This window comes from Tachypleus tridentatus, chromosome 13 (genome assembly GCF_004210375.1).
Source record: "Tachypleus tridentatus isolate NWPU-2018 chromosome 13, ASM421037v1, whole genome shotgun sequence".
NCBI lineage: Eukaryota > Metazoa > Arthropoda > Merostomata > Xiphosura > Limulidae > Tachypleus > Tachypleus tridentatus.
Window position 1 is genome coordinate 152,565,457 of NC_134837.1, and position 144,179 is coordinate 152,709,635.

At 33.9% G+C, this 144,179-nt stretch overlaps 1 protein-coding gene across 4 annotated transcripts; it reads right to left on the minus strand.

Annotated features, from left to right (window-relative positions):
* Positions 1–1,911: 1,911 nt before the first annotated feature.
* On the minus strand, positions 1,912–96,750 carry LOC143237901 (uncharacterized). Of its 4 annotated transcripts, XM_076477621.1 has the most exons (11): positions 76,835–77,032; positions 73,481–73,547; positions 38,606–38,721; positions 19,640–19,848; positions 19,044–19,180; positions 17,605–17,758; positions 13,492–13,716; positions 11,006–11,242; positions 6,573–6,701; positions 4,354–4,609; positions 1,912–3,701 (listed from the first exon to the last, which is right to left on the minus strand). In XM_076477621.1, exons 3-11 carry the CDS (start codon positions 38,656–38,658, stop codon positions 3,569–3,571), a joined length of 1,533 nt encoding a protein of 510 aa, XP_076333736.1. In that variant the 5' UTR covers positions 38,659–38,721; positions 73,481–73,547; positions 76,835–77,032; the 3' UTR covers positions 1,912–3,568. The 4 variants fall into 4 exon arrangements, with proteins under 4 accessions (XP_076333736.1, XP_076333735.1, XP_076333734.1 ...); XM_076477620.1 differs by lacking the exons at positions 73,481–73,547; positions 76,835–77,032 and adding an exon at positions 95,845–96,750 and having other exon boundaries at positions 1,912–3,696; XM_076477619.1 differs by lacking the exons at positions 73,481–73,547; positions 76,835–77,032 and adding an exon at positions 95,845–96,750.
* Between the last annotated feature and the right edge of the window lie 47,429 nt (positions 96,751–144,179).

Below are 144,179 nucleotides of genomic sequence, written 5' to 3' on the forward strand. Positions count from 1 at the left end.
TCGGAAACCTTCAAAAATTATCATTATTTTTTTGTATCTTATAATAATTGTTTATTTCAACTTCACCAACAGAGATCTCACTGAATCTCAGTTACATTCTAGCAGAAAATAATTATTTTATTTCCATTTGGTAGCAACCAGAGTTTTCCAGAACCACATACGTGTTAAGACCCAAACATGTTTTATTTTGTTATTTTGTACATTATTTTCAGTTTGTCGCATTGACTAATTATTGCCCTAATTTTTAATTTTGTTTATGAATACCTTCTCAGTTACTTTAACTTAGAATACGATAATTACGTAAAATATGTCGGAAATTATATATATATATAAACACATTGTAGAAGTTTATGTTTCGAATGTATTTTATGGAGTTGAGACAACTATTAGATTGTACAAAAATGGTTAAAGAATATTCAATATGTCTTGTAATTTAGATAACTGAATATGCAATACATGTGGTGTCTAGTTTCGTAGGTTTCCGGTTGTTAACACCGCGACCAAGAAATTTACAACGAAGTAAATAGCAAATCTTCTGTTTGCTACAGAATTTCGAGCAAAGCTACACAAATGGATGTCTGTGTACAGTTGTTCCTAATTTGAACTAATAGACTAGTTTGTTTATTTGTTATTAAGCGTAAAACCACAAAGTGACCCATCTGCCCTGTGCCCAGCACGGGTATCGAAACATGCCTTTTCAGTCTCACAGAGAGGTGAAGAAAGCTGACAGACTAGAAGAAAGACACGTATTAAACTACACCATCTCCCATCTAATTGAATAGTGAAATGTGACTGTCACTCTTAAAGTGCAGTGAAGAATGCATTTTTTGAAACAATGGATTACAAACTCTGGATCATTGGATTCACACTACCTCTAGACCCCATCTAACTCACATCTATCTTCTATTATTTCACACCTGTTCTATCCATTACCAAGAAGACCTTTCGCAAATACCAGGACTCTTCAAGCCAACTGGGATACGTTAGACATAACAGCAGTCGAGCCGGTGCTATTTTTTCATCAAGTTTCTGAATGATCATATTTAATTCTTATATCAAAGCCACTGTGGGCTATTTGTTGTGTCCACCGAGGGGAATCGAACCCCTGACTTTAGCGTTGTAAATCCGAAGACCTATCGCTGTCCTAGCGGAGGACCGCTGAATGACAAAAGAATGTGTAAGAAAAATTTAATATAATTTTATTGACATTAAGATTCCACCTGCTATGGCTGAGAGGAAAATTCGTTCTTTCTATTACAATATCTTGCACCTTCCCGTTAGTAACTCGTAAATGTAAGCCTTGAAATGTCAGTTCATTGTATAATTTGTTTTCGAAATGTGCACTGGGTAATTCATCGAAATTTAAATGTGTACTATTTATGTAACAATTTGAAACAGAGATATGGTTTGTTTTAAATTTCGTGCAAAGCTACACGAGGGCTATCTGCGCTAGCCGTCCCTAATTTAGCAGTGTAAGACTAGAGGAAAGTCAACTAGTCATCACCACCCACCGCCAACTCTTGGGTTACTCTTTTACCAACGAATAGTGCGATTGACCGTAACGTTATAACGCTCCCACTGATGAAAAGGCAAACATGTTTAGTGTAACGGTGATTAAAACCCGCGATTCTCAGAACACGAGTTGAAGGTCTTATTCACCTGATCATGCTGGGCAGTGTTTTGTGGTAATGAAATGAAGAAATAATTTGAAAGTGCAGGCAAGCTCTGGAGGTAATTTGCTATTCTAAAGGAAACAAAAAAAGCAAAAACAAATACCTAACATGTGAATTATCACTAGGCTATTACGTCATTTATTAAAATTAGGAAAAAAATAACTGTTTTATGTAACGGAGCTTTACAATTTTGTATCTTCTAGCATTTTTGTCAAGACAATAAAATGGACTCAAAGAAAACGAAACACAAGAACAACACTTTATTACAATGAACAAATAGTAAATTCTTCGGACGACATTAACAAAGCGCTAGAAGTTAATACCGCATACTACAGTCATTTTATGGTTCACATAGTAAAATGTTTTCAAACTAAATATTTAAAACCTTCAAAATTAGCGCCGAGAAACGGTAATATTAAAGGGCAAAGACAAAAACTGTTTCTGGAATAGGCCATATTTCAAGCCCACAATATCATACATACTCTACTTGCTACAACTATTAATTACCATTTATGAAACAATAAACACACGATTAAATAGATAGACAGACTCTGTTGCTACAGAGTACAATTGACTAGTCTAATAATAGTTGTTACTAACATCGTTCTACTAACTATCATGTTTTATGCTTTTAACTAAGTACCCACACAGTATTTAAATACAAGTAACTTATTTATTTCAAAATATCTTTCTTTTGAAAGAAACTTTTAATTTTTTCGACGGAGACAGAAAAAATACTTTTAAAATTCTATATGGACGCTTGAAAACAAATTTTATTATTATTTGTAATACAAAATTAATTTCAAGTTTAATTATCGTACTTTTCGAAGAAGGAGCAAAGCAAACCGAGATAAAATACTGCCATGGAGTTAAGCCTACCCTAATTCAGTTACAGATGATATCTATACTATAAGTAAATTATCATATATACATTAGTCTAAATGTACTACACGACTATAATAACCTGACATATATTTAATTCTACAACCCACACTGGAAAGATATAAATCAATCCCCATATTCCGTATAAGCACATTTCTGCTGACAACGCGTTGTCGTTTTCCAACTCAAAAACTGGTAACTAGCTCCAACCGGATGTATTAATAACTAAGAAACAGGCTTTTGAAAAAACGAAAAATTTGTCAAACGGAATTAAACGAGTCAGTATAAAAATGGATTATTTCAGTTTGAACAGCTAGGTTATAAATGTAAAAATAGAATTTTAATACCAGCAAAGTACTGTTCGTTATAATGCAGATTATATTTTATCATGTTTTCTTCTTTGGTAACATTTTATGATAAATTTTATTAATTTTCATCATTACAGCGAATTATGTGCATTTTCCGCTTGATTAAAGTAGTGTCTTTACCAAACACTTATTTGGTTGCTAATACTAACTAAAAAGAAAAGAACTAAGCCTGACGTTAAAAAGACTCGTTTCACTTATTTAAATAAGGCATTAAAACCCAGAACTTTCCACAAATTGTGATTTCAGTTCATGAGAGATAAGAAATTTAGATTTCAACTAATTTGATCCAGACATCAATGTAGGCTACAGGATAGTGAGTAATATTGGATGGAGGACAACTCAGTAACAAAAAAATAGCATCTTCTAAGAAAATAAAAATTTAAAATCATAGTACTTTTTCGTTATTTAAGAAAGTAATTAATGGTCATTTTGGTAAAAAAAATCAAGCAAATGGGTTGTAAAAGTAATTACTAACTAATAACAGTTTTGAAGAGATGATCGTTGACAGTTTCGTAAAAATTTATCTGGCAAGTCTCTAGTGGTTAACTGTACGGTAAAATACCCTCATTGGTAACATTGAATGTGACGTAATCACAGGAGCACGGACGAAAAAGGTGAGACGGAAAGCAAGATCCAACGGAATTTCTATGAGTCAATGAGTGGCCGATCAAGATTCTCTGATAAATCAATAGTTGTGGCCTCGTAGACTCCGTCGGGACAAGGGCGGAAATTAGAAACGTTCCCACGCAGGCTCAATAAAAATCTGTTTGGGTCTTCACTAGGGAGAATGAGTAAATTAGCCACTTTTCTCAGAAATCTGACAAAATAACAACTCATTGGCATTGTATAAATATAACCAAAACATCCTACTCAAAAACAGAAAATTAAAAATGTCAAGACGTCTTAAAAACTGAAAGTAAAATGGTTTATTTGCTTCTTCCTGCAAAATAAATGCATAAAATTGGAAGGAGAAACAAAGCGAATCTAAAGTGGTAATGAATTAAACACGTTCAGGTGTGAAAGTTTAGGAGTATTATAGCAGTTAAGTACCTTACAAACAAAATATTTGAGATAGAATAGAATACGTTAGAAAAAAATAATGTCTGAAAGTAGCTTGCTGAAAAATAATCTCGAAACTACTATTAATAAAGAATAATGTAACCAGAGCTATTTGTGTATAGTCTTTCTAATTTTAAACTAAGAAACCAAATGACCAAATGGAAGAAAGCTAATCAACAGTACCAACCGCCAATTTTGGGTTACTCTTGTCAAACCTTTATAGTGTATTCAAACCTCCACAATAGGCCAAAAGAACATGAACTGTGAGAAGAAAATTTAAAGGCTACATGTCATATTATAAGAATAACTATTCAGACAACAAGGATACATCAGAACAAACAGGACAAATAAAGGTTAAAAGCTAAACTCACCGCCTCAGATGCTTGCCATCAGAGTTCGAACCTCCATGAAAACTCCCAGTGAAAAGCCTTTGGTAAGTCTTATGGACTCGACAATGACAAAAGGTCACCACGATTGCCACAATCAGGCAGGCTCCGGCTAGGGTGGCTGCAGCGATGTACATGTTGTGAAGATGATCCATCGGCGCGTTCACGGAATCCATGAGGTTCTCTCCAGCAGAGTCTTCAAGGGTGCGAGCTAATGGCTTAGCTGGATACAACATTTCCACTGAAAAGGAAATCACAATAGTAGATAAGCAGCTATTGCTAGAACAGACTTCTGACTAAGCAATTTAATAATTAGTATAATAAATCAAATATATAATTAATATTTTATAATTTAAATCATAACAACTATTTTCTTAGCAGTGAGTAACCACAATATTCATAAAAGATTTTTAAATACACTTTTTCTTATAAATGGTACTAGTTAAACCACTTCATATAAATAACAGTACAAGTTATGGAGGATATCTTTAACACTAATTTTTATATATTAACTACTATATTACCACATGAGGATTTTTAACACTAATTTTTATATATTGATTACTATATTACCACTTGAGGATTTTCAACACTAATTTTTATATTTTAACTACTATATTACCACATGAGGATGTTTAACACTATTTTTTATATATTGACTACTATATTACCACTTGAGGATTTTCAACTCTAATTTTTCTATTTTAACCACTATATTACAAGTTGAGGATTTTTAACACTAATTTTTATATATTAACTACTATATTACCGCATAAAGATTTTTTAACATTAATTTTTATATATTAACTACTATATTACCACATACCGATTTTTAATTCTAATTTTTATATATTAACTACTATATTACCACATGAGGATTTTTGTGTTCACTTCAATACTACTACGTGGTGTGAATGTAAAGTCAAACAGTCATTTCATTTTTCAAATAACTATCGCAAATTTCCATAGTAGAAACTTCATAATTTTGTTGCATTTTATTGGAGGGGTATTGGTAGGTCTACATATTTACAATGCTATAATAAGAGGATACTGCAGATAACCAAATCTGGCTTTGCTATAAAAACACACACACGCTATGAGTTCCACGCATTTTCTCCATTTCCTAGAATTATGTCATGCTGTTGATTTGCCTTTTTACATGTGACGTTTCGTTACTTTTCAAACGTTGACCATTGTTATGTTTTATTAGTCAAAGCTATACCAGATGTACTTCCGAAGTGTTCCCAAAAGTGTCCTGTTGTAAGAGTGAATAAAACCAAATTAAAGAATAACAAATATTTTTATTTCTTATTTTTGAAGTTCATATGTCATGCCGTATTGCAGCCTATGAAATACATAATTATTTTCGTCTTTTATGATTCGATGTACGTTTTACTGATGTCACGACAGTACAAATTGCAACTTTAAGCGTCCCTTATGTGAAGTAGTTTTAGTGTCTACTGATTGACTGACAAACAGACAACACACTACTGAAAAATAACTTTGTGAGACACAGCCATCGTGATTTGCTCCTTGAGGTGCCCCCCAGTGGCACAGTGGTATGTTTGCGGACTCACTACGCACAAATAGCCCAAAGTGTAGCTTTGTGCTCAATTACAACTAAATAAACAAACCCTTGAGGTGACAATACTTTTGGGTTATTTAGAATAGCACCAATAAAATTCGATTTTAATTCATAGAGAAAAATCCAAAGACCAAGAACAAATTTCTTGTTACCTTCATATTTTAGTAGTTTTCAATAAAGTATAAAAGATCCGTGGTTATATTACCTCAAGAATTATCTTAAATCATCATTCTCGGTGTCTCAAAATGGTATGTATGAAGAAGTGTATTCGAATAACTGTTTCATTTTCTAAATTTCTTACACAGTAACGCATTGTACATGCGTGAGATACACAAACAATATATATATATATATGTAAAGACCATATCGTATAAAAAGTATGTGGCTGTTGAAATGACATTACCGAATGCTTTAAGGATTCTTTTCTTATACTTATGAAGCCTCGTCGATGTTGAAAATAAAATATGTATAGGTGTTAATATTCTTATTTACTATCACTGATAAATTCTCAGAATTTTAAATAACAAGTATGAACTCACACACACACACACTATATTTTGGCATTCGTGTTTTAAATAAACTTGCAACTACAACCTTGCATAAATAAAAATGTACTAACCTTCACAGAGGTCACCAGTGTAACCAGGTCGACAAGAGCAAAAAAACGAGTCAAGACTAGGCCAGCAACTACCACTGTTCTGACAAGGGTTAGGAAAGCAAGGATTGTAGTGCTGGGTACAGCCTGCCCCTTTAGGTAGATTGTCGAAAACGTATGTTACATTCTGCTCTAAAAATACTAATCATATAGATCACTCATTAATGTTCATTTTTATTCGCAAGCATTAGTTCATCTAAACCACATATACCAGAAACAATATGTATATATAACTCGATTGTGTGAACAAACTGTGTTACCTGTTGTTCCCATGTTCACACCCAAGCATAATCTGTTCTTGTACTATTCAAACTATTATATGTATGCCTACTAGGTGTCTCTCATTGATAATTTCGCTGAGGTGTCACTTCTGCACTTCTGTATGTTTAAATATTTGTCACAAGAAGCGCAACTTCTACTTTCTTAGATTGTATTTATAAAACAAGTTGTTTTTTAATGACATGCTATTTCAAACTCATACAAGAAATGTCCCTAAGCTACATCTTTTACTTCTGACAAACTAAACATATTTTGAAAAATTCGTTATCTTTTTTATATCCATATCTATAAAGAACTTTTGAAAGTTTTACAAGAATTATGGTAGTGTTCAGCATCTGGGCGAGTCAAGCTCTAGTCTTAAGCTACAGATTATTCGGAAATAGTTTCTTCTAACTGAAAAGTCAAGTATAAAAGTTTCGTCGATGGATTTTAAGTAAAGAAAAGTGACCATACGCTGAAATCTCGAGAACTGATTACAAGATGCATTATTGATGTGTGTTTCTGTGTTTGTTGATAAAAGTTTCGGAAATTAATTCTACTAAATGGTATTAAAACAACTGTGTATATCTTATTACAATAGTTTTTGAAAAAGGTTTTCAAAATGTTTACAAATCGGAATGAAATGTTAGGAGGAGTTAGTTCATATTGTTAGTGTAATGTAAAGCAAAACAACTTTATACTGCAATTATATATCAGTATTATATTTTTCATATGAGCGGATTTACAGTTGCTCATTTATTTTAATGTATACGTTTGTTTCTGTACAGTTTTATTTTTTGCATGTGAAGTATGTTCTTGACTGTATTGCGCAAGTTATGCCTGTTCTCGAAATTTGTAGAACGTTCTTGAATGTAAAAATCAACAATACTTGTTCGACAAAAGCGCGTTAGAATATTGTTGAAATTTCTACAAACTCGCTTGATTCTTATAAAAAGTTAGGTAGCTTAAGCGAGTAACAACAATGTCAACTCAGAATTAATTTGCTCATTGTAGACTTGGATCATTGATAAAATATTTAGTTCTAGACCGGATATAAAATTCGGTATTGTTTGTAACTTTGTAAAATTCTTGTATATAAACCATCATTTGTAACAACTATTAGTAATAACTGTTATTATAAATATATCGTATTTATGTTTCTATATTAAAATATATTTGTGTTAAAAAATAAAATTGTGTGTATCAATCTTATTGGCAAATAAAATAATACATATTAAGCAGTTTATTAACTTCTAAGTCCAAGTTCAATTTTCCGGTGATTTGAAACAGTGGTGCGTAACGTATTTGCTGATACCTACGTTGAGGAAATGTGACTACTTTATTTCTACTATATTTACTTGTGAAACGTGAGCATTACGATAACGTATTTGCTGAAACCTACGTTGGAAAAAATGTGACTGCTTTGCTGCTACCATTCTTATATAAAACGTGAGTATTGTGATAACGTATTAGTTGATACTTACATTGACGAAATGTGACTATTTTGTTACTACCATATTTATTTGTGAAACGTGAGTATTGTGACAACGTATTAACTGATACCTGTGTTGAAAAAATGTAACTATTATTACAATGTTTACATGAAACGTATTATGACAACGCTGATCTGCAAGACTCTTCTTGTTTCTTCGATATTGGTATCTTTTTGTTACAAATAAAAATGTAACATAATGACAATAAAGAAAATGTAGCTTTTGGTTCATAATACAAACAATTTTACGTGAATATTTAAAATATGCTTAAAAATCTTAAAATAGTAGTATTTGGGAAAGAATATATTTTTACTTGTGAAGTTTTAAACTCATTTTTTCTTCAGTGTTATGCAGCAAGTTTTGTGAATCTACTTATTTGCTAAACTAACTGAATTTAATTGAAAAGATTGACATATGTGACATGACTTTTATCTATCGTCCCTTAAGTTTAATGTTCAGAAAAATACACAACAAAACCAACATTATGTCAACAAATAATGTGTTTTAAGGAGATATTCTCCCAAACTACCGTCACTTTATGTCAATAAATAACGTTTTCAGAAGATATTATCCCAAGTTACCATCACTTTATGTCAACAGATACCTTTTGTTTCAATGGACATCCTCCCAATTTACCGTCACTTAACAGCTAACTTTTTTAGGGGATATCCGCCCATACTATTGTTACTTTATACTAACAGATAACGTTTTCTCGGGGGATATTCTTCCAATTACCGCTACATTATGTAAACAGATAATTTCTTTTTTCACAGTACTTCAATCCGAAATAGACAAACATGATGGCAACAGATAAAATTTCAGAAATAATTTTAAACCTGAAAAACACAAATGAATAACGTTTCTTTAGTTATTTCAAACCATAACGTGCCAACATATATTATTAGATGACGTTTCTTAAGGGATCTTAACCCACACCACGTCAACATCACGTTAACGGATAACTTTTCTGAGAAATCATTTGGGCCGCATTAACCGCTCATTAGTCACGTTGCATAACTGTTTTTCTGAACCGTGCTGAGTGCAATCTTATTACGATATATAAGAGAAGCATACAATATTCCAGCCAGTAGTTGAAAATCTAAGTTGTGGGTTTCCAAATGTTTGTTTGTTTGTTTTTGAATTTTGCACAAAGCTACTCGAGGGCTATCTGTGCTAGCCGTCCCTAATTTAGCAGTGTAAGATTAGAGGGAAGGCAGATAGTCATCACCACCCACCGCCAACTCTTGGGCTACTCTTTTACCAACGAATAGTGGGATTGACCGTCACATTATAATGCCCCCACACGGCTGAAAGGGCGAGGATGTTTGGCGCGACCATCAGATTACGAGTCGCATGCCTTAACACCCTTGGCCAGTTTCTAAATGTAATCGATTCATTCGCTCGTTTCTTGAGGAACGCATTCCTAGCCACTTTTAATAAAAATCTTAATGTGGACATAGACATTTTGCTAAAAGCGTGGAGTTGTAATTAAAGTTGTATAAGGAAACGTTTTTATGGGGCTTGTTGAATAATTATTAAGTCTTGTAATATGTCATCAAAAAATATAACTATAGTAAGCGATCATTAAGTATTTTCAAATTTCTCTAGCACAAAGTTAAATTCATATATTGCACTTGTTCCAAATGATCACGTGAGGGAACTGTCAATGCTGTATATAAAGCTTGAAGTATGATATATAAAACTGAGTTTTAAGAAGTTATAAAACTGTTAGGTTTTATACACAGTAAAAGTAGATAACTAAGATTATCTCACGTAATTCTGAGGCGTTTGTGGATATAAGAAAAACCTGGGCATGATTAAATGCATTGTATTTAAGAAAATAGTAAGTCATGTAAATTTGGTTGTTTAGGATAAATATTCACAGTTATTAAATACTGTTACATATTTAACGTCTTAGCGTGACAAGGAGGCACAGTACACAAGTGGATAATCATCAACAAGAAATACGTTAATTCTATTTATCAATAAGTTGAGTAGACCACAGGTATCTTGATTACGCATTTATTAATAATAATGAAACGATGCATATAATTAGGCTAAAAGCAAGCCATGTTAATCTAAATATCACAAACAGTTATAGTTCTTGCTTTTGTAAGTACCCTACGCTGGTGGATAAATTATTCCCTGATGGCCATTCAGATGGTATTACCCGACTGTATAAAGACTGTACAAAAATAAAGTGTGGGCATATACAGTCTACTCGCCTCCATTGTTACTTGGCCCGGCATGGCCAGGTAGTTAAGGCACTCGACTCGTAATCTGAGGGCCGAGGGTTCGAATCCCCGTTACACCGAACATGCTCACCTTTTCAGCCGTGGGGACGTTATAAAGTGACGGCCAATCCCACTCTTCGTTGGTAAAAGAGCAGCCCAAGAGTTGGTTGTGGGTGGTGATGACTAACTGCCTTCCCTCTAGTCTTACACTAACCCTCGTGTAGTTTTGCGTGAAATTCAGAACAAACTACTGTTACTCAAAGTTCAATTGATAACCAATCGTTTGATACAATATATAAGTTATTATTACAATGTAACCTAAAAAGAACTAAAATTTGTCTGTAAGTAGCAAAATATAAAATGTAACGGATAAGTAATAAAACGGTTCAATACAAACAGGATTAAATCATACCATTGTAGTCCGAATGACAGATACAGCTGTAATTATTGCCTCGGTCGACACACTGGGCAGGAGTAGGACATGGGTTTGGTTGGCAGAGGTTCACTTTTATCTGACATCTTCTACCTTTATATCCTGGACCACAGTGACATCTGTATCCAGCTACCAGATCCTCACACGCTCCTCCATTGACGCAAGGGTTTGAATCACATTCGTCGTACTCAAACTCACAGTGATCACCTCCAAAACCTGCACATTAATCATTCACAGTCATGCAACTAAAACCAGAATGATTAAAATGCTAAATTTCAGAGAATTTTCGATGGGTAGAGCTTAAAGATGTTTTGATCCTGTGTCTTTTAATCTACGTACATTAGTTATTTAAAATATAAGTTGGGGTCATTAAAACCCACCTGTAAATTTTACACAAATAAATCAACCTTTCACGAGTAAAACTTAACAGCCTTCTTAACGTTAAGAAATAAATCGTATACAAAACGACAAACGTAAGACTAAGTAAAATGTCCTATTATCTATAGCCTAACAAGTAAAATTATGCTTTTTCTTTCTCCTGAGACGTGAACACTAATGTTTTAAAATGTACTTTTAAGTGAAAACTTTCCTACGTACCAATTTATGTTTGTTGTTTACTATCTTCAGTACCAATTTGCTAATAAAATCACTTCGTCGCTAATCATCCAAAAACTTGTAAGAGTATAAGTTAGAAACCCTGATCCTCTTATTGCAATTCAACTTTAATATGGTGATTTGCAAGTGCACATAATACCTAAAGTTGATCCCTTTTTGAAGGGATATATTACAGGATTTTCACCGTCAATTCTTATATTCTGCGATTATAAAAGCATACAAAGCGCAAGGTATAAAGGTTTTAAAGACTGGGTATCTGTATTGTTAGACTGTATCAGCAATACGAAGAAAAGCGTGATACCGAGAGAGAATAACAGGCTACTCCACGAGTGACTACCACTGGCAAACCAGGAGTACTGAAGAAACATCTTGTCGTTAGGAGGAACCAGATAATGCATCAGTAACACTTAAAGTAAAACCATCTAATGGGACTAAAAGCACGATAATTTATATGGAACAAACGACTACAAAAGCGACAAAAGGACCATGTTCAAGTTCTTCTCCAAGCACATATTTAAATGGCTGTAATAGAATTCATGTCTTTAATTATGTCATGCTAGTGATACAATCATGTAATAGCGTTTACCAGAAGATTTGCCAAAATTCTACAATAACAATTGCAGTTAAAAAAATAGTGTTAATTATGAGTAGTAGGCAAATTTCAGAAAAACTTCTATGATCACTTTGTCCAAAGTTATCAGTTTTGTACCCTTAATATTGTTGGTGTCGGCCGTTAACCCAAAATCACTCGAGAAGGTTGGACCTGCTTTGCTAAATTACCAAGCACCAAAGCAGAAATGTCACGTGTAAAACTTCACGTACTAAGTCAATCACTTTGATCAATGCAGTTGTTCTATTTAAGGAATTCTATGTTTTATATAAATCTAGCTAATACTACAAATAATTAAAGTAAAACACTGAATTATTTGAACTTAAATCTCTTAATTATTATAAATTACGATAACACATAAAGATTTACATCTTATTTAGTACGTGGTAAGTTCCACTTAAATGTTCACAGAAAAATAGCACAGCCTGTGTGAATGTACGACCGCTAGTATCATTGTATAGTTTCTACATTTCAAAAATAATATATGTTCTTCTCTAAAAAAATTTCAAGGAAGTTGTGATAACTACAAGCTATAATGAAGAATCACACATTCGGAGAGTCGAGAAATACTCCAGTTTAATATGCTGGTATCACCACACCATGAAGAAATATGTACTTTTTCACAGAATGGATGGTAATAAGACATGGCTTAACCAGACTAAACTATACACTTCAACATGAAAAGTCAACAAAAATGCGTGCTATTTCATTCTTGATTCAATTACCAGATGGATATCCCACGGACTTCAGTTTCTTCGGGTTTTTCAAATGAGCCTTTTGCGGTTTCAGCCTATGGCTGATGGAGTGAGTATTTATAGAAATGGGGGGAACCTCACTGTTCTAAATAAAAGCCTCCTGCACTAGATATTGTACACACTTTTCCTAATACCACTATCGTCTATCGTTGGTTTATCAACATCTCTTTATAAGTCATGACTACCACTGTATTGCATCTTGTTGTGATTAGATAGAAGTTAAAAAACAACAACACTGTTACACTTATTTATTAATTACCCTCCAAAAATATGTATAAATTACTCGTTTGAAACATGTTACGAGGATAATTTTTGTGATGTTACAAAATTATTCTTTTTCTGTAAAACCAAACTTGATATCAAATTTTACAGTGCCCTAATAAATAATAGCATTAGACTTTACAACTATATAAGTGTTGAAAGGATATTACGTGAAATTAATGTATCAATATTTCAATAAAAAGAATTATCGTTGGAGAACTTACCAGGTAAACAATAACAGGTGAAAGTAGCCATTCCATCTTCACATACTCCATGGACACAAGGGTTTGAGAGACACTCATTAATATCTACTTCACAGTTGTGACCACTAAATCCTGCTGGACACTCACACCAGTAACTTGTTTCATTACTCTTACACGTGCCGTTGTTCAAGCATGATATCTTGTCACACATACTTTTCTTTTCATCACATGAATGACCACGATATCCTTCAATTATGAAAAAAATAACGAATTGATTATGAAGTACAAACCTTACTCTTAAACACGTTTTCTCTCATAGAAACCAAGTATCCCTAGCTTATTAACTAGTCTTACATTAGGTACTCCTGGTAGCTATTTTGTATGGGTTTTTGTAGTGTACTCTCTTTCCATTAACAATTTTCAGACAATACTCATCAACATTACACAGTTTCTTTCTCTTGTGATTTGAAAGCATATCCATAAAATAAAACGTTCATATAATGCTATTCATAAACATAAAGGGAATGGGTAAAATGTAAAATATTATTTTATGGAATTTTTTAGCACTTAAGTAGTTTAAAAATATAACACTTCCCAAATGTATTGGTTATAAAATTATAACATCCAATAATAAGATTTAAGAAATTATTTCAGATCACTGTATGCATAGAACACTGAGAAGCCTTCGAAAGAAAATGATTTATCAGAAGATAATTGAACACACTCTTTATTTAGATATATATCGTGTTCACAAGTTGGTCTTGTGAACCTAATTTCTTTGTAATGCTTGAGCCCAAAGAATAATATTGCCGACTATACGTACACCACAAACCACTTCTCTTACATCTGCACAACAGGTGACTTTTGCATCAATGAGATCCAGCAAGGATGGCAATATCATACATACCAAAACACATCTGTTGGTATTTTAAGTGGGCATCATTATTGCTTATTAACTTTATGCTTAATTTTAGGTGCTATAGAGTTTGTGTTATCTAACTTCCTCGAGGACGTACCAAGAGCAAAATACAAAGGAGAAGTGTAGTTTCGATTACTTCTTTTCAGTCTCAATGTCAATTTTAGAGAGTAATAATGTTTCTGATAATGTTTAGTACAAATGACACCGTTTTAGGAAGGAAGTTTTTTCTCTCTTTAACCCTATCGCTTTAGTTTAGGTCCACACATTTCAGTCGCACATGACACATTTAAATTCTTCCGACATTACTCAGTAATGTCTCAGTAACCTTCTTCAAATGAGTCTTGTAAATCATTCAGTAAGCAACGTGACAAAACATTATTGATCAAGTAACAATAGAAATATATACATTTCGTTTGATAATCTAGCTTCTACTATGTAACCATAAGATTGACTCTACTGAACAAGCTACAACCTAATTAGTTAATACCTGTGTTGTACATCAGATTGATGTAGATTTATTATTGATCAAGTAACAATAGAAATATATACATTTCGTTTGATAATCTAGCTTCTACTATGTAACCATAAGATTGACTCCACTGAACAAGCTACAACCTAATTAGTTAATACCTGTGTTGTACATCAGATTGATGTAGATTTATCCAGATTATTTTATGCATGTTGTACATGTTCATCACAAGATGTAAACACTTTGAAATTCAATAAAAGACGTATCTTGCACTTTACCTTATACAACAAATTTTAAGACAAAGTAGCCACAATTTAATCTTTAATATTAAAAACATAAAGATCATATTAAAATTTAATCTTGCTTAAAGATGATGCGTTCTTTAAGAAATGGTTGCAAAGCAGGTAAGTTACCTTAAACTGATCTAATCTGCACAAGTAGGCCTATGAATAGTTTGATACATACGGAAAAGAAGAGCGATGTGGCAATAACCCAGCTAATTTCTGCATATATAACCTATGGTAGTTGTATTACATGCCAAAGAATTTCCGCAGTAAGTACTTATTTTTTGCAATTACTTGTGGGCAAAATTCCCGTTTTGTAGAGGCGTTTTTTAAACAAGTAAAGAGTTTTCTACGATAGATAAATTGCTTTAGAATTCTATAACAGAACGTTAAATAAATGGAAGCATTCATTAGCTCAGGTACATGTAACCTTATTTGTAACATCAATCAAATAAGAGCGTCTATCAAACCTTTTATTTTTATCGTTGGTTTGTTTTTTTGTTTATTTAGCTTTTTTCCTTTGCTACGCGTCTGTTTGTCACCTTACTGGGCATTCGCTTACTTTAAAACATCCGAAACGTCTCAAGTGTGTACTTTATCGATTTTGAAGCAGTTAGTTTCTTTGTCTACTTATAAGGTTTTGTCAACAAATTCCACTTGCTCCTCTTAAATCTGGCGTTTAGCCTGTGTTTTCAACTGGAAACTCGTTGGCATAGAGACAACAGTGAAACCAGAATTAAGAAATTATGAACTTGCAACAAATCACTGATAGATATAAGTATCGAAAAGTTTTTGAACTTTATTTTTTCAACTAGTCTCAAAGTATTGTTTAGCGAGATTTGAACAGAATCGCAAGTTAAGACCGTTTTAAATGATAATGTGAAGTGAACTAAGTATTACACATTAATTTAATCTATATGAAAAATGAAACAACGACCAGAAATGCAACTGTTTGTCTTCGCAACAATAATTGTATTTGTTTTTATAAACTCGACTGGTCTTTATTAAACAAAACCCGAAGAGCCACAGAGTATATTCTCATTCTGGGTCACCGATAGAAGATAGAGCGCAGATAAGCTATTTTTTGTATAACTTTGCACCAAAAAAACCCAACAAATAACAGTGTATAAAATTGCAGTCTTTTTACAAATACTATTGTCTAAAGCTGTAAAAACAAGTAGAATTACGCAGGCGTAATGACATAAAAAAAACCACATACTTTCCATATTCTTATAGATGCATTTTCGAAAAATCAAAAGTAAAAAAAAATGTTTTGGTATAATTACTCATGTATGTATTTAGCTAAGTGTAGAATTATTTTCTATTTAATATATCGATATGACCCTTATTCACTACCACAATGGGTACGTTTACAAGTTTACCCCTCTAGAATCCGTGGTTCAAATTCTAGGATAAATAGAACGCCGATAGTTTGTGTGTGTGTGTGTGTAGATTTGTGCTAAAACCAAACGAATAAATCCTTATTGAACCGATAAATGTTATTATTCGATTTAGCGAATTAATAGTTCTTTATTGATTTAACCAGCTATGACTCGGTTTTATTTTCTTAAAGTATTTATGCTTCGTAAAAGTTAAACTTAATTATTTATTATATCATTTTAAGTTTCGAGAAGTTTCATGACACGATTAAAGTCAGTATAAACCTTCTTTAAAATACGTATATTTTTTTCATTTTACTTGTTGAATAATAGACTCTCAAACAATACCGAGTTTAGCGTGATACATGGTAACTTATTCCATGTTTAAACTCCATATAGAATAAAGCAGCTGTTATCAAATTATTTTGAAACAAATCTAAGTAATACAAAATTGAATAAAAAATGAGAAAATAAGAATATTAAACCGCCACCGTTCTTTCCTTTTCATTACTTAATGCTCCCCCACCTTAGTGGTATAGCGGAAAGTCTGTGAACTTATAACAGTAGAAACCGGATTTCGATACCCGTGGTGGGCTGACACAGATAGCCAGTTGTGTAGTTTTTCACTTAGCTACAAAAAACCCTTATTAATACCTGAGATTAGAATACAATACAGAAGTATTTCATCTTAATTTCTTATGTTTAAACAGAATATCATCCACATGTGTGCTTTACTTTAACATCCGGAAATAACGAAGTGTATTGCATAAACATGATTCTGGTAAAGGTAAAGAACAATTCTATGAAAAGCAAAATTTTTGTTTCTATTAAAATAATTAAAATTAATACTCGATTTTTAATATCAATTAGTAAAATATACAAATTTGTCAAACAAGATGTATGATATAACATCAACATAAAATAATATAAACACGTTTTGTGTTGCTCATAATAATATAAATCAACTGGTACAATTTCAATTGAACAAAATTCCTGAGCTTGTTGTAAAGTACCTCTTTCAGATACTGGTTTAGAAAACATTACTAATTTAAACGTATCGATAAGAATAAACACAACACAGACCGTAAGGACACAAACAGTGGTAAGCACTGCCGCTTATTCCTTCCGTTATATCCACGCAATATCCGTCGTTTTTACAGGGGTTACCATGACAGCCATCTCGTTCTTCGCAGTATCTCCCGGTGAAACTAGAACAACACAGGCACGTGAAGGACAACTGGAAGAGATTATTAATATAATTTATACATATCACGGATGTCTAACATCAGTTTACAACATGTATTTAATATATTTGGACGAAATAGTATATTCGTTAATTATGTCTTTGGAAAAATAAAGTACGACGATTTATTCTCCAAACTTCACTCCAACGTACATGAGTTGGGTGCACTAAGGAAAGCGCCGAGATATTTTTGGCTTGACGAAAACTATAAGGTATGCATCATATGTCGCACAGGAAAAGCAAAACAAGCTATATCATATAAGATCTAAAATAACATAAACAAATATGTCTGCGTGCATTGTAAATATATACTAAACGTATTTTTTTTTTGTCGGCCTAACGTTCAACGTAAATTCATTATTACGTTAAACTATAAAAGTTAGGTAATTTATCACACTCAATATTTATGATTATCTACATGTAATAAAACTAGATGTCGTTTTCTTGAATTATTTTTTTCCCATCAAGTAACACCATCTACAAAGTTAAACTTCAATTGACTGTTTCGCCTAAATATAACCGTTTTTAACTTGCTCGTAATAATTTGAGAATTATGAGCGAACATTTTTTTATACAAAAACGGAGGTACCTTTACTCTAAAATCAGGCATGTTTTCAGGAATACGTTGAAAAAGTTATACGCGAACTTAAAAAATAATGTACTTCGTATAAAGATATCTGAGTATCCATTGTTTTGATTACTAGTGGCCTTTTTTTACTCAAAGGTTTATCGCCAAGATGCATTCCAATAATAGTTTTTTGTAAGACTTTAGCTCTGAGAGAAGTCTGGGAGCAACAGCCAAGTTAATGCTACTTCTAAATTTCAAGTGAAACAGGTTTGGTTTAGTTGTATTAAACTAAGTCATATTAGGTTGGCTACCTGCTGTGGGCGCTGCGGAGAACTGGATCCCAGATTTGTGAGTCTGTAAATCTACCGCTGTCCTACAAGGAGGTATGAAGCAGTTATACACATATATTCAAAACGACTTATTCATATGATACGTTAGCTCCAGGAGTGCATAAACTTCTTTACTATAAAATAATCCTTTTTCTCGTTGTTGTTTCAACTACATTACCCCTTGGAACATGAGTAAGAGGTCGTTGTATATTATTCATTTCGTGATTGAATTAAAAACATAGCTATACACTGTTAAAAAAAAACGAATTAATAATAAGATGGGACGCGCAATGTGCTAGTCTGTTATTAATGTTCACACTTCCTAAAACGATTTTAGTTGTACTTAGCAGGAAGTAAGCTGTTTTAGCACTAAATAGCTTACCTTTTCTTCATCGCTAACACACGTGCCTTTTCCTGAGCACAATAAATCATCTGGTGTCTGCATACACTCCTGCGACTGAACTGTGATGTTTAATCTCCAAACCAGAGTACAGTTGAAATTAGATGTTTTAAGGGTCACTGAAACGATAAAAATAGCCTCATAAATGTTTCATACGATATAATTTCATGTTACATAGTTTGTACGGCATTCATCATATATAATATTTTAAGTAACATGCAAACTATACATTAAAAAGTTATTTTAATATTAAGCTCCACGTACATTGGTCATGGAGCACCTGATGCATTATATACACGTTATTTATGTATGTTTGCCCATACCTAATAAAATATTACTTTTGTTTACATTAAGAAGAGAATATATAAACATATATGTAATTCACTATTAATTTATCTTGACTTTAAAGCATAATATTCTGTTTTATTAACGTTGTAAATATTAATTTCTTTACTCACCTAAAAACCAAACAGTTTTATTTGTTATGCTTATTGAAGGTAATTTTTACGCTGTTTAATGTACTGTCAGGAAGACAGTTATATCGTCAGTATCATAAAATAAAAAAACAATTAACTTACCATCAAACAATCTAACTCCTGGAGTCAGGAGTTCAGATTTAACATTAAATTCTTCTGAAAGTTTCGTTTTCCACTCAGAAACATAGTGTGGCGCTTTATAGCTTTCTCTGCAGTCAGAGGTTGTTTTTTCTGGTGTGCTTCTTAAAACAACATCAAATGTTCTGCCCTCATCCACGTAGTCCTTCGATCCTGGTGGTATAATCCTGAAACTACATTTTACTTGTATGTAATTAAATACATAATTATAAATATTCTTGTAAATAAAGCCCAGTCGACAGGAGTTTCTGGTTTTTACATTGCTTTGGACATGTATGCTGTTTATGAAATTTGGCTGTCACTCTTACAGTATATTCACGGCACGGAAGTGTGATGTGCGTTTATGTGACAAGTGAACGTGATACAAGAACGTTTATTGGATGAACTACTTTCTTTGAACATTTTCCTATGAAGCTATTCCCGCAAGATCTAGTATATGTTATTTATCCTAACTTATCTTCATTTTTTAAAAATATTTACTTATCAATACATCTGTAGGATCATAACGTTAAAAATTTGGTTTTAATTCCCATGGTGGGTACAGCACAGATATCGTATTGTTTAGTTTGTGTTAAAAAGATAAATAATTATTTGAATTTTTTGAATTTTGTGCAATGCTACTCGAGAGATATCTGGTTGTCCCTAATTTAGAAAAGATAGACAAAACAGAAGGTAGGTAATCAATGTTACTCATCGTCAATTCCTGTGCTGTTTTAGTCGAATAGTGGGATTGACAGTCATATTGTTACATCTTCATAGCTGAAAGGGCGAACATGTTCGGCGATGGGATTCGGTGCTTCATCCTTCAGATTGTGAGTCGATCTTCCTAACTATCAGGTCATACCAAGTCCTTTTTTTGTAGTTATGACAACGCAAAAAAATCAATTAAAGAGATAATCAACTGAATTCGAATTTCTGGATGCCAAAGATACGTGCCTTCGTTAACCCTATTCTACAAAGTTAGTTTTGAAACTATTACCCCCTTTAATAATATGAAGCTTTTATAAACATACGGTACGATATAATATTAATTAAATATTAACACTAAGGCAGAAAATCCTGTTTTGTTCCAAGCTCCTAAAATGTTTCGTATAAAATTTAAGAAACACACTTTACAAAAACTGCCAAAAGCAGAACTAAGACCTTACGACTCAATACAGTTTCAAGAAAAATGAGTGCAATATTTAATCCTTATCACAGATGATTTTATTTCGTTAAAAAACTAAGAAGGTTATTATCTTGAATTATGCTCTTAACGGTCAACATAACAATTAATTGAAAGTTAAAGTTTATGTTTACAAAATTCAAATTAATTTCAGTCCTAAACTGTATCAATATTAACACGAAAAATAACGTCTCGTGAAAAATTCTCTTCAATTATTATATCTTTTACTTTCTTTTGAATTTCGCCTGAACCTACGCGAGGGCAATCTGCGCTAGCCGTCCCTAATTTAGTAGTATAAGACTAGAGGGAAGACAGCTAATCATCACCACCCACCGCCAACTCTTGGGCTACGCTTTTACCAACGAATAGTGTAATTGACCGTAATATTATAACGCTTCCACGATTGAAAGGGCGAGAATTTTTGGTGCGACGGGGATTCGAAGCCTCAACCCTCAGATCGCGAGTCGAGTGCCTTAACCACCTAGTCACGCCGGGGCTAAATCGTTTAGATTTCAACAAAGAGAATAAGAACGAGATTCAGTACATATAGTATTGTTTCTTTACGTCTTCTTATAAAGTTATTCAAATAACTCGTTTAGCTACTATTGCTTTACTCCTGGTTTCTTAAAACAAAGAAAGCGACCCTGGTTTTACTCACCTTTGATTTTAATATAAATTGGAAAACTAAGACAGTTACTTTCGAATGTGTTAGTTTGATATTCACCTAAGATAAAAATCGATATTACAGCCGGTAGAATCTATCATATGTACACGGAACAGAAATATTTTAAAAGTGAAACTAACAACCTATCTTCTATCTACAGTATTTGAGAAATAACGAACGTTTGTAATGGTACGTAGGGCACAATTAAGACGGCGTTGGTACAAGTTGTGTTATTCAGTACGTGTGTATAACGAATGTCTGGGAATGGCGCGAGGACCTATCTAGCATTTAAACAAGTTCATGTGAAAAAAAACAACTTCTAAGCGAAAGTAAGAAATAATCTATAAAAATACGTCAATCACACATCATCTGCCATATCCATTGCCAATAAGGAATTTTCACCAATAATATTACAGTGCGAACCACATTATATAGGGCACATTGTAATTATTAAACTACTATTTTATGAAACTTCTGAGCAGAATGCACCTGAACGAATAAAGATGCTCCAGTCTTAAGAATAACTTATTTTGCACTGATGCATAAATCTAATGTGTTCTCAAATCTCCTATTTTCAGTATATTTCTATATAATTTCGTAAAATATAAGACAAGCAATGCAATCAACTTTAATTACTATTAATTTTTTTTTTTGCTTGTTGAACTGAAGAACTTTACAGCCTAGAATATTTTTAACAACGAGGATACTCAAACGAAGAATTGTTTCTTTTTGAATTTCACGCAAAGCTTTACGGGGGGTTTCTGCGCTAGTCGTACCTAAATTAGCAGTCTAAGACTAGAGGAAAGACAGCTAGTCATCACCACCAACCGCCAACTCTTAGGATACTCTTTTACCAACCACTGCTAAACTGAGGACGGCTACGCAGATAGCCTTCATGTAGCTTTGCTTGAAGTTCAAAAACCAAACAAATAAGTTGAAACAGAATTATGTATCTACTGATTAAGTAAATATGCTCCCACTAGCACAGCAGAATATCTACGGACTTACACCACTACAAACTTGGTTTCGATATCCGTGGCGGGCAGAGCACAGATAGCCCATTGTGTTGCTTTGTGTTTAATTCTAAGCACATGCATTATGCAAGCAGAGTGCTAAACTTATGACTTACTTCTATTACGGCCCGACATGGCCAGATGGGTTAAGGCGTTCGACTCATAATCCGAGGGTCGCGGGTTCGAATCCCAGTCACAACAAACATGCTACCTTTCAGCCTTAGGGGCGTTATAATGTGACGATCAATCCCACTATTCATTGGTAAAAGAGTATCCCAAGAGTTGGCGGTGGGTGATGATGACTAGCTGCCTTCCGTGTAGTCTTACACTGGTAAATTAGGGACGGCTAGTGAAGATAGCCCTCGTGTAACTTTGCGCGAAATTCAAAACAAACCAAACCAATATTTATATTACTTCCTTAAATTCAACTCACTAATTTTGTTATTTTACGTTGCTTCACTTGTTAACGTGTCAGTGGGGAGAGACTCTTCTGTAAGTTTTAACTGATACTTTTTTAATTTATAGTATCCATGGAAATATGTTGTTCTTTAAATACTCAGCGTTTTATTCAGTTTGTTGTTTTAGAAATAAATTCTTAGGTTATAATCCGCCAAAATATTTCCTCATACTTCTTTCTAAAGAATTGATTTTTATTTGATATTTTTAAGCTAGTGCTCTTATTCAAAATTCTATAAAACGTTTTTTTGTAAATTTATAATCTATTCATTTATTTCTTTGTTTATGTCGCCTATGTAAGTAGTTATATTTCCACCTTGCTGTGTATTGTAGTAATAAGGCTACATTAAATTATTTTAATGTTACTTTATAATTCATGAAATATCATGATTTGTCCCTCGTTATCCATTCTCTAGTTGAACTGCGAAGGTTCAGTATGTTTTACTAGTTTTGAAGTTTTGCTACATCGCCGTGTTCAGTCTTGCTTTCCTGGTGAAGTTGCATTGCAACGATATCTCCGCACGCCCTTTCTATACAAAAGGAAACGTCGTAAAGTTGTCTGAAACATAGAACTATGCCCTGACGGCGTTTCAATAATCACCAGTCTGAGAGTACAGGCGCTACGTCTGGTGACTTCACTAATATATCTTCACGTGGAATAGAAAGCATGCCCGTTTCGTTCTCCACCTGCTTAAGATGCGTGAAGGTGGAATGGAATAAACAACTGGAAACCTTATCTTAGCAAATCAGCATTTCTAGACAAAATCCTTCTTGATTATGAACTATACTGTTGCCTGGGACATATAAGCAGCTTTTACTCTGATGTTTTTGTTCGTAAATTCTCTGTTGTTACAACACACCACACTGCTCACTACGATTTAGGTGAGACTTCTTGTATGGCTTGGCATGGCCAGATAGGTTAAGGCGTACGCCTTGTAATCCGAGGTCGCGGGTCCGCATCCCAGTCGCGCCAAACATGCTCGCCCCTTTCAGCCGTGTGGGCGTTATAATGAGACGGTAAATCCCACTATTCGTAGGTAAAACAGTAGCCCAAGAGTTGGCGGTGGGTGGTGATGACTAGCTACCTTCCCTCTAGTCTTAAACTGCTAAATTAGGGATATTTGTAGCTTTACGAGTAGCTTTGCGCGAAATTCAAAAACAAACAAACTTCTTGCAAGCCTCTCTCTGTTAGTCCACTTTGGTTCATTCATATTCCATATTCAATTTTTATGATATGAATGTATAATTGTTTTGGATCAGAAAGAGATGTTTCAAAAGTAAGCATTTTTAGTATACAACTCCAAACGATGTCAAAATGTAGTTCTGATAAAGAAGGTTCCATCGCGACTTTATATTGGCTGTAGTTGTGATGTGACTTCTTAGTTTTCATATAAGTTATTGGTTTGAGTTACTCAACCCTCTGTATACTGGGTTTGACATGGCCAGGTGGACTCACAATCTTAGTATCGTGGGTTCGAGTCGCCGTCACAAAAAAACATTCTCGCTATTTCACCCGTAAGAGCATTGTAATGTGACGGTAAATCTCACTATTCGTAGGTAAAAGAGTAGCCCAAGAGTTGGCGGTAGACGATGATGATTAGCTGCCTTTTCTCTAGTTTTTCACTGCTATAATTAGGAACAGCTAATGCAGATAGCCTTTGTGCAGCTTTGCACGAAGTTCAAAACAAACAAACTCTATCTCAGAACGACTGGTATGTGTTTTATATTTAAAAACGGCTGGTATGGATAAAGAAAGCACCAGTAGAAGATCGAACAACGTTTCGACCTTCGTCGGTCATCGTCAGGTTCACAAAGAAAGAAAGGGTTACTGACTGGTAGCTGACCACATGTTTGAAAGCGGTTGTGTAATTGAGTGTAGGAATGTAGAGGGCGTGCTTAGATGTTGGATATATTTATTAATATAGGTATAAAGGTGTTCTTTGTATTAGTATATTTTGGGCTTGAGATGCTGTATAAGTAAGGCTTCTTTAATTTTGATTTGTATATGTTTGTTTCTTTATTTATTATTTGGGTGTTTTTTATGGTTATGTTGTGTTTATTTGATTTGCAGTGTTTGAAAAACAGTGTTGAAAGAACACAAAAAATCACCTGTTTTTTGAATTTCGCGCAAAGCTACTCGAGGGCTATCTGTACTAGCCGTCCCTAATTTAGCAGTGTAAGACTATAGGGAAAGCAGCTAGTCATCACCACCCACCTCCAACTCTTGGGATACTCGTCTACCAACGCATAGGGGGATTTACCGTCACATTATAACGCCCCCACGGCTAAAAGGGCGATCATGTTTGTTGGGACCGGGATTCGAACCCGCGACCCTCGGATTACGAGGCGAATGCCTTAACACGATTAGCCATACCGGGTCCAGTTGGATACTACGTTATTAATTAGTATAGGTATAAATATGTTCCTTTACGTTGGTTTAATTTCGGTTTTAGTTGCTGTATATTTTGTTTGTTTGTTTTGTTTTGGAATTTCGCACAAAGCTACTCGAGGGCTATCTGTGCTAGCCGTCCCTAATTTAGCAGTGTAAGACTAGAGGGAAGGCAGCTAGTCATCACAACCCACCGCCAGCTCTTGGGCTACTCTTTTACCAACGAAAAGTGGGATTGACCGTCACAGTTTTACGCCCCCACGGCTGGGAGGGCGAGCATGTTTGTCGCGATTCGGGCGCGAACCCGCGACCCTCAGATTACGAAGCGCACGCCTTAACGCGCTGTTGCTGTATAAAAAGAGTTTCTTTAATTTTACGTTTGTTTATATTTGTTTCCCTACTTAGTATCTGGGAGTTTTCTGTGGTAACGTTGTGTTTATTTGACTTGCAATGTTCAAAAACATGTCAACCAGTTTTTTTTTTTCTGTTCTTTGAATCTAGTTTCCATTTTTCTACTTGTTTCTCTAATATAGAAGTCGTGGCAGTTGTTGCATTGTATTTTATAAATTATGTTTGTGTTGTGTTTATCAGTGTAGTTTTTAAATAGTATGGACTTTAGTTTTGTATCTGGTTTTTGAATAAATTTGGTATTAACTGGAATGTTGTGTTTTGTTATATGTTTTTCCAAATGTTGGTTATTTTGGTCGCTGATGTCGGGAACGTGTGGTATACAGCGGCATAGAGTTTTGTAGTTTGTTGTATCTTGGGATTTATTGTAGTTTGTTTGTTGTTGAGAAGGTTGAAACGTTGTTCTTTCCTTATCAATAAAAGTGTTAATACCCATATCAAGTGTTGTTCTGAGATACATTTTTATTTCAAGTGAGTTTCTCGAAATCAAGAAGAACAAACAATGTTGTGGATTTGTGTCAGAACCTGTTGTTGCATTTTTACTTGTTTATTTTACCAGATTTTCAAGTTTTATATTCTTTTAATTTTGACCTCGTTCTTCAAGCATAAGATTATTACGAAGTGTCACTTTTGCTACCTAACACTTATTATTTGTCACTTCTCTAACAAAATGTGTTTTCTTTACTTTGGATAACTATATTGCTCAGACCCTGCTATTGGATCTTTGATAGCTTTCTTCAAAGGTTACATGCGTACTTCTGTAATGGGATGTGTGTTAATGAAATTTAGTTCTTTGGTTGTGATCATCTTGTAATGATATTGCCCCTCGCTAGTACAACGCTAAAATCAGGGGTTTGATTCCCTCGGTGGGCTCAGCAAATAGCTCGATGTGGCTTTGCTATAAGAAAAACACACACATGCAATGATATTAAAAATTGCAAACAAAAAAAAAATGGATTTTTCTCATTCATGTAGGGCCTGGCATGGCCTAACGCGTTAAGGCGTGCGCTTCGTAATCTGAGGGTCGCGGGTTCGCGCGCGAGTCGCGCCAAACATGCTCGCCCTTTCAGCCGTGGGGGCGTTACAATGTGACAGTCAATCCCATTAATCGTTGGTAAAAGAGTAGCCCAAGAGTTGGCGGTGGGTGGTGATGACTAGCTGCCTTCCCTCTAGTCTTACACTGCTAAATTAGGGACGGCTAGCACAGATAGCCCTCAAGTAGCTTTGTGCGAATTTCAAAAACAAACTCATTCATGTAATCAATGATGTTCAGTACTCATTGATTTTTTTAATGATATAATTTGTTTTCCTAACATTCAGATTGGTGAATGGTTAAGAAAAAAAAGCACCAAACATCTCAAAAACATCTTTCACGCATAAATAAATTATAATTTGAAATTTAATACTTTAATTGTTACGTTTAATTTAAAATTTTCACAATGCCCAGCAAATTAAAATTAGATTTTGAAATTTAATTACTAAGCGCCGCTATTCCTTTAGACATATTTAAACTTATTACTAGAAGTTGTCCATGTTTGTTATCTCTTGTTTTAAGAGAGGAACATGCAATCTGAGATGTGAATTAGAGTGCATAGCGTCAATAATATTCCCATGTGTCTGAGATTCTGTTAAACGTTTGCAATAGTTGTAAGAAAAGCTATTTCAACACTTGTAATTTAATTACTTACAATGGCTGTAAACTTCTCTGTCTTTACATATGACAGATATTCTGTAAAACCTTCTAAGATTTACTCGACAAATTATCCAGTAATCAAGTCAGATGTGTAGGATCTATGAACCCTGGCTCTAAGCCTCAAACACATGGACATTTCATAATTTCATAAGAGAAAGATTACGAAGTTGAAGTTTGGGCTCAAACTAATAATCTAGAACTAGTAACTGACCTCAGGTACTTGAACTAAGTTTTGAAAACTTATACGAATTTATATTTATTTATATACAATGTTTTAGAAAAGGTTTAATTTGTTATATCTACATAGGATAACTCATTCACATGGTGTATTTTTGGCTTTATCTTTAATTTTAAGACTACTTCAGTTGTAACAAACGTAATGAGACTGATACTTGGAGAACACACAAGCATTCGCAAAAAGAATAGTTAACACAGACTTTGATGCACAGCATAAGTTTACTGATTATGAGATTTACTGTATAGAACAAATCTCAGTTTAAGGATCCACCTTCTAGGATTCCATTTATGAGAAACACCAATGTAAGAGCTTTGAGAAGCTGTTTAGGGCTCCTCTGTGCTATCCAATGGTGTTATGCTGACAATTACTGATTTGGAAAATACTTTTGATGTAAAGAAATCAATATATTTTTTGTCATTTTGCTTTGGTGGTCTATTTAATTTTTCTGTATCTTGGATTTAGAAACAAGTTTCCAAGAACTAAAATCTAACCACATCCATCCTATTTGTACAGGACCTTTTGGCAGAAGGGAGGAAGAGTGTTGTCACTTTTATTTAAATGGCAAGTGCATGTATATTAAACAAAATTGTCAAGTATACATTCCACAGACGAAATTATAATATACACAAAGAGCAGCAACTAGTCAAACCAGTAACTGTTGTAACATTAATGATTACATTGTATCAGTTCTTGGCAAATATCATAAGGGCCAAAAACACCGTTGGTATCGAGAGTATACCACTGAAAAAGTAGGGCAGAGTGACCGTAGAGACTCTTTGTAGTCTTCCTGTTACTGGTAGTTAAGAATCATAAAACAATAAAATTCTTGCTTATATATATGATATTGATAAAACCTTTTTACTTCGCGATGTGCAACCCCAAACTTCGCGAAATTTTTATCCTGTGTGCATATAGATTGCAATAGAGGTCACGATTTTCCAATTTCGCCACGGTTTCCGTCACGGATAACTTTATTTTTGCTCCATTCGCAAGATGCAGGTGTGATGTAATAAATACGTCATTCGCAGATCTAAAGCACTGGCGCCATAGGTAATCGGCTAATATCTAGTAATAATTATATTTGTTATTGCAGAATTTTAGCAATCATTCCGGTAGAAGTTATTACATAACTGGCTAGCTAGGTAGTTGTGACGCTAGATTATCAACCTCTGAGTCGAGGGTCCGAATTCCCGAATCACCAAGCATGTTCGCCCTTTCAGCTATGGGAGCGTTATAATATGCAGTCAATCTCACTATTCGTTAATAAAAGAGTAGCCTTTGTAGGTGGTGATGAGTAGCCTCTCTCTAGTGTTTCACTGCCAAATGAGAGAAGCTAACGCAATTAACCCTTGTAAAGCTTTGCGCAAAATTTCAAGCAAAACACGCTAATTATAGAGTTGCTGATAGGCGAAATAATAAAGTAGCAGTTTTTTCAGTGCATATTTTGAAATGATGTTGAAAACATTTAAATCAGGATACGTTCATATGATGGGTTTATTGAAAATATGAGATTTAGTGATTCGTTGAATATTCTTCACATAGTGATGTGAAACCTCGAAAGCAATTCAAAATTTCGCACAAAAGTGTTTTTGGTAGTAAAGAATAGTAACTTTAACTACTATGCAAAAAATTACACGAGAATTGGAAATGCTCTTTGAAGCTGCTATTGACCTTCTTTAATAATTTACTATTTTTTTCCAGTTAAGCATAAAGCTGTAAAATGAGCTGTTCGTGCTCTGCCAACCATGCGTATCGAAACCGGGTTTCTAGCTATGCCTCTGTTTTAATAAAGCACATTCAATGTTACTCTGCTACTACGCAATGCCTGCTTGAAATATTAAAGTATTCCAAGAAGTTCAGAGAAATACTGGAAAAGAGACTGATATGGAAAAAGACCAGTTGGTGACACAGCTCTAAAAGTCCAACAGTCGTCTGACAAATGTCTGCATCCTTTAACATTAGTTTCATTGAAACAGATAGTTATATATGCTTTTAGTTATATATATACTGTATGAAATGCGAACTGCACTGAGTTAATAACCATTATTGAAATTATATAAAACATATACTGAATACGTTTTCCGTCTTCTCTGGATCACTAAATAGCTCGTTTAATGAGAGGATACTTTTCCCAGCATATGATAAAATTTTCACAGTAACTGTTGTACATCTCAATACATGTTTGTTTCTCTGTTTCATTTCAGGATATGGTAGTTTCTAGTCATCACTAAATTCCACTCATCTATTCACCAAATAAATAATAACATAATTGTTGACACTAAAGGCTCAGTTCGACGGAGTTTTAGCTGCTTCACAAGTAAGAAGCTCTCTCTTTCCAAAGGTGGATGTCAGAATCTTCACAAGCTCAGCATGAGCCAGCCCCTCAGATGGTTAACACTGACTTCGACCCTACCATAAGATAATAGTTCAGGTGGAAACCATGATGGTCAAAGTGATCAAGAACTTGGCCACACACCACAAGTCATAACTCAAAGCACTTTGTAGACTTTCCTTCAAGTAGATCATAAGTCAGCCCTCGATGATTCAGAAGTATCTTTACGACCTTACAACACTAAGATCCGGGACTCGATTCACCGCGGTTTACTAAGTGCAGATAACCCATTCAGAAACCAACGAAAATTTCAGTCAACAATAAGAATTTTGTTCACCTGAACAGTCACAGCTCAATTTTTACAGGAAAAGGTCTAAGAACAGGATGTAAGCCAATAAAGTAGAGTAAGCGTTGTTTCTTAGAACGTGGTGTATGTGAACACGTGTCCTATACTGAAGAAAACGTGTTTTATCAGTACCTATTCTCCCCAGAGAAAACACAGCAGTACCGGGAAATAAGCCGATAACGTATTATTACGGTAAAAATTACAGATCTGTCAGAAAGATGGCTGCGGTGGTAGCACCCAAAAATCGTCCCTCGCTGGGACAGCGGTAAGTCTACAGATTTACACTAAAATCTGGGATTCGATTTCCCTCGATAGACACAACAGCCAGTCCGATGTGGCTATGCTATGAAAAAACGCACACACAGACACACAAATCAAATATTAATTCCAACTGAAAAAGTAGTGATGAAAAAAAAATATGAGAGTGAGTCTAGGCACTTAAACCTACAATGTCCTCAGCTTCCAATACCGATTATGGGTATGGTGGTAACCTTTCATTGTAGAATTGCAAAGATCAAACCTACCACTACATTACCTTCTTGTTTAGAATAAAATGCATACAATCACCAACCACTGTATTGGTGAGAATTGCCAATTTTCGCCCCCCGCTAGTACAGAGGTAAGTCTGTGGACTTACAACGCTAAAATCAGGGGTTCGATTCCCCTCGGTGGACTTAGCAGACAGCTAGATGTGGCTTTGTTATAAGAAAAACACACACTTATTTCTTTAAATTTTATTTTCTCTCAATGTTTTAAAATTCATTCCTTTCACAGAAGGTGAGCTAATTTTAAAATGTTATTACTTGTTGTCAAATAGTAATATCTGTTAAATCAAGAAATTAGGCCAGAAAGTACAAACATTAAGTAAATAGGTTAGTCGTAGTTTACTGGAAGTTTAACGTTCTTTACCTTAATACTTGAATAAGATAAATAAGTTTTAAGTGGAGAAATTGGGTGTTTATATTTTATTTATACTACGAATTTGAAGATTAATATAGTACCATTTCTTTCATAATTTTTGTGTTATAATTATATAAGTTTAAGATTATAAAATCGTTTTGTGTCGGTAATGGTTGGGTTGATTTATTATATGTAATCGTGCTCTATATGTGAGGACTATATATTTTGCAACTGTAAAATGAAAATTGGCCAAAAACAGTTATTAGTAGTCCAAACCTAGATCAATGTGACTTAAGCTTTAAGACTTTACCCTTTTTCCAGCTGTTTGTTTTCAAAACTAGTTTATCGTCTTTGTTTAACAAATAATTTGAGAGCCAGGGTATCTTCACTGTTTTTTGGATGCTACTACTGAAGTTATCTTCCTGTGATTATATTCTTGGAAGTGTCTATAATTGGTATAAATTTTCTTTGTCTGTATATGCTTTACTGTGCAGTTTCAGTTCAGGCTTATACATAATAAGTCTGTATTTCGACAGGCACGTCTCAATATACCGATAATTTTTTTTTTTTTACTGTCTGAAAATTGTGGCCTCTGTAGTTTTGTTCCTGTATGCTACATGTCTGTATACAACAAACCGTATGTTAAGTAAAGGCGTATATTAATTGCATGTGACAAAACTGTCTAATAAGTTATAGTAACCATGGCAACCAGCATCAAATGAGGAATACCTATTTAGCCGTCTTCACATTAATAAGACATGATGTTTAAATACACTGGTGTTACTATATTATAATTCACCAGCCTATTTCACCTCCGATTCGTCATCCGGTTAATGCACACGAGTTTCTTCAGTGACATACGGCTTTAGCTTGTGAACGTGTTCAATAGGCATTCATGCACCACGTGACTATTGCAATTCACATTTTGATTAATTGATTGTTACAAACCGTTCTTACAAGAACCAAGTTCTCTCATTGCTTCAAGCTTATATTAAAAACAAATCCTTTATTGTTCTGCATATTAAGATTTGATATAAGAATTTACACTCACTTGTTGATGTACATATACATAAAATACTCAAACCTTATTCAGTCCACATTCTACTATGGACACTGCAAAACAACAGTAATGAAATAAGGACTATTAGGTCCACCTGAAGCTGTATCCCACGACCAAACATTAAAAAGTTCAATGAATAATCAGACAGTTGTTGATTTGTTTTCTATATGTCATAATAACGACAAATAGTTCATCCCAGGCACTTTACTAAAGATTCAAAACTGTACAATCATAAACACACTTGACATTTGTATAACCCATTAAATAAAACTACGAGACTAAAAATGGTATGTTGAAGTATGAAACTGTACCATACCTAAAACTTGTCAAATATCTGTAGACAAATGGTTGTTACAGTTTTCTCCTGCTCTCTGTAGACCCTCCCACGTGTATTGAACTGAGCTAAAGATTGTTCACATAATTGTCAGTAATGTATTGCAATGGAGCGCCAACCAGTGAATAAGCTTTGACTCACATAGTAATGTCATTGCTAATGACCAGAATTACTACTCTGGAAAAAGAATTACAATATTCAAAATTAATATCAGAAAATAAGAGCCTTCATTTACCTTGCTGAGTTTATTCTAGAATGACTGTCTATTTGTCTATGTATAACACGTAGCACAATGTGTACAAAACCTTTTTATGTCTTGATATAAATTTGTAAAAAAGACACTTTTGAATATTGACTGTAGTGTGAGAAACGCTTTTACTCCCTCTAATTCTTGCATCATGCAATTGCAAGGCGTCTTCTAAATCATTAGCTGCATCAGAGATCAGGAAAAGCATTTACATGGCTCACTGTAGACATAAGTAGAAACTGCTTGCATAAGCACCAGAGGGCTTAGGTAGCCATACTCTCTCTACTGATGTGTGAAGGTCATGCCTTACCTTGTTGCATGGCAAACAGTCCCATGTCAAGATATAGATCCTTCATTTGCTTCGCCTGAAACTCCTTATTTACCATACTTTGAGTCCATTCCATTATGAAATCATTCTACTTTTATGGATTACCGTTATTGCTTTTGCAATTTTTTTTATAGTTCCGTAATGTTAAAGATTGCTTAGTTTCGTTTGGTTTGTTTTGAATTTCGCGCAAAGCTACACAAGGGCTATCTACGCTAACCGTCCCTAATTTAGCAGTGTAAGACTAGAGGGTATGCAGCTAGTCATCACCGTCCACCACCAACTCTTGGACTACTCTTTTATCAACGAATAGCGGGATTGACCGAACATTATAATGTCCACACGGCTGAAAGGGCGAGCATGTTTGGTGCGACGAGGATTGAATGTTAAGGTTGTGAACAATCATCAACCAGTGATGACCTAATCTATCTGCATTATGATGCTACTGTTGAGACAATGCTTATGAACAAAAGTACTCACACATATAGTGTTGTTTTGAAACGTGCAGTCACAACTTATGAATTTTTGGAATTAATCAGTTATTTCAGTGAAGTTTAGTCTACTCGAAGCGGTAGTGAAAATAGATCAGCATGAATTTCTAACTTTGTCAAACACTTTTTGCACTTAAGAGCTGTCAATGTACGACTTATAAGTGCGGTTGTATACTATATTTTTGTACCTCTGACAAAATCACTCCAAGCTTACCTGATGTAAGCTGAATTGAATTACGTCGAATTCCTGCAAATAATCTTTGATGCCAAAAATAGTCTTAGTTTTACTTGTCAACTCTAATGTGTATTGAGTGGTAAAGGAAATGCTTGACCCCAATAAAACCAACATAGGAGCATAGAAAAGTTCCACCAATAAACTATCAAGTATTTTTCTGTTTTGGATTTCAGTTAATAGATGATCATTTGCTTCCTTATAATTGCAAACAAACAAGAATGATACTGGAAAAAAAAGACTATCTTAATGAGCACAGCTAGGTCTTGGGGTAAATAAAAGAATAACTGGACAAATTACCTGTATCAAGTTAATGGTATACTATCAAATAATGCTTGTGGATTTGGAGAAACTATACATTCCTCCATTATAAGAAATTATTCACACTATTGTTTCTGAGTTCTGACTAGTCAGCAGTGAATGATTTTTTCTCAATAGCCGCAACTTACATGTGCCATAAGCCATGTTGACTGGTAACTTCTACAGTTCATCTATTCCTAAGATATCAAGGTTCGAACTAAAGTCAGATATAACAAAATTTGTTCCTTGAGAAACAGCACCAGAGTTATGCAGTTTTGCTTATCTTAAACGTATCTCTATTAGCCTAATTACATTAATTAATACTGACTGACCAAAATGGTAGATGCTTTGAGATACTAAATGCAGGTTCATCAAAGTTATATCAGCACCACGCATTTTTACATGCATATATTAAGCTATGCCCAGTCTTTGTTAAACTTATCTGGTCTCAACATCTTTGGATATTTTGGGATATAATATTTTATGCTAATTTTCAAACTTATCTAACTTTGCGTCGATACAGTTAACGTTTGCACACGTATTAGTGTACAGAAATCGATGCCTTGGAATTATATATGTGTTGATTTTTTGTTGTCTTACTGTTAACTTTCCTAACTGTGGAGAAAACTCGTTTAAAGGATAAAGGTGGTATTTCTCTTCTTGTTATTTAAAACTAACGCATATTCCACTGTACCTCTTTTCCAGTATCTTTATTTCCAGCTTTAAGTATTTTAAATTAATAAGAATTAGCTAGCTAATTTAGCAAAGTAATAAATAAGTTTAGGTATAAGCCTATGCTTTGCTGTTAAACTGTTAGAAACACTCTTAATCTAAAAAAAGAGTCACGAAGGAATAAAAAAAGTAGCCATGTTAGGCCTAGCAACTCCAATACAAATACACTTTGAATCTCACACTTCCTTGTTCAAGAAGGATTTAATGAAAGAAATATACATGATATCATGCTAAATAGCAAGTAAAATACAAAAGAATGTTAGTTTGCATTGAAATTGCAAATAAACTGTTATTACCTAAGTGATAGTAATAGTTATTACCTTAGTGATAGTAATGGTTATTACCTCAGTGATAGTAATAGTTATTACCTTAGTGACAGTAATAGTTATTACCTTAGTGATAGTAATAGTTATTACCTTAGTGATAGTAATATTCATTACCTTAGTGACAATAATAGTTATTACCTTAGTGACAGTAATAGTTATTACCTTAGCGATAGTAATAGTTATTACCTTAGTGATAGTAATAGTTATTACCTTAGTGATAGTAATATTCATTACCTTAGTGACAATATAGTGACAGTAATAGTATTACCTTAGTTATTACCTTAGTAATAGTTATTACCTTAGTGATAGTAATAGTTATTACCTTGTTATAATAGTCGTTTTTATCAGTTTACTTTTATTATACTAGTTTGTGTTTATTAACGACCAGCCACCGTAGCTCAGCGGTACATCTAATGTCTTACAGTGCTAAAAAAAATCAAATTTCGAAACCCGCAGCGGGTAGAGCACAGAATAGGGAGCTTTTTGTTTTAAACAGCAAAATAATTAATATTTAAAATACGATCTTTGAAAAAATTTCAAAACTTTTATAAATATTAAATCAAACAAAATGTTCAGCCATGGCTATCCGGACTTTGAATTTCAGGGTCCTTGGTTTGCGAGGTTTTTTTCCTGCAAAAATGTGTTCCACTCTTTTGGAACTTAAGTGCATTATATGTTTGTTTGTTTTTATTTTGCGCAAAGCTATAAGAGGGCGATCTGCGTTAGCCGTCCCTAATTTAGTAGTGTAAGACTAGAGGAAGTCATCACCACCAACCGCCAACTCTTAAGTTATTCTTTACCAGCGAATAGTGGGATTGACCGTCACATTATAACGCCACCAGGACTGAAAGAGCGAGCATGTGTGGTGTGACAGGGATTCGATTCCACGATCCTCGGATTACGAGTCGAGCGCCTTAACTACATGGCCATGACGGGCCCGCATTGAATGAGTGGCTGTTAAATCTTACTATTGGATTAGAGCACTCCAAGAATTGGCAGCGAATGGTGCCATTGACTAGTTGTCTTACTTCTCAATTATAGAAGGTTAGCACAGGTAGCCCTTGTGTAACTTTACTTGAATTTCTAAAACGAATAAACAAACATAAAAATGCCACAGGAAAAATAAAGTTAAATAATACGTTAGTTGATATTAAGGAGTTATTTGGTTAACAAACATCGGGCTCGGCATGGCCAGGTGGTTAAGGCGTTCGACTCGTAATCTAAGGGTTGCGGGTTCGAATCCCCGTCGCACTAAACATGCTCGCTCTTTCAGCCGTGGGGGGCGTTATAATATGACGGTCAATCCCACTATTCGTTGGTAAAAGAGTAGCCCAAGAATTGGCGGTAGGTGGTGATGACTAACCACCTTTCCTTCTAGTTTTACACTGCTGAATTAGGTACGGTTAGCGGATAGCCCTCGTGTAGCTTTGCGCGAAATTCAAAAAACAAACAAAACAAACTCCTTGGCATCAAAACTTCAGCTAATAACCATGATGTCGGTTGCTCTTCGCTTGTTTGTTAAATATGTAAGAAGAGAATTAAGTATTCAGTTCTGCAAAAATTAATTGACTTGAAACCTAGAGAGATTTTATCAGTGTTTCAAATTGTATCTCAGAATTACAGGATTGTATCTCCATGATTACAGATAATTCGTCACAGCGTCATCTATCATTTTCCTGTTTCGATTATTTCGAAACGTGGTTCTGTTATTCTAACCTAGGTATGCCGACAGTTATTTGTAGTCGTACAAGAACATAATATCTTATTACGGTTTTGGCACGAATACTTTTATTTTGTGTTTACATTAGGGGAACGGATGAATAACCTACATTGAAAACAACACAATAATTATGTTCTTTCTCGGGTTAGAAGTTAAATATTGTTAATGTCATTACTTCAAGAATTGTCTGCAGTTCCACAGAATGCTTTCCTAGGAGTTTATGAAAGTTCTTATAATGATGTTATCAATCATATTAAATAAAAAATGTAAACCACTTGGTTTGATAAAATTATTTTATATTTAAATGTTATTAAGGAAACAGTTTATATGAGTGTTTCTATAAAATAATCAAAATAAATAATTGTAAGTAATATAGTATGTTGTAGCAAATTTATATGTGACTTTTTTAGATAAGGAACATATTCAGGCATTATTCCTAATTTTTCAGCATCAGAATATGTTAAATGTCTTGGAATAATAACATATTGTAGATTTAATTGAAAATCACAAATTAAAGTAATAGGAAAATTCTAAAACGTTCGAGTTAGATTTTATTATTAAAAGTTATATCTTTTAATGAAGTGAAAAATATTTACTCTACCAGATTTGGTTATATGCTAAAGTATAATATGCCTTGTTAGGTATTTAATGAATTATAATATAATTGTAAAAAAAATTATGAATTGTTTGTTATTAATAGATTTTAATAATACAAAATTAAATCTTAAAAACTGAAACATACTATCATTACGTGAACATATATATTTATAGCGTTACACAGTCTTAGCAAAATTATATGGAATTGGGAAATAATATATCAGTAAATTAAAAAGAGCAGAAAAACTTGGAAACAAAATTACTTGCGTTAAAAAGAAAATGTTTAAAAGAAATATTTGTATCAAGCACCAAAAACTTATACTAATAGTCCAACGAAAATAAGGTCACTGTTTAATGGTAATATATATATATATTAGATCGGCGTTCAATAAATTGATAACTAATAGGGATGAACTTCAAAATATTATTTGGCCCGGCATGGCCAAGCGTGTTAAGGCGTGCGACTCGTAATCTGAGGGTCGCGGGCTCGCATCCACGTCGCGCCAAACATGCTCGCCCTTTCAGCCGTGGGGGTGTTATAATATGACGGTCAATCCCACTATTCGTTGGTAAAAGAGTAGCTCAAGAGTTGGCGGTGAGTGGTGATGACTAGCTGCCTTCCCAAAAACAAACAAACAATCAAAATATATTTACAGCATATTCATGAATTTAAAATATAACACTATGCATATTTAAAATATACACTGTAATAAAATAAATATTATCAACTTGTACCTAAAATCCTTTACACTCGATTTTTATTTATGTATTATTATTACTAACGTTTTATTTATTTATTATAAATAGCATTTATCATAGTGAGTTTGACATTATAAACCAAAACGATCCGCACTCGGCTCCAGTGAATCATGATGAATACTGTAAAAGTGTTTTGATTTTTCAATTACATTTTTTAAATTAAAAAAGCTATAAGTAAGTAGACAGAGGTAAAGCTTACATACTTCAGCCAATCACCTTCCTGCAGATTAATTTGGATGACATCACCAGTGTTCATGCTGCTTGCAGTTGCCCAGGTTTTCTTATCACTGAAGCAGTCATTTCCTAGAGCACAATATACCTGAAAAAAAATAATAAATATAGTCTTTATTACACAAAATAATTCAACATGCTTAAGGTAAATATTAATGTATGTTTTTAATTATTTGAATCCCTTTTAGCAAGAAAGCTCACATGTCACAATTCCTTGAGCATTTGAACATTTTTAGAATGAAATAAAATCTATTACTGCACTCGATTGGCACGCTTTAGTTTTCTTACGGTTACTCAGGAAACACGCTGAGGCTTACAGCTTATAATTCAAAGTTCGATCCCAGCGGCGGACACAACGCAGATAGTCTATTCGTGTCTTTGCAATGAAACACACACACTCACACCATCATAAAATTATCGGTGTACTTGACGAAAATCTTAATTCTGAATTGTATGAGTAATAACAATGGGCACATTGTTAAAACATGATAGTGTTTCAATGCTGTTCTGTATGAGCTTAAATTAAAACATTGTTAATTTAATTTGTGTAGTTCTCTTATCCAGCAGATGATGAGCTAATATCCTGGTTTTGTAAACATACATTTCGTAAGTTACACAAAAAACTAAAGGAATACAGTTCCTAATAAATGCTGTAAACTACAGAAATTAAAATGAAATATTCTGATGTATATACTAAACATTACGTAATTTTAACTGGTTTTTATGGATTATTTGCTATTAATCACGGCGCTCCTTGTTGGCAGAGTTTACTGAGTTATTCTCGTTCTGGTAGAGTTTACGTTTTCGGAAATAGAACATTTGTTGATTAAATATGTTTAAAGAATCAAATGTATTTTAATTAGATATATATGCATATGTTTCATGTTTTCTATGTGTTTATGTTGTTGGTGGATTCTTTACATTATCTATTAATTATGTACACTCTATACATACTGTTACACAAACTATGCAAGCATTATTACTTATTTACAGTTACGCTTGAACACAAGGCCTAACATTTCTTGAACCATTTGTGTGTGCTTGTTGTTAACTGCCATGGTAATTACTTCAATCGAAGACTTACAAGTTCTACACTATCTTCAATTAAGCCGTATGCGTGTTAGATATTGTTTCTCCGTGAAAGAGTAACAAAAGGAGCAAGCCACGCCATGTTTTATAAAAAAAACACGTATAATAACACAGAAAGAGAATTTATGTACAAGATTATAACACTCTTTAACATATTTTTATGCGCAGACATTCTATCTCAGAAATTCCAAGCACTTGATGCTTCCCGTAACAGTAGCATTAACTTTTTTTTCTTTGTAACAATACCTGAATTCAATGGCATTCGTGCCACAAAAGCCTATTTAGTAGCCATCACTATTGCTTTTATTCCTTTTTTTCTGAAACCTGTTTTTAAACTCAAGTTATTTTCGGCTTTGAATAATATTTACCATGAAATATGTACTATTTTATACGGGAAATCTGGAAAAGATATATGACATCCTAAACAGATAAATTAACTGTTAAAATAAATAATGTCGCGTTATTAATTATTACCTAGAAATATTTATAAACTATTTGAAATGAAATAGATACTAAATATAGTTCACATTTTTAATCTGATTCATAGCCTAACAGTTGTTGCTCATGAAAACTGATGATATGCAGAGTCTAGACCACTATTATATGTCATATCATAACCGTCTTCAGGAGCCCTGATAATGATCGACAATAAGCAACGTTTTCACATGCAGATATAAAAACAAATAATAATAAAAACTGTGATTATTATGCAGAAGGATTACATATGAAAGTAATAAAACATATATACAAATATAAAAAAAACCTGAATATCAGATTCAAATATTTAATGAAAAGTTTTGTTATGTTCATGGCAAATATAATTAGTGGTCAAGTATGGCCAGGTGGTTAAGACACTCGACTCGTAATCCGAGGGTCGCGGGTTCGAATCTCCGTCACACCAAACATGCTTGCCCTTTCAGCCGTGAGGGCGTTATAATGCTACGATCAATCCCACTATTTGTTGGTAAAAGAGTAGCCCAAGAGTTGGCGGTGGGTGGTGATGTCTAGCTGCCTTCCCTCTAGTGTTCCACTGCTTAATTAGGGACGGCTAGCGCAGGTAGCCCTCGTGTAGCTTTGCGTGAAATTTAAAACCAAACTAAATATAATTAGTCTGTGAACGTGGGTACCAGTTATCCAGAACTAAAATATTTGTAGATCACAACAGACAAACTGTCTACCATTTTATGAATGATCATTTCATAATATATGAGGAGATGATCTATAGATATTAGTTTAATGCAAATAATGTTAACTAAAGTCAAATGTTTTTTTGTTTGTTTTTGTTGTGTTAAATGTAAAGTTACAAAATAAGATACCTGTACTCTGCCCACTAGAAATGTTGGAACCAGAACTTAAACCTACAAACTAACCTCTGAATCATTGGGGGGGGATACTTCTTGTGGTATTACGATGAAAATTTTTATTTTAATATTCAATGAAAATATTCTGTATGATATTGAGCTAAACCAATTAGCTGTTAATAGCCTAAACAATTTCATTATGATAGGTGATTAACTTTTCATAAGATGACATATTCGTGTGGATCTTTTCTTAAAGTGACAAAATATTTCAGTAATTTGTTCCAGAAGATTACACATACATCAGTTAAATTTCAAAGGTTTTTAACGTTATAACCTTTCTAACAGTTTTCTGCAAGCCTATTATTGGGAAAACAAACTGGTCTTTTTTTCATATATGTAACGAGATTTCGACGGTATATTTACCTGAAAAGAAATCGAGATTACAGTAGATACACTTTCGTGAAAACATGTTATTTGTCAACCACTACACGCAATGCTGTAATAGAAAGAGGAAGGATTGGTTAAACGGTAAGGTGAGATTTTCAGGAAAGAAAAACTGAAGAGCGTGAGAAAACATTTATCTGTAGGATTACATAGTTTACCAGGTGCTGAATTAGATGAACATACAACCATTTCTGTCTAAGGCTATTGGTACATATGTAAACATACCAGTATTGTCTCAGAAAAATGTTTTAAATCTTTCAACTAGTTATAGGTTTAACGATAATAGGGACAGTTTTAGCAGAACCATTTCCTGCAAGATGAGTAATTTTCATCTAACCATTTCTCTTCGTTGCAAATTAAGTACTTCGCTACTAGAATATTCTAATTTTATAAAATAAAATAGATGTTTTATTTTTGGTAAGTACTCGCACAGAGCTGAAAGGAGCTATGAAAGTAATTGTAAGTGATATTGTGCATTGGGAAAACTGACATTAAACTCGGTGTCATAGTTACCGACGCTAAATATAATAACAGATGTGACGAAACTATGCACTCTCGCGTGTAAGAAATCAATATTCATGTATTTATCCACTTTGAGGTACAAAATACATAATATAACTGGACCAAAAGTTCGATTAATCTCAACACTCTTTTGCTGTGAAAGGGCAGCAATGAATTGTGTAACTGAAATATTAATTTCCTAGATTGCCTTCAACAAGTAACTGCGTATAAAGATAATTTGTACAATATTCTCTACTACCTAGCTACCTGGACTGATGAGATTTAGCTCACAGTTGTTTGTAGTATGATATTTATTATCCAAAATGAATCAGTGTGTTTCATATTCCATTTTACCAGAGTAAGGGAAAGAACGACTAAACCTGTCTGACAATCTAGATGTGGTCTCCAAGACAATATTTCATCATTAAAACATACAAGTGGGCGTACACAGCTAATTTCAGTTGCTAATGTGTTTTAATTTGTATATATTCGTTATTACATAACCTCAAGAAGAACGTTCATGGCTGCATTTCAGTTTATTACGTCAAAGTATACTTCAGTTGTTAACTTAAGACCGGTCTAAAGTTCTTAACTGATTTGTTTTTTAGTTGTAATTTAAGCTTTATTATTCCTGCAAGAATAAGTATTTCGAGTCTATTTAAGCACTGTAAGTTTTTATGTTACCTAAAGCTTGTAAAATAACTTGTGTTTAAAAGGCACATTGAACCATGTATACACGTGATATCCATCTACTCAAAATTACACTAGTTTGAAATTCACTCACACACAAAACCTTAGAAACCAAAAAATTAAATCGCGAATTTGTTTACAAAACAATTTTTCTTAGACCACTCACTCCTTGTTGTTCTTGTTATAAATAAAATTAAAACATGTATGAACTATAAATTATGTTCATATAATTCTGCGATACATATCCATCTTCGAAATTTAAAACACTACTACAAAACACACACTAAAGTGTGTCTATAAACCTTTTCTTTTATCACCGTTTATACATATTTCTGTTACGGGCATATCGTTAATATACATACAAGCATTTTATTGTATATATATATATATAGATATATACGTTTTCTAGTTTTATTATTTATTTGTTTTGGCGTTATTTTAAACTTTAACGTTGAAGTTAGTAGTTTCTGATTGACATTTAAATTATCTTTATCGTATTTGATGAATTACCACATGTAATATGCATGTAAAGTTTCAACATTTAGGTTTATGAACAGCATTTATCTATCTGTTTAACATAAAAATTAACAAGTTTTGCGAAGTGCCATTCAGCCTGATCTTACTTTGATAGGTAATAGGGTTTTATTCATTATAACATGCTTGGACTATGATTCCAAGGACTAAGAGTTCGCAATCCGTTGACGCAAAATTACGACACGCACTTCGAGTGTGCCGTAAGAGTAACGTCAAATCTCCCTATTAGGTCAGATAAGTTCCAGGATTGGAGGTAAATTAGCTGCCTTCCTTCTTTGTAAAAACCAAAGATGCAGCACTGAACAATACACTACAAGATGACTTCTGTAGGTATTCGAACCCAACATGGTCAGGTGGTTACGACGCTCGACTCGTAATATGAGAGTCTCAGGTTCGGTCAATCTCACTATTCGTTGGTAAAAGAGTAGCCCAAGAGTTTGGCGGTGGGTGGTGTGATGACTAGCTCTCTTCCATCTAGTCTTTGACTGCTGAATTAGGAACAATTACCGTAGATAGCCCTTGAACGTCTTTTCGCAAAATTCAAACCATTAAAACCTATCGATTCTCAAAGTAAAAATGCCATTTGTATTACGTAGAATAAATGTAAGAAGTATGGTATAATGCCCAGTCTGAAACCATCATAGTATAATCCATACGGATTTCTTCATCCTGTATTTTCATTAACATTTGGTTGGTTTTTCGTTTCACAAGTTGTTTCGAGCTTCATTCATGGAGATCTATTGAATTAGCCCTAAATCACCAGTTTCTGGAATTACCTTCTCCCCTGAGTCATTTAGACTCAGTACTGAAAGAGGTTGGTTTGGTTCATGTGGCAAATGTGATTATTTTCTTAATTTAAGCTCAGTCAAATGTCACAATACATAAGAACTATGTGAAACTTTCGCCGCTAGTCTTAAACGTCGAGCTTTTGATTCAGTTTGGACTTTTAATAAGGTTTTGTCAATTTACTTTTGAGGTTTCTTATTTGTTATTATTGGTTTTAAGACAGTTATTTACTTTTTCTGTGAGTAGGCAATTAGAAGACTAACCTCAGTAAATTATGATTTAATCGTCTTATTTCTGTAAGCTTAAAATTTACTCGCTTTCCTGCTTTAATATTATTTAAAGTACTAATGTTTAATAGGTCGATATTTCCTCACAGATTCATGATTTCAGGTTTTAAAATTTATATTACCCATGAGTATTCATTGTTTTTATTTTTTTAATTCTTCGACGATTACGTTTCTTTATTTTACAGCTTGACCAGGCAAGGCTTAGTAGTCAGAAAATTTCGTGGTGTGCTACCTGTTACTGCAAAATCACGCCTTGCACCGTAAGGCCGTGGATGTGTCATTAGCGTGACAGTCAAATCCCACTATTCGATTACAGTAGCCGAAGAGTTGACGGTGAGTACTGTTGATAGCTACCTTTCTTCTACTCCATGAATTCAAAAACAGGTACATATAGCGCAAATTGTTATATAGCTATGTGTGAATACCCATAATAAATATAAAAACAGTACTTTGCATCTTGACACAGATATTGGTAGTGAACATTTTCTTCTAATGAGATTAGATCTTTGTCCTAAAGAGTTAAAAGCTCTAGTTTTAGTCACCCATTGGTCTCCTCCATTTATTACTGTGACAAAACAACAACAATTCCCAACTAGTTGTTTAGAAATAGTTTTGTTATTTTATAACACTACTCGATTAACTGTGAGCAATCAACTGTTATAAAATCATATTTTCTCGATAGATTATTAGATTTTTTTAGATATTTTTCTAATTTATTAGCATCAAGTTTTAATCTTTGTCGAGCTGATTCTTTAAATGTATCCATTAAGCCTTTCATTGTTTACTCTAATTGTAAAAATTATTTATAAACCAAAATATAGTGGAACTTACTGTGAGAGTGATCAAATGTCTATTTTATAGGTAGTTTTAACTTTCTAAACATTAGTTCTCACTCAACTGTATGTGAAGAAAATGTTTTTCTCTATATTTTCTTATTCGTTTTTATAATCATGTAATGAGCGGCTCGTGTCAGAATTAGGTGATATTGTAGGAAAACAAAAAAGTTTTGTTAAATTTTATTTCATTTTAATTATATACACTTCCTGCTTCTACACACATATTCTCAAAACTTATTTCAAATAATAACTACTAATTCCGTTAAAGCTACTATCCAATTGTAATTACAGTTTGTCTCACTTGTTTGCCGTTTAGTGGTAACTTCAGAAAACTGCAACGTCTCTTATACTGACCTAATGGCAAGTTAAGGCCATTTTAAAAGTTAATCCAGAATACTTACAAAACTAATTGTCAATGTTCTAATTTCTTTTTATCTATATATAGCATAACAAGTAATGCTATAGTCTACTGACGCCATATAACAATATCATGTCCTTCCACCTTGTTCTTATCCTACCAGTTAAACAACCAGAATGACGACATCTGACGTTCATTGAAAGTGCAGCTTTCAGATTATCATGTTAAAAGTTCTGCAGTTGTATGTGAGCCTAAAATGTCGTCTCTGTCAATACCACACGACAAGTATTGATAGACAAGAGCAGTGCTTCTCAACTTGGTGAATGGTTCACTCAGGGTTTTGCTTATTTTATGTTATATTTATTCTAGTTATATTTTGATGTATAGTTAAGCCATAATAAATAGTTTCCATCACTTTAACCTTTTGTTTTTTGTTTTTTTTCGAATTAGGGTGATTGAGCTATTGTGCAAAACTCATATGACTGAATGATATTGGGAAAGGTTCAAAATCATTGGTTTAGATGAATAGCAACACTGTTCCAAACTGTTGAAACAATAAAAGTGTAAAAAAAACGTTGTTATATATATGTTTATACAGAAAATTAATACACAACAGTAAAGTAAAAAATATAAAAAGGAAGGACTGGTATTTGAACTCATAAAGCTATTAGAAAATGTCGACCTATTAGGCATCAGAACTTTAAGTAATATTAAATTAAGAAAAATCTTTCTTTGAGCAAAGCTACACGAGAGCTATTTGCGTTAGCCGTCCCTAATTTAGCAGTGTAAGACTAGAGGGAAGGCAGCTAGTCATCACCACCCACCGCCAACTCCTGGGCTACTCTTTTACCAACGAATAGTGGGATTGACCGTCACATTATAACGCCCCCACGGCTGAAAGGGTGAGCATGTTTGGCGCGAAGGAGATGTGAACCCGCGACCCTCAGATTACGAGACGCACGCCTTAACACGCTTGGCCATGCCGGGCCCCTCAAAAGAATAGTGGGTATAAGAACACACACACACACATATATATATATATGTATATGTGAATTTTATTTTCTGAATATGGCTTATAATTGTACAAGTACCCTTCGGCACACCATTTTATATCCCATTTTGTGTTATGTCATATGCAATACACGCTACAGTATCTGTTTAATCTAAGTCACGCAATGTTCATCAGTTTAATCAACAAAACTACAAAGTATAATTGGTTGAGTCGTTAGCGAGTTAGTTCTAAAGAAATTCGATAAAAAAATGTTAGTTTCAGGCAATAGTATTCTCTGGTTAAATTAACAAGACAGTTTTACCATGTCACTTCCAGAAGACATATCAAGATCAAAAGATGCGAAGGAAGGAACGACACATTCTTATACAATTTTTTTTTACTTTTTTTTTCCGTCAACAAAATTAATTTTCCTCAAGATAATTTGTTATAATATCGGTTTCTCAATTTGCAAGAAAGCAAAAGTTGACATGTTTCGTTTGTTTTTGAATTTCACGCAAAGCTACTCGAGCTAGCCGTCCCTAATTTAGCAGGGAAGGCAGCTAGTCATCACCACCCACCGCCAACTCTTGGACTACTCTTTTACCAACGAATAGTAGGATTGACCGTCACATTATAACGCCCCCACGACTGAGACGGCGAGCATGTTTGGTGCGACCGAGATTCGAACCCGCGACCCTCGGATTATAAGTCGAACCCCTCAACTCGCTTGGCCATGGCGGGCCCTGATATGTTTCAAAAATTCATTACAAAAATAAAATTCCCCAAATACTTTTCACTGGAATCAAGCATGTTTTGGGTATATAAATATTATTTATCATACTAACACATGGACAGATCAAACATTATTTAAAAATGAAAATATTTAAATCTCATTTTATACTGTCGTTCATGTCTCACAGTATTTTATACATTCGCTTCATACCTACTAAACGTCTTTTTGGAAATTTAGAAAAGTGAATAAACAGCTTTTCATCCAGTGATATTGTTTAGAAATTATTTTATTTCTAAAAATTGTCGAACCCTTTATTCACCGAGAAACAGTTATACCTATTCTTTTACTTAAGACTCCAACAATTTACTACCGAAATACAATGTGGTTAACCGACAATTTATAGTCACTAAGATAACACTAAAAACAAAGCAGTCCTCTCATCACTTGTTAGGTTTAACGGTAACGAAGTCTTGTGTTATAATAAACCAAATACCTCAACATTTTAATATGATTCTATAAAATGAAATAAGATAAATGACAAACCATTCAATATTTCTTATGGTGCATCAACATTGTAATAACTCTAAGAAAAGTAGCATCACTGTATCTGTTGCCGATTCAACGAACTCCTCGGGAATTTAGATATGAATATAACAAATGAAAAATACTATAAAGACCATTATTTTCTCTGTCATAACACCAGAGATCACTTTATTCATGTGTTACATTTTAAAATCCTGTATTTCTTCATTATCCTATTAAACGTTTCTAAACCTTTACTTTTATAAATTATAAAACAACGTAATAAGCAACAAGCATGAGAAATTTTATCAATTATATATTATTCAAAGTTCCTGCCTAGTTCGCTGTAATGTTCAGCACTTATCACAAAATAAACGACTTCTCAACATAAATGTCTCCATAATATCTATTTTCTACAACGTTTCTGTGTGGCCTTAGTGAATTTACCTTAAATGTTGTATGTGTTCATGTAAGATTGTTTTTCTACTATTTTCAGTAGCGTTTAGAAATATTCTTTGTCATTTATCGTTTGAGATTGAAATTCCACACTAATCTTGCTTAGAAATCTAAGCCTTCCACTAAGATTTTCATGTGCTATTCATTTTCAAAGTACAATACGCCCGGAACGTATACTATTCAACAGTATACGCTGCTGAGTTAAGCTGTAAACAACCACTATCTTTTCCGAAGGCGTGGCTCTGAACTGACAGACAACAGATGAACCTTAATTCTAGGAGTTACACCCTAATAAATAAAAGACCAACAGACAGAACCACGCCCACAGCGGCACTCGTTCATGAACAGAATTTACTATCCTTTTATTTTAATAATATTACTTTGTTAGATCCAATATTAGGCAGGAACCTAATAGAATACTAGTTTCACTCGTCACACAATTTTTTTATTAATTAACTTACAGTTATTAAAATGACTCATCCTGTTTTGTACTAGTTTAAATACGCAGGTATTGTATGGTGCAGCAAGTTATTGATACAATCTTTCTATCGTAGCTAATTACAGTCGTTGAACAATATTAAGAAACATTATTTTGGTGGGTTTCACATACAATTGCTTACGATACATAAAATCGATTGGGGATAGCTTACTCATCTGGTAGCGCACATGAACTTGAACTTTAGACAGCAAAAGTTTAATAAACTAATCAGACGATGTCCATGTAAGCAAATACTGAAACAATATTTTAGTAAACTCTCTTAGCAACATCCAAATATAAGCAAAATCTAGGTAGAAATCAGAATCAGTTTTTAGAGCTTAATTAGTTTCTAACTGAACACGTACGTATGCTCTACTGGTTCTTTCTTTGGTCATTCACCTAGTAAAGTTTAATACTATCTATAATACGAAGAAAAATGATCGAAATTTTAAATAACTGATTCTATGTTACATAAAAAACACGATTTTAGTTGTCTCTTACTCACCATAATAATTATTCATTTATATAGAATTTGGAGAATATGTGGCGTTGACGCTACTTACATATTTTTTTAATTGTTCAGCGAATAAGATGTTTTAAATATTAGAAATAAATATGACGTACAATCTATCAATCGATTTGCCATTTGTCAGAGTTATACTGATTTCAGGAAATTCTACTGCATCAGGGGTCCTGAACAACTTTGAATAAAACCATGAAGACTAGGTTTGTTAGGATGGTGAATTTCTCGTATAGCTTTTAACATCATTTTTCATAAATGTGCCACTTATCCTCAAATTAGGAATATTTGTCCTCTCGCCAAAGTATGGTAAAAGGAATGACGTTATCTTTAGACATCATTCTTGGCTAACGTAGTCACCGGATCTCAATCCAGTTGAGCATCCTAAAGATAAATTTTAATATTCAATGCGAATAGGCTACGATGAAAATAAATAACCTTCTGATAGCTTGTGGTATCTAGTCTGTTTTAATATTAAGATGTTATCGAGGTGAAAGGTGACTCGACTTAGTATGAGGTGTTTTTTTTTTTTAATAAAGTGGCCACCTATGATATCAGACTAAAAGTTAATTTTCTTTACAAACTACAAAACATATTTACTTATTGTATTGGTAAGGTACCTCAAATATTAAATAATTAATGTGAATATATAAAATTGTTAACGTTATCTAATATTTTCCCCATTAAACCGCCTTCTATTTGTCCCTACCCGTTTTTAAATAAAGTAGTTCGAAAACAAAGCGAAAGACGTCACTTAAGATTTGAGTATGGTTGTATTTAGATTCTACGTCACAAGTGATAACTAGTCGTCTTTATGAATAAGCCTTATTCAAATGTCGATTCACCTAGTGACAAGAGAGTCGAAACGTGCGAATTCGAGTACAGTAAGTTAGCTGTGATGCTTATTGTTCATTAATCGTAGAATGTGTGTTATAGATATATGTTGACGTGTCACGATCCTTTGTCCTGGTATGGTTAATTATAAACTATTTAAAATGAAACGCGTACTCTTTCTGTTAAAAATCGATTTCTTGGTAATTGGCCCCCCGTTAGTATAGCGGTATGTCTACGGATTTACACCGCTACAATGAGGGGTTCGATTCCCCTTGGTGGGCTCCGCAGACAGCCCAGTGTGGCTTTGCTGTAAGAAAATACACACATACACACTCTGTTGGTACGGAGAAGATAATAAAATATTAAATGGATTATATATGAAATATTTTAAATAACGTTTTACAGTAGATAAAACTTTTTATCCTTTTAGTAATACAGAGTTTGTATTGGGCATCTTTTGGATGACTCATTTTGTTTCAACTTATCTAAGTTATATCGTCTCTCTACACTAAGAACAAAGCAATGTTTTAATTATTTTTTTACATTATAATTAACTTCAGAAAACAGAGTGCACTTAAATTATACACTTAATTCTTACTGGTAGGCCAATAGTAATCTTAAGCTAATAACGTTAAAATCTGAGACTTTATCCTTGCTGTGAGGACCGTGCATATAGGTATTATATAGGTTTACTCTTAAGTAAACAAAATAAATAAAAATATATTGAAATTTAACAAATTATATTTTTTGCTCAAAACTTAACCCAAACATTTATACTATAGGTTGATGACAGCCAGCATTTTTATATCCTAAATCTTCAGACAAAACCAGTTTGGTTTTGAACCAGTAGCACTCCCAAACTCCTTTTATTTCTGTTGTAGTTAATGTTAGATTGTTCTTAACAGACAATAAAACTTTCGTTTTCATATACTGCACACCATAACTTAGGAGCAACAGAGCTTCTGGCCTACCTTTTATCATGAATGATAAGCAGTTCATAAATAACAAAGTTGCCTGACTTAACATGAATGTTACAACATCATTTATCTGCGAGACATTTGTTGGTCTTTTCTGTTTAATAACCATACATCGTGGCAAAAAAAGAACCCTTTCTTCCTGTCTCTGACGCCTGCGGAAAGGTTTTTTTTTTTTTTTGGAAAAGTCATATACCACAGGCCTGAGAAAAGGAGTGGAGAGACATCTATTTGGGAAATATTTAATTTATTCCTAAGAAAATATAATATGTGTACCATAATTTATAGTAAGTACCAGGTGTACCGTTTTCTCGGGTAAATAACATATGTTCTAATATCTAGTAAGTTAGAAGGAGAACAACTGTCTAAAATATTGTCTGATAAACTTGAAAATATACTTCAACTGTTCGTGATTGTTTTCAGGGTGGGTTTTCCTAGCTTTTTTTATGATAGTTCATATGGTAAATTATATATCTACACACTTTTTGCGCTTATATTACAGTTTAACCTTTTACCTCAAAAACACTGAGGTAAGTTGTCGAGTAAGTGGCTAGAGGGCATTTGATTATGATTTTTTTTTTATTTATAACGTCCACCCGTTTCTGTTAATTAATTCACATCAATGGTAATACACGAACATCCATAAATCTGTATTCAGGATCTTCATAAGGTGATAACTTATGTTTTCTAAGTAACTATTCGTATTCAGATTTTATTAATAGTTAGTTTCATTTCCTTTGTTGATTGTAGTTTTAGTTCCAATATCTGTGATTGAAGTTCTCACTTTTTAACGATAAAGGTACCTAACCGTATGTTAATATACGGCATGAAGCACTTCTAGTCAGTTTCTTAAAGAAGATTGACTCTTTTAATTTACAATTTATTACTTTTAGCGCTGGTTTATTTATTAACTTGCCTAAGGTAAGTTTTAATAATTTATCACTACTGTATATATTTTTTATACACACACACATAAATAATGATCCAACTAGACATATCCCAGTGATTTTGTGTGAACTGAATATAATACACTAAAGAAACAAACGTAAATCGTTGAAATAGAACACCTGGATTGTAACAATGTTAGTTAGGACAGCTGGATTTGAACGAAGTCAATTTTAAGCTTCTACACGTCTTCCAGTTATTATTAAATATTTAAAGTATTTAGTGTATTATATTTTTCCCCATAAAACTCATGGCAGTATCTCTGGTTGGATCATCCTGTGTATATTAATATAATATAACCATAGTAGAGTGAACTAATACTGTGTATATTAATATAATATAACCATAGTAGAGTGAACTAATACTGTGTATATTAATATAATATAACCATAGTAGAGTGAACTAATACTGTGTATATTAATATAATATAACCATAGTAGAGTGAACTAATACTTTCACTTAGGATCTTTTTAGAAAAAAAGAGATCCATTGGATATGTTGTATAGAATCCCATTGATCTCTATAGTTTGAGATCTTTTGTCTATACACCTTTTTGAAAACATAAACATAATCCAGCATGCATAGTATAGTTCCCTTCCTCTGTTTGGTTAGTGGTTGTTCATCTTTTCAGTGAGCTTCACCTATGGATTACACCCATATATAACATTTACAGAACTGTTTGCTGGACATTTAGTAATCCTGTACTTCGGAAATCGAATATAAGTAATGAGTAACTTAAATATCAAAATTAAATTGTCTTACGAACGATCATAACTATTACAGAAACAGAACAGTCTTGCGTTTCTAGCATCTTCAAAAAGTAGAGAAATAAGTAAATTTATTTAGGCTTAACTCTACGTAATTACATTGTACGAGGTTATATAATACTATGTTATGGGTTCTATAACAAAGGGTAACGAAACTCGCATTCAATATGTCCTTTAACCCTACGTGAACTTTACTTGGGTATTTTTACGTCAATTTCATGTGTTTTCATAGAAAATTGTCTTCATCAGTATATACGTCTGCATTATCTCATACCTGTCTTATACCTTCTTCAGAATACCTAATTGATTACTGCTTCGTTTTTCTACTTTGTATGTTATAATAGGTTATGCTGCTTCCATTAAGGGAAATTGAAGTAATTAACTAGACTAGTGGGACGATAAGTCCTTTTGTCGTGGGACAAGATTGATAACGTTAGAACTAACTGTTTAATGACTGCGTAGCCTAGAGGAAAGAGTAGCATGGTAGCTTGCTTGTATTAGGTATTACCATAATAGGAACACACCCGTTAGCACTAATCACGAGGGAAATAGTAATGTTAATTTCGACGGTCGATCCAAGCCGCGTTTCATCTGATACGGAAATTTCAGTTGTTTGTGTATTTTAACTCATGAATGTTGTGCATGTGATGGATGTAACCAGGTTTTCATCCATAATGTCTCTTTACTGAATAATTAGACAGGGTAGTTCTAATCTATACACATTCCTTATATCCAGCAGACAGTTTCCGCACTGAATCTACAGTTATTGGTTATTTATAATATGGGAAAATTTGTTGAATTGACTGTGATCCACACATTTTCCATAAATCCGGCAAGTTAGTTTTGCACTAATTCTAAAAACTTTTATTTAGTATATTAATTATATTTGATTATTATTTTAGCACTGAAGCCTTGATTTTAAGGGGAATTTTTTTTTGTGATTGCATTTTGTCAATAACATAAGTTTCGTTTGCAACAAAACCATATCAAAACTTAAGAACTTTAATAGGAAGTTCAAACAGATATTTTAAAAAGATAGCATTGTCAACTATTAAAATTCAAATATAAAGTGAGACATACTGCTTTGAATACGTTTTTAACGTCAAATACTTAGTTTTGTTTTCATAAGAAGAAAGTTCTGTGTGAGAGTGTTACTTGTTCAATACGATTGTCACGCGTGTGTACAACATTACTTTTTAACGATTTGTGAGACTGATGGCTGTTTTCACCTATGAACCAAAGAAAATCTAAAACAGTCACACACGTATCCCAGAGAAAAACCAGAAAATAACACCGTTCAACAGTGTAACAAAAGTCCGAAAACAGAACAACACTGTTTCATCTATGCCAAGAAAATCTCAAAACAACGCTATCACGTTACATGAATGTAAAATCTAAAAACAACAATAACAAAACTGTCACACATACAAGAAATAACTAATAATAAGACTGTCACTCATTCAATACGGAATGTCCAAAAACAAAAATAACACTGTTACATAACCAGGAAATATCTAAAAACAACACTATCAAACATACGCCAGGAAATATACAAAAATAACACTGTTATATAACCAGGAAATATCTAAAAACAACACTATCAAACATACGCCAGGAAATATACAAAAATAACACTGTTATATAACCAGGAAATATCTAAAAACAACACTATCAAACATACGCCAGGAAATATACAAAAATAACACTGTTATATAACCAGGAAATATCTAAAACAACACTATCAAACATACGCCAGGAAATATACAAAAATAACATTGTTATATAACCAGGAAATATCTAAAAACAACACAATCAAACATACGCCAGGAAATATACAAAAATAATACTCATACACAAACATATGAAAAAAATGTAAAATGGTGAATATCCCTATGGTTACGTTAAGTTCAGAAAATTTGGAAATCTTTCTTTTGAATTCTAAGTCATAATTGACTTATACTGTGTATAAAGTTCACGAATTATAAGTAATTTTTTGTTCTGGTATATAAAGAACGATATTGGCAGCAGCGTGAGTCACGCAAAGTGTGCGGTTGAAATGTTATATTCTTCTCAGTGAAAACTTGTACAAACATAGTATTTGTTACAAGTTATTGTCAGTCTTATTTTTATGCAATATCATGCAAACTACCGAACATACAAACGCAGTTTACCTTTTTAAATACATACTTAAAAAAAACTTCTGTGACTTCTGTTGAAAAAAATATTATTCTTCCACTGAGCACGAAATTGTTTGATCACTTGACAACTTATTTTTGAATATTGTTTCCAGGGGAACGAATGAAGTTCATGTTATTAAATAGAAATGGTATTTGCAAAGATTAGAGCTCCATATCTGTCCTTAAGGGTGTTTTACGTCTCGTGATAGCAGAAAAAGACATTCTGAATTAACTAACACGATACAAAATAAATTCGACTGTGTCTGTATTTTCGTGGGACTAATATAATAGTGTAAAATTGGCTAGTAAGTATATTGTTCTGGTATAAAAGGCCTGCTGTAAATATCAAACACAAGATAAATATGATTTTAAAGAGAATCGTGTGTATAACTAATTGTTGTGTGTTCCTGAGTTCCTTACTCCCCTTCCACGTGTATATACGAATTTCTTCCTTACTCTCATTTCAGCTTAGTGATTTTTGGCCAGGTCTTAGACACGATGTGTCTGAATTTTGTAAAACTTGACACACATATCAGATGGCTGGTAAACCTAGTGTTCCTGTTCCTGTTAATCTCCTTCAGCTAGTTCCTGCATTTAATGAACCATTCAGCAAAGTTATTAATGATTGTGTTGGTCCATTAAGAAAAACTAAATCTGAAAATAAATAGCCATTGACAATTAAGTATTCATCCACCAGATTTCTCAAAGCCATTCCAATTTATAAGTATTACAGCACACAGTCCTTTAAAAACTTTAATCCAATTATGTACCTTAACTGGTCTTCCAAATGAAGTGCGACATGATCATGAAATTTTATGTGTGGTCTTTTTCACCAAGTTTTACACTAAATGGGAGCCAAATAGATCAAGTCTAATGCATATGACCCAGTCTCATGGGGGTCTGGAATAACTTCTCTCTACTTCGAAGACTAAGATTAAAATCCACTGTCATAAGAATGAATGGTATGAGAGCATTTCTTCATTGTTGTTTGCTGTTTATGAGTTGGTACAGCAATCACTTGGTTTCAGCTCATTTGAGTTAATATTTGGTCGAACTATGAGGGGTCCTATGCAGTTGATTAAGGAAACCAAGTTAAGCGAAGAGTCAGAGGAGTTGAAATTGCTATATTATGTTTCCATGTTTAAAGTAAGACTTTAAACTCAGCACAGGGTGAAATGAAAACATGGTATGATAAAAATTTTAATGAACAGTCTTTTAACCAAGGTGATAGTATTTTGTGTTACAACCAATCATAGGACATCCTTTGCAAGCCAAATTTCATTGTCCATATCAGGTGGTAAAAAAATGAATGATTTTGATTTTGTTATAGAAATACCTGATCATCGCAAATCTATTCAGTGGTGTCACATCAATATGCTAAAGCCATACTACAATCATAATGAGCCATCTGTCGTAGCAACTGTCAAAGATGTGGATGAAACCAGTATGATGAATAAAAGTATGGTTACCGAAAATGATATTAAAAACATAAATGTTGTGAAAACTAAAAGTAACTTTGAAATCTTAGAAAATTTGAATACGAAACTGGGACGTTTAAATTCAACTGATAAAGAACAGTTGTCAAATATAAATAGCTGTTCACTGATGATCAGAGTTAGTTAGTTAGTTAGTTAGTTATCACCATTAGATTCCATCTAGGAGCATAGGGCCTCAATCGCTTGCGGATTCTTCACCGTCCCTAATTTAGCAGTGTAAGACTAGAGGGAAGGCAGCTAGTCATCACCACTCACCGCCAACTCTTGGGCTACTCGTTTACCAACGAATAGTGGGATTGACCGTCACATTATAACGCCCCCACGGCTGGGAGGGCGAGCATGTTTGGCGCGAGCCGGGCGCAAACCCACGACCCTCAGATTACGAATCGCACGCCTTACGCGCTAGGCCAATGATGATCAGCGTAAGACATCTAAGTTGTTTCGTGATGTTGGTGTTAGAGATTCCAAGCCTACTCCAAGTAAAACTACTAACTATGTTGTTTCATTATGTTGGTGTTAGAGATTCCAAGCCTACTCCAAGTAAAACTACTAACTATGTTATTTCATGATGTTGGTGTTAGTGATTCTAAGCCTATAAAGTAACATCCGTAGAGAGTGATAACCAATAAAAAATAAAATTGAATACATGATGGAATTTGACATTATACAAACGAGTCAAAGTAGCTAGAGTTCACCTCGTGTTCTTGCGCCCAAACTAGATGGTAGTGTTATATTTTGCACTGACTTCATAAACGTCAATTCTGTGACCACAAATGACCACTTCTCACTTATTTATGTTACTTGTATATACTATTTGTGCTGTTATCGGCCCGGCATGGCCTAGCGCGTAAGGCGTGCGACTCGTAATCCGAGGGTCGCGGGTTCGTGCCCGCGTCGCGCTAAACATGCTCGCCCTCCCAGCCGTGGGGTGTATAATGTGACGGTCAGTCCCACTATTCATTGGTAAAAGAGTAGCCCAAGAGTTGGCGGTGGGTGGTGATGACTAGCTGCCTTCCCTCTAGTCTTACACTGCTAAATTAGGGACGGCTAGCACAGATAGCCCTCGAGTAGCTTTGTGCGAAATTCCCAAACAAACAAACAAACAAAATTGTGCTGTTATCACAATTCAGCATAGTGGTGGGTATTTGTTTGCTGTCTTTCGCTATGATTAGCCAATCACCACTTAGCAATAGCGAAGAGAGGAGAATACTGTCCCTATACATACATGGGCTAGAAATTCAAAGTGTATTAGGTGTGGCAAGAATATCGTATAATATTGTGCTTCCTTATTTGTCATATATGTAAATTTTGATTATTATATTTTAATCAAAAGTCATCCAATACCCGTGTTATTAGTAAGCGAATATCATCACAAACGTCAGCAAATTTCGTAAGTAACATAATGAATGTGTTTAATACCTAAAATTTCGAGTCAGCTTAAACGTAAAATAGCGTGAAGTTAATTTATCGATACTTACACTCGTGTTAACTGGGTTTTATTTTGATATGCGCTACTATTTGCGCGATACTTTGCAGATAAAATATAGAAATTTCGCAAAACCTGATGTAAACTTTGTCCTTAACTTATTTCAGAATAAAAAACATTTTGAGATCAAGGTTAATACAGTTGTTATTATCGCTTCGACAAAAAGTTTCAAATTTTTTTCTCCGACACCACGTAAACGCAAAAGTTTATTTGTTTTGAATTTCGCTCAAAGCTACACGAGGGCTATCGGCGCTAGCCTTTCCTAATTTAGTAGTGTAAGACTAAAGGGAAGGCAGCTAATCATCAACACCCACCGCCAACTCTTGGCCTACTCTTTTATCAAAGAATAGGGAGATTGACCGTCACATTATAACACCACACGGTTGAAAGGGCGAGCATGTTTAGTGTGACAGGGATTCGAACCCCCGACCCTCAGATTACGAGTCGAGCGCCTTAACCATTTGGCCATGCCGGGCCTTAAATGGAAAGCAAAAGTCAAAAATAGGGACTTGGTAAGAATTATCTACTGGTAAGAGAAAAAGGAGTCGGTGGGTTAGCATACCAAATTAGTCATGTGACAACAACATGATACGCAAAGTACCAAGAATAACATATAACAGGTGTGTAGATGTGTGTATGTTAAAGTTCAGGCACTTTCTAATTATTAATATGCCAAGATTAACTACAATAGTTTGCATATCAAGAAGTGTTTTGTTGGCAGTGCAGTCATAGAAACTTTCCTCGACAGAAGGGTAAATGTGTAATAATCACTATAATAACCAAGATGGACTTGGAAGAACAAAGAGTTGCAAAATTTAAAAGTTAAAAAAAGTTAAATTAAAAAGTTAAAAATTAATTCTTAAAACGTGCTGGGTCAGCAGATAGAAAAATGATTTATTTAGAAATGAAATTGAGGGTGAAAACGTTGATGACGTTAAAGTTGTCTAGAAAAACATAAAAGATGTTACACAGAAACACATTTAGAAGAGAAGTGTGCGTGTGTGTATTTTCTTATAGCAAAACCACATCGGGCTATTTGCTGAGTTCACCGGGGAAATCGAATCCCTGATTTTAGGGTTGTAAATCCGTAGACTTACCCCTGTACCAGCGGGGGACTTAGGAGAGAAAATAGTTAGTTATTACAACGTAACTCAGGAAGGAAGGAAAGTACATAGTTATTACAAAGTGACTTACTCAAAAAGTAAAGTAAGGGTTTATCACAATGTAACTCACTCCAGAAGGAAAGTAGGTGGGCACCACAAATTAATTCGGTCAAGAAGAAATGTAGGTGGTAACTACATAGTAACGCATTCAGGATGGAACGTAAGTGCTTATCAACTACCAACTTACGAAATCCGAAATAGCAAGTAATCTTAAAATTCAAGAGAGAAATAGTAGTTTCAGTTTGTAACAAAGGGAAAAAGGAAGAAAAATAGAAAGTGGTTACCATAGTAATAAAATTAAAGGCTAGAAAATGAATTTGTTACATACAAACATAAACAAAAGAAAACGGAAAGGTTTGTTTGTTTGTTTTGGAATTTCGCACAAAGCTACTTGAGGGCTATCTGTGCTAGCCGTCCCTAATTTAGCAGTGTAAGACTAGAGGGAAGGCAGCTAGTCATCACCACCCACCGCCAACTCTTGGGCTACTCTTTTACCAACGAATAGTGGGATTGACCGTCACATTATACGCCCCCACGGCTGGGAGGGCGAGCATGTTTGGCGCGACTCGGGCGCGAACCCGCGACCCTCAGATTACGAAGCGCACGCCTTAACGCGCTAGGCCATGCCAGAAACGGAAAGGACACAGATATTAATATGAGAGAGTGAAAAGTTATTTGGTTATACATCAGACAAGAACAGAAGATAAAGCATGAACTAAGAGAGAAACAAGGTTATGATTTAAAACCGGTTTTGGTAGTACTCGATCCAGAATTTTGTTCAGAAGTGTTTGATAGGGTTCAGTTTAGCAACACACGAATTCCTAGAAGGCGATATGACGCAAAAAGTTTTGCTTAATTTAGGATCCTAAAATGCTTATTTATGAAGTATCGAAAAATCACTTGAATAACGAAATAAAGCATAAACTTCTATCTCTTCTTGACACACAAAGAGTTGATTATAGATACTTACCGCTCCACCAGTTGCATTTTGTCAGACGCACCTAATGAAATACACTATATAAGGATTAGCCAAGGTTTTACACATTGAGTAAATTACAATTCTTTTTACTGTAATTCGAAATACCAGAAAAATATATGGACTGAAATGACAGTCCTAAAATTTACAAAGACATTTCAAAGTGCACAAATAAATTATTAATAATTGATGATAATTATTTCTTTTTACTAACCTCAATCATTGCTTTTATAAAATCATACTGCGCAATGAATTTTCCAAATGAAGAATTCAATAAACTTTTAGAACCCAATTTATATCTGTAATTGTTTGATAAAACTCATGACTGGAAATACCCACTACAGAAGATTAGGAATCACCTTTGACCAATGTGATGATAATTATCTATAGTGATCATTATCTATCAAGTTATGTTTTGTGTCATATGTTATTATATAAAACTGCTTAGAAGATTATTGATAAAAGTTAAAAGTTCCCATAATCATACGTTGTTCATATTTTTGATCATATTTATTATGATTTTGTTACCAAGATGTCTTCGCCACAACCACTTATGCGACAGTGCCATATTCACAGATTTTTTTCTTATTCCGTATTTAAACATGTTTTTGCTACTTTATAGTTTTGTGAAATAAATATAGTTTTGAATTCGTGGAAACATAAAACACGATTTTGGAGCACCCTAATCTCTTTTGTAAAAGTGATTGTATTTTTGACTAAAACCATCAGAAGCTATTATCCACCTCTGTAATTTTCCATCGACCAAACATGGTCATTAACGAACTATCTATGTCAAGAAAACTGCATAAGCTTATTGAAGGCAGGCACCTTATGGTGAAACAATAATTTATTAACTTTATGATCTAAAGGTGAGGTTGATAATTAAAATCCTTCGTGCTTTTTATTATAATGGGCAGTCTCGTGTTTAATGACTCAATGAAATTAGCCAGTACCAGTAACGTTGCACATTACTGTAAAACAATGTGTCAGCTGTGCCTTTTGGGGTTAGGTACTGCTTCAGATAGAATTTCCGTTTCTGTGTCCCTAATCTAAATACTTAAAACAGTCACTTGTTATAATTAGTTTTGTTTCAGTTGTAATATTGTATGAGAGCGTAATAAAGTATAAATTAATTGCTAATAAAGCTTCAGTCATGACTGTTTCTGCATAAGGAAACAGTAAACACGTACAAACAAACGAATACTGGATGTGCCAGAATGGCCCGTTGCCATGCCAACAACAGAGCTTCGTTAGGCAAGCATTACCTAACGAGGGAACGAGAAATGGCTCTGCATAGAAAAAGAGTTTGCAGGAAGTGACGTATGTTGATCTCAGTAGGTTAAAGTGTAACCATGTACAGTGTGTGATTTGCCAATGTTACAGCAGTAACAACTTCTCGTTTTGTTGGTTGGTGATTTTTTCTCATCTTCATCCCATCTACATATGCATTTTATTGTTTTTGTGCTAGGAAGCTACTCAGTATGTACGGCTTTGGTTCCTACACTGTTAGGTGAAAAACTTTAACTTAAAAGCTCGAAACGAAGAGTGAATCAATCATGTTATGCGTGACAGCTTTGATCTACTCGTCTAGGGGTCAACCTCTGTCCACGCTAAACACGAGCCCCTTGCACAAACGCTTTAGAAAATAACTAAAATTGCCGTTACACAACACAGTAAAACAAAATGTAATACTTTTCTAGGTTTTAATTTTATATAACGTCTGTCGAGTTGTCAGTAAACTAAGGCCCCCAGTGGCTCAGCGGTATGTCTGCGGACTTACAACGCTAAAAATCGGGTTTCGATACCCGTGGTGGGCAGAGCACAGATACCCCATTGTATAGCTTTGTGCTTAATTCAAAACAACAACAGTAAACTAAACCATATAAAAGTACGGTGTCACAAGAAAGAAGCAGAGATACAGGCAGTGTTTCCTGTACGAATGTCATTTCTCATGCTTCACACAATCCAGGCCTGTTTTCATTTACGTTACATTACCGATTCTTAGTTTTAACACAATCTTATCGAAACGTGTTTAACATTTAAAGCTGTCACTAAGACTTCTTCAAACAACAAAAATATAAAAAAAAGATATATAAGAACTCGGTTTATCGAAGCCACTTTGAAGCAGCTTAATACTGTTTCCAGTCACGTGCTGTTGAAATGTATATCTTGAAATGGGCAGGAGGCTTCCTTAATAGCATTGATTAGGAACATATCAAACAACTATGGCTCTTCGTACTAACAGGATGTTGTTTGAAAGCATCATGGAATGTTTCACAGTCATTTGACGTTTGCGTATTAATCTGATGGATGCACACCAATAGATCAAGTTCCACTTGTATACACCAGACAGCATCAGACAAACTTTAATTTTTTTATTAGTGGTCTGTCATGGCCAAATGATCAAAATGTTTGACTTCCAATTTGTGGCTCGTTGGCTTAGATAAATTTCTCACCAAACGTATTCGTCCTTTCAGCCGTAGAAGTGTTATAACGTGATGGTCAAACCCACTACTCGTTGGTAGAAGAGTAGTCCAAGAACTGGCGGTAGGTAGTATGACTAGCTGCCTTCCCTTTACTCTTTCACTGCTAAATTAGGAACGGCTAGAGCAGATAGCTTTGCTCGAAATTCCAAACAAGCCATCCTTTCTTGGTGCAGTCTCAGAATCGTTTGGTCTCAGTTTTCTCTTCAGTGTGTACTTTATGATAAGCAAAACATGTGTTACCTGCCAAGTAAGTGGCACAAACTTGCTGATGCTTGCACTCTTTCAGTAGTAAATGACAGGCACTTTCATCATACACAATCTGAGACAAATTAGATCAAACATGTCACCTGAAGTAATATTCACATCATCTGGGTTTATGAGCGACATGTTTTTTGTTCTTATACTTACAACAAAAATAAAGTTACTTTTATATAGAACTGCAAGGTTTTTTACCAACACCAATAATAGTTGTTATGTGTACTCCATGTAGCCTTTGATACATTTTATAAATATAGGGTGTCCGAAAAAGTTTGGAAACAAGCCTGAAAAATCACACCGGGAAAACCATTTAACACAGATATATCCGGTTTCTTGCACGCGCAAGAATAATGTTTAAAGTTTTTGTTTTTTACAAGATGTTACTAACTTGTTATTCCAAGAGGAGAGTGTTCTTCCACATCACCTCTTCAGCGTCCGTAACAAACATGATGAAACATTTCCAATTCACCTAAGGATGTTTTTATGAGGTTTCGTAAAGGACACTGTTTAAGCTAAGTGTGAATTACATCAACGAATTTAAAATGTCTTCATAAAGGTCACTCCTACAATGTTAAAAAAAGTTGGGTAATAGAATAGCAACAGAGTGTACATTTTCCGTATAACTCATTGTACTCATGTTGGACCATAATGACCGTATGCTGTAAAAGAAACTAAACATTATTCTTGCATGTCTTTATGTCAAACTATTTTTTGGTTACCATTTAAAATAACACAAGTTTGATAGATATCAGATGTGCTTTTTCCGTAACAATGCGTATATGTTCAAACACTGTTAAAAATGTGAATTCCTTGAATGGTAACACTGACGTATTGGAATAAGTTTGTTGGTTTTTGAATTTCGCGCAAAGCTACACGAGGGCTATCTGCGCTAGCCATCCATAATTTAGTAGTAAAAGACTAGTAGAAGGAAGGTAGCTAGTCATCACCACCCACCGTCAACTCTGGGGCTACACGTTTACCAACGAATTGTGGGAGTCACCATCACACTAGTGCTCCCACGGCTGAAAGGGCAAGCATATTTGTTGGGACGGGGATTCAAACCCGCGAGCCGCAGATTGCAAATTGTGCGCCCTAACCATTTGGCCATACAGGGCCTCCTGGAATAAACCAAAGTTAATAAACATGATTAAATAAAAAGAGGTTTGAGAAAGAACTTGTTTGAAAAAATTACAAACACTAATTTATAAACAAAAAATATCGGCTTCAAACTGACAAAGAAATGTGAGGCGTGTATAAAAAATTGAAATTTTATTTCAACTTGCCAGTTTGATTTTAAACTTAAATGTTATTTACCTAATTAGTTAGAAACATTATGCAATGTTCAAATAATAGATTAACTGAACAAATGAAACTTCTGTAATACCGTTTAACAGGTTTATTCTCCATCAAAGGTACCAAAACTAAGGTAATGAAAACTGATAAGTCTGATATTTACTAAGTGTCGAAAACTACGCTATAACTAACTGAACTAATCAAAAATAAAGACGAAGTCTTGATTGTTCGGCTTCCTGAACACATAAACAGAGGCTAATTCGTTTCACATGCAACTTAGCCAATAAATGTGGAACAGAAAAAATCGTATATAATATTATAACCATAAATTCTAAGCCATAAACAAAACGTATTAAAATTAAACAAAATATGCTACATATTTAAAAAAAATCCTAGGGTACGACTTACAACGTGAGATTATAAAATGTATCCTAGGTTTTGGAGGTGACTGAGAAGTGGGACCCACATTGCGATGGAGATATACCGTGCATCAGTCTTAACCTGCAATTTAACAGTCTCACATAGGAAGATTAGAAAATTAGAAATTAGGGGAGCGAAATGTGGGTGCTCAAGCCCACAACGTCCCACATCTATATCACCCTTCACTGCCTGCAGCAGTTCTGGGAAGGTGACTGCTCTCCCAAGTTAAAATAAGAATAAGAAAAACAAAAAAGATGAAAGTTGAAAACAAATGGTAGCACCTCATTTTCCTCATTTTTTATTTTTTTCGGGGCGAGCATGTTTAATGTGACGGGGATTTGAACCCGTGACCGGCAGCTGATGAGTCGAAACCTTAACCACCTGGCTATACTGGGCTTTGAATTGTGCAACCATCATTTCTAAGTGTAGCACCAGTTTAGTAGGTTGTTTTGTCTCTCTCTAGTTTTAGTTAACTTTGTTATTTAGTTCGGGAAATGTTATATATCTACTTAAGAACTACTGTTCAATAGCAAATGTAAAGTACATATCTACTTAAGTACTGCTGTTTAATAGTAAATGTAAAGTTACAAATCTATTTACGGACAGATGCTACAGTAAATGTAAAGTTACAGATCTACTTATAGACTGCTATTTAACGGTAAATGTAAAGCTACAAATTTATAATGTACTGCTGATTAACACAAGTTTGTTATTTCAAATGTCACTCTGGAAAACCATCTTGCAAGGTTCCTAAAGATATGTTACGAAACGCTTGAGTTAGGATTATATGCAAAATGAAGAGGAGCTATCCATCGGAACTTCCCGTTTTCAAACGTTACACGACTGGCATCACGGTGTTCATGCAGAACATTTTACATTCCGATACCAGAAGGTATTAATGGTGACATTGGACATCAGCTAATCAATAAATACAACAGTCAGACATCCTTCCTACAGCACTTTGTTTAAAACCAGAGCTATTCGCAGTTACTGTTTTATAATTGTGTCTCTACCTCTAATCACTGAAACAAATAACATTAATTTTCTTATTGTCTTATTAACAGCACGAACTTTGTCGGCCACAGCTTATTCATGTATAATTTATTAGAATGAAGTTCCGAATTCCCATGTCTTTCAGAACAACTTTTCGAAATAAAACTGTCACTTTATCTCATGTGATGGAACATTTCTTGTAACTCTCTACTTTAAAAGTGATCCTGTTTCCACAATGACATTTTTATACATTGTTTTTGAAGCCTTAAACAGAACCTCAAATAATGGTTTGAATATTGAGAACCAACAACAATAACTTTAACATTAAATTAAAATTCTTGTCTGTGTGTAACTGAACTATTATTAATGGACTTTTCTTACTGGAAACCAACATTTATTTCTGTAAGAATTAAAGCCCCAAATCTCACGATATTTACGACGTTTGACGTTTCGTTTGTTCTCTACAAGTTATTTACTTTAGTAAATATAAAACACACGAGTTCAATTTATCCTGTTCTATACAGTTCCAGTAAAGTTGTATCCTCACTTTCTTTTCATTTTTATAGGAAATAAATTAAGCGTGAGACTGACATGGAGAAACAAATAGCCAGCTAAAGGAGACTGATATGGAATCATAAGTTAAGGAACGGATCAATACACCTGGTGTTGTTTTCACTTTAATGATAAACTAAGATCGCAAGGCTGTTTATGAAGTGTCTAGAAAAAAAAAAAGATGGGTTCAATCATTAATACAAGGCACACAGATAGAAAGTAAGCCACGTTAAATTTAATAGAAACGATGGAAATCACACTTTAAGATGAACACCTTTTACTATGTTGCATTCAATCTGTATTCATAATAATATGATGTTATTTTCATATCTAACAATAAAATGATCTGCGTTTAACCATAAATCAATTTCGATTTTAGAGGAACTCGAATTTTTAGCATTAAACCCTGGTAAGCATATACAGCTAAACTGATTAAGTTAATACAAAATACTCGAGCCTTGTTCATATTTTTTTTTATTTTTAACAATAATTTCCTTAAACATCTATGTCAAACACTCTAAAACTTGACATGATGTCTTCTCACCTTGCAAACACGGTTACAAGATACCCTAATCGCTAAAAATCAAAGTAGAAAATTAAGATAGAACTCGGTTTCACATTTTCTTAACTGATTTGAAAGATAAAGTTTTTTTCAAATAGTTCTACTCTTAAAAATATTCTCACTCATAATTAAAAATTCGTAACGTCGTAAACTTGTTTTAAGTGCAATCGCTACAACATTTGGCAAACGAGCCACCAGTGTCAACATAATTGTAAATATATCTTACTTCATCTCTTATAAAACATTGACAATGTCTTATGGCTGTTTCATGTTGGTATTAGCAAATATCATTGATGTATTACGATGTTGAAACTTAATATATGAGAAAATTAATATTTTTAGTCAATAAAACTATATTAACATCAATTAATACGAAATTTCTTATATGCTTAATGCAAATATTTTTACATACAACATATCTTCAATATTATAAACATGATTATTTGTAACACTTGTGCCACAAAAACAAATGCTTAATAAACATACTTATTATTGCTAAAAATGTAAAGACAGAAAAGGGACAGTAACATTACTCCAAGAAATCTTGTTAAATTCAACAAAGCTAATCTATAGGGGGCACTGACACACAAACATGTCAAATAAGGTAACTTTGAGCAGCTTCAACAAAATATTATAAACCTTTAATATAGCTCTGTATCTTACTTTTGACAAATAAGATATTTTTCAACTTAGTTAGAGCTATAAAACAAGGGGAAACATAAAAGAAACTATTGTATATAAAAGTTGTCTGCCTTTATTTCAAAGGTTTTTGTTATGTATAAAACACAATATATATTCATCTAACTTTTATTGAAGCTCATACTGAAAGTTGAATAAAATTTCTACACTGTGGTAAAATGGACGTGGACCGGTTGATTTCGGGTCTGACAAAGCCTTGTAGGTAGGGCACTCAGCTCGTAATCTGCGGATTGCGGGATCGAATCCCTTCGCCGAAAATGTTCACCCTTTCAAGATTTAAGGGCATTATTAAGCGACTGTCAGTTCTACTATTCCTTAGTGAAAGAGTAGCCCAAGACTTGCCGTAGGTGATGTTGACTAGTTACCTTCCTTTTAGCTCCCCAGTTGCTCAGCGGTATGTCTGCGGACTTACAAAGCTATAAAACCAGGTTTCGATACCCGTGGTGGGCAGAGCACAGATAGAGCCCACTGTGTAGCTTTGTGATTAATTCAAACAAGCAACAACAACCTTCCTTTTAGCCAATCATTTAAACATTAAAAAGATTAGCGCAGATTACCGTCTAATAGCGTTGTTCAAAATTCAACAAACAAACTATCCAGTTCTGCAGTATAATCAGAAGGATATTTAATTAGACACACTTATTACTTACTACAAGGAACACATTTGATTTAAACCCGTCTAAAACACGTTTTTTATTCAATTGATCAAAGAGTAACCCAAGAGTTGGCGGTGGATGGTGATGACTAGTTACCTTCTCTATAGTCTTACACTGCTTAATTAGGGACGGCTAGCGCAGATAGCCCTCGTGTAGCTTTGTGCGAAATTCAAAATAAACCAAACCAACATTTAACGACCAAAAGAAGGAATTAAAAAACTGGTTTGTTGTGAAGCGTAAGCTTCTTAAATTATTCTCAACACAGAACACACTGTCTGTTCTCAAAGTTTCATCTTCTAATACCATGCTAAGAAAAACCTCTGTTTATTATTGCTTGGTTGCGTAGATATCATTTGTGGATGTTAAATATCATTAACGAGAAATAGGAGATTAATACGGTTAATTATAATTTATTAATTTCAACTGATAGCTTGTTTAAGATAAAGCAGGGACTAAGCCTGTAATGGAAATTATTTAAATTCAATTACAAACTTATATTTAGTCTACTCTCATACTGAAGTGGATGAAACTTTGTAAATGTTTGTAGTGCCAGAATAACGACATGCATGAATTAAAAATATCAGTTGTTTTCAAAATATTTATATTATTTATAAGATAAAAGACCCAGCGCACAGTCGCCTTTTAGATTAGTTTTTCCAACGAAACAAGTGACTCGACAAGCACATACCAAATATTAAACAAACTAGCCTCAGGATAGTACACCGTTTTTCTTGACTTGAATCATTTTAAAATCGAATATCCGTCAAGGGATTTAGCAATAATAAAAAATGCTATGTATTTAAAACAAAGATGTTATCAATATTCGTTGAAGCAGTTTTGAAAATGGACAATGACGTGACTTCGAACAAAGAAAGTTTTAAACATCTACCTACAACATGGCGGTCACTACGAAAATATACTTAAAGCATTACGTTGTTAACCTTCTATATTACTCATTTCAGGAAACTGAAAATTATTTACTTTAATTTCTTTGTATGTTACCCGTATAACCCTATAAGCTTTACTAAAGCTCCATGTACTGAAACAGCTGACAAAATCACGCCGATCCACATATTTGAACAGTTAGGTATAGTGTGTGATCGGAATTTAGATTCGAGTATTTATGGTTCGCGACTGTTTGCTCCAGAAACGCGCTTTGCACTTTTGATCCGTGAGGCACTCTAAGAGTGATTATTAAATTTCATCATTTGATAATACAAGCATCTAATAAGAACTGACAGTAGGCGCTGTTGATTACTTGCCTCCTCTCTTATATTTTAGCTCTAAATTAGAGAAGGCTATGAGCATATAGCACTTTCTGTAGCTTTGCCCAAAATTCTCAACACAAGCACAATAATTTTTTCCATTTGGCCGCAATGTTGACAATCGTAAAACACATGAAAATATATTTGTTTGTTTTGTATTTCGTTTAAAGCTACACGAGGGCTATCTGCGCTATCCGTCCCTAATTTAGCAGTCTAAGACTAGAGGGAAGGCAGCTAGTCATCACCACCCACCGCTAACTCTTGGGCTACTCTTTACCAACGAATAGTGGGATTGACCGTCACACTATAACATCCCCACGGCTGGGAGGGCGAGAATGTTTGGCGCGACTCGGGCGCGAACCCGCTAGCCTCAGATTACGAAGCGCACGCCTTAACGCGCTAGGCCATGCCTGGCCGCTACCAAAGGAAGCTTCTCTTGTGCTTTTCAACCAAAACCTACGTACGTTACCAGGTTTATGACTGTATACTGAATTGATTCTGTAATATGTTGAAAACTAAATTTCAATAAATCTAAACACAATTATAATACAGTTTGAAGCCATAGTATAATAATTTGCAATACATAACACTAAGTAATTCGTAAAGGAAGCTTCATGCTAAACACAACGATATCGATAGAAATAAGTACAGAGTATAGAGAATCATAGTACTGTTTAAAAAATAACATTTTAAAACAATATTTATTTCTTCCTACATCCTTTATCAAATCACGTGACTTCATCTTAAGAAGAAGTCCAATGATGTTAATGCAATCAGAAAAGTCTAAAGTGCAATTTTCTTGCCTATAGTTCACCATATATTATGATGATTTATTAACCAGTGGATTAGTTAAACATTTGAATTGTTTGTACCCGAATAGTGTAAGAGATAGAGAACAAAATATTTATTCTACACGAAGTAGATATATACGTTTGTATGCATACGTGGAAGATAGCAGAATGATAATGTGTGTGTACGATCCACTACGCTACGCTATATGAGATTATTTTACGTGGATAAATTCAACAATTGAAGGTGGAATCGACACTCTTATTTCACGTGTCTGAGTAATTGATGTCATCATTAAATTAATATTTTTTTACAAAAGTGTTTATTTTTATATATATTATATTATTACGTATAACATAATAAGTCCAAGAAGATCCGTCCATAATTGATGGACGATTTTAGTTTAAAACCACTAATCTAACATTCAATCACGTAATCTATTCAATAAACATTTTATTTTTTTTCAAATCAACTTGGATATCTATCAGTTTGTTATATTCGTTTCTATTAATTTTTGTTCCACTGTTAAGATGCATTTGTCAATGGGTTTGTGTTTGGTTTCTTTTGAATTTCTCGCAAAGTTACACGAAAACTATCTGCGCTATCCGTTCTTAATTTTGCAGTGTAAGACAAGAGGGAAGGCAGCTTGTCGTCACCACCCACCGCCAACTCTTGGGCTACTTTTTTACCAACGAATAGTGGGATTAATCGTGACATTATAACACCCCATACGGCTGAAAGGGCGGGCATGTTTGGTGTGACGGGGATTCGAACCTGCGACTACGATTACGAGTCGAGTGCCTTAACCACCTGGCCATACCGGGCCTTGTCAAATGGACTATAGCACTGCTGTTAGAGTATTAATACGTTTTAGATAACCCCCTAATAGCACAGCGGTATGTCTGCGGACTTACAACACTAGAATCCAAGTTTCGATGTCCGTGGTGGGCAGAGCACAAACAGCCCATTGTTTTTCTTTACGCTTAATTTCAAACAAACGACCAGATATTTTAAATACTCCTCTCGATATGCTTTAAAACTTAATAAGAATTTGTCGTAAATTATTTAAGCCTTTTTTAAAGCATACATTTAAATACTAGAATGTTTGATTATTTCAGGAATCTCTTAGTGTTATCACCTGGGACTTTTAGAAATATATATATGTATATCATACCATTTAGTATCTCACATAAGATAATACTTATTTTCAGGAACTACTTTTGCTGTAGATACTTTTCTTCTAGGGTTACCACCGTCACTGGGACTAATTTTTCTTTTGGTCTGTTAAAAATGAGCATTTTCATAATTAGAATCATGTTCATTTTCAAAACAGCTATCAGTAGAAGCATCATTCTAACCAAAAATATATTTTTCATACAATTATTATCCTTAATATATTTCCTCTTTTGCATTTCATGCATAATTTATTCGTATCTTTTGGAAGCAAATCCTACAGTTTTTCATGATGACGAAGTTTTCCAATGAAAAACATAAAATGAATAAAGATAAAAAAATTGGCGGGATTAGGGAAAGGTAAATAAACCTGACGTAATTATTGTCAGTGTCGTGTACACACTAATCCCACGATTCTAAGTTTCGAAAAAGCGAGATAAATGTTACCTCTTGCCTATATACCCATAATCTTGTCTACGGACAGAGTTAAGAGTTTTGTGTGTGTGTTTGTTGATTGTTGTTGTTGTCTTTTGTTACTATACTTAGTGTTAAAGAGAGTGCGGAGTACTTAGAAACTCACAGACAACTCACAGTACATAATTGTGATTCATAAGTGAATCTGACTTAGCACTCAATAATAGTTGTTAGTTATTCATAAGTAACTCAAAAGCATTATCATTTATTTAAGAAATATTCACGTACAAAAACTTACTACTTGCCTTTTAGTTTCTTAGTTGAAACGAGTACATTTTAATTAAGTTATTTCCCATATATGACGTTTATTTTTAATTATTTCTTATTTTATTAATTAGTCATATCATATACATAAATGAGAGACACGTATAAAAAATTCAAAAATGACAAACTCGCAAAAAAATGAGTAATAATAGAAGGTATAGCTGTTTTGTATTCATTTATAGTAACACAATCAAAGAAATGTTACTGCAAACAAGTAACTGAAGCTTTAAGTTAAAACAGATACAACTTTGAACGAAAATAAACTGTTTTGGCATCCAATTAAAGTGTAATTTGTGGATGGTCCACCTTAGATTCTGCGTTGTTACACTTTAGTTTGTCCACTTAATTATCGTTGCTTCTCTCTTTTCACAGCGGTTACAATCATCAGTAATACGAGATCTTCAGAATACTTAATCAGTATTTTGATGACTTTGTCCAGAATGACGTACTGTGTTTAAGTCGTACTTTGAAGTTTCTGGAGCCATCTTGCTATTCGACTTCTAGATTGAAGGAATTCATCAGCCATTTCAAAGCTTACTACACCTATAGCAGGTGATCTTTGTCCATATAGATAATGACAGAATGACTCAGCGCTCTAAAAGTATTTCCCGAGTTGTTCAACATTTCCCTTCTGTGATATTTATTGCCTTGTTATTGTATATGTTTTCCATATTATATTTGTGACAACACTGATTTCACTATACAATTTAATACAAGTGAACCTTCAAGGGTTAAAACAAAAGTAATGGTTCGGTTTTTTTCAGTTTGTTGAAAGCTTGTTCACAATTAGCTGTATGGCAAAATTTGTTTGATTTGTTTAGTTGTTTGTATAGAGGAAGAGCTATTGCAGGGAATGATCTTACAAGATAAAAATAGTAAAAGTACACTCAAAGAATTCCTCAAAATCATCTTACCTTTGGCTAATTGTGAACAGATTCAATCTTGATTATGGCTGTGTACTTCCTACTTACTGACTCTTTGTCACAAAAAACTCATCAGTCGATCAAACAATTTACACTTGTTCTTTTTTTTTGGATCTCAGCTTAATCCATTCCAGACTAGGATGTGTCATTGAGATTTCTTGATTTTTTTTCTATAGTAGAAACTCTTTAATAGCTATTAGTAAAAACTTACTAACCATACTATCCAGTTTGAGTTTTAAAAATCATATTTCATTTAGTTTTCCGCCAATTTTTACGCTGTTAATTTTGAAAAAGTTTGTTAAGGTTTGTTTGTTTTGGAATTTCGCGAAAAACTACACGAGGGCTATCTGCGCTAGTCGTCCTTAATTTAGTAGTGTAAGACTAAAAGGAAGGCAGCTAGTCATCACCACCCACCTTCACCTCTTGGGCTACTTATTTAGTTGATTGCCCGACACATTATAACGCCCCCACCGCTGAAAGGGCGAGCATGTTTGGTGCGAGGGGGATTCGAACCCGCGACCTTCAGATTACGAGTGGAACGCCTTAACCCACCTGGCCAGTTTGTTAAGAGACAATAGTTTGAGAAAAAAACGACAATGCTACTTTCTTTTATCGCAGAATTTTAGTTTTTTATTGTTGATTAGAAAGTTTCATAATACACACACACACATATATATATATATTATTATTTCCAACCTGACTGACACTTTTTACATTTCTTTTGATACCATATCTTGCCGACTGCAGTAGTCACCAATTCCGCCTATAAATCGTAAAAAAACAAAGAAGAAACTGACATATTTATTGTTAACGCTCAACCTGACAAATAAAAATGACACCAATTCAGACTAGATAATATTATGTTGTTGATATTAATTTTGGTCAAGATAAAGTCATACCTAATAAATAGTCGGGTTTTTTTCAATAAAAACAAGCTCTTTTATTTAATTACGTTGTCTAAATACAATAAACGTAATAATAATATTCAGTATATAATAATTCGAGTCATCAAACATTTTGCAATTGCTTAAAATATAACTAGGCTTTTCTGACGTCTCGTTATAGATGAAGCGTCCATAGCTTTACACAAATATACAAAAAAACATTTTCAAAAACGAAAACAACTAATCAAGAAATTACAGAAATATTTCCAGAGATGTGGTTTATTCTCAAGTCTTCTAAGTTTTCTACTAACTTTCTCTACAGGAACTACATTTAATAAAATACTTCTTTAACAGTCTTCTCGCGACACTGAACACAAGAATGAACACTCGAGTTTCAAAAGTGTAGGTAACCTACACACCTGTTTCTGGAATATTTCGAAGAAAAGGATCGATTTTTGACTATTTCCAAATAATAAATGTAACATATTACACTACAGACACTCAAAATACGGACTTATAATTTCATTGGATCTTTCAAAAATTATTATCATTTCGAATTGCATGCATATTTACCTTAAAAGCAAAGTTCTGTAACACAACAATAAAGTCCAGTGGTTGCTTTATAATGTAAATGAATGTGAAAAGTTTGTGACTCCTGTTGAATCATGTTATTTTGTCAGTCTTGTGTTGGTTATAGTATCTCCCGCTAGGACAGCGGTAAGTCTTCAGATTTACAACGCTAAACTCTGGACTCGGTTCCACTCGTTGGACACAGCAGATAGTTTATGTGGCTTTACTATGACAAACATCTTGTGTGGTTATTTTATTTAAGTAAACACAAAGCTAGCCTAATATTTTGGTAAATTTAACATAATCTCAATATATGTGTAACATATTTAATAAAGCAATGTGTGTAAAGGTAAGCCTAACTTATTTTTGTTGAAGTCTAATGTAAACGTATAACGACGTGTCCTGATTAATTTGCATACTTGAATAATAACAAATATAATTCAGACTGGAAAGATTTGTTATTAATGTTTAAAATGTAATTATATTAAACCGCAAATTAAAAGGTTGTAATTTCTCAAGCTTTACTTTTCAGTAGAAAAAAAAAGTTGTCATGCTCAGTTGATGTTTTAGACGTATTGATTATACGTATATAACCAGGGAGGTTCAAGCTCAATCTTATCCTAGTTTTCTTTTATATTTTGCATTTATAATTTAATTTGCTGTCTCAGAACAAATCATTACCATTCAAAATTCCAGATAATTTTATCCCAAGATTCACTAACGTGCTTGTATAACAGTAATATCAGTGCGATTGCAATATAGCAATGCAAATTAAATGATTAAAATAAAAGTGTGACTCTTGTTACATCTAATACGCTGAATCACTTGAGTTTTTTGGTTGTTACATGCTCAGTAACTACGTATCACTTGTTGGTGTACAATACAAAGTTTATGAATAAAAAGGTAAACCTAATATTTTTGGTTCGAATGTATATCTCTTGTTTTATTTTATAATACGTAAGTGAAAAAATAAAATAAACAAACAACATCCTAGTTTTCAGTTATAAAGCTAAAACTCATTAATCAGTTAATTAGTAGTTTTTGATGGTAAAAAAACAGAAGAGATTATTAAATAAGATGACTGAAACATACACAATGAACGTTATAGCTGTATTAGTGATAGAAAAAAAACCGAATAAGTTAAAAATGTAAGTATATCTAAATATAATTAATATTACAATTTTGAATTTTAATATGGATACATCTAAACAATTATTTTTATACAAATCATAACTATTTTAAATTCACATTTCGGTAACGAGTTTGCAGTAACACTTCTTTGAATTGTTCCATAAGTAAATAAATGTAAAATAAAAACATGTATATGTTATTTATTACAATATGTTTATTTCTTTTTAATTTCTGATTTGTTTAATCAAATGTAATAAAGGTGAGTGTTTGAAATAGTGTTATATAAGTAACACTGTATAAATAAAAACATGGAATTCGTAAGAAATGGGCTAATAGAAATAAGTTAGTATTTTGCTTCGTGATTATTTCTCAAATAAATAATAATGTTTAGCGCAGTTTATTTAATAAGTAACAATAGTAAAAACTGCCCAATCAAGCTGATGTGTAAGATTTTTACGAAACATTTTTTCAAATTTATAATTGTCAATTACACGTCTCCCGATGAAATAGTGTCAGTCAACGAATTTACAACTCTAACATTTGTGGCTCGATTCCCGTGGTGGACACAAAAGATAGCTACGTGAGGCTTTGCTCTAAAATAAACAACTAAAATACACAAAAATGTCGTGTAAAACGTGAAAAGATGAGCAAAATGTACTTGACTGAGGAGATAACCAAACTGAAAACGTTCCAATAAAAACATGCTTGCTTAGAACGATGACGGTCTGCTTAGTATTAAGATATTCATAAAACAGGGACATTCTAATGAACATGATAGCTCTGTGTGTAAAAAAGTATATATAAACGTAATTAATAAAGTAAATATTCTCTTCGCTAATAAAGTGTATTTTTTACATATATTTACCAGCCAGAATTGATTATTTTAAGCGATCCGTAAAATTAACAAAGTAGCGTACTGATGAATATATCCTGAAAATGACTCAACAACTAACATATAAATATACCTATCAAATTAATTATGGATGGAAATTTGAGAATTTACTACAAAAAGTAACGTTATTTTAACAGCTTAAGTGTCATCCAATTCATAAATACAGCTTGTTTTAACATCCATACTAAAATTGATGGTTGAAGATGGTGTTTTGCAAGCTACAGCTAGTGTGGAAAGATATATACTGAATTGCTAACTTGAGCCTATATTGGTTTAGTGCTAACTTATAAAAAAAGAAGTGTTTGCCTGCATAACTGATCCTGGCGTGAGCGAAAAGCTCGTCAACTTTGGACTCAAAGGTTTATAATGTGAGACAAAGTAAACTAAGCCTCACTGTGTAGTCAGTTTGTTTTTACTTTGTGTTTTGGTAGCCATTATCTACTATAATTACCTCCAAATACCGAGAAATACGAAGTCAGATACTTTCAGCTAGAGTAATGTATAAACTTACCATTCTTAAATATATGCTCTTATATAGATAAATAGATCGTGATTAATCTGTTTTCTTCTTACCTTTGCATACAAATTGAACGATCTGAGTTATAGAGATTTAGCTGAGTAAGGCTTACATCAAATATGTTTCACGACGTAATTGAAAACCTTTGGCGAGTATGGCGCTCATTAGACGCACTTTAAAAGTTTACATTTTGAAATAATTGAAAATTGTAAATTCTAACTTCTCTTACAGTTATCCCTAATTACTAAGTCGACCTTTTCTATAAAATAAGCAGCGTAAATTACCAGTTTATTTTGGTTTCGTTACTGTTGGATTTCGTCGCCATAATAACTTGAGAAAGCCATAAAATACAGCTAGCCAATGGGATGTGAGTAAATTATCCTCGTTCTCATGAAGTTCAGTAAACACCAGCAGTGGTACCTACTAGCATTCTGATGAGAGACTCCAGACATTTCACTGGTTAAATGAAACACTGAAGTAATAAAACTGTATCCATCCATTATATATATTAAAGAAGCCATACATAAATCATTTTTATATCAATGATAACGTTACCTAGACAAGTCTGACTCAATAATAGTTACTAAAAAGCAAGAATTAAAAAAGTGAATAATGGAAATTTTCTTTGGTGAAAAGAGTTTCTTTACAACTGCTTGTGTTTAATTGCGTTCTCTATAGCGATAGACAAAAAACATAATAACGATGAATGTTTTTCGTGTTTTTTAAATCTATATTTGTATTCCAACCCAATGAATAGTGTTAGTAATAGGTTGTTTTATCTCACATGTCTGTGATTATCTGTGGATCTGAGGTTATCTTTACTAAAAATAAATGTAATAACATTTTTGGAGTCCATTGAAAAGTGATAAAAATGTTACTGTGTTGTTTATGGATTGATAGATTATTTTTTCGTAAAATAACAGAACGTTTACCTTCAGTTATCATTTTAAAACTGTTGCAAATTATTTGTATTTTTAAAACAAATTATATGAGAAGAGAACATTTTGGCTTAGCAAGGCCAGATGGGTTAAGGCGTTCGACTCGTAATCTGAGGGTCGCTGGTTCGAATCCCGTTCACACCAAACATGCTCGCCCTTTCAGCCATGGGAGTGTTATAATATTGTGGTCAATCCCACTATTAGTTGGTAAAAGAGTATACCAAGAGTTGGCGGTGGGTGGTGATGACTAGCTGCCTTGCCTCTAGTCTTACACTGCTAAATTAGGGAAGGCTAGCGTAGATAGCCCTCAAGTAGCTTTGCGCGAAATTCAAAAAACAAAACAAACAAACAACCAAAGAGAGAACACAAGAATCCACTTTTAATGTAATCATCAGGTGTCCTAAACTATTAATGGTACAAAGCGATGTCTTTTATTATACTGGAAACCCTGTTGGTTGTTACGTACATCAATCAAGTTGACGTTATTAAGCATGACTGTTTTTATGTAAAACCATAGAAACATATCTAACATCCTTCTCTCCTTTTTTTACAAAGTATATGCATTTGAAAACATAAATATATTTAACATGTATAAATATACGATGTTAGTTTTGTTTAATAAGTATATGAAACTATATCCTACTAGGTCTTTTTGAAGCGATAAACTGGACTTCAATTTACTTGAGCTTCAACTGGCTGCTAATGTGAATTTAATACATCATATTTTCGGATTTATTTGGTAATTTAATGAATTAAAGAGATTAAACACTCTTCATTGGTATCATACAGTGAGTAAAGATAAAGGACCCCCCCTCCAATACTCAAAGATGAGCTTGAGAATTTATATGCTAAAATCTGAATGGCACAGCGCAGATAGCTCATCGTCTATCTTTATGCTTATAACACAAACTATCAATAAAGCTGAAAATAATGTGTATGCTGATTGTTATGGATGAAACATAATCCTTAATAACTTTAAAGATTAAGCCAGGTTTTGAAAAAAGACTAAATCACATAGAGCGCATAACAAACAAAGGTAAGATACGGTTTTACTAATTTATTTCTTTTGTCAGAATTCATCACGCTGAAGATGATATCTATTATTTATCGTGTTACTCTTTCATTTGCTAGAGTTAAATAGACGTTGGACATATAATAGGTATGGCTAGCGTAATATTACATTGTCATAGATGTTTTGATGTTACATATTAATCTATTTTACTTCTTATCAAACAAACTTTTATTTCATTTTCGTACTACTTTAAACAGCCGTCCAAAACCGGGTTTCCATACTCGTGGTGGGTAGAGCACATACAGCCCATTGCGTAGATTTGTGCTTAATTCCAAACAAACAAACAAAATACTTCAAACATCCTTGTAAAACACATGAATATTTCATTTTTTCTCTTAGAGCAAAAACGTCATTTAACATTCTATAATTCAGATAGTTCAGTAATTTTATAACGTAATTTCACCAATAAAATTTTCGATTTTGTCAGTACTTTTCTTATCATTTCCTCTTTTAAGCCTAAATGCTAATTTCTTTATCACATAACATTAATTATCTCCTTTAAGTTCTTCTCTCTTTCTTTGTCAAAAATGTTGAAAAATTCTAAGATATAACACAATTCAATACAGTTTCTCTCTTTGGTTTGACCTTTCGTTATTACGTAAATGATAAAAATGTATTTAGTCATTAGAAAGTTATTATAAAACATCCAGTTTTATTTATAATACATATTACACTATGTAACAAAATTTTTACTTTTTCTTGTTCCTGAGCAGAAAGTGTTATTTCTCAATTTATTACCATTAGATTCCATCTAGGAACAAAGGGCCGCAATTGCTTGCGGATTCTTCAACAGGTATTTAAGTGAGTAGATTGTTAGCCCACTGCACCGAGCCGTCCCTAATTTAGCAGTGGAAGACTAGAGGGTAGGCAGCTAGTCATCACCACCCACCGCCAACTCTTGGGCTACTCTTTTACCAACGAATAGTGGGATTGACCGTCACAATATAACGCCCCCATGGCTGGAAAGGCGAGCATGTTTGGCGCGACGCGGGCGCGAACCCGCGACCCTCGGATTACGAGTCGCACGCCTTACGCGTTAGGCCATGCCAGGCCCAATTTCTCAATTGCTTATGCCTAAAGTAAATGTGACCTGGGTAATGAAATTTTCAAATTTACCCATTTTCCAGAACATTCCAGGTAGATTCAGTGCTGAGTACCTGATAGAGAATTTTCTCGAATTTATAAAAATTTCAAGAACTTTCTAGAATGTTGTCACTGACATTTTTCAAGCTTCTTCACTCGTAAAGATGGTCTCTACTTCAGCCACAATGTATCCGGTCTGTGCGAGGCAATTGGAATTGCCTGTAACCCGAGCGAGTGGCGCCTCTTCATTGATAGCTCATCCAGAAGCCTCAAAGCCGTGTTGCTCTATAACGGGAATAAGTATCCGTCTCTTCCACTGGCTCATTCGGTGCATCTCAAAGAGGAATACAACAGCGTCAAGACATTGCTAGAACCCTTGAAGTATGATGAGTATGGCTGGTGGGTTATTGAAGACTTCAAAATGGTGGCATTCCTGATGGGTCTCCAAGGAGGCTTTGCCAACTTTCCCTGTTACGTTCGCCTTTGGAACAACAGGGACACCGCAGCGCACTACAAGAGGAAACACTGGTCACAACAAACCGAGTTCTCTGTGGGGAGACACAATGTCAAGTGTGAGGCACTAGTAGACCTTCAGAAGATGTTGTTCCCACTACTGCACATAAAACAATTAGTCACAGCTCTTGATAAGGAGTTTGCAGCCTTCAAGTACCTTCGAGACTTCTTCCCTAAGCTGTCTGAGGCAAAGGTCAAAGCTGGTGTCTTCGTTGGAACACAAATAAAGAAGATCCTGGAGTGCACAGAATTCCCCAAGAAACTCAGTAGGAAGGGAAAAAACTTGGGGCAGTTTTGTCGCAGTGGTTAGGGGCTTCTTGGGCAATCACAAGGCCGAAAATTACGCGGAACAGGTTGAGGCTCTAGTGAAGAACTATGGCGAAATATGCTGCAGGTTGTTCCTGAAGGTCCATATCCTTGACACTCATCTTGATAAATTCAAGAAGAACATGGGAGCATACTCAGAGGAGCAAGATATACTGGACTTTGAACGCCGCTACCAAGGAGCGTATAACAAAAAACATGATGAGAGACTATATTTGGGGGGGGGTCTCATACGTGAAAAGTGATTTACATTATAGTCACAAATCTCGAAGAACAACTCACTCCTAAACATTTTTGTTCATTTTCGTATAACATTAGTATAAATACATCTAAATCTTGATTCATATGTTGTTTTATTCAGACATTATGTAAATGAAAATGTGCAAATTTGCCCGTTGTTACATAGAAAATAGGTTAACTTCTAAATTTCATTATTCAGGTCACAAAAGCAAAGTTTTAAAGGAATAATGGCCATTTTTTGTACTTTTACAACATAAGCAATTAAGAAATAACGCATACTATCCAGGATCACAATTTGTGTTACATAGTGTTATATATGAATAACACAGTCTTAATATAAGATAGAAATATAGCTAACTTCAAGTTGTATAAAATTATTCAGGAATCACTTTCACAACCTTACAATGTATCAGATATTGCAACCTTTGGATTAACGCAGCTGTCTATAAGTCATTCTTTGTTATTAATACATTGCACAGTATTCTAACAGTGACTATATTTACATATATATGTGTACACAAACATATATAGACGCATGTCACTGGATCTGAATAAGACGTTATGTTAGCTTACTCTTTGGGACTAAACTGAAAATTACGAAACGTCATTAATGTATCAAGAATATATGAAACGTCATTAATGTATCAAGAATATATGAAACGTCATTAATGTATCAATATATGCTGCGATTTTCATTAATTTGTATCATTCGGTGTCAAACCTTATTTGTTTTCCAATATTTCTTTATCTCAAGATCCAAACATTTTTTTTCAGATCTTATTTTATGTTAAAATCAATATTAACAATTATCCTAGTTCGATTTTGTTTTGAATTTTGAGAAGGTTATCTGCGCTAGCCGCCCGTAATTTAGCAGTGTAAGACTAGAAGCAAGGCAGATAGTCGTCACCACCCACCGCCAACTCTTGGGGTACTCTTTACCAACAAATAATGCTACTAATAGTCACATTATAACGTTCCTATGGCTGAAAGGGCGAGCATGTTTGGTGTAACGGGGATTCGAACCCTCCACCCTCAGATTACGAGACGAGCTCTCTAACAAGCTGGCCATATCAAGCCTTAATTATCATAGTGCATCAGGCTTTGCTATTTCTTCACTCTCTCTTCTGCTCGTTTTACCCTTCTAAAACAAATTGTGTGTACAGAGTTCTGCCTTAAAAAAACGTGTTAGAAATGTCACTTCATGTATATTTACTAGAACCTTTGTCACTTTCTCCATTTGTTATAAAGGATTATTGCTGCTGAATTTTTACCAAAACAGCTTATTTTTTTATCCACTAGTGTTTCATGTGAGAATTATACACACGTCGCGAGGTGTTGACTCAGGTCTTTTTTATTTTTACCATTTTATGTGTTTTAAGAGTCAGAATTTTTGAAAATATTCTTACTTTTATAGCGAATATCAACATTTTCCTTAACTATCTGTTGTCTTCACGACAGGTTACAAAGGATTTGTGCTAAGACTAGTACACGGTTGTTTTTGTTGGGAGGGTTTGGTTGATAATATTTTACCTGTCCGCGTTTGTATGCCAATGTACGAAAATATGTTTTCTGGTAAGTATGTATGAATGTAACTGTTGTTTTTTGTGTGTAAATCATTGTTTTTGTTTATGAACGTATTGAAATGTGAGTTTGGTTGCTAGCTTAAAGGTTATTTGAAATCTTTATTTATTGTTGAGCGCAAAGCTTTACAATGGGTTGTCTGTGTTATACCAACAACGAGTGTCAAAACCCAAATTTTAGTGGTGAAGGCCTTCAGCCATATTTTCTTTGGTATTAAAAGCGTATTTGATAAACTTAATTTTTGATGAAGGTTCATACATAATTACATGCAATTGTATTTTAGAGTTGTATTTGCATAAATGTATGTGCCACTTTATTAAGCCATAAATTAAGTTTTCTAGCTTTTTCTTCAAACCGGAGCTTTGATCACCTTTGAACTTTATAATTCGTATTTTATCTGTCTGAACGCTTGCAATCAAACCGTTTAAATATTGATTACTGAAAGTTTGTCCATATATTCATCAATATTAAGACTAAAGGTCCCCGTTCAAACTAGCATCCCTCGACCCCAAGTGGCACAGCGGAATATATGCGGACTCGCACCGCAAGAAACCGGGTTTCGAAACCGTGGTTTTAATCTCTACGTGTGTAATTCTGTATTTGTATTCATTGTAACTATACATTTTTCTAGGTTTTAGGTTTTAATCTCTACGTGTGTAATTCTGTATTTGTATTCATTATAACTATATGTTTTTTTACGTTTTAATCTGTACAGGTGTAATTCTGTGTTTGATTTCCTGTGTAATCAAAGGTTGTCATGTTTCTTTTTTATTTGCACACGTGAATTAGTGTGTCTGTACTCATGTGTCGTTGTAAATTCGAAGTTTTTGAATAAAGGTTGTAATTGTTTGGATTCATGCACTGTTATAGTTTTGTAAGTTTTTATATTTATAGACTACGAAAGTACCCAGCTTTGTTGGGGTTGTTAGGCTGATTTATTCTAGATGGCTAGGTCAGTGTGAGTGTGTCTATTCTAAACCCATAAAAAACATAACTTATATACTTTTGTTGCTCCTTTATGGGATGTGGTCTGTTTATAAAGCTAACTTGCATTCTGGCTTGTCCTCCAATTTTAAACTTAAATAATGAAAACAAACGGCTTTAATTAGTGGAGCTTCTCAATAAGAAAACAATAAACATTTTTCAATTTTGTAATTTACAAATTTCACTTTATATTTTCAGAACAGAGCCTCTTAATGACAATATTAGATTACACTTTTATTGCTAAGAAATGTGATATAAAAACAATTGTTGAAACGCGCTGTTACCAAAACGCACTATCTTTGGTATGTATTAAAAGCTGTTATATAAGGAACCATTTCTTTTCTACATAGCCCAAAAGTTGGCGGTGGATGGTGACGACTAGTTACCTTTTCTCTATTCTTACACTGCTGAATTAGGGACGGCTAATGCAGATATCCATCGTGTAGCTTTGCACAAAATTTAAACCAAAACCAATCGTTTCCAAATGGTTTTTCGCTAGCTTGCCTCATTAAACAAATACACACGCACGTGCGTGTCTATTTTTCGGTCTGTGATTTATATATCTAATTTGTAATATAAGGAATCACTTCTCTTCTATGTGATTTTTTTCTAGCTTGCTTCATAAAAAAGATGCGCACTAGCATGCGCACACGTACCTGGATAAGATAAGCAATAATACTCAGGTGCAAACCCTAAGGGTCCACTTAGTATCGGTGTAAAATTTCATTTTTCCAGGTTCTTTGATCTCGAAGAAATAGCAGTCACATATTCTTTTATATGTGGTTTTCGCTTGCATAGCTCACAAAAAAGTGCACGCGCGCACGCACGTGGATAAATAATAATACCCATATGTACACTCTTAAGGTCTAATTAGTATACGTGTAAAATTTCAGGTTTCTAGGTGTTTTTTCCTCTTAAAGTTATAGCGGTCACACACACATACAGATCCACAAACACGCTTTTTTATTATTATAGATTCATCTTATGCATGAACTGTGGCATACAAAAAGATTTTCTAGTATGCTATATGTACACATGTATCTTTTAGCCTAGCCGTATTTATAGGTAGATTTTCCTGTTTTTGTTGTTTTTTTTTTGTTTGCGTGTATCTCGGTTCATCCTTAAATAAAGATTGTTAATTATATTTTTGAATTAGTTTCGTAATTAAATATAGCTCTTTGGGTATAGAATTGATGCACAGGTGCGAAGTTTTTCCATGTTTGGAAAAATATTTTTGTGTCGCTGGATGCAGTTATATATATATAATATATATTGAGGTTTTTAATTTTATAAATGTAGTTTTGATTCATGAACATGATCTTATATATTCAAGGTGTTCAATGACAGAAATATATTTGTATTTGGTATCATACGTAAATATAGATTTGTAGTTTCCATATAAATGTACAGATATGTTCAGTTTTACACACACTGGCCTCTTAGTGGCACAGCGTCATGTCTGTGGACTTATAACGTTTAAAATCAGGTTTCGATACCCGTGGTGTGCAAAATACACATAACTCACTGTGTAGCTTTGCTCGTAACTATAAACGCATATATGCACGAGGATTTTGTTACTTTTTAATTTCTACAAATTTGGTTGTGCGTTTCGTTTCCAGTCTAAACGTGTGCTGTCTAATATTTCGTACGTATAAGTATTTGAGGATTTTCTAGTAATTTTTTATAAAGTAACTTGTGTTCAATTTGTAAAGGGGTGTAATTTTTCTACCTTTTTATAGAAGTATATATGTTTCTGTGTCCATGTAAACATAGTTTTCCATTTTCATAAATACTTTTATGAGCCGAAGCTTGTATGTATACTTAATGTTTTCAAATTTTGTGTGTATAAATGTATTTAAGTTTGCATTGATGCATAAATGCATATTTTCCAGGTTTTTATTTATTCAAATATATTTGTATGTTTCTGTTTGTGTATATGCGTTTATTTTCTTGTTTTTATTTACAAGATTTTATCTGTATGTCTGTGTTTATTCTTAGGTGTAAGTTTTTCAATTTCTTTTACATACATGTATTTGAGTAGATTTTTGTAATTTTAAACTGTTATATTTCTGTATCGAAGTTTATATATAATTGTGAAGTTTCCAGTGTTCTGTAAGTAGAAAGACTTTGTGTGTTCATTTGCATAAGTGTAGAATTTTACGTTTTTGTATAAATATATTTGTATGACTGACTTCAAGAGTAAGTGTAGATGTTTTTTATATTTATAAAATGTGCATCTGTATGTTTAGTTTCAGAATTAAAGGCACATTTTCTATATTTTTGAAAATGTATTTTTATGTTTAGGTTCGTAAGTATAGATTTTTGTTTTTCGTATCAAATTATTTGCATAACTATACATAGGTATGGATTTTCTAGGTCTAATTTCTATACGTTTCTATGTGTTTGGTTTCAATGCGTAGATACAGATTTGACAGATTTTGACACAGATGTTTCTCCATAGTCGTGTTTATTTATGGATGTAAATTTATTAATTTCTACAGAAAATCATATAAACATCTGATTTTTTTTTTGCACACGTGGATTTCTCTAACGTTTTGTTTGTAAACTAGTTGTGAGTTCAGGATCACATGTAAATCCAGATTTCCTAGTTTGTGCATAGATGTAAATTTTCATTTTATTGTCACAGGTGTCTTTGCGTGTCCAATTTCAATCGTATAAGAAGATTTTCTGTTTTTGTCTTAAAGAAATATTTGTTGCTGGGCTCATATGTGAATATAGATTTAATTATTTTTTTATAAATGTGCACGAGCGTGTGTCTGTGTTTGCTGATAACTATTGAGGATGTTAAGTTTTTGTATGGCTACAAGCATATTTTTGTATTAAGAATCAAGTGATTGCATTGATTTTTATACCTATGCTTTTGTGCGTTTTGGTTAAAAGTAAGTAAAGATTTACCAAGGTTTTATTTGTAAAAGTATTGCGCGAGTTTCTCAAACCATGCGTTTAGGGTTTATTATAAATTTAGCTGTTTATCTTACTTTGTACGTAGATCTAGGACTTACGTCTGTATATCCATGGAATTTTGCTTAACCATGTTCAATAATCAATAAAGTATTAAATAATCCAGAAAAGAAATAAACTGGTATATTTCAAGCCATGTTGAATACAACTTAAGCCTGAAATTTATTATCATTTTACTCGATTTGTTTTATTGGATTAAAATAAAATTTTTCAAAATAAGTTTAAGTGACTTATTACATTTATTTACTACTAAAATTATATCAGGCGTACTTGAATTTCAAGTTAGACAGAAGCTGTGTTTTCTTTTCTTTTTTATAAGAGTAGTTGAAACTTCCACTGTTTTGCTACACGTGAAAATTTTACTTCAAAAACTCGTTCCATTTTCAGCATCTATATCATTGCCAAATTAATTATGACATCAAATATTTTTGTAGAAATATGTTTCCCTGTAAAAATAAGTTATAAAATACTAATACGATCCTCCCAACTTAATGACATATTTTTTCCAGGGACGAAATGAGTTTATCTTTCTTGATAAAATTCAGCGCTCACCAGACAAACCACGCCTTCTGAAAGAACTCGTTTTGGCAAGTCTGGTTGAAGAACAATAAGTCATTAGCTTTAGCCAGACTTTAAATATTGACGTCAGCTTTTCCTGGCTCCACTGCTAGATTATTCTCTTCTGACAATGATACTTAGAAAAGACCTATGGAGAACAGTACGTGTAACAAACGAAAGGTTTATGCTCCTATATTCTCCTATCGTATCATCAAAGAGTCATTCTTTGCACTTATTTCGTAAAAACTGCATTGTATGCAGTTTGTTTCAAACTCACATGTAGGCAAACATGTTGTTTTAAACAAACAATATACGTACATATATGCATATATAATAGCGCTACACAAAGAAGCGTACGTACAGTGTTATAAACAATTCCGTTCAAGCTAGGATTCTAAAGAAAGTAAACAACCAAATGCATGCTTTAAGTGTAAACATAACACAGTCACTTATTCTCTACGATACCCTAAATATACAGTCACAATACACATTTTCATGATAAACTAAAGAGAGGCAAAGTGACTTTCTACGATTACACCGGTTTTAAAAACATTCAAAATACGTGTGCTGAAACAGGTTAAAAAGATGGGTCGTAAAAGAACATAACGAAATGTGGGATTTCGTTTAATCGCACATAAACATGACTCAAAAGTGTCTTTATGTTTTTCTTTAACTGTACTTAATTCTACTAATGTATACTCTAGAATCCCCATCTATCTGTAAACTGAATGTTTCGACAGTTTCATTTTATTCCCCATAACATTCTTTTTCTTTTCAGTCGAACAAATATCTGACGAGCTTCGTATATCTTGTATTGATTTGTATACTACCAATATTTGACTTTGCACTAAATTAGTATTACCTTCAGTTTATAGTATTCTTTGCAACCTTGAAACAACAACAACATTTTTGTTTCAAGATATCGAAACCCTATATTTAGCGTTATAAGCCCTCAGACTACCACTGTGCCACTGACGGAGAGAGCATAAAAGAGGAAGGAAAAATTATTATATTGGTTTTCTAAATTTATAATATCTAAGTAAGTTTTTTGTATAAAAAACAAGCAAAGCGTTGAATAAAATGTTTTCAAATATTTTTGACAAATGTCAGTGTATTTTAGATACAAAATGATGTTTAGACTTAAATGAATATCAAAATGTTGCAAAACTGATCGAGATAAAACAAAATCCATCACAAATCTTGACATAAAGGAACACAAGCTGATATGTGTGTTTGCATGATACAAATCTTTCTCACACGAGAGTTAGTTTCTGATTGTTAGAATAGAACCCATGAATGATATTTACTGTTTCTAAGACACCTTAAAACATTTCATAAATACTAAATGAGCTTCCTTTTCTTTTCTAAAGTAAATTGATTCTCTTTAGAAAATAAAATTACGACACATAACACTTCTGTTGGTTACGTTACTGATACTTCAACCTCTCTGTAGAAAATAAAATTACGACACATAACACTTCTCTTGGTTACGTTACTGATACTTCAACCTCTCTGTAGAAAATAAAATTACGACACATAACACTTCCGTTGGTTACGTTACTGATACTTCAACCTCTCTGTAGAAAATAAAATTACGACACATAACACTTCTCTTGGTTACGTTACTGATACTTCAACCTCTCTGTAGAAAATAAAATTACGACACATAACACTTCCGTTGGTTACGTTACTGATACTTCAACCTCTCTGTAGAAAATAAAAAGTTGTTTGTTAGCAATTCTGGGGAAATTTATTTACTCTTCTAATGATTCTTCTCATCTGAAACTGAATCGTAAAATGTTACATCTCAGTTAATCTAATATTGTTTTATGGTGCTTGCTTCTGTTCATGAGAAACAATTCTACATTTTAGCTGCACCTTAGCTTTGAAATCAACATTTCGTATCTTTTCTTGCTAAAAGATTATAACGTAAGAAAGTTAGTTTAGTGATATGTTACCTTTCAATATTCGTTGAGAACTTGATTATGACTGTAACATAAATCCAATTTAATATTATCTAAGCCACGCATTCAGGTAAATAATATCGTTTTATTAGTAACCTATTTCAACACTCATGTAATCGCATTCTGCTAAACAGATCGAAGTAAGAAACTCCAACCTATCAAATAACTTCTAAATAGCCGTTCTTGCAGGTTAAGAAAACATTTTAGCACCCATTTTTACGTCACGAAACGTCTAATTGATTTTGTCGAGAACAGAAAGTATACAACGTCCACACGCTTAAAGCGCGTGCGGATAGGAATAGCTGTAAGAAAATTCGAACACGTGTCTTTATGAACACATCAAAAGACTTACTACATCAAACTTTATGAAAATTGTGCTAATCCTTTTTACATGCACACTTATTCAACTTAATGTTGTGCCCAATGGCACTTTTATTAATTATATTACTGTAATATGAAATAATTCGAGTTGATAAATATTTCATTACCGTCCAAGGCAAATCTTGCATCTCGTATATTAAATATCTTTGTGAAATTAACATTGCATCTTGGTTGACTAGCATATAGGTATTCACACAACATTTATACATGTGCTGAATTCACGTACGTTAACCACCATATGGCTGTATAGTCTTTAAAACTTCAATGATAACATGTACCTAGTTATTAACGAAAATTTAAAACTGAGAGAATAGGCAAGCACTATGAACAAAATAAGCTCATGCACCTATATATAAGTTTTCCTCTCTATATAATTTCACATTGGATTAGATATTTTATAGCCAAGAAAATTAACGTCCACAAACTTATAGCTATTCAACGTTTTATCTTCTGAATGTTCATACTTGCGTAAATTTTCCAATAACAGCTGTTGTGATGTTTTTATGTATGTATATTTTTTCACAAAATTGTTTTGAAACCAAAAGCAAACCACAACCTTATTTTGTAATTCGTGATAAAAAAAAGCATGACCTATAGCATTCATAGTGATTGTTATTAACCTCTGATAAGTTGAACAATGGTAATCCTGTCGTGACAATGGCTTATTTCTGATCTTTTATCGGATATTAATGTAGTCTTTTTCTGTAGCTATCAGATGAAAAACAAAACAAGAATGCGTTGAGAACATATGCGTCACTTGATTTAAACGCTGTTGTATTGAATAACTAGCATGTAGTCTTCCATATCTTCTTTGCCAAAAGTACATTTTAATTTCTATCGTAAAGATCTTCGTAATTCAATTTCTCTTTCGCGTTTTTATCACAAAGAGAAACATCCTCCTTGCAGTTAACGTACCTCAGTTTAACTCTGTTTGTTTTTAATTTCGAGAAAAGCTACTCGAAGTCTATCTGCGCTAGCCGTCCCTAATTTAGCAGTGTAAGACTAGAGGGAAGGCAGCTAGTCATCACCACCCACCGCCAACTCTCACTATTCGTTGGTAAAAGAGTAGCCTAATAGTTGGAGGTGGGTGGTGATGACTAGCTGCCTTCCCTCTAGTCTTACATTGCTAAATTAGGGACGGCTAGCACATATAGTCCTCGTGTAGCTTTGCGCGAAATTCAAAACAATCCAAACAGTATACAAAACGGAAATAGCTTAATGTGTGACTTTGCGGTTAACAACCAGTAAACAAAGTGTTTAGAAAACAGAACAAAGTAAAGCACATCTGTAAAATATTCCTTTTTTCAGTTTATTATTATAAATATAACGCACACAAAAAAAAACCGGAACGGATTCAATTAAAAGTTGAATTTAAAGAATTCGTTTGTTCCACTTTATAATATTTACACATGTTCTTTCTCAAAAGAAAAATATAATTTAATGCAGAAAAAACGATTGCTATGGTTGTTGTCAAATGTAAGAAATATAACTAACACAATGCGACAATCACCTAGAAATAAAATACACACGTCTGTGTATGTTGGTAGTCTCTTAACAATCGCTTCTTTATTATCCTAAAGGTGCTCAGTTAATAATGCATGTAAAATTAGCTTCACCCACTATATAGACTTGCAAACATGTAATTAGAAGGCAAGAAGAAGAATTCCCCAAAAAACTTTAAAACCAGGTTAAGACTCAACTAACATATAAGCTCATTATTAGCTGTCTCAAGGCCCATAAAAATTGTTAAAAAATAACATTAATAGGAATTTTGCTCGGTCTAATCCATGAAAAGGTAAAATGCACAAATAAATTAATAAAACTATTAGTTATTAACAATATCAAATGATAAGACCGCTCGTGTAATTAATTAACGGCAGTTTGAAAATTTGGTTTGTTTTGAATTTCGCGTAAAGCCACTGAATGGCTATCTGCACTAGCCGCCCCTAATTTAGCAATGTAAGACTAGAGGAAATCCTTCACCACCCACCGCCAACTCTTGGGCTACTCTTTTACCAACGAATAATGGGATTGACCATCTCATTATAATGCCCCCATGGCTGAAAGGGCGAGTATTTTTGATGCGACGGAGATTCGAAATCGCAACCCTCAGATTACGAGTCGAGTACCTTAACTACCTAGCGATGCCGGGACAGTTTTAAAGTAAAAGTGGCTGAATGATAGGTTATCGTGAAACATTGTAACGATATTTAAAAATGAAATTTATGTACAAAGTATTTCCTGCTGAAGCCCGTAAATACGATTAAATGAGAAGAACTTAATCGATTGCATAACCCTAAATGGCTTTGATATATTTATTACATGATACAATCATCTAGATTTAGACGTTCCCAGCAAGTGGAATAAAACTGTTCGAATGTCATTGATTCCATAACCAGAGCTCAGTTGTTCAAAAGAACAATTTATTTCCTTGAAATTAATACTCGTATTGCATAAAATAATTACGACATAATCCTCAGCCTGTTAAGAAACATTTAGCGTTACAGGAAAAACAACTTACACTATATAAAAGTAATTTTGTCTGTCTAAGATACTATTCAAACTCATAACGCTAAAATTTGGGGATCGATTCCCATGGTAAGCAGAAAACAGATAGTTCATTTGACAACTTTGTGTTTTAAAAAATAGCAAATTTATTTTATTCTAACTGAAAGTAATTCATACTGCTTAAGTATATCGGACAAAAAATATCAGGTTTATTAAAACCAAATTATACGTTGTGCATTATCTGAAAAATAGCCTTTCAACATTTTACCGACACGAACCAAGTTTACTAATAAATAGATGTATATTGTACTTATGACAAAACTGGCTACAACTGTCTCAAGGTTTGCACTATTTGCCAAAGGGAAGCAACACACTATTACCCAGTATATACGATGAGGGATTGTCTATCACTTTCATGTTGCATCCACAACTTAAAATCGGGAGAATATTTTGTAATACCGCAAATGTTCAAGCCCAGCTCACCAGCTACGAAATTCATAGCTCTACCAAAGATCCACCCCTCTCCTCCACTGAGAAATATACTCCAACACTTCAAAAAATTTACTTTCTTTACAAACTACATCACTTTGAATACCAGAAAGGAGAAGACATATTTTAGCAAACGTCTACGCAATGGGCAATCCATTTCCCACAGGAAAATTAAACACTTTAAAAGGAAAAAAAATGTCCATAAAAGAAATAGCTGCACTTAAAAAAACACTCTTGAAAAGTGAATGTAATTCCTACGTAATTTCAAAACGAATGTTCTTATATGTTAACTCGACTAGGTATTTTCTGTTATGTGTCAGAAAACGTTTTTGAAGTGAGGAAACTCTTTGTTCTTGTTGTGGTAAAATATAATTAAACTAGTTTAACTGAAAATTGTATGAATGACATTCTGTTTCGAGAAGGTCTATATTTGATAGTAGTGTTGAAATTAAATCTCCGTCTTTGTTTGTTTTGAATTTCGCGCAAAACTACACGAGGGCTATCTGCGTTAGCCGTCCTTAATTTCGTAGTGTAAGACTAGAGGAAAGGCAGCTTAGTCAATATCACCTACTGCCATCTCTTGAGATACTCTTCTATCAAAGAATAGTGGGATTGCCCGTAATGTTATAACACCACCACAGCTGAAAGGGTAGGCATATTTAGTGTGACGAGGATTCGAACTCGCGACCCTCCACTTACGAGTCGAGCGCCCTAACCACCTGGCCATGCAGGGTCCGATCTCAGTCTCTTCTTCGAAAATCTGAAGTGCTGTTTGTTCACTATCGTTTCCCCTGAGTAGATAGCAAAAACCATTTTCAGCGGCGGCACAACGGCTCATGAACGGCTCTAAATTTGTTTTTGTTTACAAGTGCAAACGTTTACCTTATAGTTTCGTCATCTCTTGACCGATTTGAGAACTAATAACAGTTTTGGACTCAAGAGGTCAAGCCCTTTCGACTGATGTATTTGACCACGCCCAAGATCTCATAAATTAATTCATTCCAATTGTGCCTAAAATAATTTCGTTTTGAGGACTGGTAGAAATCCTGATGAGTAATAAAATGGAATCGGGTACATGAGCACTCTATGCTTGTTATTGCTAGCGCACAAAAGTATAGTTCATAAAAATGAAAATAAAGATCTCATAAACTAAGTTCAGTGCGACAGCTATTGAGGATTCTCTCTCTTGTTTCTAAAAAAGAAATCACCCATGGTGAAATCCCAGCATTACAACCAGAAATGGTCCTTTTCAGAACTTCAATCCCCGGTGCATTTATTGACTTTAGTCCTATTATCCGGGGTCCGATTTCCCGCGGTGAACATAGTGCATTGTGTAACTTTCCTTTATAACAACAACAAAAAGAGAGCTCAGAATTCATCTCGAGTCGGCAGCAGATTAGCAGGCGAAACTGGTGATACACATTAAATAATAATTAGTAACATAATAAAAATAACTGACAACTGGACTAAGAAGCTATTATGTCCTACTAGTCATGACAATCGATGCTATCTTAAGTATCTGACTTACTACTGTTGTGTTAGTATGTTTTAGGGCAAAGCCACATTGAACTATCTGCTATATTAATCAAAGGAAATCGAACCCTGTATTTTAACGCTGTAAGTCTGTTAATTTAACCCTTTCCCCTCGATGGACCTGATTTACAAAAACCGAATGTTTTCCAGTTGGTGAGAAGCAACACAAAGATTTACCTATAATAAATATTTTTCATATTATTCAACAATATTAGACAGAAAGCATACTGGAAATAATAATTATTACATTTTAGGAATGAGGGATCGCTTCTGGAAATATAATCCAAAACGACAATTTCTAATGTCTCAACTTAATTTATTTGATTAAACATTATATTAAATTCATTTGTTCTTCAAATAGTTGGAGTACATCTTCTTTTAATTCGCCTTCGTATCATTGGTCTTTTTTTAATATCTCCATTTACAACGCTAAACTCTAGAGTTCAATTCCTCACTGTTGAAATAGCAGATAGCCCAATGTGGCTTTTTTCTAAATGTAATAAATAAGAAACATTTCATGACGATAATAGATGGTTGCTTAGTTCGACAGAATTATAAAGAATAAATAATGGCGGTGGGTGGTAATGACTAGCTGCCTTCCCTCTAGTCTTACACTACTAAATTAGGGACGGCTAGCACAGATAGCCCTCGAGTAGCTTTGTGCGAAATTCCAAGAAAGAAAAAAGAATAAATAACTTCATTATCACTTCGATGAATCACGGAAATTATTATTTTGCCATGGCAAAATATTTCTTTATAGTTTCATTGTTATACAGTGTATTAATTTTAATAGTATACTATTGCTAAAACTTTGCTAAAACAAAAATATTATCACCAATACTTCTAAAATATTAGTTCTTTTATTTTTTTATTTATTGTTTTAGGTTTCTTAAAGAAAATAAATGGCAGCTAAAATATTTCATTACAATATGTTAAGACTAGCAACATATCCCAGAAACTCTTCTGAAGAAAGTTGAGATAAGTCAAATTAATTTTTGCAGCAACGTTGTGGGGTTAAAATAACGAATCTGTATGTCCCTCAAAGAATATTTTTTGTTTCGCAGAAGTTACTTTTATCTAGTCTAGTTTACTGTCATTTGTTTAAGTGATAAAATTCATAACACTTATTAATAGTTTTGTACACTCTTTCTTGAATGTTCGATACCTCCGTTACAGATTTCAAGAGTTTTATATCAAAACTCATTTTATATCCTCTCTCTGTCACATAAGCCATTTAGGTAATTAATTTTGTGATCTTAATTTGAGCTTAATTATCGTTGATTTTGCATTATACGGTTAGTGTTAAATAAGGATTATAAATGCCAACCCCATTATGTTTCTTTCCTTATGTTAAAGAGAAACATCGTTTCTACGTCTACTGTAGTACTTTCTTATAAATTAGTTTTTCATCAAACTTATTACTTTTTGTGCTCTTGTTTCTGAATGTGAGTTCATTGGATTTTACCTTAAAAATAACAATGTGAGGAAAAGTATTTACTAAAACTCTGGTTTTAAAATAATTTGACTGTAACAGTGCTGTGTTCCCAGCATGGCCAGGTGGTTAGGGCGGATGACTCGTCATCTGAGAGTAGCGGGTTCGAATCCCTATCCACCAAACATGCTCGCCATTTCAGCAGAAAGTGTATTATAATACTGTGGTCAATCTCACTGTTCGTTGGTAAAATAGTAGCCTCAATAGTTAGCGTTAGATGGTAATGACTAGTTGTATTCCCTCTAGTTTTTCACTACTAAATTAGAGACGGTTAATGCAAATAGCTCTCTTGTAGTTTTGCGCGAAATTAAAAAAAAACAAAAACAAATAATAGTGTTGGAACTTTGGCTTAGGAACGGTTTTAAAAATCAAAGCGGGAAATATGAATTATAGTGAAGTTCTAAAATAACATATGATCACTTACATGGTCAGAGGTCATCAAGAGCATCACACCTTGAGGAGTGTCCCTCCACACCTGATGTCCCGTGTCTTCTATTAAACATTGGTCATCGGGGAGCTGATAAGAAGCCCTTCTTTGAACATATGGAGATTTAGTTAGACTGTAAATGACATAGGGAACGGTTATATTCTTTTCCGAGGTCTCAGTTGTTTGGATCCAAGTATCAATTTTTGACATGTTTTCTCCGTCCGTTGTGTTGACTGCTTCAATCATTGTATCAACACCCATGCCATTATAGTCTTCTGATGCATCACTAGAATATGATGCAGTTTGTACATCTAACATATTTGTGGTTTGAGCCGTGGAATCTTCTCCGGATACGCTTGTAGTGTCAGAGATTGAAGTTTTTGTGGTATTGTAGACGCTTTCCTCTTCCAGTGATCCAATGGAGAATGTTTGGTTGTCAGTGTTAATTTCTGCCAGAGTTTCAACTTTATAAGCAATAACATCTCGTTCATTAATCAATAAACTGATTACATAGAGGACAAAAATGCCGCAAGCGTTTCCTACCAAACGTGTACAAATTTTCATCTTTGTAAACTCGGGCTTTTCTAATGAGGTTAGTTGTACGATGAGAAGAAACGTCACATGAGTATACAAGAGTCGTCTTTCTTCGTGACAAGGTTAAGTAAGCTAGTCCTTCAAAAGCCTAATTAAGTTTTTTATCTATCTCAGATTAATGATGGTATTAGTTAAGGATGTTTAGCCTGTTAAGCCTAACCAGCCATGTCACGAGAACAGTAAACCTGTGTCTTTCGTCAGACAAGCACTCCTCGCCTCTGGAATTGTAAGTTCCGTACACGACAGGAAATGATGTATCCAGAGTCTCTGTTCTCGAGATCCCAAGGACCGAGCAGTGCTGCGCGCTTTAGCTCTATGTTTAGTAAAGGCAATGCGAGTTTCAGTTGGATGGTGTGTGGCGACACACTTATAGAGAAAAATCAATAAATTGGATACAGTCGCACATTGCACGTGTTATGAACTTGCAACTGTTAAAATGTAATATTTTCTAGAAACTGACAACTGATACTTTCAAATAAAGACGAAAACGGCAATTTCTAATACGACTATCACGTTAAGCTCAATAAAACAGGATTTTTTTTTCAACTAACCCGCTACAGTAACTTAGTTCTAGTCGTACTAAAGTCACTATTTCAAGACATTGATCGATTTTTCATTTCATATGGTTTTTCCATTATCAAGCTTACACTCAATTGATTTTATATGTAACTTGTAAGGATAATATTGATCTTTTTATCGCGTTACTTATTATGCTGAAGGAGACGTGCTTTACCCAGTTGGTTCTTTATTGGTCGAAACTCTAAACCTTTTTCAAGAAACAGTAAGTAGTTCCACATCTTAGTTACGTTATTGGTATATCATCATACAATATCTTCGTTGTTTGTTTTAATTTGAAATACTTAACAATTTAAAGTCGTGGATTTTGTATCGAAATACATATTTCGAAAGATAGACAAGTTTTCCGTTTTCAACGAGACTACACTCTCACCATGCTTACGTCACTGAGACCTTGCAAATAAAACTTAACGTCAATCATTATTTCATAACAACCATCAAATAAAATGACTGCAACTGGTAGTCATTTCAAACTTCTTTGCAAATGTTGTCTTGGAATGTCCGCCAGAAACTACACAAGGGTTATTTCATGCCCACAGATTTGAACTGATAGATCAGAGAATAGGTAGATTGTAAAAATACCAACCGCAGACTCTTGAGCCACTAATGATCAAATAAAGTTCCTTGTAATTCTTCTTATCGAACATCACGACCACAAATGGTCACTTTTTTTACAGAACATGAATGCTCACAGTGTAAGAACGCTAACCATCAACTCCGCCCGGTCACTTTTCAGACGTACCAAGACATACTCAGACTACGTTAACTATTTATTTCGTAATATTTCCCTAATAATTTTTTTACAAGTTAAATTGTCTCCAATCCCCGCAGTAGCACAGTAGTATATCTGCGGGCGTACAAGGCTAGAAACTGGATTTCGATACTCGTGGTGGACAGAGCATCGATAGCCTTGCATTTATAGTTATATTTGACTTGATATAAATGTTTACTTAATCGTAACACATATCCTTTATCGACAACTTGACAGGTTGTCCCCCGCTAGTACAGCGGTAAGTCTACGGATTTACAACGCTAAAATGAGGGGTTCGGGTCTCAGCAGATAGCCCCATGTGGCTTTGCTATAAGAAAACACACACACACACTTAACAGTTTAATTGGATCTTGCAACCAGCCGTCCCTAATGTAGCGGTGTAAGACTAGAGGAAAGGCAGCTAGTCATCACCACCCACCGCCAACTCTTGGGCTACTCTTTTACCAACGAATATTGGGGATTGTCCATCACATTATAACGCCCTCAAGAATGAAAGAGTGAGCATATTTGGTGTAATGGTGATTCGAACCCGCGACCCTTCGATTAGGAGTGGAGCACCTTAACCACCTGGCCATGTCGGGCCGTTTACTTAATCCTTTCAGCTTTTATCAAGTTACAAGTTAATGATTTAATTAGTTTTTCAAACCAAACGCCTCCTGATGAAAATGTTCGGTCAACTCCTGCACTTTCTAGATAAATTACAACTGATGTTTTTTTTTCTCCAAGATAATGATTATTCTGTAAGTTGGAATCGATGTACCACTCATGAATTCTACAAAGAACAAATTTTGCTGTTCATTTCTTTTACAAAACCTTTTTAATATTATTATTAATTATATTAAAATAATTTATTGCTTTCAACTAAGTTCCAATCATTAAGTGTGACAACTTCAAACAAACGCACGTATTTCAACAAATAATAGTATAATTACGAAAAACCTAGATACTGATTTCAATAAGTAATTCACTCTCACTGAAGAATACTCGTTAAAGTTGAAATTCAAAAACAAAATTCCAGTTTCAAGACTCGGGTATACCTGGTACCTTTAAACTAATCGCTACAAATCCTTCACAAAGCTAATATTTTATCACTTTGTGGTACAAAATGTTTCTTACATTTTTTTAATGAAACGTATTAAAAATAACTGTTACGACAAACAAGATTCTATTTATATATATACATATATATATACAATTACTTTTGTTGTTATTAAAAACAGTACATTGGAGTTGAATTACACAGTGATGATTTGAAGTTCAGAAGTTATTTGCAAAATTCTGGAATGAGATCCGTGAAATGTTATGCATGTTTCACCATAGATAGATTACCATAAAACTGTAACAGTTACCAAAAAAAAAAGAATTTCTAATGTATCAAACAATAAATCTATTCTGTTAACTGTCAAGTCTTCATTAAATACATTAGGATATATATGCTTTCTCAGTCCAAATACCTAACAAACACCTTGTCATTGGTATATTTTCTAAAAACAAAAGATGTTAACCTGAAGATGACCGAATAAGGTCAAGCCTTTGTTCTGTACTTTATATTAATTACAGTTTTAATACCCATATCAACCTTCCTTAGAATACATGTGTTGAAAGATTACACTGTCACACTTACATTCAAACGTCAGTATTTGAGGTAATTTATCTATACGAAGGCATAAATCATGTACCAGGTTTAGATGAATCATTACTATCCAAGAAGTTTCTTGAAACTTATGTAATAGTGTATATATATATCATAAAACAAAATTCTCAATTCTTAGTATATGTGAATAAAAGCAAAAAAAACACGTGTTATTGTATTTCAATCACACAACACCTGTTATAGCCAACCGACGAGACTTTACGAGTAATACCAGGGTTCTTCAGGTCAACAGGAAAATGGCAGACATAGCAGTGGTCTGGTTTCTATATGTCCCACCCCCAGTGGCACTGTGTTATGTCTGTGATATATCATCAATTTTCATGAGCAATGACTGATATGACGTGTACCAAATTAAACAAATTAACTGTAATGCATCAACCAGGTTCGTGACTTGAAAAACTTGCAGATTTCCAGTTTTCGCTTGTAATTATACATTTTGAAATTATTATATTCTAAGTTCGTAAAATGTGACGTCCTAGGTTAAGTTTCATATGTCCCCGAGGCAAACATGAATAAGCAGTGTTTTCTTACAGTCACAGTAATCTGGGAGACTCCGCATCTCATTATAGCGATGAAGTATAGTGAAAAATAAATGTCATTGACTCAACCCTGCTGGTAAAAACATTTACTTGAACCATGGAGGTATTAACTTTCTCTAATAACCTAAAGGTAATATATCATATTCAGGGTGTACTGCTTTCTTCTTTATCTTTCTCATCACGTAGAAATGTAACTGAATATATACACACATATATATACAAGTGTTTGACCGAATATGAAAACTTTTATTTTGTTTGAGCGACTTTATTTTCTTTTTGACTCATTTGAAATTTAGTCTCTTTTCTTTTCTTTATTTTATTTTGAACATAAAGGTATTTTTTTCATTTTTACAAACTGTTGATTATTATCAGCATTAGCAATTATGTACCAGTGCATAACTGATAAGATAATTAAGGCGCTCGACTCGTAATCTGAGGGTCGCTGGTTCGAATCGCACCAAACATGCTCGCCTTTCAGCCATGGGGGCGTTATAATTTGACGGTCAGTCCCATTATTCGATGGTAAAAGAGTAGCACAAGAGTTGGCGGTGGGTGGTGATGACTTGCTGATTTCTCTGTAGTCTTTCACTGTTAAATTACGGATGGCTAGGCGAAATTCAAAAACAAAAATAACTGATAACAAATATTTCCCCGCTAAAATCAGCGGTTCGATTCTCCTCGGTGGGCTCAGCAGATAGCCCGATGTGGCTTTGCCATAAGAAAAACACAAACACACTGATAACAATCAATTAGTAGAATATGTCTGATAAGTTATGCACATAAATACACCTATCAAAAGTTATATATATTCAGTTAATTAGAAATACTTATTATTTTTCTTATTCGTCAAGGATTTCAGGGCTACCAATCGTTTTCAAGTCAAACTGTCGGAAAATAATTTTATCTGTGTTGGTAATATTTTAGCTTTAATAAAACGTATCTAGAAAAAACGTAGTAAAGCTATTGCAATTTTATCTTAAAAGTCAGTCCTAGTTTCACACACACACTAATAAGAAACCAAACTTCGTAAAATCGCAAATATTCTATAAAGTATTTTCATTTAATTTCTTTATAAAAATGTTACATTGTAAAATGGAATTCTCTACCTCTTGTTTTTCTATTTCAGAAGAGTAAATGACAGTTCTTACAGATGTTTTTGAGTGAATAGTTTCGTCAGGAAATATGGTCGTTTTGAGTGTGTTTTCTTATAGCATAGCCACATCGGGCTCTCTGCTAAGTCCACCGAGGGTCGTTTTGAAAGCACTACAATTCCATAGATTAGCTTTAATACTATTTGGATTTTTTAAAGTAAGGTTATTCATTTAATCTTTTTTAAAACTTTTCCCAAAAATCAAATTTTCTAACTTTTTGCTTTTGCCCACCCTGAGGAATTTTGATAATAAATCAAACATCACCTGCGGTAAGTTCTATAATTCAGTCAAACTTAAAAGTAATTTTATGCATGCATTTATCATCAGCGCTTTTGATTTTATCTTTTATTTCAGCATGAAATAACTCATACAACTGTTATCTTATTTAATGATAGCGTTTGATTTTTAACCGTTTTTGTATATGTGTCTGCACGTTTTACTCTGATCGAAATTTATGTTTAACGCAGACTCCTATCGTCATTAGCTCTTCCTTAATCCTATTACAATTATTTTTGCAGCTTCATTATTTGCACCTTGGTGTTCTTTCATTTTTTTATACAAAAAGTATTCACTGACAATTTCCTATCTCATTAAGGTTTACTACATCTCTGGTTTTCAGAATATTTTAATGTGTTGTTCAAGTTTTCAAGATATCTTAGTGTAAGAATATTTTTTATATTAAGAGTTGTAAGTATAGATACTTATGTGAGGATTTTTTTATCAACTCTTGTTCCTGTATTTTCCAATTATCCAACACAAGGTAATTTAAATATTGCTTCAGTTCATTCTTGGGTTTTTGCAAGTTAGGTATATATACACATATATGAATATGAATTTTTATTTTTATCATTATGCACATAAAAAATGATGAAGTCTCTCAGTGAAAACAGCTTCATATTTAAATTTTCTTTAGTTAATAGAATGGAGTAGCTTATCAAAAAGAAAAATAATTAACAACGCTTAGAACTTTCCATTATGGGTGTGAGTATACATATGCATCGTCATGACAACGGAGAACCGCAACTTTGACGTCACTGGGATGATCACATAAGTCACATTTTGGAAGAAATGTCTACTACTGACCCCCAGGTGTTCAATATAATTTTTGAGAATGACGTTTGCTAGTAGTGAGTCTAAACACACTGGTGTACCATAGTCGACTCAACGCGGAAAATTCATCACTCGTTTGAAATTTAGTGAAATAAAATTTATATAAGGTCCATAATTTCATTATGAAAAGAAGGGCTGTACTTTACAAACTTTCTGGTAATTTACTTGGGGAAAGTAAGAGCTTTGATCAACATGAGTTCAGTAGCTGGGTTAGTTGCATGTTTACATTTACGTCTAGAGCCATGTTCTTTCTGACACTACTTTTTAAAGAAGAAAATAAATTATCTTTTTCTTTTCCTACAACGTACGTAGCACGAATTGAAGTACATTAGACATTTTATAAATAAAGAATGATTCTCCAAAGAAAAAAAATTACTTCACATAATAAAAGTATAAGACTGTAGCGTTAGGAAATAAATTAAATAAATACTTTTTTCTTTTGTTTTGAATTTCGAACAAAGCTACATGAGGGCTACCTGTGCTAGACGTCCCTAATTTAGCAGTGTAAGATTAGTGGGAAGGCAGCTAATCATCATCACCCATCGTCAACTCTTGGGCTACTCTTTTACTAACGAATAATGGGATTAACCGTTACATTATAACTCACCCATGGCTGAAATGACTAGCCGCGTTACCTCTAGTCTTACACTGCTAAATTTTATCTAATAACTTTGACTCTAATACTTTACGTTCAGACAACTGATGACTCTTGAATTAGCTGTATATATTTTAATCTTTAACGTTGCAACTGCATTTTCCTGAATCTATATAGAGGAAATGAAGCTCAATTATCGAGGACTACGTTCAGAAGTGGCATCTTAACACCAGGTGTTGATTGGACAATATTTCAACAGGAAATCCCATTTTCTTGTAAACACTTCTTGTACATCAACATTTACTTTTCGTGTAGCCCTCTATTGCTGTAAAAATCTACTAATTTTGTTCAGAAGCTTTATAATTCTAAAGAATAATAATAAAATTTCTAATGATAATTGAGTTCAAGTAATTCACCCGTTGAGGAAAGTATGGACTGATTGACACCTGTGAGATATTGATCTGGATGTACTACTCAATTTCTCTTGTGTGTTTCAGTTCCGCTAAAGTAACATATGTACCATCCGAAATGTCTTCAGTTAGTAGTGTATAAAAATACTGACTAACACAATAAAGTAACATACGTACTACTGAATGTGCGCATGTTACGGACAGTAGAGAGGGGCAAGGAAAGATATTTAAAGTAGAAAATAGTTTTAAAAACAAACCATTATTTGAGACATTTTTACTTCAAATCAATGAAGTTTTCATTACTTTAGTAGCAAAAAAGAATCCATTACAAGGCAACTGATCGGTAAAAGAATCTCAAATAGTGAAATTAATGTCTGTATCTTTCCGATTTATGTGTTTAAATCAATAAAAGCAGTAGTGTAGTAGTCAGTGGCAAAACTGCTACGTCCAGGAGAGTAGCCATGTCTGGAAATTCTCTCCTGGACGTAGCAGTTTTGCCACTGACCACTACTGCTTTTAAAAAGCCTTTAATGTTACATGATATTAACGTATTGATTGGCACGGCTGTACTGAGTGCCTGCAGGTGATGACAAGAAACTGTTAATCTGGATTCCATGACATAATTATATAAAGGAAATTATTAACATTATTTTAGAAAGAAAAACTGCCACCATCTATTCTAAAGAAACTGGTTTGTTCTGTAAAGTATAAGTTTCATCTAGTGTTTGTTTGGTTTGAATTTTGCGCAAAGCTACACGAGAATGATCTGCGCTAGCCGTCCCTAATTTAGCAGTGTAGGACTAGAGGGAAGGCAACTAGTCATCACTAACTATTGGGTTACTTTTTTTTACAAACGAATAGTGCGATTGTTCGTCACATTATAACGCGTCCACGGCTGAAAGGACGAGCATGTTTGGTGCGACGGGAATTCAAACCCTCGCCCCTCAGATAATGAGTAGAGTGCCTTAACTACCTCACCATGCTGAGTATAAGTCTCATCTAAATTATAAGGTTGCAATCATAAGTCTAATATCAGTCGCTATCGCTTGTCACTTTGTTACTTTCTGTGGTTCGTTGGTGCATACTGACGAAAACTCATGATATCTAATCAGCAATATCTTAAATGCGAAAAACGTTGCGCCTAAAGAAAAATATTGAGCGTGTGAGTTAAAGGAATTAATTCAAAATTGGTGGCCAAAATAGTAGCTACACTTATAATATGTTACAGTAAATATAAATTAATTAGTTAGTCAAGCTCAGATTTTGTTCATCTTGAGACATGATAATGGGTTAAACAAAATACACAGAGAGGGCATTTCCCTGTCCTTACATTAGATCTTATACAAACCGTGTTCTTAGCAGGCGATACAAGGTATCATCTAACTCTGAAAAAGTCAAAAAATCAAAAGTAACTTTAAGGAAGATCAATTCAACGGCCTCTTTTGACCGTGTCCTATGCAGAAAGTGCACATATTCAAATCAAAGAATAAGTTTAGAACCAGTATTATAGCACCTCAGAAAGCTCAGTTTCCTTATACGTTGAGCAACTGTTTTACATAATACATGATAAATATTTAAACTACCTTATCATACTTTCTACAAAATCGTGGTAATTTATAGAAAGTCTGGCATGGCCAGGTGAGTTAAGGTGTTCGACCTGTAAGTTGAGGATCGTGGGTTCGAATCCCCGTTGCACCAAACATGCTCGCCCATTCCGCCATGGGGGCGTTATAATGTTACGATCAATCCCACTATTCGTTGGTAAAAGAGTAGCTTAGAGTTTGCGGTGGGTGGTAATGACTAGCTGCCTTCCCTCTAGTCTTACACTGTTAAATTAGGGACAGCTAGCGCAGATAACCTTCGAGTAGCTTTGCGCGAAATTCAAAAAACAAACAAATAATTTTTAGGTAAGAATGTTTTAGAAATCAAAATATAAGGTTATTGTTTATCAATCTGTTAATTTATTTATTTACGTAGACATTTTGGTAATCAATCATTCGTTGCGAGAGAAATAAAAAAGAGAAAAAGGCAGTTAAAATAGATAAAAATTAAAAATTACAAAGAACTTATGAATAAGGACAAGAATACGCAGCAGATAAGTAAAAATAAAAATTATGGTGAACAGTAGTAAAAAAAATTAAATGCAGAATGGATTCATAAAAGAATGAAAGCAAGAAATAAAAGTATATGAGAAGATATAACAAACTGAGCATGAGGAGAGAAAGTAGCGCTAAAGTGTATAAGTAGAGAAAAGTGAAAAAAGAATAAGTACAAAAAATGAGCAGATACACGAGAACTATGCACGAGGGGTTGAATTCGAAAAAGAGACAAGAAAAAAATTAAGAATAAAAGAAATTAGATGTTATACGTAAGAGAAGAAATAAAAACATAAGAAGAGATAATGAAAACATAAAAAGGAAAGAAACACAAAGATATAATAACTGAGAAAAGAAGTTACAGAAATGTCAATAATACAAAAAATGAGAACAAGCAATATTGTGAGAATGGGAAAACGATGTGAATTATAAATGATAATAATAAACCTTAGAAAAGACAAAATAAATGAACTGTTGCTTAAAAAAATCTATTAAAATGTGGGAAAGATACTAAGCTACTAAAAAGAAAGAAAAACTGAAGAAAATGGGTGAGAAATTGTTGCGGAAACGAACATCAAGAAAGAGAGATTCAAAAAAAAGAAAGAAATTCAATCTACAATTAAATTAATTGCAACCATAGGATGCGTTTAAAAGTTTGGCCTTAAACCTACCCTAAAGTTAAACGGGATGCATTAAGGTCTCAACATGGTTGACATAGAAGTTAAGTTAACAATAGAATAACTGAATAAATATATTTGATATAAAGTTCAAACTAAAATAAAATTCGATTTTTGTCGTTTTTCTGGTTTGAAGTTTAACAGCATACTTCATTTTATCCATAGTGATGTTTTATAGTCAGAACGGCGAGAGGGGGCGCCTTTCAGGAAACGGAAAATAGAAGCGCAAGGAGGCGTGGATAATCGAATTTAGACAAGTGCTGACTTTCATTCAGAATGAAATCGATAGACCAGTGGTGTGTGGTTCCAGGCCGCGTTTTCTTCTTGTCAGTTTTCAAATAAGCTTTTGGTGTCTAATTCATGTTTTCAAATAAATACTAAAAACAATTTCAACTCGACCGGAATTGTTAATACTCTAACAATGGGAATTTTGTCTGAATTGTGACAAGAAAATGAGTGACTGTCATTTTAGGCTCACTAATGTATAACAAAAAATTATGTATCAGCAAAGATTTAATTTTCTTTTTCATAAAATCAATCTTACAATGATATTCGTTAAAGTGCAACTTAGTCATGCGATGTTACTAAAATCATAAAAAATTAAGTAAATCAATTACTTTTTTATGCATATCATAATTACCTGAATTAAATTTCATTTAGTTATAGATATAGGCCCAGCATGGCCAGGTGGGTTAAGGCGTTCTACTCGTAATATTAGGGTCGCGGGTTCGAATCCCGGTCGCACCAAACATGCTCGCCCTTTCAGCCATGGGAGTGTTACAATATCGTGGTCAATCCCACTTTTCGTTGGTAAAAGAGTAGCTCAAGAGGTGGCGGTGGGTGGTGATAACTAGCTGCCTTCCCTCTAGTCTTACGCTGCTAAATTAGGGACGGCTAGCGCAGATAGCCCTTGAGTAGCTTTGCGCAAAATTCAAACAAACAAACAATTCTAGATATTTAGGCTGGACGCTGCTTAATGATTAGCGTTTGAAGCTGCTAATATGAAGTTCCAAAGTTCAAGCCTCGATATACTGCTGAACAGTGATGTCGAGAAACCCACTTGTTGAGAAATTTATATGCAAAAACGGCTCGTTTGGGTTGAGAAAATATTTTACATAGAAGAGCGAACAACGTTTCGACCTTCTTCGGTCATCGTCAGGTTCACAAAGAAAGAGGTAACTGACCGGAAGCTGACCACATGTTTGAAAGGGGTTGTGTAACTGAGTGTCGGAATGTAGAGGGCGGTATTAGATGTTTGAATGTATAATTTTATTTATTTTATTTTATTAATATAGGTATAAAGGCGTTCCTTTATATTGGTTTATTTTGGGTTTAAGTTGTTGTATAAGTAAGGCTTCTTTAATTTTGCGTTTGTTTATGTTTGTTTCTTTATTTAGTATTTGAGTGTTTTCTATGGTTATGTTGTGTTTATTTGACTTGCAGTGTTCGAAAACGTGTGAAGGTGACTTTTTATGTTATTTGAATCTGGTTTCCATTTTTCTACTTGTTTCTCCAATATAAAAGTCGTGGCAGTTATCACATTGTATTTTATAAATAATGTTGGTGTGGTGTTTGTCAGTGTAGTTTTTACATAGCATAGACCTCAGTTTTGTGCCTGTTTTTTGAATAAATTTGGTATTAACTGGAATGTCATATTTTGTTACTAATTTTTGCCAAATGTTGGTTATTTGTTTGCTGATGTCAGGAATATATGGTATACAGCAGTATATGGTTTCGTGATTTTTTGATTCGTGAGATATATTTACTTTAGTTGGTTGATTTTGCTTTCTGTCTAGGTGTGTGCGTATAATGTTTTCTACGGTTTGTGGAGGAAACTTATTGATGCTGATGAAGTATTGTTTTATTTTGTCTAATTCATCGTTAATTTTATCTGGTGAGCATAGTTTTATGGCTGTGTTTATTTGGTTTCTTAGTATGTTGAGTTTTTGTTTTGTTTCATGTGCTGAGTCCCAAGGAATGTATAGTCCAGCATGGGTGATTTTTCGGTGGATTTCTGTTTTGAATTGTGTCAGTTCTTGTAATTTTGAGGTTAAAAAAATGATATTTGATTGCTTTCTTTCTGTTCACATGTGAAGTTAATGTTGGGATGTATAGAGTTAATGTGATTGAAAAAATTAAGTATGTGTTCTGTAGATGTAAATCCTGCAACCGTGTCATCTACATATCTGTACCAGTATAGTGGTGGATGTAATGCTGTGTTAATTGCGTGTGTTTCAACTTGTGTCATAAAATATAAAGGAACGCCTTTATACCTATATTAATAAAATAAAATAAATAAAATTATATATTCAAACATCTAATACCGCTCTCTACATTCCGACACTCAGTTACACAACCCCTTTCAAACATGTGGTCAGCTTCCGGTCAGTTACGTCTTTCTTTGTGAACCTGACGATGACCGAAGAAGGTCGAAACGTTGTTCGCTCTTCTATGTAAAATATTTCTCAACCCAAACGAGCCGTTTTTGCATATAACAATACCGCTGAACACTTTTCACACTACGAATCATGAGGATGGCTATGAGGGAGTAAATCTTAGAGATCTCTGACGTGGCCATTTAAGCATAACATGATGTTCAGACAGAATATTTAATTGTGTAATTGGATTTTGTGCAAAGTTACACGAGGGTTATCTGTACTAGGTGCTCCTAATTTTTTAGCGATATACTAGAGAAAAGGTAGCAATCAGGTAGCTAAACGTCACCCACTGCCAACTCTTGACCTACTCTCATCAAATCGATTAGTGGGATTTAACTGACGCTCTTATCACACACCTATGGCCCAAAATGTAGAACAGGGTTGTTTTTATTATATATTATTTATTTACTTCGCACAAGAGAACACAAATAATCCAGTAAGATAGCTGACGAACTGCACTTGCCCCAGTTTGGTTGAAAGTAATAAATACCAATTTCGTGAGATAAAAATAAAATTATTCAGACATTGGATTTTCTTTAGTTTTCCCTCTTATCACATTCTTTCAGTGGAGTAATGTAACACGAATTTTGTGCAGTTAATTTTCAAGGAAAATAATGTGAGTTTCAGCCCAGTTTCATTTTTGTTTTATGAGGTAGCAGTGTATGTCTGCACCTACGGGGCATGAAGTGATAGTTTATTATTACTGTCATTATTCAGATAGAGAGGTAAATAGATAAAAGATTTTCGTACCTGCTTTTGTTCATATTATTTTTCAATTGTGAATCAATGCTTGAACTATAAGTCAAGTCATTAGTACATGGCTCGCATCCAGTTACCCCAAAATCGCGCTCCGCACTTTCAGGCTTTGTACTCAATTTTTCTTTCTAGTGTTTACTTTAACAAGCCTTAACATTGTTTTCAACTAGATATATTTGATAGTATTCATGTTAATTTATTTTTAAGAGAACAAGGGGATCGTTTGATGGTTATCCGTTTTGGCAAGGACCAAACGCGACCCAGTGGATAACGTGCCGAACTGAATATATGAGATCTGTTGTTCTCGTCCTGATACTGCAAAAGAAAAAAAAAAGTGTAGTGTTTCATAAACGTATCGGTCTCTTATGAGGTAATTAAAGCTGTCAGTATTTCTAAATTGAAGAAACCACAAGAAAGGTTAAAATTGATTCGTTTGTTTACAATAAAGCAATACAATGGATTATCTGTGCTCTGCCCTCCACGGGTATCGAAACCTGGTTTCTAAGCGGTGTGAGTCCGCAGACATTCCGCTGTGCCACTGTAAGGGGGGGGGCAAACTTACAAGCTTCAATGGACATGGAAATAAACCTCATATGTTTACTACTATTGTAGCTCGGAAAACATAGTAGTATAAATATAAAAAACCACTGTAATTTCAAATAAAGAATCAAACACCAATAAACACTAAACGAAAAAAATTTTAATTAAATAGAATAGTCCACTCTAAACTAACTCTTTACGTGCACAAAATCGTATGACTGCTTTGTTTCACACTGTTAAGTTAATCACTTTTATCTGGTAATAGCAACATATATATTTGTTACTATGTTAAGCTTATAATAATCTTTCTATGCTATCCATTCAAGTCAAACTTTGTAAAGGTGCTAAATATGTCACATTTAGCAATGTAGCGCACGTGATTACAAGTTTTTCTTCCATGAAATTATTTAGCGAAACAGCACTAATTATGAATTCTAAATGCTTGATCGATTTATAAGGGTTATGGACCACACTTTTTTAAGTGTCTTATTTGATATCGCTAGTTTTCGGGGGCAACTTTCTCCTGGTACATACACTACACAAATATATAATGGTTTCTAAATGATATACGATGAATAAAGCTTTCTAAACATATACAATATGTTGAGTTTGCGATAAGTTCTAGCAAAGCAAGAAAATAAACAAAGGTAGGGTGTTAAAAATAGTATGTTTCCAGATAAAAATTTAATTTCAAGGCAATAACACAAACATGAAAATTATAAATGTGATTCAAGCCTTAATTTTGATTAATTATTAATAAACATTTATGTTTTAAAAAATTTTTTATAAACTGATTGTCCCATATCTTTTCCACACATAAAAACAATAGTTATGAATATTTAAGTGAATAAAACGATTAGAGTTTAAAATCAAATCGTGAAATAAATAATTTGATTTCATCGTATCCCAAACACAGGGTATCAAGAGATATTTTGGGTTTGTCCAATTGGAGCTTGTAACATAATTAATTTTTTAAGCACATGCTCTCCATTACGCATATATTTGGTGCAAATACTCAAATTATGAAATTATACGCAACAGCCAAGACATTTACAATTATTAACAATTGAAAGGATAGAGTAGAATATATTCTTAAATAAAAATCACTGAACATAAAATTGTGGAAAGTCTTTTACTTCAGTTTTTTGCTTCAGAGGGGGGGGAGTACATAAAGTGCACAATGCTCTTCCCTCCATATTTAGTTTCCACCATGTGCAGATGATTAGTTAAGGGTGGATTTGAAATATATTAGTCACATATAAACTCTTTTTTTCCTGCATTAAAAGTTCTTGAAAGTGAGATTTCAACGACTGATTAATTACAAAGTTAAATCCGTAAGCGATAATTAGGGACTTACTTATAAAAGTAGATAATTGGATATATAGTGAAATTCATGTAAAGGAGCTCACAGAACGAGTAATAAAAAATCATCTTAATTCACCTCCACATATATGATTTACACTTCCAACTATAATGCCACATTATAATACATTATAATGCTTTTTATCTTTATATTCTAGGTACAATATAATCTGGTAAAGGAGAATACATTTGAAAGACAGAAGTCATCATATCAAAATGAAAAAATATGACAGAATATAATCCAAGTGCTAGATTTCTGGCATAAAGTTTTTCAGTAGTTATGTTTTCAAGAACTGTATAAATCATACTTATAGAAAAAGATTTTTTTTCAACATTTTCTGGTTAAAAAATGGGCACTTAAGATATCCTGGACCTTATAATTTTTTACACAATATATGTGTATATATATATTTCTTTGGCTGTTGCCAGTTAATTTAGAGAATCACAACGCCTGCTCTGAGCTACTTCCACACAAAAAATATTCTGGATTTGTAAATGTTTTATTCAGGCAAAAGTAATTTCATCGGAGATTATTATGGGAAATAAATGATTAAAATAAAAAAGACCACCTTACGTACACTCATTTCAATGTACGGTCAACGATTACCGAGTTTGTTTTTATAAAACATATACAAATATATTATTGTAGAAGTAGTTGAGATAAATAGAAAACATGTTAATTAAATCTTTTAAATTATCTTCTAACACATTTAGAACTACGAACAACCAGCTTGGAGTGAAATGCGGTTTATTTTCATATAATATTATATCCAATGCACTTCACATCACACGTATACATTTTAATACGTCTAACAAGACGTATGTGAATATAATTAGATTTCTTTATTGATGTTTATCAAAAACCAATACAATGGTAATATTTCTAACTCGAATTAGTCTTTATGACATATTTTCCTGTTATATAAAAGGTTCTGTAGTTATGAAAAATTGAAAATTTATTTATATTGACCTGTATTTTATTTGCATTAATAAAAAACTTAAGAAGAAACAAATCGGGGATCGTAAAGTATAGCCACTACTATTTTTGGTGCCTCCAGTGGTCTGCGGACTCACATCGCTAAGCCCCCCAGTGGCTTAGCGGTATGTCTGCGGACTTACAATGCTAAAAACCGGGTTTCGATACTCGTGGTGAGCAAAGCAAAGATAGCCCATTGTGTAGCTTCGTGCTTAATTCTAGACAACAACAACAAATCGCTAAAAGCCGAGTTTCGATACTCGTTATGGGCAGAGCACAAATAGCCTTTTGTATAGCTTTGCTTAATTACAAACAAACAAACTATTTTTGGTGCATTCTACTGGCTCAGCTCATTTGTAATGGATTATAAAGATAAAATTCATTGTTTGATCCCTGCTGTAATTCATTGTGAAGCTTCGTACTCAACAATAATAAAAAAACAATACATTTGTTCTTACGGTTTCAAGTTGCCGACTGGTATAAAGTGCAACAACATTTTTTTACTTTTTTCTACGTAGGATAAAGGAAGAAACAGTTATTAAATCCAACACTCTAGCATGTCTAAATACTTATGAATCAGTATCACTTTTACATTCACATCAGATAAGAGAGGTTGAAACATAAGATGCAGCTCATGAACCTCAAGTGTGAACTACATCCTCCATTAAGATCGCTGATGTTAGTCCTACAAATAAAAACCTAACAAATTAAGAGGGGTCTACTAATCCAATGTTTTGAGTAAAATATAAAACTCTAACCACAAGGGGTGACATTTTCCAAAAAAAAATAGGGGTACTCATTTGGATGAAGAAAACCTGTTTCTCACATGTAAACACAAAAGAAAAGTCAACAAAGTAGTACAAATAAGATCCGGTGTTCAATACCGACAAATTTTCACCCCTACTGATCACCATAACGTAAGTACTGAAAGGTGTGTAAAGCTAAGAGCTAGCAGCAACCACTGTTAGATGTTTTGATCAAGTTTTTATTCATTTTGGCTTGATAAGCATTTCAGTTGGGCCATGGAAATAAAAGGAGAAAAGAAATGCTGCATTATAAAACGCAACCTTCAATACAAAGGAATAGCATATTCTTGGAAGAAAAAATGTATGCATATATATTAAAGGTAACACAAACACGTACTGATATGTAATTCTGATATGTGTCTATAGGCTGGACTCGGAACAGTAACTAACGTATAGTACTGTGAAACCGAGGCTTCACCTTTCGCGTACCACCGCTGTAAATATCGTGCTCCACACTTTAGAGATGTGAGTGCGTTATAAAAGTGATAGTTAAATCCAACTATTCGATTAGAGTAATATGTTGATCTATTAGTTTAAAATGAGGGACAGCTAACATAGATAACTTTTGTGTTAGACATACCCTATGTAACTTATGTGCACATATCCAACTGATCGTGGCCCATAGGTTAGTGTGCCTCCCTTTGGGCACTGACGGTCAGATGACCTCTAAAAGTAACGGCCACCTCTTGTTTTTCATTGGAGAATAACCAATCATGTGTGTGAGCGCCAGTTGGTTTGTGTAATCCTGATATCAAATATAGGAGTAACTAAAGTGAAAATAGTTCAGTCGAGAATAAGTTCTCAGGACCCAACTGTTGAGAGGAATTTAAAATCACCGAGTTAGTTTCAACTTTCCAGAGAAAGCAACTCTCTTCTGTAACCAGTTCAGCATACATTTTTAATTGCGCTTGTTTCAAATATATATTGCTTATAGTGATTGCAGGTTCGTGTTCGGTCCTTGTTTTACTCATGATTTCAGTAGTAAGAGAACGTGGAATTACTTTGCATTAATGTTCTTCCTGAATATTTTGTTATTAGTGGACCTATCTTGTCATTCTGAGTGGAATCAGTCCAACCTCAAAATACCTCAGTATATCACAAAGCGCAACTACACAACAATGATAATGCATCTTTTAACCACTGAAGTCATCGTATTTTATCTGTCCTATGACAGCTTGGGATGAATGTTTTGTGACAAATTTAACTTCTCCATGATTTTACCAAAATACTTGTTTAGTTACAAAACATTATCTTCTTAGCCACGTATAATGCTAACTGTCACTTAAATTGCTATGTTATCAGTATTGTTCGAAACTTAACGCAAATAATTGTTTACTTAAATTAAGTATTAGAACGTTTTATTTGTTTTACAAGTTTACGCAAAACCACTAATAAACTACCTTCGCATAGCCGTCTCTAATTATGAACACCTCCTATTGGGTTACTCTTTTCTGATCGAATAGTGATTTTTTTATCTTCACTCTTTCGGCGACTGACTTACAGCTCTAAAATGTGGAGCAAACATTCGGATTCACCGTCTAGGCACGCTAACCTCTAGTTACGACCAGTTTAATATTAAAAAGAACCTGTAATTAACAATAAATACATACATTATACAACTGTCTCCATTGTAATGAAAATGTACAACAGTATGTTAGGCGTTTATGAAGTATCATCTCTAATGACTCGCATTATCTCATAGCTTTTCCCTCACATGCCTCCAGTGGCGCAGCGGTATGTCTGCGGACTTACAACGCTAGAAATCGGGTTTTGATATCCGTAGTAGGCAAAGCATAGATACGTTATTGTGTAGCTTTGTGCTTAATTTAAAACAACAAAAAGCAAACATTTCTCATGCCTGATATGTCACGACATTTTTGTTCTGGAAGGCCCAACTTGTTTTATAATTTTTTTATGTCAAGAATCCGTAGTGAAACAAGAATTATAAATTTTTGTGCAGATTAAGTTTCTCAAGCACCTTTTGCTGTTTTACTTTGGTATGTGTTCAAATAAACTTGGGAAAGCATTCTGCTGTAGAATGTAGAATACAACTTAAGGAATACTTCGGGTCGGAACGGTTTGGATACTGTCAGCTGGACGTTCTTTATCTTCCAGTGAGAGAAAAAAGCCGTAAGGGTAAAAATAAACAGAATTCGCTCCATTGAAGCACAGTAGAATTCTGATCTCAGTCTAAAATATATATATATATATATAAAGTATATATATATATATATATATAGTGGAATTCGTTCAACTGTATTGTTTAGGTAGTGGTTTTCGTTCTCGAGCCCCCCAAAACTTGAAATGTTTCGCGAGGGTTGAAATAAAATGTATCGGGATATTTTTTTAAAGAACATTTTACTTTTTATTTATTTCTTATTCATCTGCTATTAACTTATCATTTAAGTTATTAATCTTCATTTCTGTTATCCCTTCATTTTTAACAAAGTAAACAATATCTGTGTTGATAATTGAAAATGTTAATGCTCTATTAAAATAAAAAGATTCAGATAAATAGCTGGCCAAGTGTGTAACTTCTGTTATGAAGTTTTGTTTTCGGACTAGTGTTACACAATAATATTTAGTTAAATATATCTTTAATGTCGTTGTAATATCAAATATAGAAAACATAAAAATAAGGATGTTTTTGTAACCATCGTATGAGTTTTAAATAATTAATTTATTATCACACTTATCTTTTAGTTTCCAGGTGGGGTGTATGTTTTTCGTATAACAAAGTCATATCGGGCTATCTGATATGTCCACCGAGGGAAATCGAAACCCTGATTTTAGAGTTGTAAATGGCTTAGCACTTTTCCACCGGGAAACCTCTAAATGGGACAGCAATAAATTTACATACTTACGGTCCTAATATCTAGGATTTAATTTCTTACCAAGGACATGGCAAATAGCCTAATGTGGCCTTGATCTAAACGACTAAAATATAACGTTTATTTTAAATATATTTGTTATCACACGAGTCACTTTTGTGCCCTATTTCGCTCTTTTTCAGTTACTGTAAACTGATTTATCCTTTTAGTACTTTACCTTTGTCACTATCTATTTTAACTTCAATCTATACTTATCGAATATAATTTTCACTCAAAGGCACCATCTTTGTGTATTTATTTTTCATATAATCCCGACTGTGTTACTAAACAGATTTTGATTAGTTCTAAGCACACACACACTCTCTCTCTTTTTTCCTCTGTATTCCTTGATATTCTTTTCAATTTGTATGTCGCTGGTCTCAATAATTACACGTGTCTACTTACACTTCTATTTGTTTCTCAGCTCAATCTCGAAATATCTTCTTTTTTACCTTTTACTCATGTATTTTTTGCTCTCATTTATTACTTTTCTATTCTACTTTGTTCTTTACAATAGTTGGTGTCATGAAATCCAGCCAGGACCTCCCCCTTGTCCAAGTTACTTTAGTTGTATCCGTAGGGGCTGGAAAAAAGACGGTTCGACTCCAGTTTCGATTAATGGATTGTCAATATAATTAATTAAAATCTCCACCAGAACAAGTATTTTTGAACAACGAGAAAAACTCAGGAATGATTACAAATCGCTATTCTCCGTGAACAGTTAATAAGTTTTGGATCAATGCTTATTTCTAGGGTTCTTTGTACTGTCTCATCTTCTTGATGATCCAGGCACCATCCGCGACTGTTAAATCCGTATAATCTAGCGTTATCAATACTGAATAATTAAAAACATCTATTTCTATGTCTGTTCTTTGATGATCAAATATTTCATGTAACAAAGCTTTTAAATCTCTGGGAAAAAATCACCCCTTTTGAAACAATGTTTGAAAATTTAATTTTAGTTAATAAAAGTCCCCGTCATACCAGACATGCTCGCCCTTTCAACTGTGGAAGCGTTACGGTCAATCCCACTATTCGTTGATAAAAGAGTAACACAAGAGTTGACAGTGGGTGGTGATGACTAGCCGCATTCCTTCTGGTCTTACACTGTTAAATTAAAGACAGCTAGCGTATACAGCCCTCGTGTAGCATTGCGCAATATTCAAAAATAAACAAACATAGCTGATAACAGTTAATTAACAGAATATATCAGATCAGTTATGCATAAACATACACATAACAAAAGTTATATATACTCAGTTAATTAGAAATACTTATTATTTTTCTTATTCTTCGAGGATTTCAGGGCTCCTCAACGTTTTCAAATCAAACTGTCGGAAAATAATTTTATCTGTGTTGGCAATGTTTTAGCTTTAATAAAATGTATCTAAAAAAACGTAGTAAAGCTATTGCAATTTTATCTTAAAAGTCAGTCCTGGTTTCACACACACACTAATAAGAAACCAAACTTTGTAAAATCGCAAATATTCTATAAAGTATTTTCATTTAATTTCTTTATAAAAATGTTACATTGTAAAATGGAATTCTCTACCTCTTGTTTTTCTATTTCAGAAGAGTAAATGACAGTTCTTACAGATGTTTTTGAGTGAATAGTTTCATCAGGAATTATGGTCGTTTTGAGTGTGTTTTCTTATAGCATAGCCACATCGGGCTCTCTGCTGAGTCCACCGAGGGTCGTTTTAAAAGTATTTTAGTCTTACACGACTACATTAGGAACGGCTGGCGAAGATATCTCATGTGCGGCTTTGCGCGAAAATTCGAAACAAACAAACAGTCAATAAAAGTTCTATTTTTCATCTTCATCTAATTCCTTTCAACATGACTAAAACTAACTGCTTTAGAAGGTCAACAGGTGCAACTGTAGATGAAACTGAAAAACTAAGGAAATAATGATTGATCTACAGTTCATAGATTCAGTTTTACTCTAAAAATAAATTAACACATGAAAACGTAACCTTTGTTAGAATAAAACTATTTAATTTACTGAGTATGCCTTCTTACAAAGTTTAGATGAAAATCTAGAAACTACTGTATAACCTGCAGCTTATTATTAAGCTCAAAACTATACAACGGAGTATCTGTGTTCTGCTTACTGCAGGTATCGAAATCTGATTTTTAGCGTTATAAGCCCTAATATTTATTTCTGAGCTACCGAAGGACTAACTTAAGAATGAAGTATATAGTGCCCAGACTACATTTGTATCTGTAGTACTCCATTCGCATTTATGAGCCCTGGTATTGTGTGAAAGGCTTTGTTGGCAGTAGATATGGCATATGTAGTTGATTGACATAAAACAGCATATTAACCTTTGCTTTTACTAATATATTCTTAGAATTGTATAACTTCGATAACCAGGTCCACATGATGAATAGATTCGAAGTTTACTTGAACCCTGAACTGTGGTGTATTTGCATTTTGCAAAAAGAAATATATAATTACTGTGATTTTTGCAAGATACATTAAACCACATTATTTCACACGTAAGTTATACAAAACATTACATATTCAGTTTAAACTTAAAGTTGTTAGTTAAGATTTGTTTTCACTCCCACATTCAATACAAAACTGGTCATAAAACATGTCTACTGTCTTAAATTCTATCAAAAACTTTTATTGATTTTAATACCAAAATCGATTTTCTTTACAGCTAACTGACCTCTGCGAAATATCCATCAGAATAATTGTGAATACAAAATATTGTAGTGATATTCACCTTAAAAGCCAAACATATTTTCTGAAGTCCATCACTAATTTTTCTAACACAAAATGTATCAAAAAAGTTATACATCAGAGTTTAACAATAAAGCTATATTTTCTGCTAAAAGTGTTACATGTAGAGTTATACATAAAAAGGACGCTCTTTCCCCAATCTTTATTTAGTTCCAAAGATCCTTTTTTTCTTAGTTATGTTAACATAGAATAAAAAGTGGATATAGACTTGACTGAAAACCATAAATAGTACACGAGAGGTTCATCATTTTCAGTATCTCTTCGTATCAGAAATTTGAAGTCTGCCTACGTATTGATCAACAAACTCTTCAATTTGATCCATCTCAAACTGACAACAGAGAAAGATAAAGAACGCTTTTATAGGAATGATAGTTTATCGTTTTTTACCATAATCCAGTGTTCTAAGCTATTCACAAAGTTACAGAAACTAGTCACAGGAATACAAACAGGTCCGCCTAAGAACTGATAGGTTCCGGTTTAAGAAAAACTCAACAAAAATAGAATCTAGTTGTAGAAGCCATTCTTTCGGAAGGCCCAAAGGTTCTGCGTAACAAAGACTGAATCCAGTAAAACTAACAAGATGTGAAATGATGATGGAAGAACGTCATCCATCACTTGTCACTGGAAACATTCCAAGACAGTGGCCACAACAAACTATAACTACTATCTCAGCATGACGTCGTTATTGTAGCGACGAGCTTTATATTGCCATATATGGATTATATATACCTATCTGAGTTTACAAAAGCAGGTTTCTATAATGTGTGGTAGTTTTTCTTAGATATAGCGTTTATTTTAACAAACCTTAGTTTTGTCTACAATTATATATATTTCAGAGTATTGTTTGTTTGTTTGAATTTCGCGCAAAGCTACTCGAGGGCTATCTTCGCTAGCCGTCCCTAATTTAGCAGTGTAAGACTAGAGGGAAAGAAGCTAGTCATCACCACCCACCGCCAACTCTAAGCTACTCTTTTACCAACGAATAGTGGGATTGACCGTCACATTATAACGCCCCACGGCTGAAAGAGCGAGCATGTTTGGTGCGACGGGAATACGATTCCGCGACCCTCAGATTACGAGTCGCACGCCTTAACCCATCTGGCCATGCCGGACCATTATTTCAAAGTATTCATATTAATTTTACAAGGAACAAATAATTATTTAATGGTTATTCACGTTACCAATGGCAGAGTGCGTTCGGTTAGTACTAAAAAATAAATAATTTTCTGCATCCTTGAAGTATGTATATCTTTTCACTTGTGGCAAGTAACAAATTCTAACGTGCATGTAGCCTGTAAAAAAATCACTATCCTTTGAAAATAAGTATAGGGTTCGTTTTCAATTTCGCGCAAAGCTACACCAGAGTTATCTGCGCTAGTCGTCCATAATTTACCAGTGTTAGACTAGAAGTTAATCATCACCACCAAGTTTCAACTCTTCTGCTACTCTTTTACCAACGAATAGTGGGATTGATCCTAACGTTATAATGCCCCCACCGCTGAAGGGGCGAATATGGTTAATGTGACGGGGATTCGAACCTGCGACTCTCTGATTAGAAGCCGAGCACCTTAACCACCTGGCCTCAGTCTATGGAAAAATGAATGGAAAGCTTTCGTAAATAATACTTTTATTTTATGAATATATAGACTATAAAATTATTTACGAAAACTTATTTACGAGTAATTACGAAAGATGAACAATACAGACTTTCTCCTATCAATATTTATTTTCGTTGTACAAGAAAACAATGAAAAAAAAAAAACACTTTACCAGGGACTTTTCATCATTAGTCCTATATGAAAACAACTATAAACGCTAGATAACTAACAACGAAGAAACGATTTTTGATTAAATTCAACTTAAAACATTTCATAATTACCTTAAATAAAAAATATATTTTCAAAGATGACAAAATACTTTTAATTTGTAAACGAATTATGAAAACGATAAACATTTTCCGAACTTTTAACATCCTGATATACATACGCAGTGAAACCTGGCTTGGCGTGAACTAGTAGTTAGTGTGCGTGGATGTGGGTGAAAAGTCCAAGGTTAGACTCCTTGATATACAGATGAATATACACTGCATTTTTAGGATTTGGTGTGTTATAAGAGTGACGACAAATCTTGCTATTCGACAAAGAATGTTTACGTAAATTATTGATGCAGCTAACTTATGTCCATTCTATAAATTATGTGTCTGTGACTCATCAATTTATCCCATATATCGCGTTATATACAATTCATCTATAAAACTCCAAATATCTTATAAATTAAACATTCATTAACGTCTCACGAAATACCAAGCAAGCGATACCAAATTTCTGATAGTCATTTAATGATAAAAATAAACGACCTTATAATATCAAAATGTTGTTTTATTAGGTTAGACATTCAACGTTTCGCTTTACAAATTCTTCTTTTTGAATTTCGCGCAAAGCTACACGAGGAATATATATCTGTGCTAGCCTTCCCTAATTTAGCAGTGTGAAAGTAGAGGGAAGGCAGTCAATCATCACCACCTATCGCTAAATCTTGGGCTACTTTTTTACTAACTAATAGTGGGATTAACCACAATATTATAACACTCCCATGGCTGAAAAGGGAGCATGTTTGATGTAGCAAGGATTCGAGCCCGCAACCCTCAGATTGCTAGTCGAGCGTCCTAACCACCTGACCATGTCAGACCTATTGTCCAACTGAATTTAAACCAATCTTTTATAAAAGATATCTTGATAATACCTTTCCAATGTTTTATCATAAAGATCGTGCACTCAGATTTCTAAGATATTTATCTCTTGTTGCCCCAACATCAGCTTGTGAATCTGAGAACAACTATAACACGACAACAGATATCCTTTAAAACTGTGATGGTAATGGCTTTTCTACGACAACCTAACACAAAAATACCTTCTATACCCACTTTGACAATTTCTCTCCCGACTACATACGTAACCTGATCACTTGTTTACTTGCTAGAGTCTTTAACATTTGCTTTTATTGGGTTTTTATCTCTCTCTTTCTCTACCTACACAAATAAATAAAATTCTTAGTTTTGCTCTTCAGGAAAATGGATAGCCTAGGTCTTTTCTTGAAACATTACTCCTGAATTTTTAAATGTAAAACTCATATCTTCATAGCAACAATAAACAAATGACTATACTTATACACCCTGTGTATTTATGGCTTCTTTATTTAGATAAACAGAGCTTAATTTTTAAAAAAATCAATCCTCATATTCACTACATACAAATTCAAATGAAAATTGCCTTTAAATCAACATCTCATATAAAACAATGTTACGAAAAAATGCACTTCAGTCACACTTCGTTCATGGATCAGTTACTAATTTAAGCGTGGCTGTTTTAAAAATATCCACAAATACAAGGAGGGGTTTGCTATTAAGTCAGTCACTCTTTATCATTTCCCTGCACCTGTTCTATCCATAGTATAGGAAATTGCTCAAGAATACATTTGTATATTCCGAAACCCTCATTAAATGTGTTATCATTCGTAACCTCTGTTGCAGTATTATTAATCTTTAGGTACCTCATAACAATAATATTCTATCATCTTATTCAAAGATCATGAAAAATTGTGGTGACAAATGCTTCTGGTTGTCTACTTTTCTTCTGTACTTAAACCATAGGTATTCTGAACTAGGCGCTTAACAAACATGCGCAAAAGATGCTGCTCACATTAAGAATCCCAGTTCCCATAAAAAAAATGAAAGGACAAGTCAATTGAGAATAAAACTGGTATTGTCAAAATATAACATAAATTATCGTAATATCGTATTATCTCAATGTCACGAGATTTGCTTGTGTAATAGTATTTCGGCTGCGCAATTATCTCAGTAGAGGTCAGCAATATTAGAGAAGGAACCGGGAGGTTCTAGTTACTACTAGCTTTTGTACCGCCACCATTAACTCTGTCATCTGTGATGAAAACTAAGCCACATAAACATAAATCAAGCCTAGTATCTGTAAAACACAATCAGTTCTTCAGTGTTGCATGACATTTCATTAGTCTTTGTAAATGCATTTAAGACACCATGTATTGTCTTAATAGTACTATAAAATAGAAAAGAAATCAACATTCTTTGTTTACATATATTAGAAAATTACAAAAAAATCCTACAACATGCGAATACGTAACGAAAGTTAAAAGCTTTGTAATTACTTTCAACACAAAATGGTTTGGAATATTGTACCTGCTCACACTTATTTTCTCTTTTTTACCTTCAGCACTGAAAATAAACAACTGAAAGGTATATAGTATAAAGAATTCACGTCTATATTCTGAAGAAATAATCCACTGGATGGCTATATTTTGAAACACGAGTTTCTACTTGAATGATTTGACAGTACCAAAAAATAAGCTTAGACAAATAATTCGGGATACATAAAATAAGTTATCACTTTGTGTAACAATAGTTATTTTTCATACGTATACGAAATAAATACATTTATAATTTGAGCAATTTAAGGCAGTATGCAAGAATCTTCAAAAAATGTTTCAATTTACAAGTTAATATCGTCAAAATAAGTTTTTCGGATAAATTATTTTACGATCCAAAATGAGAACTTTGTGAATGCCATCTGTAATTGAAACGTCGTGATGGCCATCTCCTGCTGAAATGTTGTGAATGTCATATATAGTTAAAACATTTCGAAGGACTTTTATATTGAATCGTTGTGAATATCATGTATAGTTAAAACATTTTGAAGGACTTTTATATTTAAAATGTTGTGAATGTCATATATAGTTAAAACATTTTGAAAGACATTTATATTAAAACGTTGTGAATATCATGTATAGTTAAAACATTTTGAAGGACTTTTATATTTAAAACTTTGTGAATATTAATAAAACATCGTTAAAGAAATTTATATATTAAAACATTATGATGCTCTTCTACAGGTAAAACATTATGATGCTCTTCTACAGTTAAAACATTGTGATGCTCTTCTACAGTTAAAACATTGTGGAGGTCATCTGTAGTTATCATATTTTAGTCGTTGAATGTGTAGGTGTTTTGGAAGAAACATACTAAACAAGTTACAAATTTAGACGTCGAAAGCTGCCGAAGAATTAAATGATTTTAGGAATCATCTGAGCTTAAAACGTTATAAATGCCATCTATAGTCAAAATATTGCAGAAACCGTCTAAAGTTAAGACATTGTAAAAATTAATTATAGTTAAAACACTTACATTCAGACGTTTTCCAAGACACATAGTCATAAGAAAATAAAACAATAAAAAATATGAAATAAATATAACAACGTATGAAATTAGAAATGTTACCACAAATAATGTCGCCTTATACAAACAACTTAGTCCCAGTGAGAATTCAGATTAATTATAAGTAAAATAACGTGAAATATAAATATAATTCATATGAAAAGGCGAAATTAGTTCCCTTAATTATTTACAAAAAATGTCATAGAAAAGATTAATTTTATAAAACAGACATATTCTAACAAATCACGTTGAGAAAAAAATCGATTTTACAAATATACATATCTTTGCATAGTGTTATATTAATTCCAACGTCTATCCATAAAACAGTCATAAACACGTATAGAAAATATGTAGGTTTATGCGCTAAGAAACTTGACATACTTCTCAAACTACCCAAAGCTCAAATTAATCCATTTATTAAGTTATAATCTATTTTAGCAGTTACTTCAGAACTGAAAAGTTCTACAAAGATTTCATACAACACATTGTCGTATAGTCATTGGATATGAAGCAATTTTGGAACAAATATTTTTGTAAAATCTTTCACAAGTTACACCGAAAGCTGCCGAAGCGTAAGAAACTAATAAGCCTAAAATTTGTGGTAAAAATCCAGTATAGAGAAGAGTAGCTAGAATCCAGCTTGTGTATTTGATAAAGCTGACTGTTCTACATGAAGAGGTAGAAGTCTTATCATTAAATTGTTCATAGGTCTTGCTGAAAACGCCACTGAGGCTGATTGAACAATATGAAACAATAGCACTGGCCTTCAAACAAGAAAAGGAATTGGTCAGATATATAAAGTTAAATAGTAAAATCCGGCTCGGAGGAGAAAAGTGAATAATATTGCTCGGAAGAATTGGAACTCCACAGGGCCATGTTGAATCTGACATGAGACTCAGTACGGCCGGTTTGAGTATTAACACTTTTATTGATAAACAGGAAACAACGTTTCTACCTTTGTTAACCTGAAGATGACCTAGGAAGGTCAAACGTTGTTCGCTGCTTATCAATAAAAGTGTTAATACCCATACCAGCCGTTCCGAGATACATTTTTATTTCAAGTGGGTTTTTCGTCATCAAGAATGACATAAACATCTGTGGTCCGTTATGGTAAGTAGTATGTCACGAACCGTATGTTAAACGTACATTCTTTAAAATAATATGCTGTCAAGGTAATGAGATCTGAATGAAAAAGAATAATAGCTGAGAATATTTAATTAGTTTGTATGACGACCAAAAGCCTGAAACAGATCTTCATAATGTAAGGTAAAACTAGTTGTCTTTTCTACAAGCGAAACAGATACTGAATGTTCCACAAGAAACTGGTATGAGAATGAATTCCTGTGAACTGTGAGCAATTTGAACTTGTGCCAGAAGCTGTGTAGAAGTAGTGAATATCGAAACTGATCATAAACCTCATGCCAACGTTGAGACTTGACTGTTCGAACAAAGTTTCGGCCTATTCGCGTTAAACCTCGTAAGAAAATAAAGAAAGATTTTAGGAGTGATGTTAATCGTTACGAATGGAGAAAAGACGAAGGTTTATAGCATCTCATGGTAAAGCTGACTTCTGAGGTGTCAAACAGTATATAAATAAAAAGAATAGAGTCTGAAGATCAAACCACGATAGCAGACTGAAACAAAAGCACTTTCAGGATCGAAGAGAATCATACAACAGTAGAGATTATAAGTTGCTCAAGGTTATGTGAAAAAAAAATCAACATCTTGAGTACATATGAGAGTCAATACAACAGTAAGGAAAGCAACATCAATGTCATAATAAAATGAAACCAGTTCGTTTAAAACTGAGGAAAGTTTATGGTTGTCAATAGCTACCCGAATAGAGATAACCTGGCAGATGAGCTGCTTTGTAGCTGTTTGCTTCCCATGGGATAAATAAAGCTGAAAGGCTATATGAATCAAAGTTGTGATAAAATCCTAAGAGGAATTTGATTCTGGGCGAATGGCAGAAGGGAGATATAATCATGAAACAGACATATTATTCAAAGTGTAACTGATGTATTTCTGATGATGATCGACTATGATAATGTAACTCCGAAAAAAGTAATCCATGTGTAAAAAGCCATGTGGCAAGACAATCCATGAATGTGGTAGCCAAGGTCACAACACATGATGGAAAGTATACTGATAGAATAGAGTGTTTAGTAGAAAGGTGCAAAGATAGACAATGCAAATGGACAGAAATTTATGTAGGACAGCCTATAATTACGTACACCTTCCTTACCAACCCAGCAATGTGTTGGCAATGGTAAAGGGTATGTTCAGACACTTGTGTTTTGTAATAAGATTCCAAAGATTCTCTTGAACTCTATTTATATACGAAAGTTTATACTTTAAAAGTTATGACTCATGCACTGAAGGCACGCGATGCATTAGAAACTAATAAGCCTAAAATTTGGGATAAAATTCACGGTAATCGCAGAGACGTGTTTTCATATTTATCTCAATTCGTGCGTTTCGAATTCAGAATTAGAGTAGTGTTAAAATAACATTTCAGATATATCTTTTATCTCACAAATCACATCAAGAGGCGCTTCGTTTATCAGGTGAAGCTACATATCCAGTTTCACTCTCCGGAAGAAACGTCTCATATATGTTCAAAAGACGGGTAACTGAAGGAATTAGTTTTCGTAGCTGATGAACCGAAGAATTTAACATGTCAGCACGGATGATATCGTGAGTCTTAAAGCAGCATATGACACATTTAATACTAAGTTACTGAAGATGAAAAAGAATGTTGGGAAATATAATATTATCATTCAACTCTTGCGTTGGACTGGATACCTTTATTTTGGATGTCAGAGGAGGAAATATTGTTTTAGGACCATAAGTCTTTCGTAAAATGAAGAGACAGGTATTCATGAGATGTGGCCATTGGTAATGCAAGAATAAATGAAATCCTTATAGTAATAGAGGGAGAAAGGTGGATTCACATCCCAAGTGGTTACAGGCAAACAAGGTTGAGTCGTTGTGTAATCTTGAAGGCGACTGTTGCAAAGTGATTCCTCCATGTTAGATGCTTATCAAATTTGGCATTCAAATATTTAATTGTGTTATTCTATCGCAACATGTTATACTTGAAAATTAAAGAGCTCAGCAATGAATATATTTTCTGTTGCTCGGGGTGAGTAGAATGACTCTAATGTTATGTATATTGATTGTAAGCCACCAGTTTCTGCACCAAAGAAGTAAATGCTATTTGTAGAACCTTATTTGAGGTAACCATGGTGGAGCACGTCATTATGGTAGTATAATTAGCATGCTGAAAATTCTGAATAGAACATGCAAGCTGTGGTATATTTGAAACATGTAAAATATAAAGAAGACATGAGAGAATTGAACCTTGTGAAACACTCATGTGAACGGCAAAGGATCTAGGGAAACTATCTTCTTTGAGATGGCTGACATTCTATGAGGATTTAATTAATGACATAAACATAAGAAAATGGCATATAAATATAAGGAATATAGCTCGAAGATCAAACTGAACCAATAGCCCTTTCAGAGTCTAAATATATCTTAAAAGTGGGGTTTCTGCGTCAAAATGATTGATAATGATGTCTGATAGGCGGGAGAAGTTGATAGAAAGTAGGTGGCAAAATCCAACCTGTGAATTTTACAATGTGGTCACGGTTTGTAAACAATCGGTGATAACACTTAACAAATATGCTTAAGGTTTGTTAAATACACTTGTGGGAATGACTGGACGGTAGGAACTTATATTGTAAATGAGGCTCATTGAACTTCATGAAAAATGTTACCGAGAACTCCATATATTCTAGGTAAAATCCGGTGTGAAGAAGAACAGTAAAGACCATTGTAAAAATCGTAAATAGCTTCTTCGGAACATGGCAGAAATGGACATACGTAATTTCATCCACATCTGGTACAGATTATTATTCTGTAGAGCTAAATGAATATCAACCACAGTTATTGGAAAATCCATGTAATTCTTAACCAGAGTGTGGTTAAAATGGAAGTTAATTCCAGATTGGGAAATATCAAATAATTTAAGAACATCATTTGAAGTATCAGAGTCCAGGGGTGTTGTTGTTTAACTTAAATGTTTGTATAATGAACGGTGACAAAAATAATGAATTTGCAAATGGATGTCGTTAGAGAAAAATCACCATTTATGATTTAGTAGATGGAAGGTCGTGACTGGTCAGTCAGTAAGTTAAACTGACACCTGTATCGTGAGAAACTGGAAGAACCCCGAAGTTGATTACAAAAACGTATAAAAGAAAATTTTTTGTCTCTCATCGGCAGCCCAAATAATGAAGTTTGGTATTGTATTGGCTTGGGCAGTGACTTGTGAGAGACAAACGATAGATCTGGAAAGGTATTCTTATGTGCCTCTCGGTTTGAATTCAACTTGGTTAAATAAGAGGAATGTAAGAGAAATATATAAAGTTAACATGAATTTTAAAATATATTTTAAATCCTTCACAAGAGGGTGAAAAGTCTAGTGATTTGCGTGCCCTGATTGTGAATACGAGGACTCTGGGTTCGCTTCTAGTTTCTTAGAAAACAGAGCTTTTCAGTTTTAAATAGTCTTTCGTATAGTTATACGTTACGATTCTAAAACAAATGATGAATACGAACGAGTTGATTTAAAAACACAATTTAAAATATAGAAGGGTCAAAATAAATATGTGAGAATTTCAAATAGAGGCACATTGTTAACAAATTACACTTTATGCCAAACCATCGGATAAGTTTCATCACTATCATGATGTGTTATCCTATCATATTATAATGATTTTGTTTTTGCACTTTGACCTTATTGTGGCTACATTTTAATTGAAAGCTTACCTGTTTCCTTCAATTCACAAAGGTTTGTATTAAACTGTCGCTATATCAAGAATTTGACTTCACGTGAGATTATTCTCTATTTTAGAGCAAACCCGTAAATACTTTGAAACCTCGCAACAAATATTATATCGAAAATAACCCACGTTTCATATGCAATAAATACGATATCTTCTCAAAACCAGAATAATTATCTTTGTTGCATGAAATATGTTAGCTAGAGTTTAAACATAAGTTTTTAAGAGAAAACGGGATAAATATACACTGAGCACAGAATCCTTTAAAACAAGTACGCTAAGTTAGTTTTCCCCAAAAAATAAAAATTTTCCACTAGTTCATTTAATCATCTAAGTATATTTTTCACATTAATTCCAAATGCATTCAAATTGTTGATTTTATTAGCCTACGGTCTATACATTCAATCTTAAATAAATTATATGGATTTGCTGACAAAATAAAGAACAGTCTTATAAGATATACTTTGCTTATCATCTTTAGGTAGCATATTCGTAATGATTTTGATAACACATTGTTTATTTGAAAATTTCGAAAACTCATTGTATGTCTCGTTGCAAAGGATTTGATTGTTTAGAAATAAGAAAAATGAATTATAGCTCGGTATCGAAACCCATTCAATCTCCCATATTCAAGTACTGAGAACTAAAGAATAGCAAAACATTGTTATCAGAATCTCCTATTAAATGAGATTATTAAAAAGCCTACAGCACAAATTAATCACATCAGCCTATTAATAAACCTGGCATCACCTGGTTGTTTCAGACTGTGAACCCGATGGCTATAATTCGAGTCCTCTTGCTTCAAAATCGCACACTGAAGTCTTGGACTTAAGAGTGTTATAAGAGTGGCGAAAAAATCCCATTATTCGATAAAATATAGCACAAAAATTAGCGGTGGGTGTTGTTTACTAACTGTCTTCTCTTCCTTCTAATCTATCGGTTCAAAATAAAGGGCGGACAGTGCACTTAGTCATTGTACAGCTTTTCTCGAATATCAAAAAAATATATTAAAAGCACATATGAGATACAATCAGACAGCATGTTCAAAGAGACTACTGCCATACATCTTAGGATACTTTATCAAGCAGTTTTGTAGATTAAGAGAAAAGATAAAATGCGGATTTACAAATATTTCTTTTTGAAATTAACAGGAAGTATTGGACTGTTATAAAATTACTACAGAGCATTAAAGTATAAGTCAATAACAAGGAATGTTGATTATTTAACAAATAAGAGCCAACCTATACAATGAGCTATGTATACTCTTCTCACCACAGGTTTCTAGCGGTGTAAGTCTGTAGATATGTCTTTGGGCTACTAAAGCCGGTTTCTAGCTGTGTGATGTAGATATGTCGCTGAGCTCCTAAAGCCGGTTTCTCGTGGTGTGAGTCTGTAGATATGTCGCTGGTCTACTAACGCCGGTTTCTAGAGGTGTGAGTCTATAGATATGTCGCTGGGCTACTAAAGCCGGTTTCTAGCAGTGGGAGTCTGTAGATATGTCGCTGGGCTACTAAAGCCGGTTTCTAGCAGTGGGAGTCTGTAGATATGTCGCTGGGCTACTAAAGCCGGTTTCTAGCGGTGTAAATCTGTAGATATGTCGCTGGACTACTAAAGCCGGTTTCTAGCGGTGTAAGTCTGTAGATATGTCGCTGAGCTACTAAAGCCGGTTTCTAGCGGTATGAGACTGTAGATATGTCACTGGGCTACTAAAGCCGGTTTCTAGTGGTGTGAGTCTGTAGATATGTCGCTAGGCTACTAAAGCCGGTTTCTAGAGGTGGGACTCTGTAGATATGTTGCTGGGCTACTAAAGCCGGTTTCTAGCGGTGTGAGTCTATAGATATATCGCTGGACTACTAAAGCCGGTTTCTAGCGGTGTAAGTCTGTAGATATGTCGCTGAGCTACTAAAGCCGGTTTCTAGCGGTATGAGACTGTAGATATGTCACTGGGCTACTAAAGCCGGTTTCTAGCGGTATGAGTCTGTAGATTTGTCGCTGGGCTACTAAAGCCGGTTTCTCGTGGTGTGAGTCTATAAATATGTCGCTGGGCTACTAAAGCCAGTTTCTAGCAGTATGAGTCTGTAGATTTGTCGCTGGGCTACTAAAGCCGGTTTCTCGTGGTGTGAGTCTGTAGATATGTCGCTGGGCTACGAAAGCCGGTTTCTAGTGGTGTGAGTCTATAGATATGTCGCTGGGCTACTAAAGCCGGTTTCTAGCGGTATGAGTCTGTAGATATGTCGCTGGGCTACTAAAGCCGGTTTCTCGTGGTGTGAGTCTGTAGATATGTCGCTAGGCTACTAAAGCCGGTTTCTAGCGGTGTGAGTCTATAGATATGTCGCTGGGCTACTAAAGCCGGTTTCTAGTGGTGTGAGTCTGTAGATATGTCACTGGGCTACTAAAGCCGGTTTCTAGCGGTGTGAGTCTATAGATATGTAGTTGGGCTACTAAAGCCAGTTTCTAGCGGTATGAGTCTGTAGATATGTCGCTAGGCTACTAAAGCCTGTTTCTAGCGGTGTGAGTCTATAAATATGTTGCTGAGCTACTAAAGACGTTTCTAGCGGTGGGAGTCTATAGATATGTAGCTGGACTACTAAAGCCGTTTCTAGCGGTGTGAGTCTGTAGATATGTCGCTAGGCTACTAAAGCCGGTTTCTAGCGGTGTGAGTCTATAAATATGTCGCTGGGCTACTAAAGCCAGTTTCTAGCAGTATGAGTCTGTAGATTTGTCGCTGGGCTACTAAAGTCGGTTTCTCGTGGTGTGAGTCTGTAGATATGTCGCTGGGCTACGAAAGCCGGTTTCTAGTGGTGTGAGTCTATAGATATGTCGCTGGGCTACTAAAGCCGGTTTCTAGCGGTATGAGTCTGTAGATATGTCGCTGGGCTACTAAAGCCGGTTTCTAGCGGTGTGAGGCTGTAGATATGTCGCTATGCTACTAAAGCCGGTTTCTAGTGGTGTGAGTCTATAGATATGTAGTTGGGCTACTAAAGCCGGTTTCTAGCGGTATGAGTCTGTAGATATGTCGCTAGGCTACTAAAGCCTGTTTCTAGCGGTGTGAGTCTATAAATATGTTGCTGGGCTACTAAAGCCGTTTCTAGCGGTGGGAGTCTGTAGATATGTCGCTGGGCTACTAAAGCCGGTTTCTAGCGGTGTGAGTCTATAAATATGTTGCTGAGCTACTAAAGCCGGTTTCTGGCGGTGTGAGTCTATAGATATGTCGTTGGGCTACTAAAGCCGGTTTCAAGCGGTGGGAGTCTGTAGATATGTCGCTGAGCTACTAAAGCCGGTTTCTAGCGGTATGAGTCTGTAGATATGTCGCTGAGCTACTAAAGCCGGTTTCTAGTGGTGTGAGTCTATAGATATGTCGCTGGGCTACTAAAGCCGGTTTCTAGCGGTATGAGTCTGTAGATATGTCGCTGGGCTACTAAAGCCGGTTTCTAGCGGTGTGAGGCTGTAGATATGTCGCTATGCTACTAAAGCCGGTTTCTAGCGGTGTGAGTCCATAAATATGTTGCTGGGCTACTAAAGCCGGTTTCTGGCGGTGTGAGTCTATAGATATGTCGCTGGGCTACTAAAGCCGGTTTCTAGTGGTGTGAGTCTGTAGATATGTCGCTGGGCTACTAAAGCCGGTTTCTAGCGGTGTGAGTCTATAGATATGTCGCTGGACTACTAAAGCCGGTTTCTAGCGGTGTGAGTCTGTAGATATGTCGTTGGGCTACTAAAGCCGGTTTCTAGCGGTGGGAGTCTGTAGATATATCGCTGGGCTACTAAAGCCGGTTTCTAGCGGTATGAGTCTGTAGATATGTCGCTGGGCTACTAAAGCCGGTTTCTAGCGGTGTGAGTCTATAGATATGTCGCTGAACTACTAAAGCCGGTTTCTAGCGGTGTGAGTCTATAGATATGTCGTTGGGCTACTAAAGCCGGTTTCTAGCAGTATGAGTCTGTAGATATGTCGCTGGGCTACTAAAGCCGGTTTCTAGCGGTGTGAGTCTATAGATATGTCGCTGGACTACTAAAGCCGGTTTCTAGCGGTGTGAGTCTATAGATATGTCGTTGGGCTACTAAAGCCGGTTTCTAGCGGTGGGAGTCTGTAGATATATCGCTGGGCTACTAAAGCCGGTTTCTAGCGGTGTAAGTCTGTAGATATGTCGCTGAGCTACTAAAGCCGGTTTCTAGCGGTATGAGACTGTAGATATGTCACTGGGCTACTAAAGCCGGTTTCTGGCAGTATGAGTCTGTAGATTTGTCGCTGGGCTACTAAAGCCGGTTTCTCGTGGTGTGAGTCTGTAGATATGTCGCTAGGCTACTAAAGCCGGTTTCTAGCGGTGTGAGTCTGTACATATGTCGCTAGGCTACTAAAGCCGGTTTCTAGCGGTGTGAGTCCATAAATATGTTGCTGGGCTACTAAAGCCGGTTTCTGGCGGTGGCAGTCTGTAGATATGTCGCTGGGCTACTAAAGCCGGTTATTAGCGGTGTAAGTCTGTAAATATGTCGCTGGGCTACTAAAGCCGGTTTCTAGCGGTGTGAGTCTATAGATATGTCGCTGGGCTACTAAAGCCGGTTTCTAGCGGTATGAGTCTGTAGATATGTCGCTGGGCTACTAAAGCTGGTTTCTAGCGGTATGAGTCTGTAGATTTGTCGCTGGGCTACTAAAGACGGTTTCTCGTGGTGTGAGTCTGTAGATATGTCGCTGGGCTACTAAAGTCGGTTTCTAGCGGTGTGAGTCCATAAATATGTTGCTGGGCTACTAAAGCCGGTTTCTAGCGGTGGGAGTCTGTAGATATGTCGCTGGGCTACTAAAGCCGGTTTCTAGCGGTGTAAGTCTGTAGATATGTCGCTGGGCTACTAAAGCCGGTTTCTAGCGGTGTAAGTCTGTAGATATGTCGCTGATCTACTAAAGCCGGTTTCTAGCGGTATGAGTCTGTAGATGTGTCGCTGGGCTACTAAAGCCGGTGTCTAGCGGTGTGAGTCTATAAATATGTCGTTGTGCTACTAAAGCCGGTTTCTGGCGGTGGGAGTCTGTAGATATGTCGCTAGGCTACTAAAGCCGGTTTCTAGCGGTGTAAGTCTGTAGATATGTCGCTGAGCTACTAAAGCCGGTCTCTAGCGGTGTGAGTCTATAGATATGTCGCTGGACTACTAAAGCCGGTTTCTAGCGGTATGAGTCTGTAAATGTGTCGCTGGGCTACTGGGGAGAGTGGGAGAGAGGGTAACAATATGAAAGCATTATCATGAGGATTGTTTATTGTTTGTTTTGAATTTCGGGCACCAGCCGTTCCTAATTTAGCAGTGTAAGGAAAATCAGCTATTCATCCTCCCCACCGCCAACTCTTCGGCCAATCTTTTGATAACGAATAGTGAGATTGACTGAAATGTTATCACATCCTCTACGGCTGAAAGGGTGAGCATGTTTGGTGTGCTAGTAATTCGAATCCGTAACTCTAAGATTGTGATTCGAGTGCCCTAACCACCTGGCCATGTCGGGCCCACCACGAGTATAATTTATTTTAATTTTTTTTTGGATCACAGCGTAGAGAACACTATGTTATATAATATCAGTTGGTCTAATCTCCTCTGATTTCTTGCAAACATTAATCTATTTATTTCATGATGAAAGACGTCACAGAAGAGAAACAAACGTAGTTTTCTGAACTAGCTGGGAAAGAAATTTTAGAACACCTGCTACAGTTTGTTTTTGCCGTAACATTTAGATATTGTAAAGATAAATTAATAATTAAATTGTTACAATAATTTCAATGAAAGTTTCACAGCCTAATAAAATAATACTGTTCATGTTTTACATACCAAAACAGAAAATTTGAATTATATTGGCGTTCTCTCTCTAGATAATAACCAAAAGTAACTGATACAAGTCTTGAATTTAAACTTAGTGCCTCGAATCACAAAAATAATAATATTTAAACAGCAAAACTAGGTTTTAAACTACCTATCGAATAACTCTCATCCAATCACTGTTGTGAAATTTCTAATACTTTCTTGGTAGAGAAATTACAAGAATAAGTGTCTCTTAAATCAACGTTAAAACATCAGTCAAACTTTATATTAGTAAATTTTTAAACAGTTACTTACAAAGATCATATTTTTTACACAACAATTTGAAGTGCTGCAACAAAATAAAATAATAAAACTTGTAATAAATCACATTCAATGATAGCCAAAACGAATAAAAACAAAGCCGCAGAATGGACTGCTTCTATGGTATGTACACTGCATGAATTGAATCCCAAATCTTAATGTCATAAGTTATCAAAACTACTACTTAACCATCGAAAAGCCACGAAAAGTAAAACTAAACTCTTGCCTTACACAGCAATTCCAATATTACTCCAATTCAAAAATCATATTAAACTTTAGTCGTAGCTTCTATTCAGTTCAACTACAACGTAGCAACAAAACCCCTAATAAAATTAAATAATCGCACTTTTAAATAACTGTGTCTCATCATATTTTCATTTATACCATTCATATTATATAAGTGTATAATCTTATAAATAAAGAAATAACTTTAATTTCTTATTCTACATTTTTCAGGAAATATTTTTTTCTGTTTTAATAATGTTCAAATTCTAAACTATCTACCACCCCTTAAAAACAAACCTATTCAAACCTCCTCGAGTCATTTCATTATCAAAATGAAAAAAAGATGGATTTTCTTATCAGAACTTTCAGTTTAAATTATTTCTCCGGAGTTAATGGTACTTGAAAATATATCTCACCCGACGGGTTTTTATTTAAAGGGACTAAGCGACACTGTAGCTTTTTTCTTATAGTAACCAGAATTCCAGCCACTTAGTAGTTGGTGTACTAAAGCAGGAACTTTCTTTTTTCACAATTTCCGAACAAAGTTACATAAAGCGTTACATGCATGTAGCCGTCCTTAATTTTGAAATGATAAACTAGAAGAAAGACAGCTGGTCAATATCAGCCACCTTTTATCACACTTATCTTTATTTTCAATATCCGTGCTAACACTAGTTTGAGACCCTTCTTCGGAAGAAGTTCATTATTTTAGATGTTGTGTCACTGAGAACCAACCAAAATATTTACTACAATCATCCTCTTTGGAAGTCTAACAGGTCTTTTCATATTGTGTTTTTAAAACCATCCTCCGAAAAAACAATGGCATGCTCTTTTTATATAGACAAATTCAATAATATATACTAATTTCATTATAGATGGTTACATCTTCCACTCTTGGGGAGAGAGACTTTGTATTAAAAATGTTGAAGTGTTTCTGTTATTTTGTTAAAACGCTTTATAATCTGTACTAATATACATAGTACTAATATTGTTTGTTTGTTTTCAATTTCGCGCAAAGCTACACGAGGGCTATCTGCGCTAACCGTCCCTAATTTAGAAGTGTAAGACTAGTCATCACCACCCACTGCCAACTCTTGGGCTACTCTTTTACCAACGAATAGTGGAAATGACTGTCACATTATAATGCCCCAATGGCTAAAAGGACGAGCATGTTTGGTGTGACGGGGATTCGAACCCACGTCCCTCAGATTACGAGTTGAACCCTTTAACCCACCTGGCCATGTCGGGCCTAATATTAATATCCATAGACTTTTGATCTTGACCCCGCATGGCCAGGTAGTTAAATTGCTCGACATCTAATCCGAGGGTCAGGGATTCGACTCCCCGTCGCACCAAGTATGCTCGCCCTTTCAGCCGTGGGGGCGTTATAATGTGACGATCAATCCTACTATTCGTTAGTAAATTAGCCCAAGAGTTGGCGGTGGGTGGCGATGAGTAGCTGCATTTCCTCTAGTCTTACACTGCTAAATTAGGAACTGCTAGCGCAGATAGTCCTTGTGTAGCCTTGCGCGAAATTCAAAAAATAAACAAATGTTTGATATTGTAAGTTCTTATGCTTTAATTCTCGTAGTAAATAAAAGTTCGCTCTATTTAAACATGTAGCGGTTACATTAGAAATGCTATGAATGTTTTGAACAAAAACTGATATGTAACTTATGCTGTGAACTGAACTTTAAATAAGTACAAAGAGATGGAAAAAAACTAATTTATAAATAGTGGTCGGTGGCATTTCATAAAAACAGATCTAATAACCATTAAATAAGACTTGACTTGATTATATGTATAACATTTAGCCAGCAAGCTTCCACTATGTCTTCACGAGTCATGCTGATGAATATTACATGATATAACAAGTATTCATTATAAATAAAGCCTTAATGCTGTTACATGAAATGAATATATTTGATCATATGAAATCATAGGATAAAATAAAATTGTTATTTCGAACTTAATTATTTACATGTGTCTAAGGACTAACAAAATTATCCCCAGGAAGTAGCTAAAATCCTGTCTTCAGATCACCAAAAGCTTTGCTCTATTTGTTGGCTGTTGTACAGAAGTATTAGTATAAGACCAGTGTGTGTGTTTTCTTATAGCAAAGCCACATCGGGTTATCTGCTGGGTATAAGACCAAAACAAACCGCGTTGGTAACGTAGTCTGATTGATGGAAATCGAGGGCAAACTACCAAAAGGATGACAAAAAAAAAAAAAGATGGTTTGACACCATTAGAGAGAATATGAAAACGTGCAGTATTAAATAAAGAGGAAGATGCCATGATGAATCGGAACAAACAGAGGCGTAGGAGTCGTAAAGTGGATCCAATAACTAAATGGTATAAACGCTGGGATGATAATGACATAGAAGTATTAGGGTATCTGTCACACAAAAAATAAATTTAAATTGACTATGCTTAGAAATAATTGTGAAAACATACAATATGGGCGAATTTTTAAAATATCTCAAAATATTTAAAACCTTTAACAATGTCACAGTTCCAGCAAGTGATGGACAAACCAGTACCTGTTATAACTCCTCTTACGCTCCCCAAGTATTTCAGCCGTAAGTCGGAGGGATTATAATGCTAAAAATCTGGTTTCGATAATAGCAGTGAGCAGAGCACAAATATACCATTGTGTAGATTTGTGCTTAACAGTATACAAATAAACAAATACCCCTTTGCTAAAGTATTATAAGTTTGATTCCACTACTTTTTGAAAAATTATCTCGTAACTACACCAGTTTTTGTGTTTTCTAGTTGTTTTTAAATGTAAAGATGCGCCGCAGGCTACTGTACCCACCACAAGGATTGAACCCAAATTTTAACAATATAACGCTCTCTAGCTTACCGCTAGTCCACAAAGGGAGAATACCAGAGGTTATAAAAATGAGGTGTAAAAAAGATCAGAGTTGTGCTTATGTCAGTTCTCATGTCTTTTATTTAAAGAGACTAAATGAATCTGTAGCTTTATTATAATAACAACTAGACACAAATATTCGAACCCGCGACCCTCATATTGCGAGTCTAGGGTCCTAACTACTGGTCGTACCGGGCTATTATACATAAAAAGACTTATGGTTTGCAACTTGTCAATAAAAGAGACTCTCCACACTTTGAGGCTATTGATGTGCTACTTGTTTCTTATTAAGAATAAAGCTATACAATGTTTTCTCTCTGTTTTGTCCACCATCAATGGTATCAAAACCGGTTTTTTTAGCGATATAAGTCCACAGACTTACCGCTCAGATACTTGAAGTGGAGGGATGGGTGGGGAGTTGTAGGAGTTATAACACAATCCCGTTATTCGATTACAGAAAAGTAGCCTACTTAACTGTTATCACTAGGTGCTGTTGTCTGGCTGACTTATACTTCGTTTATCGATTCAAAATTTAAAGACAGCTGTGCGCAGTATACTGAAACGAATATATAAAAACAGCAAACAAAAAGTAGAAATATATAAATGTATCCTTAAAAATCAGTTTCTACTTCCTTGAAGGAATCTTTAGTATTTGGTTCAACTCCAGTGTCACTTATTTGGCTACATAAATATTTTGTCAATCTATAGCTGATATCATAACATCATTAGCTGTATAGAAGAAAGCCATCCAATCACTGTCACTCTAACTGACAACCCTCTAGGTGTTTCTTCGATGCTTAACAGCCATTTCTCGTTTTATTAACTGCTAACGTTTTCACATCCCTTTCAGACTATTATCGATTCTTTCAGAAATTTCTGGTCGTGGCCTGAAGGTAGGCCAGACTTTTACCGATCTCAGCTACTATATTCGCTAACTTTATCAATCAAAATACACTTTTAAGATGCCTCCAGTTTCGTTACCGTAAAATAAAAAAATAATGTTGGTCAACCCTAAGTGAAACTTCGAATAAATATTTAAAATATATTCCACTGTAACGCATAAAAGAAATATTTACTTTCAAGTAACAATAGGCTTGTTTTCATATCTTCTCCGCTAAATACAAAATGTCACAGGAAATACTAAGAAGTCACAGGAAAGAGAGTTTCGGGATTCAGAAAAAGAAAGCTGTTATTTCTATAAGTTTCAATTGATTCCGATTTTTATATGTTAAGCCTCTTGTACGAATTTATTTTATTCCTTCCTGTAATGTTACGTACAGATGATAAAGTTTACTCATATTTCATTATTAATATATAATTTCCATAAGAGCAAACTGGATACTTTGAGCCACACTAAAAAAGTGAATCTATTACTCCATGTAATCCCGACAGTACTTCATGAAGTACTGGGTAAACTTACCCTCTGGTACGGCGGTAAGTTTACGGATTTACAACGCTAAAATCAGGTGGTTCGATTCCCTTGTGGACTCAGCAGATAGTCCGATGTGGCTTTGCTATAAGCAAACACACATACACACTAATAAAAAGTTACTAAATTTTAAAAGATATGGCATTCGATATATTAAACAGTATGATTAATACTGTTAATGAAAGTAAGTGTATATATCTTACGTAGTGAATACACAAACAGTAACTATCGATTTGTGTTTCTGTCATGGAAATACATCTTTCAAACGTAACTTCAGTTTTTTGACTCAATAAAACGGATTAATTTATTCAGATTATATAACGTTAGAGAAGGGTAACGTGACAGTTTATGGTAATTTTACAATACAACCAAAACCCACTGTTTTACAGAATACCTGGATTGTTCAAAACATATAACAATGTTAAATGTAATGTGAGGAAAACTATATGTGGTGGAAGTAATAAATAACGTTAAATTTTCTGTAAAACCCGAACGAAACAAAATACCCCTTTAGAAAGTAGAAAGCTCAATAAAAATAATAATACTTACAAAAGAAAACTTAAAACACATTAATATGATAAAGAAAGTAATGATCAAAACCAATGTAATTGATCTAATGATGTAACGCCATACTATTATATCATCAATACTATACGTATATAATACTAACAAGTTAAAGAAGTAAAACCAGTGGTAATTTATACACTTAAGCTGTTCACTATTACCCTAAACAATAACCCAATGAATTAAAGTTTAAAAGTAAAATTTGTCAAAACACATAACCTGCTGCAAGAATCTTCTGAATTTTCCAAAACAATGAATGAATTTTGTGTTCAAATTATATAAAAAGACACTTACGAACTATATCCACAAAGTATTATAATGATGAACAAATTCTGTTATATCTAATAAGCTAGAAGTAGTAAGATTGTAACATAACTTATTTGCAAAATTTGTATTTTACAATGGAAGGTTTATAATTTCAAAGTTGGAATTATCCGTTTTATTAAAACTTTATTTAAAGTTGAATGTTTGATTAAAGATGCTGATATTTAGATTCAGATATTGTGCTTTGTTTTTAATGTAAGAACTTTTTTCTAAAGTGAACTTCTGTGAATAGATTTTTAAAGGTGTGTCTAGAATACCCTGATAATTTTTATAAGAAAAAATATATACATTTGTAAGCGCGACTGATGAGCAAAGTTTTTCTACAGTCTTTCTTCCTAAGTGTATGATGGTTCTAGTCTGAACAAATGCAAACCTAAAATTGATGGACTGAAGTTACCTTCCATTAGAAGTATATGTATATACCGTATGATAGTGGCCTAATTACACAAATGTATTAGGAAGTAAAAAAGTGTATGATCTGCAGGAATTCATTTAGTCTGTAACTGTTAATTATTGTGAGTAAAACTGTCACAGAACTTTCTCTGTTTAACACAGTATAATGTTTAGGAACAACAAGGGATCTTATGTCCATCTCGGCTGTCCCATCCTCTAAACTAAACTAAGACTATTAGATAAATAAATAAAGTTTAAAAACCTTAAATGCAGCCCTTATAGATCATATAGCTATAAAGTTTTCTCTTAAACTCTCTTAAATGTACTGTATCCACAACATCAGAAAGTAAACAGTTCTAGAGGCCAACCTTCCTGTTAGCAAAATAAAACTGTTTTAGCTGAAGATGACTTTTATCTTGTGTCCCACAGCTCGACTATTCTCACTGTTAAGTTTTCAAAACAATAATATATCAATACTATCACTTTGCAATCTTAAATACCTCAGTAAGATCTGCTCTAACTATTCTTTTTTCAAGAGAAAATTTCAGAGATCTTACACTCTCCTCGTATGACAGCCCTTCTATCCCAAGCACCATTCTAGTAACTATTCTCTGAACTCTTTCCCAAAGACTGAACAGATATTTTCTAGGTGAAAAGAACTTAAAGACGACAACAGCGACATGAACTTTTGTAAAATAAGTCGTTGCACTGTATATACATATGTATGTGTGTGTGTATATAGTTAATATAATTATATATCTATCCACAGAAGAAATATTTTTGTTTTGTGTTATATGGAATTTACATTATAAATCAATGAAAACGCAGTTTTCACTTACAATGTGTTTCTTTTAGCCTATTTAATTTCTGAACAGTTTCTGCTGGGTCATAGCTTGAACGCTCTCGCTCGAACATGTATTTATGTATATGGTTATTTTAATATTTATGTTTGTTTCAGTTTAATATATTTAAAAACTTATATTTTTAAGTGTATATTGCGAAAATCTCGCGTTCTCTAAATTTATAAAAAATTTTCGAGCGTAAGAATCAGTACTTTTGCCTTAGCTGAAATTTCTAGAAAATCTCCTTTCAAGCTTATAAAAGGTAACCAACACGACGCGGAAAGAAGCATAATATTGTTGGTTTGCTGCAGTTAATACGCTATAAACTTCTGAAGTTGTAGTAATAGAAAAACTAGATATTTCACCAGTAAAGTCTATAGATTTCGAACATTACAAACCGTTTAATTTCAGTGAATTAACTTCGAACTTTAGCATTTTTACGAGGACATTAGATATATTCGTTGGAGAAAAGTCAGCTTGACCAGCCAAAAATAAAAAGCTAGCTAGTGTATCAACTCAGAATCAATTCGATCATCATGAACCATCGATAAAAATATTCAGTTCCACACCAGAGAGAAGGCTCAGTATTGTTTGTAAATTTGTAAAACTTTTGTATATAAACCATTATTTGTTATAACCATTATTATAAATTGTATTGTTTGTATATTAAAATATATTCGTATTCATGAAGAAAACTGTCTTTCAATAATGTTGATAAATATCATAAATTTGATACATATCGACATTCAATTATTGTTTGAAATTAAGCACAAAGCTACACAATGTGCTATCTGTGATCTCTCCACTACGAGTATCGAAACCCAGTTTCTAACGAGGTGAGTTTAGAGACATTCCGCTGTGCCACTAGAAGATAACATTCAATTAACTTCTGAAGTAAAATTAAAATGTCCAGTTATTTGAAATCGTTATACATAACATATTAATCAGAGACTCGTATGAGATAAAATATAATACGTAATATAATAAATTGGGGACTCGTTCTGAATCTGAATCAGAGACTAATTTCGTTTTAAACTAAAACTGAAGTCATAATTCAAGTTATATTTATCATTACCAACAAGATTATCTCTGATTATCAAGGTTTTCTTGAATCACTCTCCCTCAAATAACTAAAGATATAACAAAATAGAATTGTTTGAAATTGCTAAAAGTTTAGAATTAGGAATTAAGAAATCAATTATTGTGTTTTCTTACAGCAAAACCACATCGTGCTATCTGCTGAGTCCACAGAGAAGAAATCAATGATAAAAATTAACTAAAAATGCATATTATTGAAATATTACTCGATGATGATTTGTTGTCTGAGAAAGCTTTAGGGGAATAGACTAGTGTCTCCACTCGCCAGTCAGAGTTGAGTAATAAAGATAAGTTAGAAATCCAGTTTAAAACTCAAACAAATCACAACAGATCACCCGATGTTGTCGAGTTGGCCACTAATAAGAAGGCTGATATATTGAGGGAGGAATTTAGACCTTTTTGTCTTTTAGTTCTGTGAATTTGGCAAATAATACTGATAATCCCATACCCATATGTATTCTATATGATAATGGGATGACTAAGTCATTGTTGTTAGAGTCTGTTATTGCTCAGCGTATTGAGAGTGACTTTGTTAATATTCCTATTCATAAAATTTATTCAGTATCAGAACTAGTTTCGTGATCATTTGTAGTTGGAGTAAGACCTACCCTGCAATTAAGGGTGTATCATAATTTTTGGGAAATTATTAGGTTGAGGAAAAAGTTGTTGCTGAATCCAAAATGGTTAGCGAGCCAATCATTGTTTCTTCTAAGGATGATGATGTTGTTGAGAAGAATCCCAATGTGTTTACTTCTTGTGCTGTTACTCGAGTTCAGGTTAAGAAATTAAGCCAAAAAACATAGACACATATTTAGAGTACGACATTATAGATTTATCTCAGACATTTTGTGGATCCAACAGAGATCTTGGAAATAACTGTCCTACTGACAATTACTTGGCTAGTGATAATGATGGACCTGGTTTAACAAGCGAAGTTATGTCTATTGGTAAATTGATCATCGAGCAAGAAAAGAACCCACAGATCTCTTTGCTATTTAAATATAAACTAGAGAAAGTTCCAGATGGTTACTTTTTTCAAAAAAGTGTGCTCATGCGGAAATGGAAACCGCAAGATGTGCCTGCTTCGTAGGATTAGGCTATACTTTACCAAATAGTTGTTCTGAAAGCATATCGTTCTGAAATATTAAAAGTTGCACATGAACTTCCCATGGGAGGTCACCTCGGTGTCAACAAGACGCGTGATAAAATTATGAGCCATTTTTTTGGCTAAAAATTAGGCAAAATGTTTCTCACTTTTGTAAAGCTAGTCATACCTGTCAATTAGTCGGAAGATCTAACCAGAAAATTCCTGTTGTTCCTTTGAAATCTATCCCAGCTTTTGAAGAACCCTTCAATCATGTGATTGTTGATTGTGTATGGTCCTTACAAAAAAAATAACATTTGTGTTTAAGCACTTTCACGTGCTACGTTATTTTATGATCGTAAGGTTATTTGAATGGATTGTATTATATGTTATATGCTGCCATGATTATTGAAGCTGTATAATTCAAGTAGCGTATTTAGGTAGGGACTAAAAGGGGCTCAGCCCCAGGAACCATGGTCTTAACAAGGGATGGGCATTGATAGTTGTATTCCTATGTAAAATTGCATTGGATATAGGGCCCACAAAAATTATTGGTTTAATTTCAGTGAATTAACTTTGGACATTAGTATTTCTACGAGGACATCGGATATTTTCGTCGGAGGAAACTCAACTTGT

Coding starts and splice junctions, on each gene's coding strand:
- LOC143237901 (XM_076477619.1), bottom strand. CDS start 96,411: ATGAAAATTTGTACACGTTTGGTAGGAAACGCTTGCGGCATTTTTGTC. Junction 11,243..13,491: donor CACCTGTTATTGTTTACCTG/GTAAGTTCTCCA, acceptor ATTAATGTGCAG/GTTTTGGAGGTGATCACTGT. Junction 6,702..11,005: donor CTGTCATTCGGACTACAATG/GTATGATTTAAT, acceptor ATCTACCTAAAG/GGGCAGGCTGTACCCAGCAC.